The following is a 140,222-nucleotide window of genomic DNA, read 5'->3' on the forward strand; positions in this document are numbered from 1 at the left end:
TTAGAGCACAACACTGGAAACAAATGAGTACAGAACAGCAGCATCCTTGAACTAGGCAAGTTCCAAACTCCGCAGCCTTTCTCAGAGTCCAGGACCTCCAGAAACAGAGCGTTAGATGCCCTAGCCACGTTATTAGGAACGTGTTGTCCGACTTCGTCCCTAGGGCCGTGGCCAGCAACTATTGCTTGGCGTGCAATTAATAGCCATTATGATGATGATCGTGCAAACCTTAATTACATGCTCACTTTGCCAAGTCACATCAAATGATTTACCTGCCTCCTCTCACCTGACTTAAAGTTTCCAGGAGAGGGGCACACGGTGAGGGATTCTATCGCTTTTATATCTATTTCACAGTGGAAACGAGGCCCAACGAGGTTACTTCGCTGGGGGCCTACCACCGTGAGGCTTGTGCACCCAGCTGAGCTTTGAACTTAAGTCAGGAGGCACCAAATTTCTCGCCTCTCTTATGTTTTAGGGATCTCGCGGAAGGTCACCTAGCTTTATCTGAAAACCTTTGCAAAGTTTTGTGGATTGTGACAGAAATGAACTTGAATTTTTGGGTGGTGGGGGAGAAAGGAGAAATGGAGGCCGAGGCGCTTGCTGTTTGACTTTTACTTCTCCAGTTCTCAGTGCTCCTTCTTTGCGAAATGAGTTGCGTTGGAGTTATCTTCGCTACCTCCTGACTGTGCGAATTGGAAAACGCTGAGCCCAGTTTCCGGCTCTGGGTCTCGAACCCCCTCTCCGAAGCTCTCAGGCGCGGTGCTGATGCTGTGCTGAGTCTCACGTACTCAGCTGCAGCCTGATAACCGGGGCGGGATTCGGGCCGTGATTGGCACCCGCCCCTGCCAGTCCGCGCCTGGGGCTGATCCCGTAAGCCAATATTCTCTTACCCCCTTGCGGTCGTTGGGCGGTCCCCGAGGCGCCCTTGTCAATCCGAGGCCTACCGCCGTCGGGTTGGTCGCAGCCTCTTAGCTGGCGTGCGCAGCCTGCAATGAGAACCGAGCCGGTCACCGGGCACGTGGGTAGGCGCCGGCGTGTCCCTAGCGGCCGGCCAATGGCGAGGCGAGGCCGGTGGCTGCACCCGCCCAATCGAGGCGCGCGGGGGGCGGGCCGTGCAGTGTTGATGGGTCCGGTGGAGGGGAGGGGCGGAGCTGTCAGCGATAGCCAATAGGCGCGCGGGCGTGGGCTCGGGGGCCAATGGTAGCCGGGGCGGAGCTGGCGCGCGGCCTTATAAGCCCCGCCCGGGGCTCTCGCGGAGGGCTCGGCCGCCAGCGACCGAGCGGGGCCCGGCCCGAGTGGGGCCTGGGGTTGCGACGCCGAGGGCGGGGGAGCGCGAGCCGCTGCTCCGGACCGAGCCGCGCGCGCCGCCTCAGGTGAGCCCGCGGGGAGGCGGCCGCCGCGTCCGAGCGCGGGCCCCACCGCCGCCGCCGCCCCCGCGCCGCGCCCGGGGCTGCGGGCTGGCGCCCGGGACTCGAGGCCCAGGCCTCGGGCGCGGCCTGCTCGGGCCGCAGCCGCCGCGCTTTGTCCGGGCCCGCGAGGCGGTTGGGGGCGTTAACCGCCCGGCCCTGGGCGCCCGCCCGACCTCGGGCGGGGGCGGTGCGGCTGGACAATGGCGGGGCCAGGGGCGGGAGGCGGGGGCGCCCTCCCCGGGTCGGGGGCGTGCGGGGGCTGGGCCGGGGCGTCCCTGCCGGCCCCTCACAAAAGATGACAGCGTGGGTGGCCCGGCCCGACTGGCCCTGCTTGGCGGGGCCCTCCTCTTCCATTATTCACAAGAATCCTAATAATTAAAAAAATAATAATAGAGAGAGATCCCAGGCCCTGGGATCAACCCGCCTGCATTTCCGGCCCTTTGGGAACCGGTGGGGTAAACGGGGCGCTTCCTAGTGGTGTCCCCCGACGTGTCCATCATTGCATCTCACCATACTGCCCGAGTCAATCCGCAGAGCCATCGCGGCTTCCAAACTCGCACCCCGTTTCCCTGAGCCTCCCCTAAAATAAGCATGCAGTCTGGATTTCTCATTTAAGAAAATGTATCCACTTGCTATGCACAGAACAGTTTCCAGACGCGTTCCCCCAGGGCCTACCCATCTCTGCCCGATCGCCATCTCAAAGACCCCCTTCTCTGTAGAGGTAAATCCTGGAGTCGCTCCCACGGGGACCCCCTGGGCTGCCCTTTGCCGCCCCGTGGGAGCTGGGGGACGGATTCCTGCCCAAAGGGACCTGCCCCAGATCTTCCAGGGCCTGGGTCTCCACCCAGTGGGCGCGATGACACCAGACAGAATGGTGTGCAGGTCCACGGGGACCAAGGTGGAAGGTTCTACCAATGGTTTTTTTTTCCCCCGGGGGCGGGGGAGACGTGGACTGCGCCCTGGCGTTTCCCATCTGTTTGGTACGGGGAGGATCTCTTGTTTTAATAATTCAGGTGCACCTGGGAACTGTTTCCCCAGTTATGAAACTAGTGAGAAGGTTCTGTTAAGTGGAGCCGAACGATCCTGTAAATACGTAGTGTGTATCCTTTTCCATGTGTTTCTGTCCGCGACATCGATTCAGAAGCTCCTTCGGGTCCCACTGGGTGCCAGCACTGTCTTAGGGTCGGAGGTTACTCTCCCCAGCCCTTCGCAGCCATTTCTCCAAATGTCCCCAGGCTGGAGGAAAGCCCTAAGAGGGGCTCATTACATGAGTCCTCTGGGCTTTGCTCGCTGCCTTGCAAGAGCTGATGGCTCCCTAATTCTGAAATAATAGCTTCCTTGTGAGGCATCGGGAGGGTTTGTCAACTCCCGGGTCAGCCTTTCCTCGCCACCCTTGCAGAAGCAGCGGGCAGCCTCTTTTCGTCCCGCAGTTTGCTCTTTGGAACCCCGAAAGGATGGAGTGTGAGAGTGTGGAGTCAACTTGCTATGATCTGAGGGGAGGGGTTCTGAAACTCGCCGGCCCTCTTTCCGTGTTTCTGATTGGATGCTTGGCAAACGTTGGCGCTCCCCTCTGGTGCAGGGGGCACCTCCACGGTCAGACTGCCCCGCCTCGCGGGGAGGTCACTGAGGGGAGGTCACCCCGAGGGGAGTGGAGGTGCAGTTGGAGAAATGCTTCCAGGTTTTGCAGCGATTCGAGCAGATACTGTGTCACGCGCTGCGTGTGCGTGTGTGCATGTGTGTGCGAGCGAGTGTGCGTGTAGCTACTGAGATGATCGGTATACAGGTCTTACTAACAATTGGTTTTCTCGCCTTTTCTAATTCTTGCCTCTCTGAGGAGTGGGCTGCTAAGGAGGTGTTAAGAGCTTAAAGGTACAGGCTAATCGGTCATTCCGGACCCCGCCCTGCCTTTGTTGTACTTTCTGTCTCCTGGTGGAGACTAGTCCCCAGTCCCTCTGTGGTGATGTTGGGGGCCCTCCATGCCCCTCTCTCCCAGGTTGGCCTCTCTGCTGTACTTGACCTCGAATTTCCCCACCTCCTATGCATTTTTTTGCCCCTGCCCTCCTGTGACCCGCCTCTTCCTGGCCCATCAGAACCTTAGCTCCAGGGAACCCATCTGTTCTTTGGTTCCATCTGACACTCACCTGGCCTGGGCACGTTGTGTTTTGAGCTCTCGGGCAGGTTGCTTGGGTCCCTAACTTCAGGGGGTGCAGGGTCTGGGGGAGAATACACCGAGGTGTGGGCATGTTGCCCACCACCGCCCCCCACCCCCCGCCGCCCTGCCCCGCCCCTCCGGTGGCTCAGGGAGTGGGCAGGACAGGGTGAGAGGGATGAGGGCTGAGATATGGTCGAACGGCTATTTCTGGGTGACTCTCTTCTGGGGATCTGGAAGTGTGTGGGGGGTGGCAGGTTCAGAGTTGTGAGACCTTGCACAGGTCACTTGCTCAAGAACAAAGCTGAGGGGGTGGTCACCCAACCTTCCCAAACCTCCTGGTCAGGGATGGTGGGTGGGGTGGAAAACAACTGTGGGCAGACTGCAGGACTGTGAGGCCCCCCCACCCCTTGCATCTCCCCCCGGGTTCCTGGCTGTGTTCCAGAGACCTGCTCCCAGGCTCAGCGGAGGCCTTACCACCAGAGTTCTGACCCAGCAGAGGGCTTGACTCTGGACTCCCTCCTGACTTGTGTTCTCTTTGGTGTTCCTGGATTCCTGCCCTGATCTCCATTGCCCAGAGTCTAAAAGACCTGGGTTCAGCGCCCTCCTCTGGGGCAGGTCCCTTCATGACTCTGGGCCTGGCTTTCCTCATCTGTAAAATGGGTATAATAAGAGCCCATGCCAGGGATCAAAAGGGATGAGAGTCAGGGAAGGGCTTCACAGGGCACCAGGGTGCTCTGTGCTCTGAATCCAGCGCTGGTTTCTTACTGCCCTTAGGTCCCTCCCTGCCCTGCCCTGCCCACGTTCAGGGCTGGGATCTCTTGTGGGAGGGGTGCTGTCCTGGACATTGGTGTATTGAGCAACATCCCTGGCCCCCATCTCTCCTAGTTGTGACAACCACAGATGTCCCCAGACGTGGGCCAGTGCCCTCTAGGGGGCACATTTGCCCCCCAAGTGACCCCCCTCACGTAATCTTTAACCTCACAGCAGCTTGATATATATATATTTAACCGTGACCCTGATCAACCTCAAGTTCTGAGTCCCTTTGTCTGTTTCTTCCCTGCCCCCTTCTAAAAAGGAGGCGCTCCTATTTGCAAAGTGTGTCCCTCCCACACTCTGCCGACTCGCCCCCTGGAGGAGAGGAACTCACCTGCAGATGCACCCATCAGGGGGCAGACCAGGTGTGAAGTGGGGGTCTCCTGACCCCCACAGGGCCCCCACCCAGGCTTCCACCCACTCATGGGATCTGGAAGTGTGTGGGAGGGGGCAGCTTTCGAGCTGCATGACCCCTACCTGTCTGTTGGCTTTGACCGTTTTCTTCAGGTCGGCTCTGAGGTGAGTCACTCCTGTCATCTCTGTTCCTGAGGGTGGTGCCCGTGGTTTCGGGGCTGTTGCTGTGCCAGCTGCAGGTGCTTTCTGCACAACGCACTGAACTACCATACTCACTCACAGAGCTCTGTGCCGCCTCAAGGCCTGAGGGACCGTGAATCGACCGTGTGGTTGGAGGGATTGCTTTTGAGTTTATTCCTGGCTTTGATGTGTTTGGGGAGTGTCTCGTGGGCTGGACAAGGCGTCCCAACTAGTCTGTCAGTTCCGACTCCGGCTCCCTTGAAGGGCTGTTAGAAAATTGAAAAACCATCTTTCTTCGCTCAGGACCCCCCAAGGACTTCTTGTTGTCCTTGGAAAAAGTTGCAGACCCTCTGAGGGGCTCTTCACTTCCCACCCAGCCCCCATGCTTGCTCCATTCAGTTGAAACCACCTTAACTACCTTCTCTTCCTGCCTTCATGGCCTTTGTACTTGCTGTTCCCTCTGCCAGGATGCTGTTCCCTCAGGTCTCTACCCAGCTGGCTCCTGGTCATTCAGGACTCAGAGAGGCCATCCCTGACCCTGCTGCCCAAGTTCACCCTTTTGTCCACCTTTCTCTCTATCCTGCCTTTCCTTCTTTGTATTCAGCACTGCCAGAGATGCGTATCAGTCTGTTTACATATTTATTGTCTGTCTCATCCAGTAGGGCCTAAGCTTTTCCTGTAAAGGGTTAGAGAGTAATGATTTTCAGCCTTGCAGCCTGGACAGTCTCCGTTCTGACCGCTCTTGTCTGCCCTTGTAATACAAAGTACAGAAACCAGTGATTGCAGTTTTGTTCCAATAAAACTTTATTTGTGGTCACAGAAATATGAATTTCACATAGGATGAACTATCTTTCTTCTGTTGATCCTGCCACCCACCCACCCATTAAAAACCGTTAAAACCATTTGGGGCTTGTGGGCCATACAGAAACAGGAGGTGGCCTGGATTTGACCTGTGGGCCATAGGTTGGGCTCACCCACAGTAGGATGTGAGGTCCCCACTGTGGGGACGACATCTGTCTTGGTTGCTGTGTGTACCCCCAGCATCTTGGACAGTTCCTGCCCACAGTGGGTGTTCAGTAAGCATTCATTTGTTGGATGAATAAGTTTCCATCTTTCCTCCAACAAAGTATAGTTGTACTCTATATGTTAAAAATGGGTCTTGGGTTGTTTTGAGGAAATTTAAAGAGCAGGGAATATAAGAAAATGTTCTGGCCCCATCCACCAAAACAATCTCAAAATTGAGAAGAGTCGATGTAGGGACTTCCCTGTTGGTCCAGTGGTTAGGGCTCCGAGCTTCCACTGCAGGGGGTGTGGGTATGATCCCTGGTCAGGGAACTAAGATCCCACATGCTGCAAGGCACAACCAAAAAAAAAAAAGTGGATGTAAACAAAAGCAAAGATTAATATTTTATGGTTGGCCTTGCCGACCTCTCCAGAGTGTTCCCTTTCTTTTGTAGCCCCGCAGCAAAAGATTGGGAAGGAGTGTACTCGGCCTAAGCTGTCTGTTTTGATCTGGCAGAGGCTGAGGGTTTAAAAGAACGATGCTCTTTCCCAATCATTTTGTTTTGTAAGCATCCGACCCACCCTCCTTTGGCCTTCCTCGATGGCTCAGTGGTAAAGAATCTGACTGCAGTGCAGGAGATGCAGGAGATGTGGCTTTGATCCCTGGGTTGGGAAAATCCCCTGGAGGAGATCATGGCAACCCACTCCAGTATTTTTGCCCAGAGAATCCCAGGGACAGAGGAGCCTGCTGGGCTACAGTCCACAGGGTTGCAAAGAGTCAGACACAACTGAAGCGACTTAGCACACACACACGACCCACCCTCTTTACCAACATCATGCCCCTTCAGAAAGGACAGCGTGGTTCTAGGCTGCAGCCACCCGGCTGCCCGCCTGCCTGGGGACGCTTGTGGGTGTGAGAATTGAACTTTGTGGGGTGAGTAGACGAGGGATGGCTGTGGAGAAGAATTGAATCGGTTGAGTGCCCGTGGCCTTGCTCCCCCACCACGACTTTTGGGAGTGGAGACAGGCTGACAAGTGATTTCCAAGCTGGGCAGATCATTAGCGGCTTAGATCTGGGTCTGTCCCAGGAGTGTTCTGACTTGTCAAGGAAGCATACTGTTAATTTATGGTCATGCCTTCTCCAGCTGATTGAAATAAACAACCTTGAGAGTGTTGCTCAGAACTTCTTGGCTTCCCAAAGTTGCTGGGGTTTTTTTTGTGCTGGTCTCTGTCTTTCTCTGCCCCTCCGCCATCTCCCTCTTCCTTCTTCCTTCCCGCCTCTCTTTTCTTTTCCTGTGGCTCCCGTGGCCCTAAGGGCATTGATGAAAAGTTTGCCTTGCTGTCTTTGCCTCGAGGGCGGCCCGTGGTTCTCGCAGTGGTCAAGCAAGATCCCTCTGGGCCTTGTGTGTGTTTGTTTAGTGGACAAAGAGTAAGAATCAGAAAGCAAGGCTGAGGGTTGCTGCATCCCGAATGGGTCTCTGGTTGTAGCACGGAGCCAGAGGTAATGTGTTTGGTCCCAGCTGCCAGCACTGGTGATCAGGGCTCCAGGTCTCAGACGAGCCTGAAGGGCAGTCTGTGAAGAGGAGATCTGGGGGTAGGCAGGCAGGGTTTGTCCCCAGGCCCACTTCCTTTCTGTGTTTGCGAGGACCCAAGCGAGGGCTGCTTCTGGGCAGGTCGGGGTGCAGGTGGGCCCAAGCGAGGGCTGCTTCTGGGCAGGTTGGGGTGCAGGTGGGCCCACTTTCATGGTTTCGTGGCTGCTGGCCCTGATCTCAGGGGAGAGAACGTGGAGAGAAGTGATTTGCAGAGGATGAGCTGGGAGGGGACCTGGAATGGTGCTTTGTGCAGAAGAAGAGCAGGGATCCGGGGGGCCTCCTTTGAGCAGGAGCCAGCCCGAAGCAGCCAGTGGGCTCTTGAGTGGGCTGGAGAGGGGCTGAATACGCGGCCAGAGCTCAGGACCCTGGCCTGTCTGGGCAACCTGTCTGGCAAGGTGCCAGCCTGGAAGCTGCCCCCAGGGTGTCTGGAGGACCCTGGCTGGGCAGCTGGACCAGGACCTGCTCCTAGCATCTTCAGACCCCTGCTCTTCACCCATCTGTCCTTTTCAACCCCCTCCAGTAGAAAGATCGGCCTCCGCCAGCCGTCTCCCTACCCTGCATGGATCTGATTATCTCGGTCACGAGTCAGGAGAGAGCCTTGCTGGTCTCCAGCTTGCGTGTGAGCAAAGGCCCTGGAGCTGAAACTCCTGATTCACTGCTCTGCTCCAGCTCCTTTCCCCAAACAAAAGGAGGGAGCGGCGAGGAAAGAGAGCTCTGACACCCTCCTGGGAAGGAAGTCGTCTTGTCTCTTGGCTTCCTGTTTGCTCCACCGGTGGCCTGAGCCCAGGCTGAGCTGGAGACCAAGGGGCAGCGTCGTTCTGGAGAAACGGGCTCTTCTGGACGTCTAGATCCCCAGACCGGGCCCCATGGAAAGAAAGGTGGTCAGAATTCGCCGGTGGATGAGCTTTGGGAGGGCGGGTGCAGGCAGGTCTAGGCTGACCGGGGTGGGGAGCGGGGCCCTAGTGGCCTCTGCAAATATCCAGCCATGCTGTTCTTCAACCTTGAGGTGAAGATACGAAATCGGACCCCGCAGCAGCCCTTTCATGTGGTCTCAGCCTGGTGGTCAGCAGCTTGGTTTCTCGATCCAACAGACCTGACTTTACAGCAGACCTGCATGCTCGGGTGTGCGCTGAGCCTGGGTCCATCCACATATTTGCTGTCACCCAGCCGGTGGTCCAGCCCACGTGCCCATAGCCAGGTGAACTGCATCTTTCTCCTGCCCATGGTGGTCACGGCTCACAGTGGAAGCCTGGAGCTGGGCTCCCAGGAGCATTGGGGACAGTAGGGACCGGGGGTGCAGAGTGGCTGAGACAAATTCAAACTGAGCACAGGGCCGGGGCAGCATATGCTGCTAGGGTGGTGGCCAGTGGGCGGCAGAAGAGTTGCCACCTGGGCTGAGCCTTGTTGTTATGGGCGAAGTGGCACCAGGCAGAGGACTTGGAGCAGGCACTCCAGGCTCTGCCCAGGAGACCCGCTGGAGGAGGCCAGGGAAGTGGGGAGCCCTCCAGCCCCTTAGGCATCTTTGGGGACTCCCTGTGCTATGTTCCAAGGGTTAGGGGGAGGGGGCAGCAGCTCTGCCCTCAGGGAGCATAGAGTTGTTTGAGTCATGGGCCACAGAAGGAGCCATGGACGGCTTCCTGGTGACTGGCTCTGGTGTGCTGACCAGACCTTGAGTTTTCTAGGACAGCCACTCTGCAAATGCGCCTGCCCTGCCTTTTTAAAAATATGTTTTTAATTGTGATATTCATCCATGAAATTCATCCTTTTAAAGGGGACAATTCAGTGGTTTTTAGAACATTTACAGAGTTGTAAACCGTCACCTTTATCCAATTCCAGAACATTTTCCTCACCCGAAAGGAAAATCCCATACTTGTTAAACAGTCATTCCCCTTGTTCCTCTCCTCCTTGGCAGCCAGGAACCCACTCTCTGTGTCTGTGGACTGGCCTGTTCTGCACGTTTCCCATCAGTGGAATGACACCCTGTGTGTCCTTCTGTGTCTGCTTCTTTCATCATGTGCTCAGGGTCCATTAAGGTGGTAGCGAGTCTCAGGGCTTCTGTCCTCTCCGTGGCACGGTGATGCTCCCAGGTGTGGGTGGACATGTTGCGTGTTCACTACCTGCGTGTGGGGAGCTAGTAGTTTCTACTTTTTCCTGCCCCTTCTTGTCTGAACCATCTCAGAGTTCCAGAATTTCAGGGCTGGGCATTCAGAATGCTCACCCAGTGCTCTGCCCTCCCACCCCACCCCCACCTCCCACACGATCCTTTTCAGGATTCTGCGCCCCGCTCCCCCCATCTCGTGCCTGTATGGCCAGTGGGTTTGAACACAAGCTGCTTCCTGGGCCACTTCCCTTTCCTGGTCTGCTTGCCCCAGCCATGAAGGGGTTGTGGGTTGGGTTGTAGAAGGCAGTCCCCTGGGTTGTAAATATCCCCACCACCCCCACAGAGCCCCGTGAAGCCCACTAGCCTCTGAGCAGAGTCCTGCCCAGGCTCCCTTGCCTCCAGGGAAAGCGCCGTCACCATGCTGGGCGATTCAGAAATGCAGCTGGCTTCTCCAGGGACCTCAAGGGGCTGGACGGGATGTGGCTTCATAGCCGCACACAGCACAGCCAGCCAGCTAGCTTTGGTCCTTCCACCAGTCACAGGGACAGTGACATGTGTATGAGAGACTTGCTGTCCCCACCCCCCCAGCAGAGAATATAGGAGACCTGGGGGGTCTTGAGTGCCAGGGAACTAGTTGCTCGTGGCAGCAGAAGGACCCTGTGGGGGACGTGCGTGGACGCTGACGGAATGTCACTGGGTGGAACAGCAGACTGTACGGTGCCCCCGCCAGGCACCGAAACAGGCTTGAATGTGAGAACTGAAACGACAGAACCTTCAGAAGAGGAACAGGTGAAAGTGTCAACAGTGGTTTTTCTGAGGCATCGCTGCCCAGTAAAGATGTAGAGCGAGCCCCGTGTGTCCTTTAGAGTTTTCTTGAAGGTGAAAGGAAGCCGGAGAAATTAGTTTGAATAATTTTTATGGAACCCAGTATACCCCAGAATGTTACCATTCCAATGTGTGATCATTATAAAAATTGTTAATGAGCTGTTTTCCTCTCCTTTCCTTGTGGTGCTGTCTTCAACATCCTGTGTACATTTCACGTCTTGTGTTGGCCCTGGGCGAGCTGAGCGCTGGGATGGTGGGGATGCTATATATGGGGGTGCTCATCCTGCACCCCATTCCCACCTGCCTGCTCAGTCCATCAGAAGTTCTGGATCTGTTAGCTTCTAGCTGGGGAGACCAGAGAGACCCAGGAGAAAGCAGCTAGGGGTGAGTGCAGCAGCCTGGCCCATAGGATGTCGGCTGGAGGGCCAGTCCCCATGGGCGGAGTGACCTGGCCTGGGCCTTGATCCTTCCCATGGATGCTTGTATGCAGCCTCTCCTCTTTAACATTGTCCCGCCCAGGTCAGAGGTCAAGGCATTGTGTGTGTGGCATGGGTGCTGGCTGTCCTGGGGACTTTCAACTTGGGGCTCAGGGTAGTTCTGTGAAGAGAACTGTAGGGACTTGGGGTGCTGCTCTGGCTGTGGGAAAGCTGAGCCCCGTGTACAAGCAGAGTTCTGCAGTCATGTCCCAGAGCTCCAGACAGTCTTAAGTGGCCTGAGGTCTCAGGGTAGGATGGCCAGTGGGATCGGCCACTGGAGGCTGGTACCCACGTGCCTGGCTTGCCTGGGCTTGGATCCCGCCTCTGCTGGGTATGTGCCCTTATCACCAAAGTGGGGGTGACAGTGGAGAGCTCTGCTTTAAGGATGGATGAGATTTAACTGAGTTAATCTATGGAAATCCTTCAGTGAAGTAGTTCCCGCTCCCAGGGCAGTCCTGCCCCCAGAGGACACTGGGTGATGTCTGGGAACATCTGGGGTTGTCATGACTAGTAGGGGCTTCTGGCATCAAGTGGGTGAAGGCCAGGAAGACTGCTCAGCACCCCGTAGGGCCCAGGGCGACCCCTGCGGACAGTGTCCGGCTCTGAATCCACTATCTCTTCGGCCCAGGGAGAGCCTTCAGAGATGACAGCAGCGATTTTCCTCTGGGCCTCTGCCTTTCCCTGACTGTGACTCAAGGCGTTGCAAAAGGAGTTTCTAAAATCACTTTCCATCCCGGAATAGCCCATGTTTTCACACTGCTGTTCTGTATTCGTGCAGGGAAGAAAGTTCAGGAACAATGGAGATTACTCAAAGGCACCTTGAAAACAATCTGGTTTCTTCTCTTCCTGGAGCTTCTTTATGTTAAAGGGGTGGGTGAGAGGGTTTGGCTGGGGTGTTCTGGACCAGGAAGCTGGGGTTGTGGTCCTTGGGGCGGCTGGACTGGAGGCAGCCAGTCCAGAGCTCAGAGCCCCTTGGCCTGTCTCACACGCCTCATTCAGGGTCTTCATCCGGTGACTTGGGGTTTGCTGTGGGCCACCTGGCTGAGGATGGGGTTTCTGGGTGAGTGGTGTCCCCCTGGGCGGGACGGTGGAGTTTGCAGATGGGCTCCGGGTGAGGAGGAGGACTGGGTTAGGTGTCCTTGGTATGGCTGCCAAGATGGGGACTTGGAGCTGTTGCTTCGGGTTCCAGCACCTGTTCCTGAGGCCCCATGTCTCCCCATGTTGGTTAGTTTAGTCTTTAGCCAAGAGAAGCCTGAGAACTTCGGACTGACCAAGCCAGAGTGGCTCTTTTTCTAATAAGCCTACAAGAGAGATAGTCATTGTAAAAATAATTATCTTCCCCATGTAGGCATCAGCAGTTACAGTGAGGCAAAACCAAGTCAGTGAAGGCTGCCTTTGGTCCCTGCTGAGTCCCTGATATGCGTCCAGGGGGCGGTGTGGAATTGAGGGTGTCTGTGTGCTGCCGGGATCCAGTGGTTGTCTTGCGGGGGGGGCAACAGGACATTCTTGTGGCCCCGAGAGGCTGAGGCAGTGGTTGGGGAGGCAGGGACCTCCGGGTGGGACCTGTGATGTCGCCCTGGGGCCAACAGGCAGGGGTCTTGTCACACAGGCTGGGCTCCTGACCCCAGTGTGCTCCGGATCAGTCAAGGGGCAGGGAGTGGGCATTGCTAAGCGATGGACCTACCCCCCACTCACCACACAGGGGAGAGAACCTGAACCCATGCCCCCCTCCTGCCTGTAGTGTTGGCTGAGAATGTTTGTCCCCCAGACCTGTGGTTTTATTTGAACCTCACTGGGCTCCCGTGAACTTGGATTGGGGCCATGGAGATGGGCCTGAGTGGAGAGAGTGGCCCAAGAGTGACCCTCTCTGGAACCTACCAGAACCCTCGTCTGTCTGACCCCGTAGATCTGCATCCAGGGTTTTCTCCCTGGGTGCAGAGCAGCCCCAGAGCCTTCCCCTGGGGTAGAGAGCCCTTGCTAGCGTCCCCTAAATGCTGCTGTGGTGCCCTGGGGTGCTCACCCCTTTGTGGCTCTCAGATGAGCTTGGTGGTGGGTGGGAGCAGTGATGGTCCAAGTGATGGGACTCGGTAAATAGTCTTCCCTGGAAAGTGGGGCTGTGCTGGGGTCCCCTAGTTCCCCTGTGTACAGAGACCCCCTAGCTGTCCAGGCTCTTAGGAGGGCCAGGGGACTTTGCGGGGGGACCAGCTTCTCCAGGGGTCCCTTGGGCCTTAGCCCCAGGCAGTGCTTGGTTTGGCGTCTAGGGCCCTAGCTCAGAAAGTGACCTGAGCTCCTGAACCCTGTCACTGCCACCAACTTGGGGTCCCGGTGTCCTCGCATGCCCTCCTTGTTAGGTGATAGCAAGCTGTAAACAGGGTGTGTGCATTCATAAGTGCTGGTTTTTACCCCTGGTTGCGGCTTCACCTCATGGGGGCTGTGGTGGAGGAGACAGCAGGCAGCCACAGTCCCCATGGCCTGGGCTCTACTGTCAGCTGGCTGGCTCTGCATCAGTCCTGCAGGCCAGGAGCCTAGGAGCCGGCAGGGAGCAGTGACCCTGTGTGTGATGGGGATCAGACCAGAGAGAGGTCTGATCACTAAAGCTGTGGGTGGTGCTTCCTTCATGGTGCACAGGGAAGGCCCCTCCCAGGTGACATTTGGGCAGAGATTGAATGACTTGAAGGGACAGGAAGCTTCTCGTTGAAGCACAGAACATGTGCAGAGGTCCTGAGGTGGAAATGCCAGGGAGGCTGCTGTGAGTGGGAGTGAGTGAGTGCATGTGGAGTGTCAAGTCAGCTCCCCTGGGAGGTCGAGGTGTGGTCCGTGTGCCCGGCCCAGGGGCAGCACTGGCTCCTGGGCCACGTTAGCTCGTCCTGTTGGTTGAGTCAGCTGGCTGTCCCTTTGTTGTTCTCCCTTTTAAATCTTTTCATTTGGGGAGAATTGAGACCTTGCTATTGAGCAGATCATTTCCACCTGGAAGCAGGGATTTTGAAATGGAGAAACCTTTGCAGAACCCGGGGCGCTCCCTCCCACCATCTCAAATGCTGTTTTTAACATTGTCGTTCTTCCCAGTAGGGCTTCCTGGCGGTCCCGTGTCTCGTTATGATCTGTGTTGTGAAAATACTCTGGTAGGTGTTTCGGGGAAGGCATCAGATGAGATGGCAGCAGTCCTGATGGTAGGACATCTCTGAAGAAGTTTCCTGAATCTGCATGAGGAGGGGGTCAGCATTGTTATGGTTCCCTTTGTTTTATTTTTTAAGACTTTTTATTACTAGGAATTTGAACACACAGAAAGGTGCGTAGAATCAGATAACCCCGAGTACTCATCATCCAACCCCAGACCATCACCCTGAATGGCAGTCTGCCCTCCCATCCATGATGGATTATCCCCTGTATTTTTAAACATTTTTAAAAAATTTATTTAGACAGTGCCATGCAGGTTGTGGGATCTTAGTTCCCCGACCAGGGATGGAAACCATGCCCCCTGCAGTGGAAGCTCAGAGTCCTAACCACTGGACCACTAGGGGAGTCCCAAAACATTTTGTTTTTAAAGAATTATGGGGACTTCCCTGACAGTCCAGTGGTTAAAACTTTGCCTTCTAATGCAGGAGGTGTGGGTTCAATCCCCGGTTGGGGAGCTAAGATCCCACTAGTCTCCTGACCAAAAAACCAAACCATAAATAGAAGCAATATTATAACAAATTCAGTAAAGACTTTAAAAATGGTCTGCATCAAAAAAGAAAAAAAGAGTTGTAGACTCCCAAGAACTTGCAAAACATACAACAGGATGGGTCTCATGTGCTTTTCCCCTGGTGGTGACATTTTGCGCGACCAGAATCCACTGTCAAAACCCGGGAACTGGCATCGGTACAGAACACTACAGGCCTTACTCAGATTTCACTCATTTTAGCATGAACTTATTTTTGTGTGTTTCTGTGTGATACCATCACCCGAGCAGATTTGTGTAACCATCATCACAATCAAAATACAGAGCTGTCAAAAAAAAAAAAAAAGCTACGGAGCTGTCTTACCAACACAAACCAGCTCCCTCTTGCTCCTTCCTTAAAGCACCTCCCACCCCAGTTCCCACCCTCAGCTCTCAGCAACCACTGGTCTGTTCTCCAGGTCTGTAACCTCGTCATTTTGAGAGATTTAGGGAATTGTGTGTAACCTTTTGGGATTGGTTTTTTTCATATAAGATCCACCTGAGTTGTTGTGTGTATCCACATTCCATTCCTTTCTCATTGCTCGGTAGCACTCTAATTATCAAGTATTGTTATTTTAAAAATATTTATTATTTGTTTACTTGGCTGTGTTGGGTCTTAGCTGTGGGTTCTTTGTTGTGGGATGTAGGCTTCATTGCCCGACCAGGGATCAAACCCGCTTCCGCTGCATTGGAAGGGGGATCCTTAACCACTGGATTGCCTGGGAAGCCCCTCCAATATTATTTTATCATCTTTTTTATTTGTGTAAGGTAGGCAGTATTAGTGATGTCCCATCTGACATTCCTGATTTTAGCAATTTGAGTCTTCTCTCTTCTTTCTCTTGATCTTTCTACCTAAAGGTTTGTCAGTTTTGTTGATCTTTTCAAAGAACCAACTTTCGATTTAGTTCATTTTCTCAGTTTTCTATTTCTGTTTTGTTAATTTCTGCTCTGATCTTTGTTATTTCCTTCCTTCTGCTTGCTTTAGGTACAGTTTGCTCTTCTGTTTCCAATGCCTTAAGGCAGAAGTTTAGATTACTGATTTGAGAGCTTTCGTCTTGCCTTCAAATAGACAGCTATAAATTTCCCTCCCAGTTCTGCTTTTAGCTGCGCTGTAAAAGTTCTGGTTTGTTGTGTCCTTGTTTCCATTCACCTCAAAGTATTTTTTTAAAAATATTTATGTATTTGGGTGCTTCGGGTCTTAGTTGCAGCATGCAGGATCTACGTTGCGTCACGTGGGATTTCCCGTTGCAGCGCACGGACTCTGTAGTTGTAGCACGGGCTCCATCATAGTCCTGGAGCATCAGTCGTTGCTCCAGGGCAAGCTGCCCATAGAAACTGACTGGTCTGTGGCCCTGATTCTGCCTTGGGATCCCACATCTGGGTCAGTGTGTCACACCCACATGGAGGTGGGTCTTGGGGGTTAAGGAGTGCCCGGTGCAAGGGGTCCCAGGTCAGCCTCGAGATAAATTTGTGGCCGGCCAGCGAGCTGGTGGGGCTCTGACTTGGATGTTCACTGTGGCTCTTTCTGTGAGAGTCCAGGTGGGCAGCTTGGCGGGTGGTGGTCAGGGTGGCTCTGGGCAGAGAACCAGGGGCAGATAGAGTGGGTGCCTCTGGTCACTGACATCATGGGCGGCCACGAAGTTCTGGATGCATTCAGTTGAAGCTTCATAATAGTGTCAGAGTTTTGATCAGAATGTTGGGGAGCTCTCATGCTTCTTTTTTGTTTCTTCTGGCTTGGTGTTTTTAAAATTTAATTTTTATTTATTAAAAAAAATATTTAAGTGAGTCTTAGGTGCACCCTTGGGGTCTTTGTTGCGGTGTTCCGACTCTCTGGTTGTGTTGTGCAGGCTTGGTTGTTGCATCTCGTGGGCTTAGTTGCCCAGCTGCGTGTGGCATCTTAGTTCCGTGACCAGGGATCAAACCCATGTCCTCTGCACTGCAAAGTAGATTCTTAACCACTGGATCATCAGGGAAGTCCCTTGGTATTTTGCTTAATAGCAGGTTATTAAGTATTATTCATATCCACACAAGCCACCCTTTTAAAGTGTACAGTTTAGTGGTTATTAGTATATATAATGTGCTGTATTATATATACACATATATATATATATATATACGTATATGCAGGGATGTGCGACAGTCACCACCCTCGAATTCCAGAACATTTTCATCACTCCAGAAGGAAACTCCGTACCTGTTAAACAGTCCCTCTCCATTCCCCCCCTCTTCCTTGGCGAGCATGAACCCACTCTATTTCTCTGTGGATCGGCCTCTTCTGGACGTTTCCCATCCATAATCACAGAGTCCCCCAACAGACCTGTCTGTCTGTGGGCTTGCCTGTTATGGGTGCTCTGTGTAGAGAATCACACGCTGTGTGGCCTTGGTGTCTGGCTTCTCTCTCGAGCCTTGTGTTCTCAGAGAATCTGTGCTGTGGTGAGTGTCGGCGCTTCTCTGCTTTCCTGGCTACGGAACGTTCCACTGTACAAGTAGACCACATTTTGTTTACCGTTCACACATTGATGAACACCTGGGTTGTTTCCACTTTGTTTGGCTGTTGTGAATAATACCTGCGACGCATCATACATTCACGTGCAAGTTTTTGTGTAGACACAAGTTTGATTTCTCTTGGGTAGACACCTATGAGTGGAATTGCCAGGTCAGATGGAAACTGTGTTTGAGGCTTTAAGAAACTGCCAAATTGTCTTCCTAAGTGGCTGCACCCCAGTCCAGTCCTACCAGTCATAAACGAGGGTTCCAGTGTGGTTTGGTGTTTTAAATCTGAATTAGGTTGGGGACCATGATCATTTTGGTGATGGTTTATTCCAAGACATTCTGCCACTTTACCCTGAGGTCAACTCCTGTCCACCCAGATGGACCAGCCAGGGAGCTGCTGGAGGGACAGGACCCTGGGGCCTAGGCACAGCCCTCCAGGCGGCTCTGAGTTGTCTTTGTTTTTTTAGAAGTGACACATAAGTGTTGTCAGTAGAGACAGAAGCCTGTGTGAATTACATGTTTCCCCAAGGCCTGCCCCCCAGAGAGACCCGTTCTTGGTGTCGACTGTCTGGTCATCCCTCTGTGTCTGGTAGACGTTTTTCTAGTTCATCAACTCCACGTTCCTTCAATTTGTGTGAGTGGGTATGATTTTCTTACTGCTGCTTCTCTCTCTTTTTTTTTTTTTTAATAATTTTTTTTTGGTTGCATCTTGAGGTGTGTGTGATTTTAGTTCCCCGACCAGGGATCAAACCTGCACCGCCTGCGCTGGAAGCGTAGAGTCTTAACCACTGGGCAACCAGGGAAGTCCCACTGCTTCTCCTCTTAACTTGCACTTAAATTATTTTTGTTTTTTCTCTCTAACACTGCACTGAACACCTTGTTTGCTGTCTCCTCGAGGTAGACTTCCATGAGCATTGTTGCTCAGGTTCCTTTTCTATCTTGAACAGTGTTTCTCAGTTGTCCCCAGAAAGCTGGTCTGCATGGACACTCCTGCAACAGCTGGGGGTTCTCATCATCCTGGTGACAGCCCCAGTTTTTGTCCCTCCTAATCTGTCACTTCCTAGTCAAGCTGTTTTAGAGTTGCCAGTTCATAGCCATCACCCATGTATTAAATTGGGGTATTTGTTTTTTGACTTATAACAGGGATGTTCAGCCTCAGCACTGTCGATGTGTCTGAGCCAGATCCTTCGTGGGGGCTGCCCTGGGCACTGGGGGAGTGTTGAGTAGCGTCCCTGACTCCCACCTCCTCCATACCAGGAGCCTCTTCCTTCCCCCAGCTGTGACAACCACAGATGTCCCCGGATGTCACCAATGTCCCCTGGGGGATGGTTGCCTCTGCCTGAGAATCAGTGTTCTGTTATAACCCTTTCTATATTAGGGCCATTAGCGTCTTTTGTGTTATATACGTTTTGTCAGTTTCTCATTTCTCATCCAACTTTATTTTTGATGTGTTGTTACATAGAATATTGTAAAGTTTATTGCCAAATTTGTCCTTTCCTTTAAAGCACCTGGTCTTGTGGCCAGCCCAGAGAGGTCTTCCCTCCCTTAAGATTACCACAACATTGGTCCACTGTTTTTCTCCTCCATTTTTCCAGTTTCAGAAGGATCTGGTCTGGAGGCACCAGGTGGGGCCTGAGCTGCGTATTTTTCCGTATGGCTCCTGGCTGGTCTGGTCTGTGTGGGCTGGTGAGGCTCACTGTTAGGACTGGGATCTCGAGCTGGCTCCCCTGGTGCTGGCTGTGTGATGCCAGCTGCCCAGTGCCTTAGCTTGCTCGTCTGTGAAATGGGCAGTGACAGCAGTACCTGCTTCCGAGGATCTTGGGGGCTGCCTGGATGTGCCCGGTGCTTAGAGATGGCCTGCGCCTGGTGACCCGGGTCCCCATCTTTGGCCTTTACATCTGTCCTGGTCATCCCTGACCCTCACACCAGCTCCGAGGAAAGCCCCAGGCAAACTCTAGAAAGGACAGCGATGTTCAGGAGGTCAGGGAGCCCATCCGGGGTCCCTGCCTGGGGCTGTGGATGATGGGCAGGGGTCTATCTGGGCACAGAACGTGTGTACATGTTCATTCTCTGGCCTCACCCCGCACCTACACACATGCCCACAAGATTAGAGGCACATTTGCAGAGAAATAGGAAGATGATTCGTAACAATTAGTGTTTTAAGTGGTTAGTCATGGAGCATCTAAGACCTCCACACACGAATAGAGAATGGGCTGGTGTTTTGAGCGTCTGCCAGGTGTGGCCTTCTGGCCTGGCAGGCTTGCTGGGGTGCCCCCTCCTGGGGCTCTGGCGGCCAACCCTCTCTCTGTGTGGCACCTGACCCTTGCCCGGGCTCTGGGCCAGGGGGACAGGTGGCCTCCACCCAGGCTGCCTGCCTGACCCCCCGAGCCCAGTGAAGACATAGGTGGGCCGGTAGGCTGTGTTCTTGTCCATGGCGTTCCGAAAGCAGGTGCTGACAGCCTCCAGGGCTCGCTGGCCTCTTGCCCGTGTGCTTCCTTTCATTTTTATCTTTCCAAGCCAAGTGCTTGCTTTCTCTCTCTCTTTCTTTTTTTTGAACAAAATTATTTGGGGATGTGATTTCAGTTTTCCAGAAAAGTCACAAGAATGGCACAAAGAATTCCCAGATGCCTTTCACTCTGTTCTCTAGTTCTCTACGAGTTCGCCTTTCAATTTGTTGGCTATTATTCCTTTTTTTTTTTGGTCTCTCTCTGCACATTTTTTCCTGAACTGTTCCAGATACACGCCTCTTTACCTCCAGACAGTTCAGTGTTCATCTCTTCTGAACACGGGATGCTCTTAATCACATTGTCAAAATCAGAAAGTGAATTCTCAGAGGAGAGTCTAGGTTCATACACTGCATTTCATCCATCACGTTGCTTTCATTTCTGTTCATCTGGGTCAGTTTCCGAGTCTGCCCTTTAAGCTCATTGCTTGGGCGTCAGGAGAGTTCAGGCCTGTTGTCCTCTGGGGCGTTGCTCGGTGTGGGTGTGTCTGGTGGTTCCCATACGTCTGTCAGGAATGTCTTGGAAGTGGTATGGAGTCCTTGGTGTCTGGAACCAACTTGTGTTGACGTCAGCCTGGACCACTAGGGTAAGGGCGTGTCTGCCAGATTTCCCCACCCTGAAGTCACAGTTTTATCATTTATAATCGATAAGTTTCTTGCGGCAGGTCCTCGGGGACTGTGTAGACACGCTGTTGTTCCCTAAACAATCACTGTTTGTTTGGGTATCCATCATTGATTCTTTTTTTTTTTAAATTAATTAATTAGTTGGGCTGCGCTGGGTCTTAGTTGGTCTTAGCTGTGGTATGTGGGATCAGGTTCCCTGACGGGGGATCGAAACTGAGCCCCCTGCATTGGGAGTGCGGAGTCTTAGCCACTGGACCACCAGGGAAGTTGTAGTCATAGTTGATTCTTGCAAAGTAGGGGGTCGTCTCATTTCACCACTTTCTTCCGCACATGTTAGTCGGCTTTCTCCTGGGAAGAGCAGCTGTCTCTTCATCCCCACTTGTTCATTGGTGTCAGCGAGGCCGTGTGCATCCTCACCTGACTCTGGGTTGTAACCCGTGGCTGTGCTTGGTTTCGGTTACTCCAATGGTCCCAGATCCATCTGGGGGGGGGGCACGCCTCATCACCTTGTGGCTCCTTGTGTCCTTCTGGCAGGTGCCCAAAGCCTCTGGGCACTGACTTCCCTGCTTTGGGGCCTCAGCTCTGGGCTTGTCTTCTCCAAGGAGCCCTGGTTCTTCTTGTGGGTGGTGCATTTAGAAACCAAGACCTGGATGTTTAGAGTGCTCGCTGCCAAAGGGGTGTCTCTGCTTCTGGGCCCTCTCTCCTGGGAAATACGTGTGTAAATAAATACACACGTGCACAGTGTATCTGTGTATGTATACCGCACAGACACCACATCCATTTCTGCTTTGGCACACACACACTAGTGCCCCATGAATTCACGTCGACACCTGCACTTCCAGCCGTCTGTGTGGACTGCGTGCCAACCTCCCCTTTCCTGTTCTATAACCCCTGACTCTGTTGCTGAGAACCCTGCGTCACCCACAGTAAAAGAAGCCTCTAGAGTAAGTCAGTAATTGTTTTATCTTGATCTCAAAGGCATATAGCTCCAAGTTCAGTTCAGTTCAGTCGCTCCATTGTGTCCGACTCTTTGCGACCCCGTGAATCACAGCACGCCAGGCCTCCCTGTCCATCACCAAGTCCATGTTTAAAAGCCACATGGGCTGATTCTTCCTTTTCCTCATCCTTGTGGTTGTGTTATTTACTTGAGATTCGGTTTGGTTTGTTCTGTTTGTATTTCATTGCAGGATTCCTGTCCACCCGGTTCTTGTTGATTTCATTCATTCCCTCTTTCATTCAATATGTGGGACATAGCATGGTTCAAGGTCAGAACTGTGCAGAAAGGTGTCTGGAGAGATGTCAGTCCTCCCCTCCCTCCTCAGGAACCATCTCATTAGCTTATGTCTTAGACGAGCAGACCTTTTTTTTGGCTGTGCAGCATGGCTTGCAGGATCTTAGGTCTCTGACCAGGGATTGAACCCACTCCCTCAGCAGTGGAAGTGCAGAGTCCTAACCATTGGTTCTCCAGGGAAGTCCCATGTATATTTTCTCATTCATGAAAAGTGCCACAGTGGGTTCTCTGGGTCAGGAGATAAGCACAGGTCCCTCCCAGGAGGGCTGATGGGTATGTTCCTCCAGCAGCACTAAGAGGGTCTGGGCCCGCAGCCTCACCAGCAGGGGGCTCTGTTCTCTAGAGCCGTCGGTACCAGGGTCTCTGTGTAATTTCGATTGGCATTTCCAAAAATGGGGAGTGAGGTTGAGCATCACCTAATATGTGAAAGGCCAGTTTGATCTCTTTTCTGTGAAGAGTCCGTTGATGCTTTTCACCCACTTTTCAGTTGGATTTTTTCCCCTAATTTTGTAAATTTAGTAATAATATGTCTTAGGGAACCCTTTGTAGCACGTATTACAAACATGGAATCTCGGTTTCCTGGGTGCATTTTGACTTTTTAATGGTGGTTTCAATTTTTTTTGAGAGAGTCAAATTTACGAATCTTTTGTTTTTTATTTTGGCTGCACTGAGTGGCATGTGAGATCTTAGGTCCCCTGCCAGGGATCGAACTTGCACCCCCTGTGTTGGAACTGCAGTCTTAACCATTGAACTGCCAAGGAGGCACCTGAATCTTCTGTTGCGTCTGGATTTTGAGCTGTTGTTGGAAAGCCTTTTCCTCCGTGAGCTTTCCTCCGTGTTTGCTGTCAGTGCTTGTGTGGATCCTCATTCCTCGTGAGTTCCTTGTGGACCTGACGTGACCTTTCTCCCAGTGGTGGACCGCTGTCCCAGCCCCATTGTTTAAATTCCATCCTTCCCCATGCTTGGAGATGCCACCCTGCCTCCCCTGCCACCTGACCTGTGACCTCTACCCCCAGTCCCGGGGGAGGTCACCCTCTAGAAAGCTGTGTGCCCGCACCTCCCTTTGCGGCATGCGCACAAACACTGTGTGCCCCTCAGGACTTGGTGGGTCACTTCCCCGTGTTTCGGGCCCACGAAATCCAGGCCTAGTGCTTGCTCAGAAGTCTGTTTCTTAACACCCTTCCCACCGCCAGTCCCCAGGCCCTTGTGCTCCCAGCCCTGCAGGGGCCGGTCCTGCCGAGGAGCCAGGGTAGACAGGGAGGCCGTGTGTCCAGGTCATGCAGGCCTGAGGGCAGCCTGCTGGAAGGAGTTGGGGGTATTTTTTTCAAAAAACAGATGTTGCCAGACTGCCCTTGGGAGAGGTCCCGAGGGCCTGTCATTGGATCTTCCTTCCTGGTCCTGCTGAGGCTCCTGGGTGACATGGCCCAGGACAGCTGCCATTTACGAGGGTGTGCCTTGCGCCAGGGTTCCCGGGTGCCTCTGTCTGTGGTCAACACCACGAGCAGGCCGTGGTGCCCCACTTGAGAGATGAGGAATCTGAAGCACAGGGATTAGGAACTTGCTCCCGTCATGTGATGGGTTGGGACCAGGCCTCTGGGCATCTGTGCTGGTCCCCAGAGCCCCGCTGTGGTCTCTCGAGAGTAGAGAAGGGTGTACTGTGGGAAGTGCGATTGTGAAACTGTGTGTGAAGCTCTGCCACCCAGGAGTGGGCTCCAGAGGCCACCTCTGGGGTGTAGCTTCTTTTTGTCCTTGGTCCCGTTGCTGCAGCATCTAGCATCTTCTCAGGTCCTTAGCTGCTTGTAGATCTCCCTCACGAAGTGTCCATTTAAGTCCTTTACCCACTTGTGAATCAGATTTCGTCTTTGTTGTTGTTGAACTGTAAGAGCGCTTTATATGTTCTGGATGCAGGTTCCTTTTGAGATCTAAGGTTTGCAGATATCTTCACCTCTCCGGTGGGTTGTCTTCACCTTCTTGATTATGTCCTTTGAAGCACAAAGTCAGTTTGTTAATTTTTTTCTTTAGTCACTTGTGCTTTTAATGTTATATCTAGACACCATTGTCTAATCCCAGGTCACAAAGATTAATTCATGTGTTTTCTTTCTTCTCAGAGTTTTCGCACTGACATTTAAACCTGTGAGTTAATTTTGAGTTAGTTTCTGTCTGTGGTGTGAGGTAGGGGTCCAGCTTCATTCTTTGGCACGTGGACATCCAGTCGTCCCAGCACCGTCGTGGAAAAGACTGCTCTTCACCCCTTGGACAGTCTTAGCAACCTCATTGAAAACAGGCTAACTTTACATGTTTATTTTTGGACTGTTCACTCTCGTCCACTGAGTTCTCTATCCATCCTGAGGCCGGGACCACATTGTCTTAATCACTATGGTTTTGTCACCCCAAGTTATTTTATTTTATCATTAATTTATTTGTCTGCCCAGGGTCTTAGTTGCGGCAGGCGGGATCTTTGATCTGTGTTTTGGCATGCAGAATCTTTAGTTACAACATGTGGAATCCAGTTCCCTGACCAGGGATTGAACCCCAGCCCCCTGCTTTGGGAGCATGGCATCTTAGCCCACTGGACACCAAGGAAATCCCCCAAATCATTTTATATCTAGTCTCAGGGGTGGACGTTAAAGAGAAACAATACAGTTCTTATGCCTCCAGGTGATGAGATGAGAGCCTCCCTAGTGGGGATCCAGACAACCCAGGGGACCCACCTCCTCTCTGAACCATCACCACTTCCGCAGGGGCATTTTGTTGTCCATAAGGACACGGAGGATCTGGTGAGATATCTGTACACAAGAGGCTCTTTTCCCAGGACGTGAAGGCTGATGAAAATGCTAGCTTTTCAGGTCTGTCAAACAGGAAGCACCGGGAACTCATGTTCAGCAGGTTGGGTCTTTAATCGGCCCTGAACCCGGACTGCAGGCTGGTGTCAGCCCTGGCTTCTGCTTTTCTTAGAGGTTTGGATCTTTTGACATCCAGGCTCTCCTCTTCCAGCTAAGACCCGCTGTGCAGTGAGCTTCAGAGGAAGGAGATAGAGGTGGTTGTTTTTAAAGTTTTTTTATGGGTGTGCTTTTGATACTTTATTTTGAAATAATTTGAGAAGCATTGAAATGTTACAAAGACAGTACGGAGAGTTCCCTGTGTTCCTTTCAGCCACCCTCCCCGGATGTTAACACCTGACATAACTGCAGAAGGATGACCGGAAGAAGTGATAATAATAACTTCAGATTTGATTAGGATCCCAATGCTTGACCCTCTCAGCCCCATTTCTGCTCAGGACCCCAGCTGGGACTGCACAGTGAAGGTGTCAGCCTCCTTAGACTCCTCAGAGCCAAGGCTGTTTCTCAGTCTGCTTGTCTGTCATGACCTTGACACTTCTGGAGAGTGCTGCTTGGGGGTTTTGTAGCATCCCTCACCTTGGCTTGGTTTCTCACGGTTACATGAAAGTTGTGCATTTGCTGGAGGCTGCCCTGGGGTGATGTGCTGATGTGTCTCCTTGCTTGTGGGGTCAACCTTCACCCCTCGGATAAGGTGGCCCTGACCGGGATTCTCTGATGCAAAGTTTCAGGTTTTCCCACTGGGACCTCAAGACAGCGCACCTGTTTCTTATCAAATATTTGCATGTCAATTTCAGTGTCCACCGTGGATTTTCCTGGCAGCAGTGGTCACTGTGTGGATCTCATGGTGCATTGCATTTATGTTGTCTGCATTCCTTCTGCATTTATGAACTAGAACACTTTTTTTTTCCCCTTTGATATTTATTGACTTGGCTGTGCCAAATCTTAGTTGCAGCCCTTGAGATTTTTGATCGTCCTTGTGGCATGCAGGATCTTTAGTTGCGGTATGTGGGATCTAGTTCCCTGACCAGGGATCAAACCCAGCCCACCGGCATTGGGAGCCTGGAGTCTTAGCCACTGGAATACCAGCGAAGTTCCTATGAACTAGAATTCTTCTTTGGAAGACATCTGTCCCTTCTTCCCCTTTGCATTACGTTTTGAATTTCATACCTAAGGATGGGCATGTGTTACAGTATCTGTGGGTTACAGTCCAGGATGCTAGCTGTTCATCTTGTCCTCACTTTTCTCGTTGGGGGCCCCCATCTTTTAGGAGTGTTTGCACACTCCCTGCCCCCACAAGGGGCTCCAGCTCACCTTGTATTTTCCCTGCCCCCACCCTGCACTTGACTGTTTCTCTTGGGAGCCCTGGTTCCTGCTGTAGGGGAGGGTGTTTAAAAGCCGACATCTAGGTGCTGATATGTTCAGTACTGTGGGTGGCATGGCTTCCTGGGCCCTTGGGTCCACACAGCCTGGAACTGTGAATGTGAATCCCTGCATACGGGACATCTGTGCTTATTTCTGTATCTTTCTGTGTATATTTTTCAAAAGCCCTTGAGTTCATGGAAGCTCTGGGTGGCCTCCTTGCCCCGTGATGGGCACACCGAGTGCCTGCAGGCCAGGATGAGTGACAGGAAGCTCCAGACCCCTTTTGAGGGCTTCTCAGGGCTCATGGCCAAGGGCAGAGCAGGCCAAATAGGGCCCTGCGCCCTCCTGGGTCAGGTAACACACAGACGCATGCTTCCTGCCTTTCTGGGCAACAGACGCTGGTCACTTCGTCGTCTCTCAGACCCTGGGCCCAGCTCCAAGGTCACGTGGGTGGCGTGGGTGGCTCCACCTGAGGGCCAGCTCTGGGTGGCCCAGAGCTGGTATAGGACCAGGGGCCCAGGTACCCCTGTTGGGTCTCCAGAGATGCCAGCAGTCGGTGGCAGTTCTAGTGCCCCAGCATGTAGGGACAGATGGCTCATCCCTTGTTCTGCTGCCTCTTCCCCTCCCCACCTGCCTGCCCTTTGTGGAGGAGGAGGTGAAGGAGGAGCCATCAGCTTCTGGGGCTTTGGCGGGTGCCTCCAACAGGGACGTCATCTGATCCCCGCGCGACGCTCTTTAAAGGAGGAACGGCCATACCGCGCCTCTTGAGGGTGGTGATATCTGAGGCCTGGGGTCGCCACCGAGCCTGTCAGCTTGCTGCCTGCCCCCGCCTAGAGGACCCCCACCCCCCGCCCCCCGTCTCTGCGGAGTTCTGTCTTCAGCACAGGCTTTCCAACCCTGCCAGCTTGTACAGCGGGAGACACCAGGCCTTTCTGTTCTGTTTAGAGAGACTGAGGCTGGTAGGTCGAGTTCCCCATACCCCTGACCCCGACACCCAGTCTCCAGTTACTCTGTATTACATGAGATGAGTACGTTTGTTGCAATCCGTGAGCCTTGTGGAGACTTTCCTGTTGACTGGGGCCCCGCTTCATCCAGCTTGCCTCGCGTCTCCCTGGTGTCCTCTTCTGTTCCAGGACTCCGATCAGGGCCCCTGTGGTGCTGAGATGCCCCATCTGCTCAGGCGCCTCTGGGCTCCTCAGACTTTGCTTGTTGTTGATGCCCTTGACAGCTTTGAGGAGGACTGGGGTCTGAGATTTTGTTTAACTTCCCTCCATGGGAGTTTACTTGGTGTTTCTCTCACGGTGACACTGAGCGCTGGGGGTGGGAAGGAGGACACAGGTGAGGGGCCGCCTCATCCTTCATCATGGAGTGACTGCCATCAGCGTGACTCTTCCCTGCTGGTGTTGACCTGGGTCCCCGGGCTGAGGTCGTGCTGGCCAGGTGTCTCCACTTTAGAGTCATGCCACCCCCTTCCCATGCTGTCCCCTTTGGAAGGAAGTCACCATGCCCAGCCGACACTTAAGCCCCCTCTGATCCGTTAGCCCTGGCTCCCCTTTGCCAGGTTGGCTGTGGCCGGAAAGGAGGCCAAGCCCCTGGTGGTGACAGGCTGGCCACGGTGTCCTCAACCCTTATGGGAGCAAGAGAGCTGGGTGAGCCTTGCCCTGCATGGACAGAGGTCCGGGTGGACAGAGGCCTTGCCTTGCCTATGGCCTGAGAACTGAGCCTTGACCTCAGCCCCAGAGCTTCCAGCCTCCTCTCCTGGGGTCAATGCTGTCATCCCCCAGAGTATGAGGGCAGGAGGACCTTGCAGCCACGGGCAGCAATAGACTGGCGTCTGTCCAGCTGAAGACCACAAGCTCAGGCAGTCTCTGCCTAACCACCAACGTGCTGCTGGGTCGTCATCGTCCTCTGGGGAGAGAGTGTGCCAAGAGGCAGTGCAAATGACAGGGGAGACACATGGTCCATTAGACATGAGTGAACGGGGGTACCTGTGGGTACTGGGAGTGAAAGGGCCCCCTCCTCCATCATCAGGGGGATGCGTATAGAAGCCGCCGGGTCAGTTTCTCTTTGCTGCTTTAACAAGTGACCACACAGTGGCTTAACACAACATGAGTCTGTCATCTCACTTCCCTGGAGGCTGGAAGTCTGACCCGGGTCTCACTGGGTTGGGACCAAGGCCCAGGCAGGGCTGTGTTCCTCCTGGAGGCCCCAGGGGTGAATCTGTTCCTCTCCATTCCCAGCTTCTAGAGGCGCCACATCCTCGGCTGGTGGGCCTTTGCCTTCAGAGTGCATCGCTCTGACCTCTGCTGACTCTGACCCTCTCACCTCCCGCTCCGAAGGACCCTTGGGTGACACTGGGACCTCTGATAACCCAGGAACATCTGCCATGTCAAGATGCTTAATCCTGTCTGCGGTCTGTCCCCACCGAAGAAAGCATAGTCAAGCTCCCGGGGACCAGGGTGGGAATGTGCAGGGGGCCGTTGTTCCGCCAGGCACAGCCGCATGCGGGCGGGGAGGGGGAGGCCGGAGTAATCGAATCCCCAGACACCAGGTCTTGTTGCTGGCGGGGCAGGTGGCAGCCGGGCAAGTGGGAGAGGCCAGGGAGCCCTTGGGATCTCACGTTGCCATGGGCGGCTTAGCAGGTTCAGAGGAGGCGGCAAGCACCCGAGCTAGTAATTCCACAGCTTGTTGTGGCCTTTCAGCCCTGGAGGTGGGACCTGTTAGAAGGCAGTTAAGTCAGGACTTCCCTGGTAGGCCAGTGGTTAAGACTGCACACTTCCAGTGCAGGGGGCATGGGTTCAATCCCTGGTCAGGGAACTAAGATTCTGCATGCCATGTGGCTTAGCTGAAAAAAAAAAAATGTACAGAAGACCATGAAATCAATTTAGTGGGTTGTGCCCAATAATTTTAGTAACCCAATTAAAGTAAGAAAACGTCAACAGGCATTGTCTATTGAAATGGTGTTTGTGGGACTCAGGCTATTTAAAGCTATCGCTGAGTTGGGGAAAGTACAGGGGACCTAGTTCCATGCAGCCAGGACCCCACGGCCCTAGGACCTAGCTGCCCAGCCCAGAAGGTCAGTCCCCAGCGACCAGTCCAGCCTTGGGCAACATGTGCGACGGCACTGTGGCAGGGAGGACCCCAAGCCCAGGTGTCTGGAAAGTGGGGGTGGGGAGGCCAGACTGTTGGGGGCCCTGGGGCCACACCCCACGTTTGGAGTCTTGTCCTGAGTCCATTCAGCAAGTGTCCCTGAGCCCAGCTGTGAGTGCCATGGTTGGGACCCTGTGCTCCATGAGGGTCTCGGCTGCACAACAGCCGCCCCTGGGGGTGTAGATGGCAGTTACCACATGGCAGGTCACGTCTGACTGTCCTCCTTCAGGGGCACCTTCCCTGCCTGCGGGGTTCCTGAAGAGGCAGGACTTTGTGTACATCTCCCAGGAGTGCCTGTACCCGAAGGCTTCCAGAAGCTTCTTGGGTCTGATGCGATTGTTCATGGAGGCCCTCACTTCCTCAGCTGATGTTTAGGATCTGAGTGTAGACTGGGCCGTTTTCAGGAGGCTTTGGGGGAAAGGTGCTCATGGTTGTGGATTTTCATGTCCCTGGAAACATCTGAACAGAGGCAGACATGCCCAATCTACACGCAACTGCGAGGTGCATAATTTGGAGTTGAGATCCAGCAGCCATCAGTTTCGTTCACCGTGCTTTTATTCTGTGCATTTTAGAAACCATCGCCATTGCTGAAACTCAACAGAAACCCTAAGAGAAACCACTTACTGGACTGTTGGTCTCTGCGGCCTCGCTCCCCGCGACTGACCAGGAACTGTGAAGTAAGTGGTGTGTGGTTCCGTCCCCAGGGCTGCTGGTGGAGAAGGCGGCCCTGTTTGGTTCTGAGTTCCTGGGGTGTCCAGGAACCTGATGCCCCAAGAGAAGCCCAGACCCCTCAGGGTGGTTCTGCTGGGTGGGTCTGTTCTCCTATGGGCTCCATGTCTGCACGTTGGCCCCTCGCTTCTAGAAGCCCCGAGAAGCCTTGTGCATTTCAGGGGACACCACCAGGCTTGCTCAGGATGAGCAGCCCTGTCTGTGTTGTGTCCCTGGGTGGGATGCCATATCTGGCTTCACCAAGGGGCATATTCACCCCACCCCAGTCATGGCGAGGGGAGGGTCTCTAAAAATGAAGGATTATTTTTTGAATGTTTTGAAAAGAATCCTGTGGCTCAGCTGCTTCTGGGTTTCAGCTCCAGGGTTTCCACTTTCTCCTGGACTTTTCTAATTAACCAGGGACAGAGGGTGGCCTCTGAAGGTGGCCTGAGGGGATCACTGGTGACAGGAGAGGGTGCAGCCTGAGTGTCTCGTGGTCAGCGCCCATGGGTGGGGGAGGATTCAGGGTAGGACATGTGGCCCCATGCTCCAAGCCATGGTGAGGAAGGCTCATGTTCAGTGTTGACCTTATCCAGAGGCTCCTACCAAGGCCTAGTGGCTGAGGAGGGCCCAGCATGGACTAGAACGTGGTCTTGTGTGTTCTACCATGATTTAGGAACCCAGGAGTTGGACTGTGGAGCTCGGGTTCCAATCTCCCTGGGGTGGCGTGCAGGTTTTGCTCCTTAAAGGATAGCTGTCAGGCCTCTGAGTCCGGGGTGTGGCCTGAGGACCCCTTGGCCCACTGTCTGTCCTTGTAAATAAGGTTTTATTGGTGCATAGCTGCATCTGATCATTGATGTCTCCCTTCTCACAGTGGTGGGAATGAGTGGTGCCCAAGGGGCTCTGTGGGCAGCCTCATGATGGGCACATCTTCTTGAGAGGGTCGTGACAAGGAGAGCTTTTTTTTCAAAGTTCAAACAGATACTGAAGATCAGGAGCAGAAGGTGGTGTTAGCCCAAGTTTTTCAGTGGAGAAATGAGATAAATGTTTCTTGTTTGCTCCTCTCGTTTTGAGCAAAGGCCCCGACCCTAGGGTACACGTGACTGTTGATTCTCCTGCTGCCTACAGTTTGGGGGGGTACTTAAGTGGAAAGACTGGGTGTCGAACCAGGACACCCTTGTTGCCCAAGGTTGTGACCACGACCACGCCATTCATGGGGCTTTGCCCCACGTGGCTTATTGAGGTTTCTGTGGGCCAGTGCTGCTGGCCCTGAAGCATCTTCTGAGTGTGTGGGCCTGATCCTCGTTGTTCCCGGGTGGTACATGCTTGCTGTGGGATCAGCCAAGGGGCTCTGGGGACGTGGCGGAATGGCCGAGCCTGGGGACAGAGCTCCAGGGCAGGCTGTCTGCCTGCAGTGCCACACAGCCTGGGTGACACTTCACACCTCCTGACTCCTCCCCACGGCTCAGCCGAGCATCAGGGGGACTGCTGAGGCCACAACCGTGTGCCCTGTGAGTCAGCCTGAAGGAGCACTGGCTGAAGTGAAGATGCAGGCCAAGGTCACCTGGAGGAGGGGGTGGCGAATGGCTGGAAGCGGCTCCCAGGGCTTCCTGGGGCCTCAGGCTGTGCCCGTGTCAGGTCTGCGGCCAGAGAGAGACTCCAGGCTCTGTGCCTGGGGTTCTGTCCATGTTTGCGTGGTGGGAGGACAGCGGGGGTGGGGGGCGGCATTGCAGACCACTGGGTATTGCTTGGTCCTCTTTCTGGTTTTCTAGAAACTTCTGTCTGAGTGAGTGGGCAGAGGTGCTTGTCCTTCCAGGCCGCCCCTCACAGCTGCAGTCCCAGGTGGCAGGGGCATGGTGACTATTACTTATTTCTTTCTGTGATGGATTTTTTTTTTTAATACTCTTTTTAAAAAATTTATTTTTGGCCCTGCTGGGTCTTGGTTGCTGAGTGCATGGTTTTCTCCAGTTGCAGCAAGCAGGGGATATACTCTTTGATGCAGAGCGTGGGCTTCACATTGCGGAGCACAGAGTGTGGGCGCATGGACTTTACTAGTTGCATTTCGTGGGGCTTAGTTGTCCAGAAGCATGTGGAATCTTCCGGGACCAGGGATCTAACCCGTGTTGCCCGCATCACGAGGCAGATTCTTAACCACTGACCTACCAGGGAAGCCCTTTGTGATGAATTTTTCTCATGGTGTTTGAGGGAGATAGAATAGTCTCCCAAGATGCCCAGGCCCTAATCATGGGACCTGTGAAGCTGCTCCCTGACACAGCGAGAGGATCTCAGCGGCTGGGACAACGTTAAAGAGCAGGAGATGGGTGCTCAGCCCGGGTTATCTGAGCTGTCTGATGTCATCACAGGAGTCCTTGTAAGAGGGAGATGGGTTCAGAGAAGCAGACCTGGTGATGGAGGCAGAGGTCAGAGAAAAGAGTCAGAGACAGGAGATACTGCGCTGCTGGCTGTGAGGATGGAGGGAGGGGCCCGAGCCAGGGAGGTGGTGCCTCTAGCAGCTGGGAGAGTCAGGAGCCCCCCAGAAGGCACACAGCACATGAGAGATCCGCACAGGACTCTTGGCCTCACAGCTCGGAGGGAAATGTGCACTGTTGGAGCCCCTAGGTTTGTGGAGATTGTTTCGTAGCTGACAGGAATGCACACACAGAGCTGTGGGCCATTCTTCCTTTGTGCTTTTCAGTCTTGGCGTCGTTCAGATAAGTGTCAGGATGGAGCCAACCTGGTGCTTGGGGCCCCGCCCCCACCCTGTGCCCACACAAGCCCCGTCTGGCCTTGGCTTCCCACCTTCCTGCTTCTGGGCTCTGCTCACCTTGTCCATCTCACCCCTGTAGCAGGTTCAGTCCAGTTTTGTGGGGTGGACTCAGGTTGAGGCCGTGTCCTCACATCCTCTGAGGGGCCCCTGGCGCCTGTGCTCCCCCATCTTAGTGCTCCTGCTGCGTGGAGGTGGCACCCTGAGCCCCCGATCCAGCTGCACAGGCCAGGGAGCAGAAGGGGCAGAGGTTTCTCTGATGTGGGCTGGGGATGTGGAAGGGCAGCAGGTAGTGGCCCCGAATGCCCCCTGGACTTCAGGCTCTGTGTGATCAGGGAGCACGCCTGGTGTGCAGGGAACCCAGGTGGACTTCAGGCTCTGTGTGATCAGGGAGCACGCCTGGTGTGCAGGGAACCCAGGTGGACTTCAGGCTCTGTGTGATCAGGGAGCACGCCTGGTGTGCAGGGAACCCAGGTGGTAGACGGTGCTCCATGCAGAGAAGAATGAAGTGGGGAACTGTACACAGGTTCGAGGGACACGTGACAGAGCCAGGCCCATGCAGTAGGCTGGAGAGGGGTCCGGACAGGGTTGGGAGTATCACGCTCTGCCTCCGTGGCGGGTTCCGTCTTGACTCCTGTTGGAGGGGCAGCCGTTCCTCCTGGGCCCAAGCCTGCTCAGGGGCCCCCGGTTGTCGTCCCCTGTTGGAAACTGGGCTTTGGTGGCAGGAGCTGAGCCGAGGTGGGGGCAGGCCTGGGGCTGGCCAGGAGTCCCAGGGAGGTTGGGGCTTTACCTGGCAGCAGGTGGAACAGGTAGAAGGAGGGGCCGGGGGAGAGATCTGGGGGAGAGACACCTCTGGGGTGGGGGCATATTGTTCTCAGAGAGCCCCGGAATCCTTTTCAAAGATTTGAAAGGTTTAGCTGTGTTGTGAGGTTACGTTTTCTCCAGAGGACATACCTTCCCACACACTGAATATTATATTCTTGTCAATCCCCAGAGTTGCAGGTTCCCAATGTCCAGTTCCTGGACAACATCTGCCATCAGCCTCAGAAACCCTTAGTCCAGGGCCCACTGGGTCAGAAAGACGAGACTGTCTCCTGGGGAGGTGGCGTCCCTGCCAGTCATCTCTCGTCTGAATCCTGGGTCTCAGATGGACAGAGTGTGCCTGGCTGTAGGAGGCCCACCCCTTGGGGTGTTTCTCACCCACCCTCTCCTTCCCGAGGTGCTCAGACTCAGTGCATTCCAGTGTCCCGGGCTCCTGGGAGTGCGCACCCCAGGCCGGGGTCCACATCCAGAGAGTCTTCTGCTCCTGGGAGGGGCAGGAAAGAGCCCTACCCGGTCACCGCGGTGCAGCACAAGTGGGGTGGCAGCCTTCATGGGGGCAGCCAGAGCACCTCTGCAGCCCAGCCCATGAGTCCCCAAGTTTGAGGGCCCTGGGGGGAGGCACCAGCACAAGAGGGCCCCTCTGGGCTGGACTCACTGGGACCTAGAGAGCAGGGGATCCCTTGTCAGCCTGACTCAGTGCCCCCTCTTGTCAGCTGTGTCTTGGTGAGGAGGAGCCGCCCAGACCAGCTGGGAAATGCCCTTCCCATGTGGTCTGCTCTTCCGTCCCAGGCCTTGGGCTGCGGGGGCCTCAGGAAGGCTGGGTCACGCAGGGTCTCCTGAGCACGTGACTTTACAGAGAGACACTCACTTCATCGAGGTAATGCACAGAGCAGCTCATCCTTTGAGCTGTGGAAACTGCCTGGTTGTGGCCTGTGTGGGTGCTCTGCCCAGAGCCTCAGGATGGGGAGTGGGGAGGAGGCACAGTCTTTCCTGCTAGGGGCATTAGAGCTGGGGTAGGGGTGGTGGGGGACCCACCAGGCGTCTCTGGAGTTCACACCTCCTGTAGTCACCTCTCCACGGCCGACCCAGGGGATGTCCATCTTTCGTGGGGTGAGGGGCTCAGGTTTGGGGGAGCCCTCCTGTGGGCTGAAGAGATGAGGGCTCCAGTCGCCCATCCTGCCCGGCTCCAGAGGTTTTATTTACTTTTACAAGTTCAGAACTTTCTTTTCTTCTCCCCCACCCCAACCTGTTTCTTTTTTGGTGGGAGTAGAAGCTTTAGTCCATGGGGTCGTGAAGAGTTGGACGCGACTGAGCGACTTCACTTTCACTTTTCACTTTCATGCATTGAAGAAGGAAATGGCAAACCACTCCAGTGTTCTTGCCTGGAGAGTCCCACGGACGGCGGAGCCTGGTGGGCTGCCGTCTATGGGGTCGCACAGAGTCAGACATGACTGAAGTGACTTAGCAGCAGCAGCTTTACTGAGATTGACTCCACCCACAGGCCAGTTCCTCCATTTAAAACACATAATTTTGATGTGTGAGTTCAGAGTCCTGCAGCCATTGCCACAGATGACTGGGGAACATTTCCATCACTCCCTAAAGAAACCCGACCTTAGCCTCAGGGGTCCTTCTGGGTCTGCTTCTCTCACCAAGCATCACATTTTCGAGGTCTGTCACGCTGTGGCAAGTGTCAAGGCTTCCTTTCATTCCGTGGCTGAGCGACACTCCCTATGTGCCGCTGAGTGGAGGGGCTTGGTTTGTGTACCTTCGTTTGCTGATGGATCCTCGAGGTGATTCTGCCTTTTGGCTGCTGTAAATCGTGCTGCTGTGGACATCTGTGTATAAGTTTCTGTGTGGACATGTGTTTCTCTTGGGTGTATGCTTAGTAGTAGGATTGCTGACTTGTGTGGTCAATGCCACATTTAACTTTTGGGGGAACTGCTGGGCTGTTTTCCACAGTGGTGGCGCCAGCTGGGAGTCAGGGTTCCTGTTTCTCTACCTCCTCGTCTGCACTTGTCATTATCTGCTTTTTCGCTGTGGCCGTTGTGGGCAAGGTGTGTCTCACTGTGGTTTCCATTTTCTTTTCCCTGTTGGCTGACCGCCTTGAACATCTTTTCATGGCTTATTGGCCATTTGTGTCTCTTTGGAAACATGTCTGTTCGAGTCCTTTGCCCACTGTTTCATTGTGCTGTTTGTCTGTTCACGACTGAGTCGTTAGAACCCCGCTTGTCTTGGCACGGCATGGTCTGGTCAAGAGTGTGTCCGTCTTTCTGGACTGTTCTGTGAGTTCTCTCATGGGGGATCCTCGGTCCCCCTGTGTTCCCAGAAGGTTGGTCCAGGGCTGGGTTTCAGTCAGATTCCTTTTGTTATCTTTTTAAGTATGCACGTGTTTGATTTTCATTTGCCCTCCTTCAAAGAAACGTGCCAGGGGTTATGGAGTATTGGGATTATAAACCGTTTTAATTTTCTTTTTCGTATTTACTTACTGAAAGCCTCATTGCAAAGGGCACAAATAAGAGGAAAAACCTCACACCCGCTTCCCTGCTGAGCTGAACCTGCATGGCGGTGGTGGGTGGAGAAGCCGGGTCCCTTGCCAGGTTCAGCTGTAGGAAGCTCCAGCTGCTTGCATCCCCACCCCTCGATGGGAGAGTGGAGGGCGCTCTGGTGGGCAGGACCCTGGGGCCACCCTACCCTGTGCAGGACAGGCTGGTCTTGGGGGGAGACAGGTGTCCTGCTTGGGCTCATCTCCCACCAACAATGGGGTGCAGGGATGGGGGCAGTCCCTGAGCAAGAGTGGGCTCCCCGCTTGGTGATGCAGTGGTGACCCTGTGTGTGCCAGGATCCCCAGTCTGTACCAGTCCTGCCAGCCCTGAGTGTGACCCTCACAGCGGGGCCTTGCCTGCCACCCCCGCCCCTGCCCTGTGTGCCCAGGTGTGGCATGGGGTGGCCCAGGGCAGGGCCTGGTTCCAGTGCCTGGGCTTCCAGGTCTGTCCCAGGGAGCTGCCTGGCTCGGTGGCTGTTCCTGGGCTTGTGCTGCCCTCTAGTGCCCACTGTGGGGAGTGTGTTTGGAGAGCTGGTGGCTGTGACTTGGTGAATGGACCCCGCCCCCCACTTCCCAGACAGGCAGGAGTCCTGCCCTTCTCACCCCCACCCCCGCTCACTTTGTGGGGGTTGTGGACTTGGTGAGTTTGCCTCCGAGTTCTGAGTGTGCGTGCATTGGGGTTCCGTCCACATCCTGGAGCATGTCTGGTTTTCTCTTGTTTGGAGAATTTAATCTGCCAACAGGGACCCTTCCCCAGTGTGTGTCACTCAAGTGTCTCCCTGACTAGGATGGGCCACAGCCTCCCTGCTGGTCCCTGTGACTCTCAAAACAGGAGAGGCCTCTTTGCCTTCAGCCTTGTGGTTCCCACCCCCCGCCCCAACCGACTCTCCCGCTCTGTGTCACGTGGTCCAGGCTTGGCTGCAGCCCAGGGTGATGGGGCTCTGCTCTCCTAGTTTCAGGTCACTCCTGTGGGTCGCTGGGGCCTGGGTTCACTGACAGCAGCCGGCCCAGTGCTGGAGGGGCCCAGGCGCTGCTCGCCTGCCTACCTGCCTGCCTGCCCATGGTGACCCTGCCTGAGGAGGGCTTCCCTGTTCAGGAAACACACACACACACATGACCTTACTGCCTTTTCCAGCCTGCCCCGTGCTGCTGTCCTTGGATTCCAGCTCCGCGATCAATGTCAGTGAATCTGAACATGACCCTGATATGAAAAGATTTTTATTTCCAAGGCCCCTTGTTTGAAATGGGGGCTCAGGCTTCCAGCATCGCAGGGGCTCTTAGGATGAGACCAGCTCTCTTTGTAATTAATTGAAGTCATTTGGTCTTTTGTGCAGGAGATGAAGCAGCCCTGGCTCCCCTGGGCCCCATTCAGCTGCACAGGCTCTGTCCTTGGGTGGGGTGCTTTGGGCCCTCGTGGGGGGCAGGGGACCAGCTGGCGGTGGTGGTGCTGACGTTCTCTGTCTCCTCACAGGTGTGGCCATCTCTCCGCCGCAGCCATGGGGTCTGAGGATCATGGGGCCCAGAACCCAAGCTGTAAGATCATGACGTTCCGCCCAACCATGGAGGAGTTCAAGGACTTCAACAAATATGTGGCCTACATCGAGTCCCAGGGGGCCCACCGGGCGGGCCTGGCCAAGGTGAGTGACCCCTGGCCCTGTAGCCACTTTCCATGACTGCTGCCCTGTACTCACTGCCTCCCCACCGGGACTTGGGGCCCATGAGGCACCCATTACTCCGCTGCTTGAGCCCCTTATTTATTAAGGACACCTGTACATTCTTTCCCCAAGCCCAGCACTGTTTTGGGCACCAGGATCCCCGAGGGCATGGATACAGAGTGGGACTCAGTGCATAGTGATGGGACGCTCAGCCACCACACCTCCCTGGGGCTTCGCGGAGTTGATGCTGAAGAGGGCTGACTTTCTGCCTTCATATTCCTCCTTAAACACGGTTTTTGGGAGACTGTCATGTACGTGGGCAAGTTCAAACATTGTGATGGGGTCCAGAGGGAGAACAAGTGTCCCCTCTGACCCCAGCCACTCTGCCTGGAGCAGTGGGGCACCGATTCCTGCGTCTCTTCCCATGCCTTTCCCACATGGATGTGGGCATGCACATGTGCTGTAGATGGCTGCCCACACCCTTCCGTGCAGGGGACAGGTCTCAGAGAGCTCCTTCGTGTGCGCGTGATCCTGTGTATGCATGGTTCTGCCCAGCACGTAATCTGGGAGATTCATCTGGGAGCCTGTTCGGGGTTCTTCGAGTTGCTTCCCATATGCCTGTCATTATGTATCACACCCAGTCCTCTGTTAGTGATGCTGGGGGTCGCCCAGCCTTTTCTGCAAAGGCCAGATAGGAAATATTTTCAGATTCTTGGGCCGGACTGTCTGTCACCACCTCTCAGCTCTGCAGCTGAGGTTGATTCGCATCCCCACAGGCCTGGCTGTGTGCTCATAAAACCTGATGTTTAGACATCAAAGTAAAGGTTTCATGGAATTTTCACCCATTCTGAAATAAGTCTTCTTTGTCATTTTCACCTAACCATTTAAAAATGAAAAAAAAGAACATGGTGTCAGCTTGTTCTTGTCCAGCTTGTTCTTCTTGGCTGGACAGAAGCAGGTGGTGGGTGGTCCTGGGCCCCGGGCCCTGGGGGTCTGTCCCCCAGGCAGTGTCTGCAGTGAGGGGGCAGGTGTGCTGGCCTGTGTCACACCCATACTTTTCGTCTCAGCTGCGTGGAGAGTGAGAGGAGAGCTGTGGGCCTGTGGGACCGCCTCCCTGCCCCCCACCGATCTCTGTTCCTTGCACCCCGCCCCCCCATCGCACAGACTCAGCAGAACGTTCTCTTCAAGGTCCCTGGCTCTGGAAGGCCCCTGCTTGGTTTTTGTAGGTTCAGAACCTCTGTTTGGGGCTGAGAGATTGGCTGGTGGCAATTGTCGGGCCCCTTTCCCCCAGGTGCCCCGTCTGGGGTGGAGGGGGACTCCTGAGGCCTGGGGCCTCCCTTTATCTGGCATGTCTTCTGTCCCTGACCTCATTCCGCGTCTGCTGGGATGCGGCGCCAGTTCTGGTTTTGGATCCCAGTCGTCCTTTCTGCCAGGAATCTTGTTAACATCATGGAATGTTCTGCCGGCAGCATCTGGCGCTCCCCCCAGCCTCACCTCTCTGTCCTCTGCTGTCACCTCCGGCTCCCACTTCTGGGTGTCTCCAGTATTTTCTGTTGCGGGGCCACTCGGGGTGCAGCCTTGTGTGCTGTGACCGAGTCTCTGCACAGACCTCACCAGCCTATATTCTCTGGGCTGTGCATCTCTGCTCTAAGCTCTTCAAGCCACTGGATCCACTTTTTGCCAGCTTACTTGAATCGATGGGAAGCCACTCAGCCTGGATATTTTTGTGTGTCAGATGTTTTCAGGCACGTTTTCTCTCTGTCCTTTGTTTGAAGGTTCCTTCCCACTCCTCTGAAGCAGTGTTCTCTGTGCTGTGCTTGCTGTGGTGCGGGCAGGTCTCTCTGGAAGGGCAGGGTGGGGGCAGGCATGGCCGCTGTCACCAAGAGATGCTGTGGGAACAGTCACGCCGACACACACGCTTGCACGTGCATCCTCCCTGCCCCCATCTTCAGGGACGGCATGCTGGTGCCTCTGGCCCTCAGTGGTCTCCCTGCCTCTGCAGGGACAGGCAGGTCCGGGGGGTGCCACGCCACATCCCTCTCCTCACGCCCCTCCCCCCGCACGCCGCGCATCACTTCTTCCCCAGGCAGCCCTCAGCCCTGCCAGCCTCCTTGGAGAAGGGACTGGCTGTCTTGCTGGCCTAAACGAGCTCTGCAGATGCCAGGTCCCCTTCACTCTAGTCTCACTGGCCTTGACTGCCCTTCTGGGGTGGGGGTGTGTGTGTGGTATTGGGGTTTCCTTTACCATCAAAGCTATGTTTGATGACCCCCTCCCAACAAAAACTCTGTCAGGCTCAGGGCAGCTGGGGGTGGTGGGGTGAGCACTCAGTGTGAGTGGGGAGCTGGAGCTCTGGGGGTGGGGGACTCTGGGTATGTGTGGCACTTTTGGGGGTCACCCACCACATTCCTCAGGTGCTCTTGTGCTCTGGGCCACTGCCCAGCTGGGGTCCTTTCCTCAGGCTCCTGGGGAAGGGCCGAGGGGAAGGAGTCAGGAAGGGGGCATGGCCTGGGGTCCTAGGGCCAGGGTTAAGGGTGGTCAGGGCCCTCAGTGCATCCCTGAGCCAGGCGGGGCCTGGCTCCGCTGAGCACCAGGGATGCCACCTTCAGGATGGCTTGGGGTTCTGCTGGTTCCCAGGAGCAGAGGCTGGCCCCTCCCTTGCGTCTCACAGGGTCCCCTCCATGTGCACCCCAGCTGCCCACTGCTCCCGGCTTGGCCATTCATCCCGTGTCCCTGTTCCTTGGGCTGTGTGGTCTCTTCCCAGGAGGTGTCCCTGAAGTGGGGCTCCTGCAATGGGTGTGCACTGCAGCATCTGCATCTCTGCTCTGGGGCCTCATCCATGTGGAGTCCTGAGCTGGGCATGCGGTGGCCAGAGGGTATGATAGTGGAGCCCCCAGGACGCAGTGAGTACCTACTGTGCCAGGCAGCACCCACAGCCCACCCTGCCCACGGCTGCTCACTATGTGATCACACAGATCCTGGGCAGCTGCGCACAGCTCCCCCACTGCCCAAGCTGGTGATAACCAGGTTGGCCTGGCCCTGGCGCTCCAGGGAGCTCAGTTATGTGGATGGGGGTTGCCTAGTGCCCTGGTCTCTCTCCATCTGGCGCCTGGGCCTGAGTGGCTGAGCCCAGGGAGGGGCCGCTGACCACTTTCCTGGTCTTGCAGATCATCCCCCCAAAGGAGTGGAAGCCGCGGCAGACGTACGACGACATCGATGATGTGGTCATCCCAGCGCCCATCCAGCAGGTGGTGACGGGCCAGTCGGGCCTCTTCACACAGTACAACATCCAGAAGAAGGCCATGACGGTCGGCGAGTACCGGCGCCTGGCCAACAGCGAGAAGTACGCAGGCGGGGGCGACGTTGGGTGGGGCAGACACAGTGTCCACAGAGCCTGCCCGTGTGCCCCGGGTGGGCCTCAGCACCCCAGGCTCACAGCCCCTGGGTTCTTGGGGGGCAAAATCCAGACCCTCGCCTGACCCAGGGCCACGCTATGCACATGTGTTGCCCTCAACACTGACTGCTGAAAGCCCGCCTTTCAGGGCCCGCCCATGCCCCCTGGCCCTGGAGCGCCTCTCTGCCCGTCCTGGGATGTCTCAGCTCTGCGGCACTTCCTCAGAGGGAGGCTCCCTGGCAGGGTCTCTCTGAGCTCCTGGTTCAGCAGGGCCCACATGGGCATACACTGTGGGCGCATCCATGGGCATTCACGGCACGTGGGCACTTTCCCTTTCTGTGGAGCTCCCAGCCTCCCTGGCTTGCTGAAACCATTGGTGCATTGCTGGCAGTGTGTTTGCTTGTTGCTTTCAAACAAGCGTCCTGTGAGGCAGGCATTGTCTGCCCCCACCCCATGGTGCCCAGCCCGTCATTGGTGTCATCTGTATCTTCAAGGGGTAGGCAGACAAGAACTGTCAGAAACCAGTCCCTCCTCCAGCTCCCATGCCCCTAGCCTGTGGTCTGATTTGGGGGTCCTGGGCCCTGAGAGCTGGTGAGACGGGACCACTGGGCACTGTTCCAGGCTGGACTGCCCGCCTGTCCATGCATCTCCCCTGACGGTCATCACACCTCATCCTTGTGCTCCGGGGCTGTGCCTGCACCAGAGTGGCCTGTGCTTGAGCAGAGCTCCTCCCTGGTTCATCCAGCAGGTGCCCTGAGCCCCTCACATCTGGTCTGTCCCCAGGTACTGCACCCCCCGGCACCAGGACTTCGACGACCTGGAGCGCAAGTACTGGAAGAACCTGACTTTCGTGTCACCCATCTACGGGGCTGACATCAGTGGCTCCTTGTACGATGACGTAAGTACCGAGGCCACCCGGCGTCTGCGTGGACAGTGAGGGTGAAGGGGCGAGTGGGCTCCCTCTTGGATGGTCAGGGCAGAGATGATGCAGGATGCTCCGCTGGGCTTCTGTTGGGGCTCTACTTATAGGTGGGTGCCGAGCTCAGGATGAGAGAGGGAGGCTGGAGGTCTGTGGAATCTTTCCTGTCAGGTCAGAGTGCAGCCCTGCCCAGCTGCCATGCTTGGCCGCTGACCTGCAGCCTGACCACAGGGCAGTTTTAAAAAGACGACAGCCAGCATTCCGTCCCTTGTCCCGCTTGTCATTTAGTCTCTCAGTCACGTCTAGCTCTGGCAACCCCGCAGACTGCAGCCTGCCAGGGTTCTCAGTCTTGACCTTCTCCCAGGGCCTCTGTTCTCATCTGAGTGCTTTTCTGCTCGAGTTTCTATCACTCCATCTTCCTGGAGACCTGGGCGCTGAGTTCCCAGCCAGCCGGGCTGCCCCAGGCTGCATCACGTCCAGCCCCTGTGCTGCCTTCGGGCCTGTGCTGCCCGAGGCCTGTCCAGGGGGTGAGACCAGACCGCTCCCCTGGCTGAGGCTTGATGCCAAGGCCTCGGGCAGGGCTGGTGTCGAGCAGAGTGGGACCATGTTTTGGGGGGATGGTTTGAAAATATTTATGGGACCTCGAATATTTGGGTGGATGGTTTATAAATATTTATGGGACCTCGGGTAACCCTGGGATGGATCTAACGGGGCTCATTTCAGGGCTCTGAAGCCTGTCTCCTGGGTGTTCTGCGCTGGTAGGATCCAGGTCTCTCCACTCCCTCTCTGCCCCCTGCCTAGCCCCCTACTCTGGCCCTCTGAAGGCTGTCTGCTGAGAACACTCTGTACACTCAGCCGTGCTCCCCTGAGGGTGGCTGTGGGCGCCGCCTGGGCTCAGGCTAGGAGGTAAGGGTGGGAGTACAGTCCCTCCTGAGAGAAAGGTCAGGCCCCTCCCGGGCGCCCGGCGGGGAGCCTGTTAGAACCAGCGGCTTGTGCTTCCCAGGAAGCAGGGGAAGCGTGTGGCCTTGCCTGGGCCCTGAGCTGAGTCGCTGCTGGTGTCTCAGCTTCACAGAGCCCATCTGACCTGCGGCGGCTTCTCCCTCTTCTGCTAGCGGGTTTGCCTCGTGGTGCGAAGCGCCAGGGGCGTTAGTTTGTTACCTGGGAGGTGCGGGTCAGGCTTCAAGTGAGCTCACCCACATCCCCTAGAACCCAGGGAGACACCCTCATCCTGGGTCCAGCACCGAGTTTGCCCCCCACCCCTACTTCCTCTTTCCTGGGCCTTGGTTTCCCCATCAATAAAGTGGGGCACAGCAAGTGCAAGAAGCCCTTCACTGGGGGTATCCCAGACCCTGAGCTCGTCCTCTTGGCCTTGACCCCAGAGTCAGGTGACCCCACGTCCAGCCCTCCTCCAGACGAGCACACAGCCCCTGGGAGCAGGGCAGTACCCACTTGGAGGACACGGTCACAGATGCCCGATCGCGTGCACTGCTGCCCAGGCCCGTGGCTGCCCCGCGCCGCATCCCGGGCCCCCAGCATATCCCTGCCCTGTGCACCCCCCGTGCACCTGCCCCATCTCCTGGCCGTGCACCTCTGAGCACTGGGATTGGTCACCATGTCGATACCGAGTTTTGCGGTTCTACCAATATGTTTTTGTACCACCAGCCAGCTCGCCCTTGGGCCAGTGCAGAGGTTCCAGTGTCAGATTGATGGGGGGCTAGTGGGGCCGTGTGCCTTGCACTTCCTGGGGCTCCTTGGGGTCCATTTACTGCTCTCCCTGCTTCTCTGCTTACCTCAAGTGCCTCTGGACCCAGGGAGAGGGGCTTCACCTCCAGGCCCCCATTTCCCACATCAGGCTGCTGAGTCCCTGAGCTGCCCTTCCTAGAGGCCAGAATCAGGGCTGGGCTCCCCCAACTCACTCTGGTTTCATTGTATTCACGACTCCTCCTGGGAGCAGCTCTGACAGAGCACCATGGTGGGCATCCCCGGGGCCATGTCTGGTCTCTAAACACAAAGAGGGCGATTTCCCCGGGCAGGACGGAGCCTCTGTTCTGTAACTAGCACCCTTTCCCTTAGGATGCTTAGTCCTCACAGGAGATTGCCCAGCTCTGAGTGGGGACGTCGTGGCTCCATGGCTGGGAACCTTGCTGCATCCCACTCTGTGTCCAGTCCCAAGCTAGTGTTAGAATCCAGGCCGGCTGGCTGGCGGCCCCAGCTGCCTGCGCCCTGCACCTCCAGCTGGCTGCCATCCTGACTTGGCCATTGTGCGGACCTCATGTAGGGGTGGGGGTGGTCAGTGTTAGCCTCCTACCCCGCCCCAACAGCCTGGCCCCAGCTTGCCACTCTGCTGCTCAGTTTATGGATCGTGACTTCTTGGAGGGGAATTTGACCCCAGCAGCCTGGTGGGACAGAAGAACGGAAGTTCATGTGCTTGAGTACAGGGTGAGTGTGGAGTTGTACACCTGTTGGTCAAATGACCTGTCATTTCCACATAGAGTTTTGGACAGTTAGTGCCAGTTGGATTACTTTGTTTATTTGTTGAGTATTTGAGTCATTGCTTTTTTAAACATTCAGTTCAGTTCAGTCGCTCAGTCGTGTCCGACTCTGCGACCCCATGAATTAAGATATAATTCACATACATACAAACCACCCGTTTCAAACATGTTTGTTACTGTTTAGTTGCTCAGTTGTGTCCGACTCTTGGCAACCCCATGGACTGTATAGGCCACCAGGCTCCTCTGTCCATGGGATTCTCCAGGCAAGAATACTGGAGTGGGCTGCTCTTGCCTTCTCCAGGGGATCTTCCTGACCCAGGGATCAAACCTGCATCTCATACATTGCCTGGCAGATTCTTTACCGCTGAGCCCCCTGGGAAGCCCTATTTAAAATGTATAATTCAGTGTTTTTTGGAGTCACATTGTGGATGTGTAGGCCTGACAGCAGGGTGAATGCATAGGGCTTTGGGGAGGTGCCCGTTGACCTCAGGCAGCTTCTACTGGAAGTGACCCCAGGCTTCTCATACTTATGGTGAGGGTCTGATCCTGGCCTTCTCCTGCATCCTGGGCTCCAGCCACAGATCACCTTGTAGAGACCTACCACCGGCCCTGTGAAGTCAGGGCCTGGAACGTGGATGCGGCAGGTGGCAGGGTCGGATCTGGGGCGTGAAGGAACACTGCCGTGTGCTCAGCATCTCAGCGTCTCCCTGAGGCTTCCCCAGGGACTGGAAGCGTGTTTTACAAGCACTCATGACAAGACAGGGCTTGTTTGCTTGTGGCATTAGGAATAGATGAACCTGGTTGGCGGGGATCCTCCCGCGTTAGCCTGTCTCTGAGCACCGTCCCCGCCTCTGCGGTGCGAAGGTGCAGGAAGGCCTGTCTGGCGCACGACTGTGAGGTCCCGTTTGCTGTGTCCTTCCTCCCTCTGTGTCAGTGAGCTCAAGGCACGTGAATTATTCCTCACTGGCCATGGCTTCTGCAGCGTGGCCTTCACCGCCTGCAATTCCCGCACAACCACGCACAACTGTGTTGGATCGGGGGAAGCTGTGCTGACCATCTGGCCCAGGGTGGGGGCTGCGCGTGGCCCAGGGTGGGTTATGGACACCAGCGTGGGCGAGGCTGTGAAGTGGGCGGGTGTGGGGCCAGTTGCTGCCTCTCAGTCCCTTTGCGGGGGTCACACTGCGGCGGGGGGCTCAGGGGGAATGATGTAGGTGTCTCACTGCCAGCGTCTGGGGGCGGGGATCAGGCGAGCTGGGTGCCCAGGGCGGCCGGCAGGCTGACCGTGTGCTCGCCCTGCAGGACGTGGCCCAGTGGAACATCGGGAACCTGCGGACCATCCTGGACATGGTGGAGCGCGAGTGCGGCACCATCATCGAGGGCGTCAACACCCCCTACCTGTACTTCGGCATGTGGAAGACCACCTTCGCCTGGCACACGGAGGACATGGACCTGTACAGCATCAACTACCTGCACTTCGGGGAGCCCAAGTCCTGGTGAGGCGGGCAGGGAGGCGCGAGGGCTCCCAGGGAGGGGGGTATGGCTGCGGTGCTGGGTGGGGCTCTGCCAGCCCAGCCCCCACTAGACAAGGGCATGCAAGCCCCCCAGAAACAAGCTTCAGATCCCCAGAGCTTGTGGTTTCACCTGGAGAACCTCACACTGAATGTACCTGCGGCCAGGCTTCCAATAGTGCCTCGTGGGGTTGTGTGAGGCTGTTGTCTTGGGGCTCGTGGGACCGCGGTTTCAGCCTCCCTGTATCTCCTTCTTGGCCTCCAGGTTGGAGCGGGGTTAGTGTTGCCCCTCCTGATTTCTGAGGGATGGGATCCACCTGCTGTTTGCAGTGTGGAGGCAGGTGTGCAGGCCCCTGAAAGGCATTCTGTGAGTGCTGGGCCCCACAGGCTGGGCCGGATGTCCAGCGCAGTGATCTGGTAGCTCTGAGCTGAGCTCTCCCCTGACGCATGGCTTCTGCTGGTAGAATGGCGAGTGGCTGTCAATACTCCCTGCATCTCCAGCAGAGACTCCTGAGCTGGGGCCGCTGTGTCCCCCTGCCTCTCCCCAGCTGTTAGGAGGCTGGTTCTCTTGTCAAAGTAGTTGTTGCAGCTCAGAAGGGGACGGGAGCTGGGGAGCAGAGGGAGACACTCAGGAGCTCAGCTGGAGAGCTGTGCTCGCCTTTGTTAGGGGGCAGCAGGGACCCAGGCGGGACCTGGCCCATGTGCCCTGCCTTATCCCAGCAGAGAGCTGAGCCCTGAGAGGAAGGTTACCCTCCGCCCCTAAGTCATGGGGACATCCTGGGCCATTTGCTGAGGGGCAGGGAACAGGCCCTCTGGGCAGAGGGCCCAGAAGCCAGGCCCCCATGTTGGCCGCTGGCTTGTGACCACCTCTCCTCGCCTCTGCCATGGACAGGGCGAAGCCCCCGCCCCCACTAGTCTGGCCATGGTTTCTGGTTAGTCAGGCGGGGGAAGCTGGGGATGTGTGAGTTTCCCAGGGCTGCTGTGACAAAGGATTACAGGTCTGGTGGCTTTACCTCCCTGCACATTCGTTCTCTGATAGTCCTGGAGCCAGGAGGCTGACCTGGACCTCATGGGGCTAAATCCAGGCATGGGCAGGGCTGGTCCCTCCAGAGGTTCCAGGAACCACCGGCTCCTGCCTTTTCCAGCTTCTAGAGGCACCACATCCCTGGCTTGTGGCCCCTCCCTCGATCCTCACAGCCATAAGCTCAGCATCTCCTGTCTCTCTCTGCCTCTGACCCTCCCCCTCCCTCTTACAAGGACCCTGTGATGACACTGGGGCCCTAGGAATGCAGAGTTGTCCCCATCTGAGGGGCCTCTACTTAACACCTGCAGAATCCCCTCTGTTGGGAGAGGTGACACATTGTCGGATCTCAGGACTAGGCCATGGCCATCCTTGGGGCCATGTTTCTGTTGGCCACGGGCTCGCTGGTCTCGCAGTTGATCAGCACTGTGGGTTGCTGGGCTCTGGTTACAGTTCCACCGCTCCCTGTCGGCAGTCTGTGTCTCTTCTTGTGTGCCTTTCTGTGGCTCTCCATGAGCCCAGATCATCGAAACCTCCAGGCACTGGGGGTGTTTGGGAGAGATTTGGAGAGAAGTTGGTGGGGTTGGTGATGGTGGCCTGAGTCTCATGCCCGTGGTGTGGTCCTCTGCACAGAGCAGAGGGGCTCCCTGGCCTGGGTGCTGCCCAGAGCTGCCCCCAAGGCCCCCGGACAGCACAGCCCCCTGAACAGCAACACTGGGCTGGGACTGCCTGGTGGGAGGGGCCCTTGTTCTGGGCGGGTAAGGGGGGTTCTGTCGCCATTTCCCACAGGCAGCATGCTCCCCATGGGCCTGGCCGGCAGAGTGCGGACAGATACCCAGGCTGGGGCTGCATGTGTGCGTGTGAGTGTGTGTCTGTGTATGTGTGAGTACACATGCATGTGAGTGTTTGTGTGCATGTTTGTGTGTATACAAATGAGTGTATTAGCGTATATGAGTGTATGTGAGTGTGAACGTATACACATGGATGTGTGTATGAGTGTAAGTGTGGATATGTTTGTCAGGTATCTATATATGTAATGTAAGCGTGTGTGAGTATGTGTGTGTATTGTGTGTGTGCTGCTGGGCCCAGCTCCCTGGCCTGGTCGGTGGAGGGAGGAACAGCCACCAGAGTCTCTTGAATGACTGCCCAGTCCTTTTAATTAAATGAAATTAAAAGACGCTTGCTCCTTGGAAGAAAAGTTATGACCAACCTAGACAGCTTATTAAAAAGCAGACATTACTTTGCCAACAAAGGTCCGTCTGGTCAAGGCTATGGTTTTTCCAGTGGTCATGTATGGATGTCAGAGTTGAACTGTAAAGAAAGCTGAGTGCCAAAGAATTAATGCTTTTGAACTGTGTGTTGGAGAAGACTCTTGAGGGTCCCTTGGACAGCAAGGAAGTCCAACCCGTCCATCCTAAAGGAAATCAGTCCTGAATAGTCATTGGAAGGACTGATGCTGAAGCTGAAGTTCCAATACTTTGGCCACCTGATGCAAAGAACTGACTCATTTGATAATACCCTGATGCTGGGAAAGATTGAAAGCGGGAGAAGGGGATGACAGAGGATGAGATGGTTGGATGGCATCACCGACTCAATGGACATGAGTTTGAGTGAACTCTGGGAGTCGTCAAATGACAGGGAGGCCTGCAGTCCATGGGGTTGCAAAGAGTCTGACATGACTGAGCGACTGAACTGAACTGTCTGTCCAGTCCTGCCCCGACGCTGCTCCCCAAGGACCACTAGATGGCGCTCTCACCCTTCCCTCCTGGCCATGGCTCCGGGCGCAGTGGTGGAAATCTCCCACGTTCTTTCATCTTTTTCTAGACTCTTTTCCTGGTAGGGGCAGCGATCTGTTGCCCCCACGGCCCCCTGGGAACAATGGCAGGAAGAGAGTCTCTGCCTCCTCGCAGTGGGACTGCTCAGCTCTGCTGAGCCCTGGGTTTGGTTGGGATCTCTCACCAGAGGGGTCCTAAGGGGAGAAAACTCATCTCTTCCTTGTAAAGAAGAAAAGAAAGAAGAAAAAACAAGCCTCAGCTGCTAGGTCCTGGCGTGTGCTCAGAATGGGAGGTGGAGCTTTCAGATGCAGGCCTGCCTGGGGATGGGGGTGACCCCTGGAGACTGGGGCCCTGGTGTGTTCTCTGGAGACATGCAGCTGGGGGAAGCAGGGAGGGCACCCCACAAGAGGAGTAAGCAGGTACCCTGGGGAGGGCGGTTGGAAAGCAGGGGGACTGGATTTGAGGGAGGCCCCTGAGAGAGGGGACGCTGGGGACATAAGGGCCAGCAGCCCTGGGTGATGGCGCAGGGTGGTGTCTGGCTCTGCACACTCCCTGTCCCCCAGGATGGCCCCCAGCACCTTGCCCCTGTGCTATACCCCTGGTTTGCTCGGGGTGGCCCCTGCTGTCCCCCCTGCACCTCTACCTGCCCCCACCAGCCCGATTCCTGAGTTCTAAGAAGCAGCCAGAGGGGTGTGCTGACCACAGCACTGGTTCCCTGAAGGAAGAACATTCTGGAAGGCTCTGGGCCTGAATCTTGGCTTCTGGTTCAGAGGGGTGGGAGTGCATGTGGGGTCCTTCGCGCTGCCAGTGTAGCCAGTTCAGCTGGGCAGGGCGAGGGCCCCAAGTTCTGGCTGGAACCCCAGCGATCCTCCAGCGACCAACATGCTGGCCATGTGCGATGCAGGTGTCAGTCTTTCCCTGCCAGACATGGACCCCATGGAGTCAGGGCCTTTGGTCCCCCCTGCGTCCCCATCCCCAGCAGCCTTGCATGGGAGGGGGAGGGCTCTGATTGCCAGGAGAGCTGGGAGCACCACGGGCATGAAGGTTCATGGCATGTGGAGGTCACATACCCTCCTGGGCCGACACGGACATCACCCTGGGGGCAGGGTTGAATGGGCTGCTGAGGTATCTTCTTGTCCCTGGGCTGGGGATTCAGGAGCCACCCAGGATCCTGGGAGGGCGATGCCCTGCTTCCTGCCCTTCCCTGCGCCCTGAGGAGTGTTCCCCAGTAGATTGTGCGCCCACATCTGTCTCCCTGATCACACCACGCTCTTGTGTCTGCAGGAGCTTAATTGCAACTATTTCAGTGTTACAGTGGCAGTCTTTTTTAAAAGTGTCGACTTACTCAGGTTGCATGTCTTCCCTAGCCTTTCTGAGCCTGTTGTTACTTTGGCAGTGTGATTTGAGTGTCAGCATGATGCGAACAGCCTGGTGTCGATAAAGTCGTGGAATTTACTCTGCGAGGCCAGCACTGTGCCGCACTCAGGCAGCGAGGCTAAGAATACCTGCAGATCTGAGGCTTCAGATCCCTTTAGAGAGAGGATTTAAAATAGACCTGGCCTTCCTGCAGCCTGGATGTCGGGCAGTGAGGCCAGGAGGTCGTGGGTGGAGGGAGGTGGGCGTTGCAGTTCTGTGTGATTTGGGGACCCCTCCTGTTGGGCTGGGCCTGGGTGCAGGTGATGCTGGGTCACCGTCCCAGGGTCCATCTGTCTGCCTGGCCTCCCTGGGCAGCACGCCACCAGAAACCATAGATGAGTATGTGACACACCTGCCTGTGTTTGCTGCCTGGACGCAGGGCTATGTATCCACACGCAGGGGTGGGGGACTGGGCGGGACCGGCTTTGTTCCCTGTGGGGATTGTCCGGGCCATGACTTTGGACTCTGCGGGTGGTTTTCCTTGACTTCCCCAGCTGCTTGTGTTTGCTGGGGCCTCAGGCTCGCCCGAATCAGGGCACAGAGGAGAGGGTCTCATGTTGCGCTTAGTCCTGGGGTGTGACGGGCCGATTGCCGCAGGCAGTCGGTGGAAGGGGGGTGCAGTTGGGAGAGCCTGGGAGTGAAGAGCCTGGCCCTCTCCCTGACCTTTAAGGAGCCTGAGTGCTGCTCTAGGTGCGGTGAGAGTTTCTCCTTTGGACTCCTTGTCACCTGCAATTTTTCTTTGGCATCTTTTCTCAGGGGAGTTCTGCAGGAGAGGAATCAGGCAGGCTTTCTTTTGCTGCTGGGAAATGTAACGCCAAGCAGGCAATCGGCTGAGCCTGCACTTGGTACTCTGGAGGTGTGCGTGTGTGTGTGTGTGCGTGTGTGCACAGGCACATTTGAAGGTGTGTGCTCCCTGCCTTGGGGCCCAGGGAGGAGGCCAACTGGTGTTCCTTGCCCTCTGGCTGCAGCTTGGGGAAAAGGCTGTGAGTTTGGCTCAAGTCTGTTGCTATTTGGGGGTGGGGACTGCTGGGCTGCTCCCCTCCCCCTTGATGGGTGCCCTGCTGGCCCCTGGGGAACCCCCTGCAGGCCCAGCCCAAGCAGCAGCCCAGTTCCCAGCTGCGCCTCCTGTCCCAGGGGACCAGCTCCTCCCCCAGCCTGCCTCCCTCCCTTGCCACAGGTGCAGGATCCCACTTCTCCTGCAGGTGGCGCTGCTGGACCACAATGCCGAGCCTGCTGTGAGGGCCTTGGCTTTGTTGTCCCAGGTGGCAGAACTGGGAATTCTGATGCTGGATGGAGCCAAGCAAAGAGACCCTAAGCAGCACCCTGAAGGCACAGGATGCTGGCACAGGGCTGGGAGAAGTGGTTTAACAGGAGCCCAGAAGGGCTGAGCCCCTGGGGCTTATGGGAAGCACAGCTGTGTTACCCCCCTTCACTCCGGGACCTCTCCTCCTCCCCGCATTAAGCCCTAGGCCCCTTCTTGTCCGGACCACACTGTCTTCCCTGATGCCACCAGCTCCGCCTTTCTGCTTGTCAGGATTGTGTCAGAACTCAAACCAAAAGCTGGCCTTGGCATTCGAAAATTAGCTCCTGAAGTTGGAGAAACCTTCCAGTCTCAAGCCAGGGCATCGAGTGTCATCAGGCTTCAAGGGTAGGATGGCATCACTACTTATGCTGGCGCATGAGACAGCAGGCAACTCCAGAGGGTTTTGTGTGGCGTGGCTCAGCACGGTTTGAATCACAGATCTGCCCGGTTATCGGACTGCTTCTTGCCAGCCTCGCTTGCATTGATCCTGTGGAAGCCTGGTGCTGCCCCTGCAGAGCTGGACAGTTGTGTCAGTTGACAACCCATGCTGTGGGTGCCTCGGGGTGGATTGGGCACCCGGGGGATCCCAGGGCACCCCCAGGGTCCTGCGCCCACCTACTGCCCGCTTGGCAGTGGTATCCAGTCCAGAGGCTGCTTCCTGGAATCTCAGAGTGCTGGGGGGACAGGCACAGTTGGTGTTTGTTCAGGGGATGCAAAGTGGTTTTCACATTGCGCTAGGCAGAGTTAGGTCAGCCTTCTGCGGAGGAAAATCTCACCATATGCTCTCCTCCGGAGCCAGTGAGGCTGAAGGGGGCGATCCGCTGAGGTTCCCGATGATCTGATGCCTCGTGGTGAGCCTGGGAAGCCAGTTGGCACTCCAGCCCATGGGTCTGGGGAATTGGCTTCTTGGTGAGCAGGGGTGGGAGGGCTCGTGATGCAGGGTGCCCTGTACAGGTGGTTCGCCATCCACTGAGAGGCTTTTTCCCTTGTTCCTTCCATGTTTGCCACAAGCTTGTCTGTTTACCCCCTGTCTTGGTGGCGTACTCCCTCCCTCTCTCTTTTTAAAAGAATTTGTTTTTTAGAACTGTTTTAGATTTGCAGAAAAACTGAGAAACTAGCGCAAAGTCCTGTGCACCCACCACCCAGCTCCTTCTTAGTTTACACGAGGCTGGAACATTTGTTGCAGTTAATGAGTCTTATGGAAATATTCCTACTGACTGGGGTCCTGCTTCATCCAGCTTGCCTCGTGTCCTCTTCTGTCCCAGGACCCCCGTGACGTTCCAACGTCCTGTCTCCTCGGGACCCTCTGGTCTGTGATAGTCCTCAGACTTTCCTTGCTCTTTTTTATTGTTTAGAAATTTATTGTATTGAAGTTTGTGCAGAAAGGGATTTAGTTTTATATATATATATATATATGTCCACGCACACACACTTTTCATATTCTTTTCCATCGTTTTTACCATAAGGTATTGAATAAGGCTCCCTGTGCTCCACGGTGAGACCTTGTTGTTTATCCATCCTATACATAATAGTTTGCGTCTGCTCATCCCAAGCTTCCACCCTAGCCTTCTCCCCTTGGCAACCATAAGTCTGTTCTCTGTCTGTGAGTCTGTTTATTTTTCATAGGTAATTTCATCTGTGTCATATTTCAGATTCTATTTAAGTGTTATCATATGGTATTTGTCCTTCCGTTGTGATTTACCTCATGCAGTACGGTCCTCTGTAGGTCCATCCATGTTGCCGCAAATGGCATTGTTTCATTCTTTTTACTGACTGGGTGGTATCCCACTGTATATATACACTGCATCTTCTTTATCCACGCCTCTGTGGATGGATAGTTAGGTTGTTTCCGTGTCCTGGCTATTGTAAATAGTGCTGCAATGAACACTGGGGTGCATGTATCATTTCGAATTATAGTTTTCTTTGGATATATGCCCAGGAGTGGGGTTGCTGGGTCATGTGGTAACTCACTTGTAGTTTTTTGGGGGGAACCATTATGCTGTTCTTCACAGTAGCTACACCAGCTTACATTCCCACCAACGGTGGGGAAGGATTCCCAGACCTTCCTTGTTGTTGATGCCCTTATGATTTTGAGGAGGACTGGTGTCAGAGATTTTGTAGAACTTCCCTCCGTGGGAGTTTGTCTGGTGTTTCTCTCACGGTGACACTGGGGCGTTGGGTGTGGGGAGGAAGACACAGGTGAGGGGCCGCCTCATCCATCATCTTGGGGTGCCTGTTGTCAGCATGACTCTTCCCTGCTGGTGTTGACCTGGGTCCCCAGGCTGAGGTCATGCTGGTCAGGTGTCTCCATTGTAGAGTCATGCCTCCCCCTTCCCATACTGTCTCCCTTTGGAATATACTTTTTTTTTTCTTCAATACCTCAAATTTCAGAAAAGAAAAGAGAATAATGAACAAAACAGCCTAGTGTCCGATATACCCAGATCGGACAGATGTGGCTGATCGGGCGTCCCTCTGTTGGACGTCTTTCATCTCTGTCTTCCTCCTCCCTCCCTCCCACTGGGTGGTCTCCGTTCCCCACTGCTCCATAGCTGATCCCGCAGATGGACATCTCACGGCACCCAGGAGCGGGCCTGCTGGGTCCTCAGTTCAGGGCCTGAGGCAGAGTCAAGTGGTGGCGGGCCAGGCCCCTACCTGGGGCTCTGAAGAAGGTCCACTTGGCAATGGGGGTTCTCTCACACTTGGACCCTCTGATTAGGGTGGGCCCAGCGCCATTCCAGGGCTCACCTGATTAGGTCAGACACACCCAGGGTCACCTCCCTATTTTAGGATCTGCTGATTTGGGGCCTGAATTGTAACAGCCACGTCCCCTCCCAGCAGCACTGAGAAGGATGTTGGAATGACCGAGCGCAGGGGCATCCGAGAACAGAGCCTGTCATGGTGTGTTCCTTCTCAATGGATGTTTTTATCATGAGACATAACACAGAACAGAAAATCACACGGAATACATACTTGTCCAAGGAAAGATAATTACATGCAGTTTATCAGATGGCTCCCCCATCCACCTCTGTGTAAGCCCCCAGGAAGGACGATGTTGGAAAATGAACTCCCTCATTCCCTGTCCCAGGCCCCCTTCCTTTGCGGCCCCACCCCCACCCCCCAGAGCTGAGATCATCCTCCCGATTCTGGTAGTCTTCTTGTTACTGCTTCTCTGGGCTGTTTTCCACATGTGTCTGAGTCCCTGGGGGACACAGCTGCATGCTGGCCGGATTTGAAACCCCAAATCATGGAGTGATTGGTCTCTTGCATCTCTGCTCTGAGTCTGTGAGGATGTGTCCTGCCACGTGTGGTGACACTATCCATTTTCATGGCTGCAGCGTTTTCTGTCATGTGACTGCGCCTCCATCTGTGTGTCTGTTCCCTTGTGGGTGGACATTCGGGTTGTTGTTTCTAGTTTGGGGCCTGGCCAGACTTCGTGTTACCTTTTACCCGCTGCTCGTGAAGAAGTCAGTCACTATACGTGACGATGTGACATGACAAGAAATAGCGACAGCAGTAGCCACGTTGTCTTGCCCACAGCTCCTTCACAGACAGGACCGGATTGGCGAGACCATGGCTGGGGAGTGGTGGGGCTGGGGCCGGGCCCAGGCTATGGGGTAAGCCCACATTCCTAACCGCTGCTCTACCTTGCCCCTTGAAGCATCATCCTGCAAACCAGGCAGGTACTTCCATGGGGACAGGGCATGTCCCAGTTAGTAGAGGTGGCTCCAACTCCAAGGTGTGGGAGAGAGTGGATCCTTTTCTTACAGAGTCCCCCAGACATCACTGAATCAGGCCTGCTGAGCTGAAATCAAAGCCTGTGGATCCTTGTGAGAGATGAAGAGGCTACATGGGCTCTGGAACCCAGGCCAGCAGAGGCTCTGCCACCTTAAACACATGGCTTCTGAGGTCACCCTGGGCAGAGACATCCCTGTGGGGCAGAGGGAGGCATGTTCCTGAAACTGTGATGGGCGGGACAGGGAGTCAGGACCTGGCTTCTGCCCACTTCTCATTGGCCAGTGCTGGGTCATGGGCCCACACCTTCCAGCACTGGAGCCCGGGAGCCATGGTCTGACCGTGTGTTGGGAATGCAGGGAGGGAAAAGGGCAGCTGAGCCATAGCTTTGTCTCCTGTGGGTGCTGGACAAAGGTGGTTTTGAGGTTATAGAGGAGATGGGTCAGCTCAGGCCCTGACGAGGTGCTCACTGTGGGCCGAGCGTGAACCACACCAGAGCAGATGCCATCTGTCAGGGCAGGAGCTTGTGTATGTAGCCCCGCTGTCCCCCACGCCCACTCCCAATGGGGCATAGGGAGCCAGGCAGGAGGCAGGCAGCATCTGGGACCACTGAAATGGAGGCAGGAAGGCTGCTGGGCTGAGGCTTGTGGGAGGAGAGGCCACTGGGAAGCCCATGGAAGGGCCCTGATGGAGGGCGGGCAGCCAGACCAGGAGCAGGAAGATGGGAGGGCCCTGAGTAGGGAGTTACCCCACAGTTCCAGAAAGAGCCCTCTGGCCAGGGGGACACAAACTGTGGAAGGGAGGGCTGGGAGCCTGGGCATGGGGGTTGGTCTGGCAGGTCAGGGTAGCCCTTGCTGCCTGGGCAGGCCGGCCTGCCTCTGTGGGCACAGCCATCTCCTGTCTGTCAACTCATGGCTGCAGGCATGTCTGGCCTGTTGCACAGCCCTCTGGCTTGGTCTGGCAGGAGCAGATGGCCCTTCATTTTGGAGTCTTTTGTTCAGAGTGGGCGCTTTGGGGTTGGAACAGCCAAAGCTGCGCTGGCTCAGGCTGCTCGAGTGATCGCTGTGCTTTTGCTTTAGGGTAGCAGGGACCAACCCCGCCCGCCCAGAACTCCAGGCTGGGGCACCCGGCTAGTCACCCTAAGGAACCGTTGGTTCTGAAGAAGTGTCGTCGCTGGGCATCTGTCCATCCTGAGATGCCCCCACCAGCAGTGTTTGAATTAGGAGTTGATTCAAGCCTCGGGGGTCTTGGCCCCGGGAGTGGCTCACCCTCCCACCCATCCTGTAGATCCGGCTCTGTGTGCTGGGTCTCGTTTCCATGGCAAACTTCTCTGCTTTTGGCTGCTTTCAGCTCCCCGGAAGGGCGATTCCTGCGAATCTGAGCTGAGGGCGTCTTCGTTAGCTTTGCTTCAGAACCTGGCTGAGGACGAGTTTCCCCTCACGTGGGCACAGCAGCAGGAGACGGGAGCAGGGCTGTGCGACCGGCAGGCTCACGTGGCTGGCATGAGACGAGCTGAGGGTGCTCTCTCTGCGCTCCTCTCGGTCTGTGTGCTCTCCCCACCTTAACTCTCCCGAAGCACCAGGGTCCCCGCACGTGAACAGGCCAGGAGCCGCTCTGCGTTGAGGCCGCCCTGCTCTTGCAGCCTGAGGACAGACCTGGACCCTTGGGCACCCTCTCCAATTCCCCCAGCTCCCCCACACCCTGGCCTGGCCTGTGATGTCCAGTCTGCCCTGCGGATGCTCATGTGCTCTGTGGACCTCCCTCTGTTCTTTCCAATTCACACCTTCCTGTGTGTTTCTGCAGAAATCAATCGAGGGGGGAGCGGTGTCCCCCACTGGAGCGGAGGCCATGGGCCCCGGCACACTGGCAGGCTGGTTTTATGATCAGAAGTTGAGGCCAGTTCGAGGGGGAGATGGCGGTGGCTTTTCCGGTGGCATCGGGTGCTCACTGGCACTGCGTCCCTACACACTGACCCCGCATCACTGGCAGCACGAGGCCCTCTCCCCACTGTGACCTGAGGCTTTACTGATCGGCTCACCTTTAAAACCTCACCTGAGAAGGGCCCCCACAGCTTCAAAAGCAATGTCGAAACCCAGATCATATGCAACTCAGCATTTTGTTGTATAACAAAAATAATTCAAGGACCCGAAATATATTGGGGCTGGAGATCAGATGCCTCCAATTCAGCGTTTAGTTGCCTTTAACACTTGCCTTGTAAAGCCTGCTCCTTAATAAAAGTGGATGACCGGCTCTTGTGAACCGGGCCCTGGAGCTGGGGGTCATTCAGGTGCTGACCCACCCCCAGGTGGAGGCAGCTCACAGGGTGAGTGTGGAGGCCAGGGCGCCGTCCGCCTGCACCCTGAGAGGCCTAGGCGGCCCCTCTGCCTGCAGAGCGTCCCCCCTGGCTGGCATCCCCACCTGAGACTCCCCATTTTCTCTGAGCATATGCTCCCAGGACTCTGTTTATCTTGTGCCCGTCTCAATAAAAATGTCATTATTTGAAATCACTGACACTGCTGGTGTGAGATACCAAATTCCATCGTCTATTGTCCCGTAAAACGATCCATTAAAGATAAAACTGCCCGCCGCTCAATAAGGTTCTATCCTGGGGACAATCCTCCTAGGTCCTTGGCTGATCCTATCTCCCCAGCAAGTGTCTGTATCTGTGACATCAAGTGCCCCAGTTCCGGGACAAATGAGGAGGGTGGCCTCCTCGTGCAGGCTGCACCTCGGAGCCTGAGATGGGCACTTCTGATGGAAGCAGGGCTGCCATGCTTTCCTTTTGCTGCCAGGCAGTTTCAGTCCCTCAGGGAGCCCTGCCGCCCAGCCCAGCGGCTCTGCACAGTGGTGCTCCAGTAGGGGAGGAGGGCGTCCCTTGGAGGGGACCCCCACCCCACCTCCCCAACCTGGGCTGGAGCCTGACCTGGAGGCGCACTTCCCTTGCTCTCCTGACTGTTTAGAAAGGGGCTCAGTCCCCTGCTCCCCATGCCAGCAGGAGCTCTCCCCGCCCACTCGGACAGATGGGGTTGGTGACAACTCTTCTGCCCTTCCCTCCCAGGAAGGCAGGGGACCCCGGGAATCTCGGTAGTCCCAGGGCTATCTGTCTGCCCAGCCTTCGGATCCACTCCGTCATGTTTCAAGGGCGAGCAAGCCTGTCGGCTTTTTCTAACATCTTTTATTTCTCCTGCCTGGTGCTGGGTGATCGTTTGCCCCCCTTTAACCCTGCTGTCAGTGTGACTGCTAGTAACGCGTCTTTCACGTTTGAACCATCATAATGAGGCTGCCCCACTCGTACCTGACAAACTAGCCTGCCTTGTGTGCATTCTGGAGTCACTGTTGTTATGATCACACCCGTTATTACCTCCTTTACTGAAGGACAAGGTTTGGGGGCATGGGGACGTTTTGTGGTACAGGCTCGCCTTGTTTTATTGTGCTTCGTAGATGCTTCGATTTTTTTTTTTTTTTACAGATTGAAGGTTTGTGGCAACCGTGTGTTGTCCAGTGATGGTTAGCACTTTAGAGTAAGAGAACATTTTAAAATTACGGTATGTGCAATATTTTTTTTTAGATGAAATGCTCTTATTGCACACTTAATAGACTATGGTAAGGGTACAGTTTAAATGTACCTTTTCTTACGCACTGGGAAACCAAAGTCTCATGTGGTTCACTTTATCGCAGTAGCCTGGAACTAAGCCCACCAGATCTCTGAGCTCTGCCTGTGTGTGTGTTGCCCTGTCCTGCTCCGGGCAGGGACACCCTGTGGCTCATTGCCGGCCTCGCTGAGAGCTTGTCAGTCTCCTGCACCAGACTGCTGATTCTGTGAGTGGCTGGGACCTGCCCAGGTTTCTGTTTACCCTCGTTTGCGGTCAAGAATTCCTGCTTCTGGACCCAGGACAAGGGAGAGGGTTTACCTTAGTGGTATTTTTAGTCTTCTGGGAAAGTGCAGATGAAGCCTGGCTATCTATGTACTGATTTTTTTAAAAAAATTCTGCACCCTCACTTAACTGTTCTTTTTTTTAAATGTTTTAATTAAAAAATTTTTTTTTCTGTGCTTTTTGGCTGTGCTGGGTCTTCTTACTGCAAGGAGGCTTTCTCCAGTTGCGGTGGGTGGGGGCTGCTTGCTCTTCATTGTGGCGCACAGGCCTCTTGTTGCAGTGGCTTCTGGTGTGGAGCACAGACTCTCGGGCGCTCGGGCTTCAGCAGCTGTGGCTTCAGGGCCTAGCTGCTCCACGCCATGTGGGGTCTTCCTGGAGCAGGGATTGAACCTGTGTCCCCTGCATTAACGGGCGGATTCTTCACCGCTGACCCACCAGGGAAGCCCCCGTGTCCCGTTCTGAATCTCCCCGCTCGTCCTCTTGGCTCCACAGGTGGGTTGTGTCGCTTTCTGTGAGGGCTCGGTCTCCTCTCTGTTGGTCATTCCCCGTGTGTCTTCTCGTTGGCGTCTCGCCTGGCCCGCGCCCTCAGTGCAGCACTGTGGGCCGCTTTGCCTCTTCTTTCTGGGCTGCCTCTCCTGCCTCAGCCCAGTGAAGTGTGGCCGTGGGAAGGTTTAGCTAAGAATTTTCTGTACTGGATGGTTTGGAATTTTATATAAATGAAAGTCATCTGAAGTGCAGGGATGGGTTGGTAGAGCAAGTCTCTGTGGCTCATCTCCCTGTGGCTCGTCTCTGCGGTAATCACATTTGGGGTAACTGTGTTTCTCTGGCCCTTTGGCTCTGCACTGCAGAAGAGTGGAGCGTGGCTGCTCTGGCCGGCCTCATCTCTAACCAGCATGGGGATGGGGTCTGGGTAGCTGGGAATGCGAGGGGGAAGCCTGCTCTGTGACCAGGTTCTTCTGCTTGGCCCACCCAGACCAAGGGGCAGTGAGCTGAAACTGTCCAGCTGGCGTGTGGCTGGAGAGGGCAGGGGCCATGATGGGCTTTGTGCTTGAGGATCACAGTAAACATAGCTGTTCTGTCTGGCCAGTACATGGGGCTCTGGGGCTGCTGGCTTTGGGAACTGCCGGGGTCTCCCAGGGCCCGTGCGGGTGGCTTGCTCATGCCAGGTGGCCTCCAGTTTGACACGTGGTCTCGGCACTTCCCTGGACTCTGCCTTCTTGTTTCTGTTCCCGTAATTACAGCCTGTTAAACGGCAAGGGGCCTGTCTGCCCCGGTCTTGTGCAGACACTGTGAAATTAACTTCCTCGCCCTCCAACTCGCGTCGGGCTGAACTGACATTTCCAAAGGGCTCCTGGCTGGACCCCTGCTCTTGGCTCACGTTCCTCGGCAGAGAGGAAGGGGGAAGCTGAACCTCATGCTGGGGGGAGCTGTCAGGCCAGTGATGGAAGAAATCCCAAGTGCTGTTGTCACCAGCGAAGTCACACGCATCTCCGGGAACAGATACCGTCCATGTCATGGTGCTTCCACCCTGGCTCCAAGCAGGACGGTCCTGCAGGCCCGGGCAGAGGCCGGGGGCCTTGGGAATGGGCAACAGGGTGTGAGGGGCAGGCCCCCTCAAGTCTTGTTACCCTGGCAGCTGGCAGGAGCATGTGGAAATTACCTCGTTACTATGGCAACATGCTCTGCTCACCCGGAACTCCATCCTCTCTGCCAGGCCCTGCAGTCCAGCATGGGCGGCCAGCTGAGCCAGTGGGCCCTGTGGGGGTACACTGTCTCCCACTGGAGTGGGCATTCCTTGTCCTGAGAATTTGTCCCAGGACCTCAGGTTTTCCTGCTGCTCTGAGAGGCAGTACTCACCTGGCATTGTCTGTCCATGGCCCGGAAGAGGAGGGGCAGAGGCCAGCCCCTACTTGCCTCGTCCTCTGAGGTCTCATGTGGCCGTCCCAGGGCAGTGGCACATGACTGCCTGGACCTTCCGGGGGTCAGCTGCACACAGATACTGAGGTGCAAGCCTGCCAGTGTAGCCCTCCCTCCGGGGAGGTGGTCCCAGGCACCCCCTCCCAGGCCAGAGGGCACCAGGTGGTGGGAGTCCACACACAGAGTGGCCCGGGTGCCCTTGCAGCCCGAAGCCACTCGACCCGTTGGCAGAACTGATGGCCCCGAGCAGGTCCCTACTCTCCACGACGGCCCGTGTTCCTCTTCCTGACACACTCATTTAATTTTTAACTCACAAGGCATTTGCTTATTTATTTTCATTGTTCTTGATAATAATTCTAAGCCATTAGAGGAGAAAATTATATTCAAAAATGCTGTTTCACACTTTATTTGTTTGATGATTTAGAGCGATAGAAAATAGCACATTTGCTGGCTTTTATAGTCTGATAATTATTCACATCCATCAAGCCATTCCAGGGGAATAAACAAAACACCAAGAAAATGACACTATTAATAGCATCCTCTGCTGTGGACGGGAAGACTCTCCAGCCCACTGTCTCGGCAGGAATGCAGGCGGCCCATCCCTGGCCCAAAGCGAGGGCTGCCCACAGAGGGCATTTCCTTTCGACTGCCCTGTGCTCCTGGGCTCAAGAGCCGCCCTCCTCCTGGACTGAGGCCCCTGCCCACCAGCACCCAGGGGCCCCAGCTTCCTTCCTGGACTCCGGCTTGGTTTCAGCAGCACCCGTGGGATGCCCATCTCTGCGTCCAGTCTCAGCATTTGTCCCTGGCCACCCGTAAGCACGTCCAGCCCCCACACCGTGTCAGGATGTGGGTCTCAGACGTGACTGCTGGCAGCCATGGCCCCAGGCCTCCCTTTCACTCTATGCCAGGTGTGCGTTTTCTGCATTGCTTTTCTGGGAGTGGCTGTGACTGGGGGCGAGGGGTGTGCATCCACTCTTCCAGGCCTCCACTGTGAAAGAGGAACCTGGAGGAGAGGCTGGCAGATGCCCGGCTTGTGGTGCAGCCCGCCTATCTCTCCCCAGACCAGGGACCCGCTTCCTTCTAGATTATGACATCCGGGCCATGATCACCATTGTTCCCAGAAACATCTGTCTTCATCAGCCGGTCACTTGAACAGTGAAACTGCTGGATTGGGCTTGTCTCTTACTGTCATGTGGCTTTGCACACATCTTGTGTCCCCGCCTGGGAGCCAGCTCCAGAGAGACCTGGCTTGGTCTTTCCCATCACCTCCATGGCTGTATAGCAGATCGAAAAACATTTTATTGTCTTACTGAAGCCCTTGACACTTACAGACGACTGCCTTTTTGAAAAAGGCATCTGGCAGACAGTGCCCGAATTCGTCTCTCTCGGCCTTCTCAGCGATTCCACAACATTAAACCCGGAGTTATGGAGCCTGTCCGGCCCTGCTGCAGCCTCGCGGGGTCCTGTGCCCGTGGTTGCCAGGGCCACCAAGCCAAGAGCGCCGAGTTTCCCACTGCTCTCTGGTTGAGTGTTGGCCAGAGTACCTTGTGCAAGGACTGTCACCACCCGAGAGAGAGGGCGGAGGAAGAGGGTGCGCGGGAAGGGCTGTGGAGACACGTGGAGGCGGCCCAGAGCGGCCCAGCCGGCCGGCCTCAGCACGGGGGCGCCCTCCGCAGTGGCCTGTCCCTCTATGGCCTCCCCCAGGGAGCTCCCCTGTTTCTGCCTCTGTCCCCCAAACCCCCAGTCTGTTTTCCCTCCCAGTGGTCCCCAGGTTCTGGGAGTGGCGCTGTCTGGGACTGGACCCTACCGCCGGGAGGAGTGAGGGGCTGTTGGACCAGGGAGATGGCTGTAGTGCAGCAAGACATGCAGAAAACTAGCCTTGCTGGAGAGGGCCGCCCATGCTGGCAGAGAGCAGGATAGGGGAACGAGGCGGACTATGTGTGGGCTGGGGCAGGGCCGCCTGCCGGCCGGAAGACCTCAAACCAGCCCAATCGTGAGATGGATGTGGTCCCAGGCAGTCTGTCTATCGAAATAGGCAAGCATCCTTTGCCACCCAGGTGACCAGGGCTGCCACGTCCAGAGAGCAGCTGCCTGGGATCACAGGCGGGCAGAGCAGATTGATTTTGGCCGTGAGGTTTGACCTTGTGTTGGGGACAGAGTTCCCAGGGAGCAGGACAGGCTGCCCCCATATTGGTGACCAATAAAGCTGACTCTGTTTTATGGCCCCAGAACCTGCTCTCTAATAGCCAGACAGATGCTTGCCACCTCGAGGGTGAGTAAGCAGCCTGGCTCAACCCACGGAGCCCCTCTGCCTTCTTCCTTCCTTTTTTCTCCTCCCAGACTTGAGCCCGACCCGGTGGTGTGACGCTGGGTGGGGCTGTGATGATGTAACATGACCCAGGCTCTGGCTGCAGACCCCATGAGGTTCTGCCATGAAAGCCCCTCGGTTTGGGGGGCTTTCCTCCAGTGGTGAATGTCTGCTCTGCAAGGGAGGCCAGTCCTGTGGCCCACTCACCTGGGCCTCCATTGCACTGGCCTTGCTCGGGGGCCCCAGAAGGGAGGGCTGTGGCTGGGTGGGGGCTCGGTGGGTGCCTGCATTGCCACAGCCAGTAGAGTTCGGGGAGCCTTAACAGCTGCACCGATGAAGCCTCAAACACCCTCCTTCCCTCCCCTGTGTGGATGGTCTGCGCTCAGCGCTTATGTGGTCAGGACTAGCGCCCTGCCCTTCCCTGAAGATGGAGCTTTTCATCCTGCAGGGTCCCTGGAGGCGGGAGGGGGTAGCTCTGGGGCCTCTCAGCACCCCGAGGGAGTCGCCCTGTGGTTGCCGGCTGTGGCAGGCGCCATGGCTGTTAGAGCCCAGACGTCCCCATGGCCGCTGGCTTCCGTCCGCGAGTCCTTTCTCCTCTCTCCAGGGGCTGCCCTTCTGAATGCTCGGCCCGCGTCCTGCAGTCTGTACTTTCTGATAACAGAGGAGCCACGTGCCAATGTATTCAACTTTTAACATCACCGGATTCAATTAATCTTATCTTTACAACTCCCAATTACAGGCGGTAATTAAGTGAAAGCAGCATTGTAGACCCGCGATATTGCATTAATCATCACAGCCTTGGAGCCGTAAATTAGTTCCTTCCCGGCCCTGGGCATCTTCCCAGAAGGGACGGAATGTTTCATTCTGCTGTTTGTGGGGGGTGACATTAATCCCACCAAGGTGCCTTGGATTGGGATTAACTTTGATCATCTTTATGTAAGCGATAAAAGGCCATTTAAAAAGAGTCACCTCCTCTTTGTCCAGATAATGGGAAATTCTCTGACGACAGCAGAATTAAAGGTGCCACAGCTGCCGCCTCCAGGACCCTGAGCGTGCTAGGAAATTAATTGTTTTTATCCTGTTGGATAAACCGAGGCGGCACAGCATTCACCTATCTCCTCCCCTCGCACCCTTTTATTTTATTAAAAGCAGTGATAAACCTCTCCATTGGGGTGGGTTCAGCTGGCTACCACGTCTGGGCGATCTGCAGTGTTCCCTGTGGTCCCCCATTTGGCTTCCTGCCCCAGGGGTGGGGGTGGGGGTGGGGCAGGGGAATACACCCTCATAGGGTCTTGTTCTAGTTCCAGGTGTTGCCGGGCTTATTCAGGAGCACAGTCGCCCTCCCCCTCCGCACTGTGGCCCCGGGCAGGTCACTGCGGGGGTGGGGCATGGAGCAGTATCCCTGCCCCCACCCCCTCCCTGCCAGGACCCTCCCCCCAGTGGTGACCACTGGAAATGTCTCAGACGTGGCCTGGTGTCCCCTGCGGGGAGGATCACTGGCTTGAGAGCCACTGTCTGGAGTTTCTCCCAACAGGTCTGGAGGCAGATGGTCTGATGACTGTAGTCGGACCCTTTACCATCCTCCCTCCTCCTTTGGACGAAGGACACACCCCACATTTGTTTGAAAATGGAGGTATCCAGCTGGCCACATACTCTCAACTCTGATGTGCCTGCCTTCTCTCGTAGGTATGCCATCCCCCCGGAGCACGGCAAGCGCCTGGAGCGGCTGGCCATCGGTAGGTGCCCGGAGCCCCCTGGGGCTGGGTGGCGGCGGGCTGGCAGCCCCACCCTGCCCGGCTTCCCGCTGTCGTCTGGGTGTCGGTGTCGCACGCTGTGTCCACTTCCTTTCCTCTGGGTCAGGCTGTGCTCCCCCCACTGTAGGTCTGTCGCTTGATGCAAGCTGCACGAATGTTGGCGCTTCAACGCTCTCGTTTTCCAGACTCGGCACGGAGTTTGGGATGTGACCCCAGGCTTTGCAGGCTGGAGGCAGCCAGTGTTGTCGCTCCCCAACCCCCGCTCCTGGGGCTCCATCCCGCACTCCTCTGTCTTTGTGGAGCCTGTGCTCAGTCTTGAACATGAGCGGTTCAGTTCAGAGGTCCTCCGTGCTGCACAGCCGAGTGGGGGCCGTGGGGCCATCTGCTGTCCGTGCAGGATTGGATCACCTGGGCCTCCTCAGCAATGTCCTGATACCTGGATTGAGGCCCTCGCTGGGGCTTCTTGGGCTGACGGGATTTATCAGAGAGGGTCCTTGGCTTTGTCCGGAGAGGGAGTCACTAACCACTCCGGTATAGGAAGGCCCTCGGGGCATGCAACCCTTTGAGACAAGCAGACATCCCGGCTGGGAGGCCCTGTGGCCTCTGTGTGCCCCAGCAGAGGGCCAGGCCATTTTCCTGAGTCACTCTCATCATGTCCCTGCCCTGTCCCCACGGAGGCTCTTGTGTCATGAGGGAGGATGGCTGTCAGTGCTGGACAGACAGTAACAGATGACTGGCCCAGCCATCAGCCAAGAGCGGCCCCTCCTTCACAGGCTGCATCCAGGTGGGGGTGAGGGTCTGCCTCTCAGACAGCACCAAGCCTCTGGCCACCCTGAGCTCTGTGGCAGCAGCAGGCAGCCGGTACCCTCAGGCCATGGAACCTTCCAAAGTTATGGCTTGGTGTTGGCAAGGCTCCCTGATGGCCCGCCACCGGCCTCAGTGCCACTCCTACTCTGGGGAGCATGTTTCTCCTGGTGGAAACTCCAGGACAGGCAGTCCTGGCAAAGGCCAATTGCACTTACTTCCTAAGATCTAAAGGGAAAGCCAAATTCGATTTTTCCCTATTATCTGACTTTTTAAAATGCCAATTAAAATGGTCTTTTCATGTTGTATTAGCTTCCCGTTGATGTAACAAATTACTCCCAGGGGGCGCTAGTGGTAAAGAACCCACCTGCCAATGCAGGATGCATAAGGGACCTGGGTTCCATCTGGGTGGGGAAGGGGAAGATCCCCTGGAGAAGAAATGGCAACCCACTCCAGTATTCTTGCCTGGAGAATCCCATGGTCAGAGGAGCCTGGCGGACTGCAGTCCTTGGTGTCACAAAGAGTTGGACACAACTTATCACGCACGCATCACAAACTCAGTGACTTAAAACAACACAGATCCCCTCAATTTTGCTGTGAACCTTAAACTACACTTTAAAAAGAAGTCCTAATTAAACCTCCACAGATTTTTATTCTCACGCTTATGGAGGTCAGAAGTCTACACCGGGCCTCTTGGGGCCGAGGTCCAGGCATCAACAGGCTGGCTCCTTCCTGAGACCCCCTTGGTGGGGTGAGGTGGGGCAGAACCTGATTTCTGCCCTCTGACTTCTGGAGGTGCCCCGTCCTGGACTCGGGGCCACGTCGCTCTCATTCTGTCTCCCTGGCCCATGGCTTCCGCTGCTATGGTTGGGTCTCCCCTGCCCCCATCTTAGAAGGATCTTCAGGATGTTACAGGCCCCCCCAGGGGTCCAGGCCCATCTTAGGGGCCTGCACTTGATCCCATCTTCAGAGCCGCTTTCTCCAAGGAGGGGACCTTACATGGGCTGCGGGGATCAGGGTGTGGATATCTTGCGGGAGCCACAGTTCAGCCCCCCACCTGCAGAGCCAGGAACATCAGCGCAGGTGCTCTCTCTCTGGGGACCCTGGACCTTGTCTGCAGCATCTTTGCTCTTGCTGTTTGGTGGGGGGCCAAGGGTGTTTGCAGCTAGCCACGCCCAGCTGTTCTTCCTGAGTGTGCCTTCTCTACTAGAAGAGTGTGGGGTGATCTGAGTGCCAACTAGAGAAGCTGGAGGCAGCTGGCACTGCTGCCGGTGCCTTTCTGACGCCTGGACCTGGATGCTGGCTCGCTGCCTGGGCATCTGTGGAGGCCTTGGTTCGGTGGCCGGGGCTGGGAGAGGATGGGTGGGTGGGCAAGCAGGAAGGCGGCCCTTGTGAAGTCAGGCCGCACCTGGAATTCAGGGAAGGGGCCGACAGCTCTGGAGGAGGGGTGGGGGACCTCATGGTTCCTCTACAGCCCCTCGCTTGGGCTGCTTCCGCCTCCTCAGAGGAAGGATGGAGGAGGCTCCAGGGCTGGTGACTCACTGCCCTCCTGGGCGTCCCTTCCAAACTTTTTGGGGGCGTGCCTCCTGGGCGGCTTTGTTGAGATGGGTGGAAGGGGGTTGCAATTAATATGGAAAATGAATAGCTGTGCTCTGAATGGGCTCGCTGGGAGGGTTGTGCAGCCCACGGGGAGAGCGTTAATGTGTTGGCGCATTATTGGTGCTAATCACTTAAAATGTGCGCCTTTATTAGAGCTTTAATGAGAGCCACTTAAACTGTGCATTAAAAAGAGGAACTGCAGAGAGGCCGGCGGGCCAGGCGGCAGGCAGCCGTAACTCTAATGGAAATGCTTTTAGTGCAGAGCAGAGTGTGGGATTTGGTTGTCCTGGCTCTTTCCACAACCTCCACACTGGGTCCTTGCTGTCAGGAGCCTCCTCCAGCCTCGGCGTGTGGGTGGGGCCATGTGTGCACACAGACACACGCACATATGCAAACACATGCACACACGCTCATGCTCACGTGCCCATCGAGGGTGTGCGCTGGCTGGTCTCACTGGAAGGGCCCCGGGGCCACCCGGGCATGGGGGGCAGCCCTGGAGGGAGGTGGACACTTGGGGGTGCATGCTGCTGCCTTGGGGACATGTCCCACACCTCGAGGAGCCGTGTGGCCCTCCTGTGCCCACTCTGTGCAGTTTACGGTGAGAAGCTCAGCCACCGTGGGCAGAACCTGAGGTTGGCTTTTCCTTAATCACGAGACTGGCCTATTAGTGACTTGAGTTTCAGCCTACATGTGATGTGGGAACAGGGCTGAGCTGTGCTGGTGAAGTCTGGTGTCTAGGTCTAGGTGTCTGGGCCTCCCATGGACTCATGGGTCATCTTTTCAGTTAGCTACATGGCGCGCTCTGGGGAGAAAGCAGAGGGGCTGTGAGCACAGATAGAGGCGCAGGCCTGGGTTGCCCCCTCGGCCCCCACGTCCTGTGGGTCATGGGACCACGTGGGTGGAGAGCCCTCGCCCACTTGGCAGCCCCCCTCTTTGTTGGGGACTTGGTCAGTGTGTTGGGGGGGCCCACACTCACTCCACTCACTCCTTACCCCCACAACCCGTCAGACCCTAGAGAGCAGCTCATCTGTCCTGTCTCCCGGCTGCTCTCTCACATGGCCAAGTGACCGTGTGGAGGCCCCAGTGGGTTTTGTCTGAGGGGAGCTCGGAGTGGGGGACAGTCTGTGGGCAGCCGGGCCCCAACCACACACCTTGTCTGTAGTCACGAATGTGGTGCTGTGCCTGGATACACTCCGCCTGGCGGGCCCCTGTGTGTTTCGTTCCTGCGGGGCCACAGGAGGACGGGGCCGCCTGGCCACTCTGCCCCGCCCAGCTGACACTGTCTCGTCTGTTCCAGGCTTCTTCCCCGGAAGCTCCCAGGGCTGCGATGCCTTCCTTCGGCACAAGATGACCCTCATCTCACCCATTATCCTCAAGAAGTACGGGATCCCATTCAGCCGGGTATGTAGGGGTGGGTATGTAGCCTGCCGGTGGACGGCCTTCTGGGCCCGGGCCCTGCTGGCCATGAGCACCCCAGGAAACTGGCATCTTCATGCTAGAGAAGGTTCTAGAAGGACCACAGGCTGGGGTTGGGCCGCACTGCTGGGCTGTCAGCTTCTCCACAGTGGCGGTGAGGTTGGAGGTGGGTATCAGGAGGGACTTTCCTCCTGGTCCCTCCCAACCCAGACTCGAATATCTGTTGGTCCCGGGGTCAGACTGGGGAGTGAATGGCGGGGGCAGCTCCTGATGACCCTGCAATGAGTGCTGAGGAGCTGGGCCCCCCTTTGTGGGAGCCCCCTGCCCACCCCACCCATGCCCAGGGCAGACAGCCTCACTCCAGAGGGAGTAAATGCCTGTTTAGAAATGAAGCGTCTGACTCGCCCATAGCATGAAAGCTGTGATCTCATGCAGTTTCCTGTAAGGTGTCCACATGGGGCTGTGAGGGGTGAGGGCGCACTGGTGGCTAAGGTGGCAGGGACCCCACCACTTGGGAGAGTGGGGTGGGGTGGGCAACAGGGACTGAGCTCTGGGGCTGGGTGCCTCTGTCCCGGGAGTGGGCCCAGCCGTCCTCACTCCAGGCCAGTCCCTCCCCACAGACAGGCCTCCTGGACACAAGGGTCCAGGCAAGTGGCCCATGCCTGGAACTTTTTAAGAAGTCATGTGGGCCATGGCCCCAAGGGCAGAGACAGCCCAGCTCCTGCAGGTTTCCCCAGAGAGTGATCTGTCAGGCACAGAGCAAGCTCTGTGAGCAGACTTCCATGCCTGCCTCTGGCCCCGGGTGTCAGCAAGTCGAAAACTTGTTCTGATGTTTCAGGCACGCAGCCGCAGCATCACCACGGAGATGGGGGTGTGGTCTTCCTGCCAGGGCCACCCCCACCACTCATGTTCTTCAGGTAGCGGCTGTCCCTGTTCTCTCTGCCCGCTCTGTCTTCTGGTTGGAACGTTGTTTGTTACCAGGAACCTTGCAGACAGATCACAGCATTGTTTATGGGACTGAGAGGTCCTTGTTTCCCATCGCTTTGTCAAGAACATTCTCCACAACCCTGTGTCCTGGAGAGGGATGCTGGTCGTGGGAGTCAGCTGGTGGGTGCTGTCCATCCTCCCAGGTCAGTGCCAGTGTGGTCCTGCAGCTCATATGGGGAATATCTGAGCATGACCCACAGGCAGTGACCTCCCACTGGTGACCCTGCTGGTGACCCAGGAGAGGCAGGGCTCAGCGGCCATACCAGCTCCCACAGGGGCCAGGACGGAGCTTCACCCTGAGGCTGTGGGACCCAGGCCCTTGTCCGGTAGTAGAGAGCCCTCCATGGGCTGCAGGCCTGGGGACCAGGCTCCAGGCCCCGCAGAGTCAGGGATGGATGGACGCCTCTCTCAGGGCTCCACATGTAGCCCCTCATCTGAATTCCTGGTAAAAGAGTCACTCCACACTCCACTTATAAATCTTCGTAATGGTATTTACTTCTGGAAGAAAAAGCAGATCAATAGTGGAGCTTTTTAATAATTAAAAGTGTGTGTTTCTATGATCTGCCACAGACTTCCTCATTCATTCTTCTAGAGCTCCTGGGGCAGCTGAGCTCCGGGCTTCCTTTGTGACTGGCATGTGGGGCCCGAGCTCCCTCCTCTCCCGACTGCTCTGCCTCAAGGCTGATCCATCATCCTCGACGCCTTCTGATTTATTGTCGGGCTAACGTTGATGGCGGCGACATGGAGGACAGCCTCCGTGGGCCCGAGCTGGAGCCACCAAGATGTAGATTTTCTGATGGGAACATAATCTTCTTGTCATTCCACATGAGCACACCTTCCCTTCTGGGCCTTGATTTATGGGAGGGGTCGGGCAGGGGGCTCTGGCTCGGTGACAGGGACCCCGCTGCCTCCCCGAGGCTTGAGCAAACCAGCCGTGCTCAGAGGCATCGGAGGAAGAGTGAGACTGCACTGTCTAGGATCAGCTCAAGTAGGATGAGAAAATCAGTAACTGGGTTTAATGGGCCATCCCCAAACCCGAGTTTATTTACCGTTTCATGAGTTCCTGAGTCCTGCAACAGAAGCCAACCCAGGGGACCCTGCCTGAGGACCGAGGATGTGGCTACTGGTCCTGGGGACGCTGCCCATCCCCACCTCCCCAGTCTCCTACCGTCGCTTCATGCCTGCACACAGCTGTCACTTGGACTGGAATTTAAAAATATAACTTAATGCACAGTGACTTCCCTTGATTGGTGCAATTCATTATTTGAAAAGAAAAATATCAGCGTGTTCTTAAGGACTGGCTTTCCTCCAGGCTACATCAGTTCTGATTGATTTTTGACTCTGTGGTTGGTTTCTGGACGTCTCACCCCCCATCACCTCCCACCGCTCCCCTTCCCCTGCCGAGGTTTGACTCCTTGTCAGTTCCTTAGATAAATCCAGCGATTTCTACTCACCTCTCTGGGGTTATTAGCAGGGCGCTGAACCACAGTCAGTGACAAAGCAGTGAACAGCCTCCAAATGGGGCAGGAGAATTGAACAGACACACTTGGCCAAAGGAGGCACGTACCTGCAACGGCAGGTCCAGACATACCAGGACCAGATGTGGTGGGTGGCACCTGCCAGCCTGGGGGCAGGGCTGGAGCCTTGTACCCCCTACCTGGGATGGGAAGACCCCTGACACTGCCAAGGGGGCAGGGGGATCTCGCCGTCACCACCACGTTGGTGCAAAACGGGCAGCTGCCATGGAAAGCCGCCGGGCAGTTTCCTGGGCCCCTGGCTCCCCCTCCGCGTCTGCTTACTCTGGAGAAACACCAGCACCATCTGGAGACGTGGCTCCACTGGCCCCACCGCTCTGCTCGCTGCATCCCGACCAGGGAACAGCCACAGGCCCTGCCAGCAGGAGGCCAGAGGAGCAAGCCGGACGCGTCCTCGTGACTGGAGGCCTGTAGGAACAAAAGGGAGACAGCAGAGTGCCCACTGGGACAGATAAACCCCGAGGATGTGCCAAGCGGAAGAGGCCAGACCAGAGCAGACGGTGCGGTCAGTGTGTGTGAAGCCCTAGAGAGACATGGAGGATGGGATGGGGCGGCGTTTGGGGCCACAGTCCCTGGAACTCCAGACAAGCTGATCTATGCTCCCAGCTCAATCCAGGAAATGATGGCCGTCCTGACCCCAGAGGTCACTCCTGCACACGGCCTTCATTCCAACAGTCCCACCTTGCGTCGCAGGACACCATGAGCGGGCATGCTGGCTGCTGTTACTTCTCATCTCTTTCAGAACAGTCTGCTGTTGGAACGACTGCTGATGGCTGTGGGTGGTCAGTGGGGAGGGCCCTGGGGAGGAGGCTGCAGCCCCCACCTTCTCCTCCAAGTCTCAGGGCGGCAGTACTGGATGCCTTTGTGTGGTGTCGTCATCCCCCATCCCCATGCCCAGCTCCTGGGTTTGGCATCTTTGATGCAGAGGCCAGACCGGAGTCTGGCTGTCCAGACCATTTTTAATATGCCTGGAATCATCAGCTCCTTCTGTGGGGTTCTGACCTTGACACGTGTCCTCCCTGCTCACCGATACGTCGCTTCAGTCACTCTACCCTCACTTGGAAGGACCCACGTCTTGGGATCTAGTGGATAGGCTCCCTGCTCACAGTGGTGGGGTGACTCAGGCCAGCATCTGGGGCCGTTTCATGGGTGGGCCTACTCCTTCCTCTAACGAGGACTGGATGCCGTGTTGCAGGCTCACACGTGTCCTGAACTCCCAGGCCTCCGATCTTCCCCAGAGCTGACCAGCCCACCTTGCCAGCCCTGGTGCCGTGTGGGACATCTCACAGTGGATGGGAGGTGTGATAGCCACCTGCCTCCGAAGTAGAAGCCGCCCCCCTCCCCAAACAGAAAGCACCTAGAATCCTAGTGCTGTAACTCACCTGTCTGAGAGTCCAGACTGTCCCCTTGGGCCTGGTGGGGCCTCTGTGAGCGGTGGGGCTGATAGCAGCCACTCCAGCTGCTTGCCTCACCTGCTCTACCAGCCCCATGAGAACCAGGCTGCAGCCTGTAGAACCTTGGCCTTTCACCTGGCCGACTCCGTTGGCTCCTGAAGTCAGGTCGCTGCACTTGGTGGGATGTCCTGGAGCCCACATCCCCCTGCTGGGTCCCTCGGTGGCTCCTGGTGGCTTTGCTGCCAGCCTGTGATGCCCTGTGTCAGGCGTTTCTTCCGGTCGGGCCTCATCCCTCACCTGTCACCCCTTCCTCCTCAGATCACACAGGAGGCGGGGGAGTTCATGATCACATTCCCCTACGGCTACCATGCTGGCTTCAACCACGGATTCAACTGCGCCGAGTCCACCAACTTTGCCACACTGCGGTGGATCGATTACGGCAAGGTGGCCACCCAGGTAAGTGCACGCTCTTCCCCCGCCTGCTCCCCCAGCCCAGGCCTGGGTGACAGCCACTTATATTCAACCTGGGGCTCAGACTCTCCATCAGGGTCTGTTCCTGGATCCTCAGCAAATGTGTCCTCAGCTCATTTCTCACTTGGAGGGAAGAGGGCACGGGCAGGTCAGGTGGTGTGCAGCAGCTGGGGCCTGGCCAGGCCTGGCTCGGGGCTCCCTCTGTCCTGGCAGGCCCAGGTACGCTCCCACCATCTGGGGGCCAGGGAAGATTTGTTCCTTGTTGGCTCTTGAGGGGCCTCTTGGTCAGGTGCGGGGTTTGCTCCGGGCCCAGAGCCTGTCTTTACCAGTTTGCAGTGTGTGTGAGTGCACGTGCAAGAGAGAGCAGAGCCCTGGCAGGGTAGGCCCTGTGCTTGAGCCCAGGGGCTTCCTGCTGCCTCATAGTCCACAGTGGTCACTCAGAGCCCAAAAGACTCATTTGTTTTCCATAGTAATTAGCCGACCTGCTCCCAGAGGGACAGTAATCAGCCTGCAGACCTGACACTTGAACCGAGTGTTTGTTTGCAACTTCTTTTTCCCCTGCATGCACCCATTAGTGGTTCTGATGGGCAGCTCAGTGGGGCTCGAGGCCTCACAATGGCGCGTCCATGGAGCAGCTGGATAGTGGGCAGGTCCCTGGGAATGGGAGGCCGCTAGGAGGGCTGTTTTGCATGCAGCAGGCCAGCCCTTCCTTGGCAGCTGGGACCAGTGATCTTCCTCCCAGGACTGGCACCATGACCACCCTGAGGAAGCCAGTGAGCTCTACCCATCTGGCTGGGCTCTGGCCGAGCGGCCCCGGCTCTCAGGCTTCAGCTGCTTTAACCTTTTCTCTCCAGCACAGAAAGGGGCCCAGCCATGCACATAGCTCACTCTGGCACTGAGCACAAGGAACAGAGAGGCCTCTCCTGCATGGGCCTGTTCAGTGAAATCGGGGTGCCTCCTACCAGCCGCCTCAGCAGAGCACTGGGGGTTTTCCATGGAATCACTCAGCTGTTCAGAGTCAGGGCCTAGGGTTAGGGAGCATGGTGGGTTTCTCCCAGACACAGAAGTGGGGGCAGTGTGGACCAGGAGAACCCCGAGCCCAGATCCTGGTTTGGCCAGCCCACCCCTGACCCCTGATCTTTGCAGAAGAGGGTCTAGGCTGTGACGATCAGGCATCATGGCCTGGAGATATGGCCCTGTGAGGAGGGAAGTTGGCATCCAGGTGCAGCATGTGGCAAAGAGCAGGAAGGCCCAGACTGAGGGTTCCCAGGGTGCTCACAGACTGGTGCGTGGGAGCAAACAGGGTTAAATAAGATCCATTCTGACAGGGAGCACCTCCTGTTTCTTTTCATGTTTGAGTGGGTGAAAGATCGTATGTGCTAGTTGCTCAGTAGTGCCTAACTCTGCAACCCCGTGGACTATAGCCTTCCAGGCTTCTCTGTCCATGGGATTCTCCAGGCAAGAAACCTGGAGTGGGTTGCCATTTTCTCCTCCAGGGGATCTTCCCAACCCAGGGATCAAACCTGCGTCTCCTGTGTCTCCTGCATTGCAGGTGGATTCTTTACCTGCTGAGCTATTGGGGAAGAGGGTGAAACACTAAGAAAATTAAGCTGTGGGGGTGGCCTTGTGGCACATCTCTGCTACACGGCGCGGTCTAGACGGGTTGGCTCATTTCTGTTTTTCTAATGATCTCTCTCTCTCTAACTTTGCTGTGTCAGTGCAGTTGAGAAAAGGAAACAGGCTTTGCAGCCAGGAAGACTGGAGAGGCGCCCCAGGACGTGAAGCGTTGGGCTTTTAGACTTAATTCAGAAAATCGTGGCGAGAGTGTCTTTGGCAGAGAGTCCGACTTGGCTAAAAGAGGGGAAATGGGGGCGTCAGGATTGTCCGCTTGGATCCAGAGGAATAATTACACCTCCTGGGGCCGGGGCATGTTTGCGTTGTCGCCGAGAGTTTCACGTGTGCAGGGCCGCCTGGCCACAGCGGGCGCTGGATTGAGTTGTCAGCCTGGCGGGGGCTTGTCCTGGAGGCACTGTCGGCCGGAGCCAACCCTGCTGCAGAGCCAGTGGGGACCGCCCGGATATTAAAAGCAATTTTGGGTTCAGCCATGTGTTCACAAACAAGGGACATCTGGGAGGTGCAGCCTGAGATGGGGCTCTGCGCTTACATTGCTGGGCGGCATAGCGTGAAATTACTGAACCAGTCAGTGTGGCGCTCTGAGCCGGCTCAGGGTTCCAGGGGCCTGGCAGCTGCGGAGGGCCCCCGCAGGAGTGGCACTGGCCCTGGGGTGCCCATCCATGGCCATCTGATGTCAGCTCCTGGGCTGTTTGGTGGTGACCCTCTGAGCTCCGCTGCCCTGTAACTAGTCCAGGCTGGAGAGGCTGCCTGGGTGCTTGGCCTCGCAGATGACAAGCTGAGGTATCAGGGGCAGGGGACTGTTCAGGTTCCGTAGTGCTAGGGCCATGGATTTAAGGGATGGGGTGGGTGGGGTCAAGGGGCAGCCAGAGCCCCCTTCCCACTGAGCTGGGGCCTCTCCCTACAGCCTGAGTGCCTGCCCTTCCAATCTGTGTCCCCTTCTAGCACATTCCTCCGACACAACCCAGGGGGAGAATGTCCACTTCTCAGATTCTAGAGACCCTTTTAGTTGCTGGTTCGTTAGCTTCTCAGGCGCCCACTTCCCCCATTGACCCATTTCTGTCATTCTCTCTGTTGACACATGAAATGCTAAATGCCCAGGCTCGCCAGCCTGTGTGAACTTCAGGTGTGCCTGTTTTTTCTTCCAGATCAGGGTCAGCAAACGGGGCCCACAGACGAAACCTGGCTGGTTGACTGTTTTTGGTACTGTCTGCAAACAGAGCTATGCTTAGATGTCTTTGTTCTTCTGGTCACGTCACGTGGCATGCGGGATCTTAGTTTCCCAAACCAGGGATTGAACCTGTGTCCCCTGCAGTGGAAGCTCAGAGTCTCAACCACTGAACCGCCAGGGGAGTGCCGAGTGTTAGGTTTTTAAAGATCTGGGGGGAAAAAAATCGAAAGAAGTTATATGTGACACGTGGCAACTAGATGAAACTCACATTTCACATTGATAAAGTTTTTTAAATTAATTTATGTATTTGGCTGTGCTAGGTCTTAGTTGCAGGATGTTCCCTGACTGGGGATCGAACCCCGGCCCCCAGCCTTGGGAGCTCAGAGTCTCAACCACTGGACTACGAAGGAAGTCCCAATAAATAGAGTTTTATTGGCACAGGCAAACCCATTCATTGACATGCTGTGCAGGGGCTGCTTGCATTCGGGTGTGGAGCTGAGTAGTCGTAACAGGACCATCTCACCTGCAAAGTGGAAAATATTTGCTGTTTGCTCTTGTCAGGAGTTTGTAGTTCCTGGTCTAAAGAATCGATTTTGTGGACACCCTGGCTCCAGGCAGTCAGGGCTAAAGGGTCCCCCTCACTTCACAGCCCCCAGGGTCTGTGGCATCAGAGGGGCTGTTCCCTCCAGCTCGTTGGCCCCCCGCTGCTGCCTCACTGATTTTAACCAAAGAAAATTTATACCCATGACTGGGGGATTGGGTGGACTATGGAATATTATGCAGCCACAAAAATAGGTTCACTGTTTACTGACGTGGAAAAATGGGCATGGCATTTTGGGTGGAAAAACTGTTTTGGATCATGAATATGTAATCCCATCATGTGTGTGTGTTGTGGGGTGGGGGAGACTTACCAAATGTTGATCGATTTTAGCTCCATGGGATAGAATTTGAGGACTCAGCAGGGCCTGAGATCAGAGCCAGCAGTAGCCAGTCCTGCCTCTGTCATGTGCTGCAGCTTTGGTTTTGAGCTATCCCTTTTCCTTGACTTCCTCCACAGCCCCCCTCCTGCAGCCCCGTCTCTCTCTCTCCAGCTTTCCTAATGGATCTTGCCTGCATCATGGTGTCATTTTGGGCCTCATGACTGTGCCTGCCGGCATTCCAGGAGACACCTTTCCCGCCTCTGTGTCTCCCAGGCTGGCTGCCTCCTTCAGGCAGGTGTCCAGGGCTTGCCTGGGGCTGCAGGGGCCACCTCCACAGACCTGTGCTCCATTTCCAAGAACAGAATTCCCCAGGCAGGTGTTGTAGTGGGATTACCAACTGGGAAGATGAGAGGGCTGCTCTGTCTTCACTGTAGAAAATGAAGTGTGCACACATCAGCCTTTTAGGTCTGAGCTCGAATTAGTCCTACAAGGCTACACGCCACATTGGATTAGCTGCGCAGCCTCGTTGCTCCCGCGGTGGGTGGCAATGGGTGAAGCCTGACAAGGGCCTCCTGCCTCCACCGAGGGTGCCCCACAAGGCGCAGGAGTTGACTTCAGATTAAACAGAGCAAGAGAAATTTAGAACCCAGCTTGAAGGCTGGGAGCCCCGCACACTTAGCTGGTTTTCCGCCGGTTGTCTGGGCTGCCGCCTGGCAGTGCTCAGCCTCCAGGCAAGTCTGCTCCCTGGCAAGGTGTCTGCTGAGTGTGGAGGGCGGGAAGACACCCCACTTCTGGATCTGGGTTGGGGGGCCTCCCCTGAAGTCCCCCACCTGGGCTCCCTCGAGCTTCACTGCTGTGAAACATGAACCAAATTGTCCCCGCTGCTCTGAGGATGCCTGCCTTCTGTTTGGTGACACTGCGCCTGCTCCGGGTGATTAACCCAGAGCCCCTCCCCACGAGGGGAGGTGACAGAATAGGGGGAGGTGGGCCTAGGACAGAGCCACGTCTGTCCCACCCAGATGGACAGATGCTTCTCTGGCCCACCCACATCTGATGTGCTGGCCTGGGCACTGCTGTGCCTCCCTGGCTCCCTGATTTATGGAGCTGTGATGGCCAGTGCTCAGGGTTTGCGGTCAATTGCCGTATAAAATATGCTTCCCTCCCCCTGAGCCTCCCCCAGGCTTCCTGTCACTCTGTCCCTGCAGCAGCTTGAAGCCCGTCCCCCGCCATATCCCGCCCTGGGAACTCATGATGCATACAGCAGTGTGGGGAGGAATGGAGTGGAGAGCATGGCCCCCGCTCTGCTTCCCTGCTCGCCTTGACTTTGGCTTTAACTCTGACCATCTAGAACAGGTGTGACCTGATTTGGAAGGAGGGGTCTCAGGCAGAGTCTCCCTGCGTCACTGTGACCTTGGGTGGGTGGTGGGGGGAGATCCCTTCTCCCCTCGGTCATGACCTGATGTCCCCTGGGCAGGGGTGAGAGCCTGGGCTGGAGGGAGGGTCAGGGGCAGTTGTTCCACCATCTTTTCCATTGTCACCACCCCCCCACCCCCCGCCCACAGACCACTTGGATACTTTTTGTCCTCTGCCCACTGAGAGGTTCTCACTCCATGGTTACACCCCACGTCTTTTCAGAGAGGGAAGCCTTTCTGCCCCTGAGAAGGAGTCTTCTCCCCTGGGGACTGTGTGCCCCCCTGAGGACACTCCCAAGGTCGGGTCTGGGGAGCAGCCTTGGAGGCAGAGAGAGACACCCCCACCAGCTCATATGCAGGTAGGACTTCCACCAGCCCAGGGTTCATAGCCCACCTGTCCCCCCTGCCCCACTCCCTGCTACTGTGTCTGGGGGGCTGGTGAGGGACATACATGCCCCAAGGCCCTCCGAGACAGCTTTGCAGCTGAGAAGCCTTCTGTTTGTCTTCTCGGGAAGTCACTGCAAAGAATCCCAAATGCATTGTAGCTGCAGCCCCTCCCCTAGGGAGCATACCAGTCTGTTGCATCCGCTCTGCTCCCCAGGCTTGTGTTCATTCTGGCGCTGTCAGCCCAGAGCCCCCCTCCCCCACTTCTGTCTGCTGCCCCCCACTCCCGCCCAGCCGCCTGGGGTTGTCACCTGGGTTACAGGCAGCTGTGTCCACTCAGAAGGTGGCCCTAGAGACACACACACTGAGTGCTCTTGCACTGGTCTCTCTGGGGGCTGCCCGCTCCTCACGGTGCCACTTCAGCCGGCTCTTCCCCTGGTGGGCTGCCAGTGCGGGGTGGTCCCCACCAGCAAGCACACGACCGCACAGCTCTGGCCTGGGTGCTGGCCGCTGCAGGCTTGCTCACCCCACCGGTCCTGCCTCCCCTCGTCCTCATGGCTTTGCTGCGTTTTCCCATGAGGACTGGGAGCTTGTGATTCAGATCCACAGACCAGAGTTTCTGCCCCTCAGCACTGTGAATCGCAGGACTGCACCATCTGGGCCGTCCCTCCCGTGTCCCCACCCACTCAGCACCAGGAGCCCCCCAGTGTGACTACCACAGGCATCCCAGATATCCCCCAGTGTCCCCTAGGGTGATTGGATCCCTCGTGTGTGAGCCATGGGCCAGCAGGGCTCCTCAGGGGGGCATCTTTGCCCTGCCGAGGTATTCAGCCCGTGATGCCCAGAGATGCTGCCGGAGGGGCTGCTCCAGGGGAAGTGGCTGCGTCTGGCCCAGGGAAAGCGTGGAGGCCTTTCTTAGGTCAGGCTGTGGTCTGGGTCAGGGGACTTCATGGGCACACCAGCACCTGGGCCTTTCTACTGTTCTGCTGTGGACAGAATTTGGTTCTTGGCCATGGTCAACACTGCAACTTGGGATGGTGAGGTTTCTACAGAGGGCAGATGGGCTGGCTCCCCTTGGAGCCTGGAAAACAGAGGGAGAGAAGTCCACTGGGTGTCCTGGTCACCAGAGGGGCTGTGGTGATGGAAGAGCTGAGGGGCTAGTGGGGTCCTCAGGCAGAACACCATTGGGAAGCACGGTCCAGAGCACCTGGTTTATTAGCATCTGGGTAGAGAGGGAGGAAGGAAAGCTATGACCAACCTAGACAGCATATTAAAAAACAGACATTCTTTTGCCAACAAAGGTCCATCCAGTCAAAGCTATGGTTTTTCCAGTAGTCGTGTGTAGATGTGAGCTGGACCATAGAAAAAAATGAGCACCAAATAATTGATGCTTTTGAACTGAGTTGCTGGAGAAGGCGCGAGTGTCCCTTGGACTGCAAGGAGATCAAACCAGTCAATCCTAAAGGAAACCAGTCCTGAATATTCATTGGAAGGACTGATGTTGAAGCTGAAAGTCCAATACTTTGGTCACCTGATGTGAAGAGCTGACTCACTAGGAAAGATCCTGATGCTGGGAAAGACTGAAGGCAGGAGAAGGGAACGACAGAGGATGAGAGGATGGCATCACTGACTGCACGGACATGAGTTTGGGCAACCTCTGGGAGCTGGTGATGGACGGGAAGCCTGGCGCGTTGCAGTCCATGGGGTTGCAAAGAGTCGGACACAACTGAGTGACTGAACTGAACTGAGAAGGGGAGAGGGGTGGGGACCCTCACAGGCAGACCAGCTCGGCTGCCCGGCTGCAGCCACAGTGCTCCGCGGATGAGGCTTTTCTGTGTGGAGGAGGAAAGAGAGTGACCTTGTGGTGGGGGTAGCATCCTGGGGGTCAAAGGTTCGACTTGTGACCTTGCCCAGCCCCCAGGAAGCAGCCTCCCCAGCGAAGGACGGACGTGGGAGCCCTGGGAGCCCTGCACCTAATGGTTTTGTTTATGAAGTGCTTCTGAGGGCTTCCAGTGGATTTCCTAATGAACTGGTTTGTTATCCCGTCTCCTGCTGCAGCATGCGGGTGATTACATCAGAAACAGGGGGCCAGGCTTCGAGCTGGCCTGGCAGCTGCCAGCTCCTCAGTGGGGGATCTTCCCCGTCCCTGGGTGGGCTGATGTGCCCCCGGCCCCCACCCCGGGATTGTTCCCTCGGAAGCGTGTGTGTTGCTCCCCTGTCTGCATCTGCTCAGCAGCAGTCACCCTCCAAATGCCAGGAGACAGGAAGAAGCTGCGCAGAGGGGGCACGGACGGGGGACAGTACGCCTGGGACACTCAGACTCCGGGAGGCCACAGAAGGCACGATGTAGGGGGCAGGCGGCATCGGCCAGCGGGGGCTTCTGAAGGAGGGGAGGTTCAAGACCCTGGCCCATCTCAGGCTTCTGGCCTCCAGGGCTGGGTGGGCATAACATCCTGTGGCTTTCAGGCCCTCTTCCCTGTTGATGGCACTCCATGACATGAATACGCCAGAGTCTTGAACGCTTCCATCCACTGGAGGAGCAGGGGTGTGACCCGAGTCCTCTGAGGATGCTGCCAGCCCTGCTCACACTGGAGCAGAGCTTCTCCGACAAGGGGTGGAGGGCCGGTCACCCCCAGCAGAGTTGCCACAGGGTGTGTGCATTCCTAGGGATCAGGTTCCATGGGCCCCCAGTTCCCTAGTTCCTGGCCACTGGTGGAGGGCGCGGGGCAGGTGCCCCACATGAGCTTTTAGTAGGGGGTACAGTGACTCTTCAGAGTGCCGCTGGGGTCCCCGCCCACTTCCTACAGCACAGAGGGGTCTTACCCTCAGTGGGGGAGCTCTGGCTTCCTGCCCTGCTACAGCCCCAGATCCTGTCCTCTGCCTTCACGAGTTGGGGCATTTGTGTACCTGGAGTTGGGGGTGACTGTGATTATTAGTGACTGCCCAGGTTCCTCTCCCTTTGCGATGTCTTCTGCAGCTGAGAGGCTGAGGGAACCCTGAACTGAGGGCAGACACCCCGAGATGGGGAGGGCTGTAAGGATGTGAGGGGGGTTTCTATCAGAATCAGAGCTTTGAATCCTGTGGACTTAACACGTGGAGTAAAGAAAGTAGAACGGAAAGGAAAAAGCAGGTCACATCCGTCAGGAGACAAGTAGATGGTTGCTGTTAGCAAAGAGTCCGCCAAGTGAGGGAAGTTAATAGTCACCATGGCCAGGGCTGTGTTCACTCTGTGCCTGTGGGTTCTGAACCACGTGGCAGGAGACTGGAGACGGCCTGATGCCCACGTGTGGGTGGGCCGTCCATCCAGGCACCGAAACACTGTGCACCCCGAGAGGAATGAGGGGCTGGTTGCGTGCTCCATTCCAGGGGGAGGCACATGGGAACGGTGATAGGCGGGTCTTTTCTGGAAGGACAGGATACCTCTGTCTTGTGTGGGGATGCAGGGGATACGCCTGAAAGGAGAAAGTGGAAACTGCGGAGTTGGGGATGGAGTCGGGTGGGGGAGCGGAGCAGGGCTGAATCTGCTCCCCTCTGTTCCTCAGACTCTGCACCCTGTGAGGGGCTGGCTGTTCCGCCAGTCCGTGCAGCTCGCTTAGCTCTCCATGTGGGGGCAGGGCCGGGGAGGGGCGCATTGGTGAACACCTGCCAGGAGACGGGAGCCTCACTCTCCTCGGTGAGGATCCCCCCGAATCCTGGGCCCCTTCATTCTTTAGGTCTCAGGCCTCAGGGCCCAAATGGTTTGGTCCAACCCGTGGTTTCACGATGGTTTTTGTGTGTTTGTTCTCAAAGAAGCCCCCAGCTTGAGATGAATACAGAGTCCCTGGCAGTGCCTTCTGGGGGTCTTGTCTGAAGTCCTGACCAGGGAGACCCACAGACAGGGGGCCTCAGGGTCACTGGGAACAGGCTGGGGTCAGGGGGTGTCTCACGTGAGGGCGGGGTCAGCGGAAATCCCTCCCCTGGCCGTGGGGCTTGACATGAGGGAGAGTTTCCCTTTGTGCTGAGGTGTTAAAGGAAGGTCTGGCTTTCAGTAGGTTTTTCATTTGATCTTTCATTACACTTTCCCAAAGCACGTCGTTTTATAAGATTTCAGGTTTGCTGGGGATTATTACAGTTTGTAAAGCGTAATTCCTTAGGCGTTGAGAATGCAGTAGCAGGCTGGGGAACCAGATAGAGAGCAGCCCAGATGCCTTTCACAGTACCAATGAATGTGAAGAAGGGGGCCTGGAGGGGAGAGGTCCAGAGGAAGAGGAGGGAGGGTTGGAGGGGTCTTGTTTTAGGATCAGGATGCCCCAGTACTGGGAACATTGCTTAGGTGATCCCATTTCCAACCCTGACGGCATGAGGCCAAGGAGAGGATGTGCAGCCTTGTGCCGTCACGGTTGGAAATGAGATCATGTAAGCAAAGCTCCCAGTACCGGGGCATCCTGGTCCTAAAACAAGATCCTTGTCCCCAAGGCAAGCCAGCGCCACCCTCCCAAGGAAGGTGCAAGGCGCATATCTGAGCTTGTGGGATGTTGCTTTCTGATGCCTTCTTTACATTTAGCTAAATGCTTACTGAGGGGACCCCGGATTCAGTGGGACCCACTCCAGCACTGTCAGTGGCTGGCCATGTCCTGGGAAGCCCTGGGGAAGGGTAGGATGCTGGGGTGCTGGACGGAACCCTCACTCCCTTTCTCTGTAGACACCCTGCTCTAACCTTACACTGGAAGTGGGCATCCTCCAGGGAAGGAGCAGAGCAATAACTTTTTCTGAGACTTTCTGCCTCTGGAAGAAATAGGGAGCAAAAAGGGCAGAAAAGCAGTGCAGTGGAAAGGCTGACCCTGGGGTCTGAGGCGCTCTTCCAGGAGTTGCTGCTGAGGACGGGGCTGACGGTTTGGCTGGGTGTGGAGTCTCTGTGGGCGATGGTTTCCTCCAGAACTTGGAGGTCTGACTCACGCGTCGTTTTTGTTCTTTACCGTGGCAGAAAGCCAGCTGCTCTGCCAGTCCACCATCCTGGGTGGGTGGCAGGTGTTTCTCCCTTCCAGAAACTTCTTGAATCCTCTTTGTGCTCTGAAGTTTCTCTATTGCGTCCTTGGTGTGAGTCTGACTTTAGCCGCCTGACACTCCTTCAGCCCTTTTGGTACACCATGCAGCCCCGGGGCACCTGTCTTACGAGTCCCTTAGCTGTGGTTTCAGGAGAGCAGGGAATGGCTCATTTAGACCCCAGCCATCTGGCCATGGTACTGGCCTGTCCTCCCAGCATCCTCCTCCCGCCTGGCAGCCATGGGTGTGGGATCACTCAAAGGAGAGCTTCATGGGCCTGGAAGGGTCAGCAGGTGGAGTTGGACCTTATCAAGGATCAAGGCCAGAGATGAGTGAGGGTGGACAGAGGAATGGAACTGGGGGCCCCTGCTCCCCTCTCCCCACTGAGGCCTGGCTTTACTCGGGCCCTGCAGCTCAGAGACTAAGAGCTTCCTTCCCCAGAGGAACCTGGAGTCCCCAGGAGGCACCACTGCTCCCCTCCATGTGGGGCACCCCTCCTTCTCTGCCTGGACAGCTCATGCCGAGCGCTGCTGGACCCCAGGGGCCATCCTCTCTGATCCACACAACAATTCTCATTTCTGTTTTTTCAAGCTATGGAGAGAAAAAAAATGTCTATTTGTCCTGCATGGCTCCCCTGCTCTGATAACCGGAGGCAAACCTCTGCTCTTCCCCGTTTTCTCATTTTCCTCAAACTCAGCTGTAGGTCCTGTGAGACCCAGGCGTGTGTCAGTCTTCCGACGCGGGTGACAGCCCCCCTGCCCCCAGCTGGGCACTTGGATCAGGCCCAGGGCCCCTGAGCTCCACGGTCATAACTCTCACCATTTGTCATTTGGAAGTGACAGGTGTGCGTCTTGTTGAGCCTCTGGCGGGTGCTGTCAGGACTCGGCCTTTTGTACAAGTCTGTGATGGGATCAAGCTGTGGGGTAGGGGGTTCACGCAGGTGGGTGCTTACATGGCAGGAGGTGCCCTGTTGGGGGCACCTTGTGTGGAGAACAGCCCAGGCCCCAGCAGCCAGGGTGCTGCCCTGTGTAGAAACCCTGGTGCCCCTGAATCCTCCCTGCCCTCTTCCTTCCCAGCCCCCCTGTTCTCTCCCCTCCCCCATTCACCCTTTCTCTCTCTGAACCCCTTCCTTCTGCAGAACTGAAGCTGGCCAGCCACATATACACTGGGGTCCTTGGGGACCCTGGCGAGTCCCTGGGGCTCAGTAACTTGGGGGAGGGTGAGGAGGCAGGAGGAGCCCCCCAACCCCCACCAGGGCCTTGAAAAGACAGAGAGTGCCCAGAGCTGGAGGGGCCAGGAGCACACAGTGGGCTTTTGATCCTGGCAGCCAAGGGGCAGCTCAGATGGACCTCGGCGCATGTGGCCCTTCTTGGCCCTGAGTTCCTACCCCACTCCGCAGGTATTTAAGGAAGTTTCTCCCCATCTCCCTGGAAGCTGCTGCAGGGCCAGGCCCATCACTGGGCTGAGGGGCCACAGCCATTTAGCCTGAGCAGTAAGGAGGGCATGACGGTTCCAATGTGGGAGCTGAAAGTGGGAAACCATTTTGCTCTGGGACTTTACGCCTTCAACTGCCAAATCTAATTTAGATCAGAGCCTGTCTTTTTAAACATCCAAACCTCAGGAAACTGAAGCCTTGGAATGTGCTTGTCAGACTGTTCTGAAGCTCCAGGAAGGTTCGTATCCATCCTGCTCTGAGGTGAGAGGGAGCCAAGCCTGGACCTTGGGCCTTGTCTTAGATGCGTCTCTGAGGCGTGAATAGAACGTGACTGCTGGTGGGTGCAACGTATTAGGGTGGATTCAGTAAGAAAAGGGGCCCCACCTGCACACCCAGCAGCATGAGAAATAGAATAAAGCTCACCTCCAGGCTGGCCCTTTTGTGTCTTCTGCCAGAGGCCCTGGCGAGGCGACTGAGGGACCGACCCCTTCATTCTTCAGGTGTCATTCAGGGCCCTTGATTCCTGTGTTCCTCTACTTGTGAGCATTGGTGTCGTTAAGTCAGAAAACCTCGGGCTGGCCTGGCAGAATGTGTGAGATCTGTGGCTTCAGGTTAGGAGCTAGCACCTCTGTAAGAAGGAGACTTGGTGACCCCAGACTCTGTAGGGCTGGTCCCTTTGTCCAGCCTCCCGGTCCCCTTTGAGGTGGGGTCCAGGCCCAGCTAGGGGGTGTGCGCCACTGGCCCAGGCCCACCAAGGTCCCACTGAGCTCCGGGGGTGGGGGCTTGTTCTCCCAAGAGCAGCTGGCTCGGGTTGCTGGTATGAAGGCAGGTGCAGCCTGGAGGAGGTGATTCCAGGGCTGGGCCTCCACGTGCCATGTTCTAGGTGCTTCCTGGCTCCTGTGAGTGCCGGATCCTGGCAGCAGGTGGTGGGGAGTGTGCAGCTCACTCTCCTCGGTGAAGCCCAGGCCCATAGTAGATTTCCACATAGACACTTGTCTTCCATCAACTCGGGCTGCAGGATCGCGGTACTGAAAACTGGGTGGCTGAACTGCAGGTATTTATCCCTCACACTTCCTGAGGCTGGGCGCCTGAGACCAGGGTGCCACTGGGGTTGTCCTCCTGGTGGGGACTCCAGTCCTGGTATGTGGACTGCCAGCTTCCTGCTGTGTCCTCACCTGAGGGTGGCAGGGGCTGGAGTCCTGTTTGTCTAGCCTATTCTTCTTATAAGGACACTGGTTCTATAGAGTTAGGGCCCCAGGCTCTTGACCTCATTTAACCTTCTTCACCTCGTAATTCCTTCTCTGTATGTACAGACACATTGAGGGGGTCAGGGCTTGGGATTCTGTGACTTAAATCAAGGTTTTTCAAACTTTCTGTAAGGGACAAGATAGTGAATATTTGTGGATTTGGGAGCCTTCCAGTCTCTGTGCGACTGCTTGGCTCTGTGGTATCAGCATTAATGTGACTGTAGCCAGAGCCACGTGCCAATAAAACTTTATTTACAGAAACATGTGGCAGGCCAGATTCCATAATCTGCCTGGCTCTCAACCAACTTAAATGATGTACTTGCTCAATAAAGAGATTTGGAAAGAAAAAAAGCCACAAAATCGTTTAATCCCCATTCTCCCATCAAAAGAACTGTGGTTGGGGTTTGACAAATGCCCTTGCTTTCTCTGAAGATTTTTGGTTGTAACTGGGACTGTACTGTAATTGTGATTGTGCATGTTGTATTTCTTATGACAGCAGAGCTCTCCTGAGACGGTGTTCAGGACTTGTCACCAGCCCCCTCAGGGCTGTCTGCCGGCTCTGCACCTGTCTAGTCGGTCCACAGGTGTAGAGTGGTGTGGTGAGAGTTGTGAGGTGTGTACCCGTGGTGTGTGCACACACAGTGTGTTCATGTGCACCTGGCATGTGCATTTTTCTCTTTTTGGATTGCGCGTCCTTGGGTGTGATCCTTGGGAGGGGGACGGCCTCATCTCCAGCTGGTAGAGCTGCACCCTTGCCCTCACTGTTGCCAGCCTTCCGCTCTGCAGGTAGCCGGTGTCTGCTGCCAGGGCAGGTGGGGGGTCATCCTGTCCTTCCTCCTCTAGTGAGGGGTTGTGGGGGCGGAGGCCTTGTGTCTCCTCTCTGCTGTCACTTTAAACAGCTCTATTCCTTCTGCGTCCTGCTGCTTAATTAACTTGGTCGGTCAAGGGCTCTCTGAGCTGCACTTTTGTGGGGTTGTCGGACCCCCTTGATGAGAGGCTGCATCTGAGCCTGTTTTGTTCTGAGTGTTGGGGCACTACCTCCCTCTCCTTGCAACATGGGGGGAGGTCACAGTTCCAGGCCTAGAATTTGGGGGTGGGACCCAGTCAGTGGGGGCCCAGAGCCCCCTATGGACAGGCCCGCCCTGGAGGCGGGCAGGGACCCGCAGCCAATGCAACCTGTCTCATATCCTGGCCAGGGGACCCAGGCCCAGTACAGCGTGTGTCCACTCCAGTCCCTGCATCTTCCTTTGCTCCTGCTGTCTGCGGATGGCCCCTTGCCCCAAGTGCTGCCTGGTGCAGGATGCTCCAAAACAGGAGCCCCGCCCTGCAGCTCTGGTGGCCAAGTCTTTAAGGGAAGAGGCCCCTGGGGCATGCCCAGGCTACAGGGGCCAGTGGTCCTCCCCTTCCAGCCCATCTCTCCATCAGAACTAGTGGCTGGCAGGCCCCGGGGAGGATGCCCTCCGCCCGGTCCCAGCTTACAGGGCTGCGAGCACAGGCGCTGGCGGACAGCAGGAGGCGCAGTCAGTCCCAGTGGCCCTGCTGGGGCCTCAGCATTGGCTGCGGGCCAGGTGGGCTGCCCTGAGGGTCGTGGCCCCAGTCCCTTTTCCAGGCCAGCCCTGCAGCTCGCGGCCCCATCCTTAATCACAGGCCCAGAAGAAAGAGCGCTGCGGGCGGTTCCACTCTGCGGGAGTCATAAATCAGGAGACAGCAAGAGTAGGGGCTGTGGGGGCGAGGGGGTGCTCTGGTGTGCTCAGCCCTGCAAGTTCTTTTCGCTGGTCTTAGCAGATTCCTCTGCCAAACTGTGAGCTGAAACAAGGTGATGGGTCTATGGTGTCTGCAACCCTGGGCTCAGCTGCTCTGCCCACGGAGGTGACTGTTGCCCTGTCCTAAACTGGAGGTGTCCCTCCTGTCCCCCAGGACCTGTGGGGCCTTGCCTCCATCCCTCCCACTGCTTCCTCCCCAGAGCCCATGCTCCCCGCACCTCCATGCCCACCAGCGACCAGCCCCGCCCTGCCCTACCAAGGACCACAGGGAGATGTGAGCGCTGCTGCTCCCAGTGCTGACCCCGGCTGGGCTATAGGCCATGGTGACACGCCCCAGGTCCTCTCCGTCCCCTCCAGGGCACACACAGCTGCTTTATTAATTACTTAAGGAAAAGCAATTGCATGGCCACTCGATACAAATCCCTCAAGCTGCTGTTGGTGGCCGTGCCAGCCAGGCCGCAGCCGGCCAGGATCCCGGAACCTGGGCGCCATCTGGACCCCTGCCACTCCGCAGCCAGATTGTACTGCCAGCCTCTCTCTCTTGTGCAATTTTTCATTAAATGAATTGAGTTTGCTGGAAATTGCTGGGTCGTAAGTATTCCCTCCCACTTGGTGTGGTTTGCTTATTGCTGTCCCCATGCTGAGATCTGGCCTGGGAGCGGGCAGGGTGGGGGAGTAGGGGCTGCAAAAAATGCTGTGTTTGCCCCCCACCTCCCTGCCCAGCATCCTCAGATTTCCAGGTTGTAAATATCTCACTGTTTCTGAGCCAGCTGAGGGAGGTTGGGAAGGACATGTCAGGGTAGGTACATAATCGCTGCATTCAATTAAGTCTTTTCCTTCTGCTCCGTTCATTTCCATTGAGAAAGTGGCAGTGAGGAGGTGGTTGTACACGAAGGTGGTTGTACACGAAGATGGTTGTACACGAAGATGGTTGTACACGGAGGCAAGATGCGCATTTAACATGGAAACGCATTCATAACGTTCTTTGAAATTGTATGGGATGAAAAAATAAGTGCATATTCAATTCTAAATGCATTCATACATACACACATCCACACACACACTTGCATTTACCTGCAGGGGCGTGTGCACACACACTCAACCTAGGAAATAAAAATCCTGAGACATTTTTAAACTGTGGTGTTGGGAATAAGCATCTCCTGTGCCTGGTTATCTGACGGGTGGGCATTGGAGCAGAGCTGCAGAGGCTGTAGTGCAGGTGTCCCCCGGGGCAGCCACCCCGCGGCCTCCTGTTGCAATTCTCGGGACAGGTGTGGCGCCCTAAGGAGGCGAGGACCATGCCCCTTCAGAGGAAGGCGAGCACAGCCCCCCAGGTCAAGCCCACCCCGAGGAAGCGCCTCTCCCTGAAGCTGGCCTTTCCTCTCCAGCAGTGGTCCCCAACCTTTTTGGCACCAGGGACCAGTTTTGTGGAAGATGAAATTTTTCCACGGACCTGGGAAGGGGGAGTGGTTTCCATTTTGCCTCCTGGTCACCTCCTGCTGGGCAGCCCGGTTCATAACAAGCTGTGGACCAGTGTTGGGTTGGGGATCCCTGCCCTGGAGTCTACACCTAGAGCCGTCAAACCATGGCCTGTGCCACATCCGGCCCTCTGCCTTTTTTTGGCAATAGTTTTAATGGCACTTGCCTACCCCCATGTGTTTATAACTTGGTCTTGCTGCTTCCCAAGTGATGACAGAGCTGAGAGGTTTTCACAGAGCTCAGTAACCCACAGAGCTGGAAGCTTCCACTCTGGTCCTTTCCGCTCTGTGGGCAGGTCACCAGCCCTGCCCTAAACCAGTGGTCCCCTCTGTCCCTCCTACCATCTCGCCCATGGCCTTGGCCCACAGGTGAGCGGTAGGACAGGGCTGCCTGGCTTCCTTCCCTTGACTGAAGGCTCGCTGTCCTGAGCCCAGCTTCTGCAGTCCTTGCCGGGCTTCTCCAGCCCCCAGCTCCCTGGGACGTCCACAGTGCCTCCTGCTTGGGGCCTAGTTCCGGGGCGCTTCTGACAGTGCTATACAGGGGAGAGGCTCCCAGAACACATGGTGTGTGTGTTTTGGGGTGTTGAGAGTCTACACACCAGAGGAGGGGGCAGAGGGACCCCATCTCAGCCCATCGTCCTCAGGCTTGTTTGCTCCTCGCTTACCGTGCCCGGGCACAAGGGGCTCCCCTGGCCAGGGTGGCATTGCGGCAGGCTCTGCCTGCCTGGAGTCCACTGCCAAGCCTCCCAGACTCTCAGCCTCCTCCCCTGAAGCTGGTGGCAGGGACTCTGGGCCGTGTGAGCACCTTCTCCACATCACCTTCACTTCTTTGTTTGCCCCATGGAGATGGACAGCTTTCGCCTCTTCCTAATCTTTGTAATCACCACTGTTATAAAACATTGCATGGGTGTTTTACCTGGTCCGGGGCACGTGCGTCTGACTGGGGAGGTTTTGGTTTGAAGTGACTTCAGGCGGCTGAAGCTCAAACCATGGCCCTCTGGGCTGCTGAGTGGGTCTGGGCACCACACTGGACCATGTGCAGATGGGGTGCTACTCCAGGGGGTGGGCCAGAGGCACCCACTGGGGGATGCAGCAGCCTCCCCGCCCCTTCCCTATCGGGATGAGAAGATGACCTTTCCTGTCTTGTGAGAGGACTTCTTGGGAGGACAGGGTGGGCTCGGCGCGCCCTGGGTGGTGTGGGGTGCAGGCTCGCAGGCTCAGCTGTCCCTCTCCTGCCCCCCACGCAGTGCACGTGCCGGAAGGACATGGTCAAGATCTCCATGGACGTCTTCGTGCGCATTCTGCAGCCGGAGCGCTACGAGCTGTGGAAGCAGGGCAAAGACCTGACGGTGCTGGACCATACGCGGCCCACGGCCCTGAGCAGCCCAGAACTGAGCACCTGGAGCGCCTCCCGGGCCTCCCTCAAGGCCAAGCTCCTGCGCAGGTGAGCTGCCTGGCCGCCCCAGCCGCTGCTCCTCCAGTCAGGCGGTCCCGCATTCTCCCTCTTCTCATCACTCCTCCTCCTATTCCCTCCCCCCTACCCCCCACTGCTTCCCTCCTCCACCATTTCTCCTGTTTTGGAAGCAAAGTGTACTCTCAGGCTGACTTCTTCCTCCAACTCTTTGGGCGTCACCGCCAGCACTCTCTATGTTGTTGGGGTCTCAGATTCCCTCTCACTCCTTGTCTGCCCTCTCAGGGCCCCACACTCTGTCTCAGGATTTTGGTTCACTGTCCTGGTACAAGAGCCCCATTTCTGGCCCATTTCTTCTTGACTCTTGAGCGAGGACAGGAGCTGTGGGGCCTAAGGCCTCTCCCCGCCCGGATGGGAGCCTCACTCCTGCCCAGCGTGTCTGTGGCTGCTTGTTCTGGTGCCTCGGGTAATGTGTGCCTTGCATCCTGGTTGTGGATGGTGGTTGCGGAGGTTTCGGGGGTGGTCACACAGACCTGTCCCCTGGATGCTCTCCGCCCCCATTCTACCTCCTTCCATCCAGTATGCGTGTCTCTGCCCAGCTTCTGCCTGGTGTCAGGTGGGGAAGGAGAGGGCACAGTGGCCACCCCTGCTTGGCATCTGGCCAGGGGGGTGTGGGTGGCAGGGAAAGACAGCATCGTGCAGCCTCGGAAGTGTCCATCTTCATCGTGCTCTTTCCCTGGGGGAATATCCCGGCTCTCGGGGCCTGAGCTGCCCATGGACAGAGTTGAAACAGATTCCTTTTTGGTGCCCAAGGAACGGTCAGCGGGTCCTCACTGGGCTTGGGGCATGGCTAGAGCAGGTGGGGCAGCCCAGACCATCCCAAGTGTCTGTGTTTGGGCTTTGAGGCCCAACGGGCTCTCCTGTGACCTCTCAGCTTCATGGAGGTCACCCTGGATTGTAGATGGTCTGTTAACAGTTGAGCGTGGTGTGTCTCAATAGAACTTTATTTATGGATACTGGAGTGGGAATTTCATACCATTTCCACATGCCACAGAATGTTATTATTCTTTGACTTTTGAACCACTGAAAAGCACGAACACCATTCCCAGTTTACGGGTGACACCAAAACAGACAGTGAGCAGATCCGGGCCTCCGCGAGGCTTCCATCTGTGGCCCTCGGTCACTGCTGGCAGATCTTGTCCCCACTGGCCATGGATGGTGCATCCCCAGAGCCTGGTCCCTGAGGGGTGGGGGGCTCGGCCACTTCATTCCTTGGGCAGTGCCTCCTTGGTGGCGCCCCCACACTCTGCCAACACTGGGAGAAATCGCCCTGGCTGAGTGATCACACCACCCAGCACCTTCTCTCCCAGGGGGCTGGCCTCCTTGCTCTGTGCTCTCGTCCGTGTGTTTCCACCGTCACCCCTCTCTGAGAATGCTGTCTCAGCGCTCCCTGCTACTCCTGACAGCCTGGGTGGAGGGGAGGCTCTGTTCTGATCTCTTCTGCTGGCTCTCTCTCTGATTTCCTGCTCTCCTGTGTGCTTCTCCCCGAGAGCACTGCCTAGGGTGGCTCCTCATCTCTCCCAAGAGCGGGAAGTGAGCCTGCTGACTGTCCAGCTGCCGGCTCTAACCCGATCCAGCGTTGCAGGGTGGTTGGCTGGTGGTGGCTCAGGCTAACTGGTCAGTGGAGCGACTCAGGGCTCACTCCAGGGAGGAAAGGGATGAGGGGCTAAGAGAGGAGTCTGCCCAGAGGACAAGGACAAGGCCTCAGGCCAGGCCGCGCTGGAACCTTCTGTGTATAGAGGAGGAACCCCGTGGCCCCCTCGCCCCGCCCCTGCCAGTGTGTGCCACAGGCCAGGGCTCCTTCCCACCTTCTCTCTCGGTGTGCCAGCCTGGGGCTGAATGACCAATTAGGTTGTGTTCCAAAGGATACATTTAGTATGTAAGATAAGGCCGAGTCCCCCACTTGGGGGGTGACATTCTGTGAAGAGGCTGACAGATAAGGGCTCAGGTGTGGAGCCACAAGCCCCAGCTGGGTGCCGAGGCCCCCACTAGCAGCAGAGGCCCTTGTGAGCGTCCCTGCGGGCTGCGTGGCTGCCCTGCCCTCGCCCAGCTGTGCCTGGCCTTCAGGACCACCAGCTCCCCAAGCCTCCGTTGTTGGAGAGTTGGTTGCGGGGGCAGGGGCACCACCCAAATATTCTTGCCTCGGGCCAGGTTGGGGTGGAGAACAGAACAGATCCGGGGAGAGAGACAACAGAAGAGCGCCCCCCTCCACTCGGGCTGTCAGGAGTAATGGGGAGCACTGAGGCAGTGTTCTCAGATTGGGCTAGGTGGGGTAAACCTGGGTCTGTCCCTAGACCAGGGTCTCTCTCCAGGCCTGCTGACATCCTCTGAGGGGAGGCTCTGGGGTGGGTGGAGCAGCATCCTTGGCTCCACCCCTCGATGCCAGGAGCACCCCCCAAGTGTGACAACCACGCATATCCCCGGGGTGGGCTCCTCACCTGCCGTCTGTGGCCCCCTGCCCCCCACGTCCCTGTGTTCCCTCGCCACCTCCTCTGGGTCACTGCAGTGGCTCCTCGGTCCTTGCTCAGGTGGCTCATCCAGCCGCCCCCACCCCGCCGAGAGCCCAGCCTTCCTGCTCCCTCTCCCAGTACCACACCCCAGATGTCACTGCAGAGCAGAGTCTGGTGTTGGCCCCTTTGGGAGAAAAAGCCGCTCTCCGTGGATTTACTCCTAATCCCTAACTCTTGTCTGGTGACCACCCCAGCCTGTGACAAACAGGACCCGTGACCTGTAGCCCTGTCCTTGCTGGTGCCCTGCCCAGCTGGTGTCCTGGCCGCCCTCCCCGCCCCCTCCCACCCGAGCAGCCCTTCTCCACGTGCAGACAGTCCTTTCCTCTCGGCTCCTGATTATTTCCAACGAGCGCTGCGTCGGCCACATATTGCCGCAGGTGTGTGTTCCACCCACCCCTCATGTGCCCGGCACAGAGCGTCTGAGCAGCCAGGCTCAGCTGGGGGCGGTCGTGCTCATCTCTGACTCCATGGTCCTTGCGCCTCCCCAGCCTCTGCTGCTGCCTCTGGTGGGACCTCCAGCTGCCCCCATAGGAGGCAAGAGCCCGCCAGCCTCACTTACCCAGCCCTGCAGCTCCCACCCGCCTCCTCTCTACCTACCATCCTCATTGACCATGGAAATGAGGAGTCAGAGACATCCCTGTCCCCTCTGCTGCCCCCAGACCATGAGGGGCTGGCCTGGTCTCCCCTCCTCCCTGCACCTGATGCCCTGGCCAGACTGGACACCACTGCGCCTCCAGCTCGCTCCCACCGGCCACCCTGACCCTGCCGTGCTCCTGAGCCCTCCCCCCACCATCGCCTCCTGGCCTCTCAGAAGGGGCCGTGACCACGGGCTGCCCCTAAACCTCTGAGGAAACTCAGCGCAAAAGGGTCTCAAACAAAAAGCAGGACCTCACAGAAGAGGCCGACAGTGAGCAGAAGAAAACGTACTTCTTCTCCGAGAGAGTGGGTGGCTTGACGTTTATGGAAGAACCTGCTGTGTGAAAAAAAGACTTTCAGAAGAGGTGTCACTTGGGCATTTAAGAGAGAAAAGAGATATAAGGGGTGGGTTGGGAGACACTGCACAACGCGGGTGAAACAGAAGGCACCCAAGCCTCTGGAGCAAATACACAGGCCAACAGAGAACACGGGGCCCAGGCGGCAGCAAGCTGGCAACTGTGATGCCGCAAGCCACAGACAGAGGACAAGGGCCCCAAGGTCAGGAGAGCCACCATTGCAGCCCAGAAGCATGGACCCAGCCAAATTACCAACCGCATGTGGGAAGGGAGCAAGTTCCAGGTTTCCCCCTCTACCTGAAAAAGCTGCTGGAGGATGTGCTGCAGCTAAACAAGGGCATCAACTACAAGAGACTTGTGATAGAGGAAACTGGATCCAATCCAAGAGAGTCCAAGGCAGCCTCAGATAAGGGGATGGTCCCGGATTGTCACTTAGAAGCAAATGACGCCAGCCCAGGAGGCCACACCAAGAACTTGGAGATCACTAAGAACACTAAACCTCAGGGATAGGAGGCCAGTTACTGACTCCAGGATGAGAAGGCAAAGAATGCAGTGCAAGCAGGTCAGCTGTTCACGGACGAACTATGTTTATGGCCTCAAAGAGATTTAATATGGAGCTGGCCCCAGGGATCCTGTTGCAGCCAGACAGTGATTAGGGTGTGTGAGGTGACGCACCTCCTCCAGCTGTCAGAAAGTGAGCCCCAGATCCTCCCAGTGTTGTTCCCAGCTTATGTTCTCATGAAACAGATTCTTCTTTGCATGCGATGTTCACTTTGCTGTCCCCTTTGCAGGAGGGCACAGCCCTTTGCCTCCACCTTTGTGCCTGGTTTCACTTACCATGGGAAGTCCTCAAACTAGTGAGGCCCTGTAGCCACTGGGGGTGTTGATGCTGGGGACAGAGCTCTGAGACCAGTGGTGTGTTTTCTGATGTTATATATTTATATATTTGTGGCTGTGCTGGGTCTTCATCGCTACTCAGGCTTTCTCTCGTTACGACAATCACGGGCTACTCTCCAGTTGCGATACGTGGGCTTCTCATTGTGGTTGCTTCTCTCGTGGAGCACGGGCTTTAGGGCGCATGGGCTTTAGTGGTTGGGGCACACAGGCTTAGTTGCCCCGAGGCATGTGAGATCTTCCCGGATCAGGGATTGAACCTGTGTGTCTCACATTGGCAGGCGAATTCTTTACTGCTGAGCCACTGGGGAAGCCCCCTCAGTAATGGGTTGGGGGCTCAGGAGAGTCTGGACTCTGTAGGGGCCCTGAAAGTGGGCAGGGCAGGGTCAGACGTGGCCTCTGGGGTGGTTTGGGTGGGGGGAGGGGGAGGTGCCGCAGGACACAGAGGCCGGGTGGGTTGGCAGGAGGAGGACACACTTCTGGGTGTGGCGGCCACGGTAGGGGTTCGCTTGGGCACCCGGCCCTGCAGCGTCCCCACACCCCAAGAGAAGCCTCCAGGTGACCGCGGGTGAAAAGCCTGCAGCCTCCTGCCTGTCTCTGAGTCAGGGCTCCATCCAGTGTGGAGAGTGTCCCCCAGTGGGCCTGGGTCTCTTGTGCTCCCTCCCACCCTGCCCTGCCTGCCTGTCCTCCCGCACCCCTGCACGCCATGCTGTGTGTGATGCCATGCTCTGCCATGACGCGCCCTCCCTGGAATGCTCCCCACTCCTGCCTGTGGTCATCGGGGTGGTCCATGCTGCCAACATCAAGTAGGGCTTGTCGCACGCTGGGCCATGCCTGGGCTCAGGGCACAGAGTAGCTGCCAGCCAGGGGTAGGGGCCTGCGGGTCAGGCAGCCAGCAGCAAAGGACCAGCAGTGGTCAATGGTTAGCATCAGGGGACAGTTAGAAGTAGGCATTCCGGGAGCCAGTGTCAAGGGCTAGGGCCACCACAGACGCCCCAGAAGGAGGTGGGGTTCTGGCATCTGGAGCCCCTGGGGCCCCACCCGCCCAGCCCCAGTCAGATGGCTCCTCAGTGAGTGCTTGGTCCTTGTTAATGCGTAGACTCTCCTGGAAGGTCGTGGTGTCTGAGCCCGCCAGGGCACCTGGACCGCTCCCCCGGGTGGGAAGCCCTAGCCTGCAGCCTGGGCTAGTCTATTGTCCCTGCGTCAGGCAGGGCCTCTCCCCGCCCCACCTCTGCCCCAACTCCTGGGCCCGTCTCTAAACTGCTCTGTCCCCTCCCTGGAAGGTTCTGGGAACTGGCAGGGGCATCCCCGCAGCCCCGAGCCTGGCAGAGGTGCCCTGGCCTCTAACCTGCAGCCTGCCCCCTTATCGCTTCCTTTTCTCTTTCTAACCCTGATTCCCCCTGGTTTCACTAAGAAGCTGCAGCTCAGCCTTATCTGGGATGCTCACTTGGGGCCCGAGGACCTCCCTCAGTCCCTGAAGGCAGGGGCAGGGGTTGGGGGCTGGGTGCAGCTTAGACGAAGGGTCACGGGATCACTGCAGGCTCTGGGTGCAGAGCTCCTGCGTGTGGAGAAGAGCAGGGAAAGCCTGGGCAGGGCCAGGCCCTGCAGTGAGCCATCTGGGGTTAACACGAGCCCTAGAGAAAAACCCCCTGACGTTTACATTCTAGACAAATTAGTCTGAAGGAAAACAGACACTGGAAAAAGCCTGAGGAGGAGAGGAAACCCAGTCTAGAGAGGAAGAGAGAGCAGACCAGGAGGCCGGGGCTCTCGTAAGTGCACTGTTTGTCCGTCACGCAGGTGTTCTCTACCCGGGCTCACACTCCTGTCTCCCCCGCACCCTCCACACACAGGCTGTGAGCCGTCCAGCCCTGCATCCCATCGCCAGCTGCCATCGCACCCGCTTGATACCGCCCACCCTCGCCATCCTCCTCCCCTCCCCCAGGCCTCTCCCTCCACCGCCCCTGCCCCCAGGAGCCAACCCCACCCAGGGGCCTGCCTCCCCTGCCCTCCTCAGGGGCACTCGTCTGGGGTCTCTCTCTGGGCAGAGCGCACAGCCCAGGGCTTCTCCCTTTCATCGTTTCACCTCCCCTCTGATGCGTCTCCCTCTCCAGGTCTCACCGGAAACGGAGCCAGCCCAAGAAGCCCAAGCCCGATGACCCTAGGTCTCCTGGAGAGGGGGCAGCGGGGGCAGCCCTCCTGGAGGAGGCAGGAGGCAGCGTAAAAGAGGAGGTGGCGCCGGAGGCTGACCCAGAGGAGGAGGAGGAGGAAGCCCAGCTGCTGCCACAGGGCCGGGAGGCCGAGGGCTCAGAAGGTCAGTCCCGCTTGGCTGCCTGCTCTGGCCGGGCCAGAGGCCCCGCGCTTTCACACTCCAATTTGTGTCCCTCATGGGGCAGGAACGGTGCTTTCTAAAAATGCACATTCTGGGGCGGAGGGGGTCGGGGGGGTGGGGAGGCTGCTCCAGAAAGTCCCTCCACTCCCAGAAACCGAAGAGAGGCTGTCCTCGTCCGTCTGGCGGCTGGGACGGAATCCACAGGTCAGCAGCTCAAATTCATAAGCTTTACTCGCTGGTGCTGGAGGCTGGAGCGCAGGGTGCTGGCGTGGCCCAGTTCTGGTGAGGGCCTGCCTCCTGGTCTCTAAGGTCACTGATGCTTCACCAGGGTCCCACCCTCATGACTCAGTCACCTCCCAGCCCCGTGACGCTGAGGCATAGAGTTCAACATGAACTTGGGGAGACAGACATTGAGTCCATAACAGGTGCCATCTGGTCAGTCAGGAAAGAGGACGGCCTGCTGCTAGCTGGACATGCCTGTGGTGGGGCTGCCCCGCCTCCCTGCTGGTATTGAACAGAAAAGTATCTGGGCGCCGTGGTGGGATGTCTCAGAGTGTGCCCTTTACACGCCCGGGGGCTGTTGGCCATGGAGTGTTACTCCTTGAGTATATGAATGTCCACCACACCCGCATTTTATGTGCTGCTTTTCTTTTCCACAGCTGGTTTCGTTCTGCTCATTTTCAGATTTAGCTGCCCATGTTTGCACATAGCACTGCCCCCCAGCCCCAGGTGTGAAGGAGCGGCCGGGTGAGGCTGGGGGCTGGTGGCAGATCTCCAGGCAGCCCTGTCTCAGGCCCCCATCACAGGCTGTAGGTTGCTGGAGGGTTCCACTTAGGCCCTCCGGCAGGACTGTGTCTTACTGCTTATGAGCCCAGCATGGTCTCTGCCCAGCTTGGGGTCAGGCTCTCCTCAGGGTCCTGTGGCTGGTGTCACAGATCATATGGTGTTCGAGGTGACTGTCCACAAGGCTCTGTGTGTGGCCAGCATGAACCCCGGATGTTCCCACCGGCTGGAAGGGGGTGTGTCCCTGCGAGGGGCCTCCTGAGTTGGAGACGGGAGATTGGAAAGTTTCCTGGGAAATCACACACTGGTGCGTGTCCCCAGATAGCCTGGCATGCTGCTCACCCGGTGGGCATCATGAAACAGTCCAGCTCCACCCAGGAGAGTCTGGACAGCCTGGGGAGGCAGGCAGCCCGGGGCAGGAAAGTGCATCTTGGCACCATCTGGGCGCAGGCAAGATCTCCCCATAGAAATAGACCCAGAACCGCATCATACTTGTTTACAGAACACGTGGTTTTCACAAGATCTCACTTGTGATAAAAGCAACCAGAGAGTGATGCAGCCTGGAGCAAATATCCCCAGAAATAAGACGTTTATGGGGAAAACCAGAGATGTTTTTGAAAGACAAGGAGGAACCAAACACAAATGGGGCTGCGCGTGTTAGGAGGATGCTTGGTGGTAAAGGTGGATCCCTGGCTCAAGGATTGAGGATGTTGATTTCACTGCAGCCAGAGGGATGGAGGCTTGAGGAAGAGAGGTCAGGAGAGATCAGGGCTGCAAGACCGGAGGCAGGAGCTGTCCCAGGCTGCAGTGAAGACCACCACTCCTCCCTTGGGCCACTGATCTTCACACGCAGCCTCGTATATAACACTTGCACCCGTATCCCAGTTACTTAAAGTTCTGAAAACAGGCCGGCAGACACTGGATGTTTAAGCAGCAGCCGAGTCTGCTCTGCTGCCCTGACCCAGGCCCCGAGTCGGGGCTTCAGAAACCACACCTTAGTGTCTCCAGTCTGGAGGCAGGAAGTCCAAGGTCAGGGTGGCTGCGGGGCTGCTCCTGCTGAGGACATGGGGGCGGGTCTGTTCTGGCCTCACTCCTCGGCTGGTAGACAGCCAGCTTCACACTCACACAGTGAGCCCGTCTCCGTCTTACCCGTTCACAAGGACACTGGTCACGCTGGCAGAGGGCCCATCCCGACGATGACCTCATCTTAGTAACTTATCACATCGACTGTTAAGGGAAACCCCCCTCCCCATCACCACCTGCTGGACGCAGCCCTTTACAGCAACACTGCCCCAGCCTCAGTGTCTCGGGATCCCGAGAGCTGGCCTCATGCCCATGCTCAGCAAGGCCTCTTCCACAGTGAGACTCCGGTCCCTCTCTGGGTCTCCCTGTTCTAAGCAGATTGCCACCTAAACAGTGGGGGATGTGGTGGGTGGGCTCTGTGTCCTTTGAGAGTAAAACGTGCTGCAGACAGGACCGTGCAGGATGCGTGCCCGCCTCCATGGCTTCTGTGCTCCCTCTGTTCTACTTCCAGGGCCCCAGCCCAGGGCCCCAGGGCTTCTCCAAAGGGCTGCAGGGTCCACGTTCTTTGGTGAGCTCTGTGTTGTGTGGCCGTGGATCCAAGAAGGGTGGGGATGTTCCCAGGGAGGCAGCCCTGCTCCCCGACTCGTCACTCTGCCCTGTTCCAACCCAGAGCCTGGTCCCCAAACAGAAGGAACTGGACTTCTGGGGCATCTTCTGCAATATGGGCCCCTTGAGAGAGGAAGGGGTCCCTTCAGGGTGTGGCAGGAGGCTCCTACAGCCAGGAACTGCACTTTGGTCAGTGGCTGTCGCTTGAGCCCTTGGTGGAAGATCGCTCTGAAAGCATCAGATAAATAAGTGTTCACAGCTGGAGGTCAGCAAACGTGTCCAGGAATGAGTGGAAGACTTTAAAGTGGTTTCTAGACTTCCTTTCATGCCAGCTTAATGTCTTTCAAAGCTGTGAGTGTTAATGACCACCTTAGGCATGAAGATAGAGTCTTTGTTCTATGTTTGCATCGGGACAGCATGTGCCACTCACACCCAGGAGACTGCCTGACAGAGGAGGCAGGGGGTGGGCAGGATGGAGGAGCCTGGACACCACGGGACAAGAGGAGCCAGGCTGGCTGATGTGTCACTGGGCCTGGGGACGGGGGTTGCTTCCCCTCCCGGCTGCTGCGGGTCCCCACCCTGCTCCATCAGCCTCCCCTGACCCCAGCCTGGACCCTGGGCCAAGCCCCGAGCAGAAGGCAGAAAGGCCGCCCTTGTCCACCTGGCCTTCTGGGACCTCAGGGGCTCCCTCCTCTTGCCTGGAGATCTGGCCAGCTGTGGCCAGGCATGGCCGCTGTCCCTTCTCGCAGCTCTGGAGCTGGGGGTGTCAGGAGCAGCACCAGGGCTCCAGGAGGGCTGGTACCAGAGCTGTAGCCCTGCCCCTCCCCTACAGTGCTGTCCTGTCTCCCAGGGGGAGGGGCCACGCAGCCGTCCTGGGCCACTTCTCTTCCCGCGGGCCCGATAGCCTGCTGTGGCTTTAGGAAGCCCACAGGCGGCTGTGCCCTGTGGTGAGCGGCGGGCAGGGCGAGTGCTCACACGCAGAGCGCGTGCTGCCCAGTGCCCCACCCGTGCAGCCATTCTGGCCTGGGCTCCGCTCAGGAGGGACATGGTGCTGGCCAGGTGAGGCAGTGTCCCTAGGCCAGGTAGCAGCCCCATGCCCCTGCTCTCCCCCAGGAGCCCTGGACACTTGCAGGATCCATCAGCAGGGGGATCCTGCCCATGCTTCCCTGCAAGAAAAAGAAGTGCCAGAAGGGGCTCCGTGCCTCTGCTGGCAGAGGGGTCCCTGCTGTTCTGCTCCCACAACACCTGGGGATGCGAGAGGGACTGTGTGCTGAAGCCACCATCCCAGCTCTGTCAGGCAGGCCAGCTGAGGGGCTTTCCACATGCGGCTCCCCTTGGCCTGCGGTGGTCCCCTCACAGAGTCCTCTGGGGGTGCCCCCTCCTCTGCTGCCCTGAGGCCGGGGGAGCCATCATCAGATGAACATCCGTGTACCTGCGCTGTCTGAGAGATGGAGGGGACAGTGGTTTCCTCAGAAAACAAAGCCATTCACCCGACAGCCCCTGCTGCGTGTCTGGGCAGCCCCAGTGCCGTTTCTGTGAGTCAGTAGATCTCCTCAGCCTTGGCCGCCTCCTGGGGCCAGCCGCTGTCACCGAGCTCTGTAAGCAGTGCTCCCTCAGTCTCACCCTCCCCCGTCTCTGGGGACAGGGGGCTGACCTTCTGTTGCCAGGACCTTCCAAGTCCAGCATCTGTCGGGGAGAAGCAGGTTGTCTGCCCGTTCCTCGGTCAGAACACTGTTCCTGGGATGCTGGTGGTCGGGGTCCCTCTGGGTTGGCAAAGGCGTGAGGGATCCTGCTGGTGTCCTTGCCCTTGCAAGGTTCAGGGCCAGAGGGCGTGAGGACTGGTAAGCACTCCTTCCTCTGAGCATCTCTTGAAAAGTGTGGCTGCCTGCCCAGGACCCGTGGGCTGGCCCGCCATCACTGCGGGGCCGTGGTGAGCAGTGGCCAGAGGGGCCGCCATCACTGCGGGCCAGGCTGGCTCTGAGCTTACCCAGTGAGGGCCGCTGGCATGGAGGAAGGGAGAGAGGATTCTTGTTTGGCCTCTTCCTGGGTTGGGATGGTCAAGGACTAAATGATGGCCTTGCCCTTGGGAACATCGCCCAACTCGTGCCATCGTGTTTGGCTGGGGGACGGGGGCAACATTTGGACAGGTTTTTATAGCACAAGGTCAACGTGGATGCCGGGTGGCTGACCAGACCCTGTCACACAGCCCATTGTCACGGGTTTAGCAGGAGGAAGGACCAGTGCTTCCCCTTGAGCAGTCCTTACTTTCCCAGCCTGGCTTGCGGGGGCCCAGATGGTGACACGTCGGCACTGACAGCTCACGGGTACCAGCAGCAGGACGACCAACTTGTCCTCTGGGCATCAACCATGGTCACACCTCATGTGATGTCATGAGACCATGGGGACACAGGCCAGGCAGGGAGGGCCTGAACTCGGTGCCCATTCTCCAGGTGGGCAGGCAGGACCCAGGGGCTGTGCTGGGGCTGCTGGTCCTTGTGGGCAGGGGTCCCTGAGGCTGTGCAGGCCTTGTGGAGACCCTCACCTGCACATGTCCCCAGTGACTGTGTGGTGATATGACCACAGACTTGGTGCCCGGAAGCAACTCTCTTTTTGTCTGACGTTTCAAAGGGTCAGGAGTCCCACACGGATCCCACTGGGCTGAGATCCGGGCGTGGGCAGGGCTAGTCCCTCCAGAGGCTCCGGGGAGCACCGGCTCCTGCCTTTTCCAGCTTCTGGAGGCGCCGCCTCCCCGGCTCACAGCCTCTCCCCATCCTCACAGCCAGCAGCCCAGTATCTCCTTGAGCCCAGCAGGACCCTCTGCTTTTGAGGATCCCTGTTAGCAGGTGGGATCCACCACAGGATCCTCGGCTCACCCTGTCTGTAGAGTCCCCACTGCCAGTGTCTGGTTCCATGCCCTCAGGTCCTGGGGCTACGGCATGGGCGTCCTTGGGGGCCATGATTGCTCCAGCCACACCACTCAGCTCCATTTATTTGAGGAGCTGCATACCCGTTGTATTAGAGTTAAAATGCTCTGAAGTTAAAATGTTCCTGAAGACACTGCCTGCCCACCTCCCTCCCCACCCCATCACCTGTCAGGAAGCCCTCCCAGTGCTGGCTGTCAGGGGCCAAAGGGTGTTCCAGGCCCTGAGGACACTTCTGTCCCCTACACGTGGAACCACTTGTTTAAGGTTTTGCTTTTAAAAAATTCTACAAGCTGTGTGTGGTAGCCATAGAAATAGGGAAAACCCAGATATAGGAAAAGAAAATGTATCCTGCTTCCGCCCCCTCCCCTTTGGAAGGACCTTTAGAGTGGGTCTCTCCCCAACTACTTGCCGACAGCTTGACTCGGTGCCCCATGCGAGGACACTGCACGGTGCTCTTCCAGAAGGTTCCCTGGGCCCAGGGCAGAACTCCATGGCCAGGGTGCCGCTGCTTCTGGCTAGGCTGCCTGGCAGGGGACCTGGTTGCAGGTGGGACTGCCCAAAGCCCAGGTTCCTTGGGCAGGGTTGGTGAGGGTGGCCTGTCTTGGGCAGGGGGGCTCCTGGCCACTGACCCCTGGGGTGCCCGGGTCCCTGTCTCTGACTCGTCTCTCTCCTGTCCCCACAGAGGACGGGAGGGGCAAGCTGCGGTTGGCCAAGGCCAAGAGTGAGCGGAAGAAGAAAAGCTACGGCTCCCTGCACCCCCACCACTCGCTGCTGCCACCGCCCCCGTCCACCCAGTTTACCGAGGAGGCGCCCTTGCTGGAGATCCCGGGACCGGCCCCTGGCCTTGAGGCCGTCGAAGGGAGCCCCCCACCACCGCCCCTCAACGTGGTGCCCCCCAAGGCCCCCGGCGAGGAGCCAGAGGCAAAGCTGCGCCCTGTCATCCCCATGCTGTACGTGGTACCTCGGCCTGGCCTTACCGGCAACAAGGGCCGCGTGTCCTGCCAGCAGGCCTCAGAGCACTTTGCCCAGAAAGGCCCCACCTGGAAGGAGCAGGCCACCCCCATGGAGCTGACGGGGCCCGAGGAGGAGAGCGGAGCCAGTGAGGGGCAGGTAAACGGGCAGTGGGTACTGGCTTGGGGGGGGGGTCCCCTACACCTGTGTGCCGACCATGGCCTCACTTGTCCCATATGGGCCCTGTGACTCCCATCCCGGAGGCCAGTGACACAGATGTGGTTTAGCAACCACCACGGATCTGGGCTGCACTTTCCTGGGGTCTCCTGCCCCCGACTGGGGACTCGGGGGTCCTTTGGAACCGGGCTCTGGCCCCAGTGAGCAGTCCCTGATTCTGGCCCCAGAGCTGCCCCCTCAGAGGCCTCCTGTGCTGTTTTAGAATCCGTCCACCTTTTCCAAGTTGAAAATGGAGATCAAGAAGAGCCGGCGCCACCCCCTCGGCAGGCCGCCTACCCGGTCCCCGCTGTCCGTGGTCAAGCAGGAGGCCTCGAGTGATGAGGGTGAGTGAGGGTGTCCCTGGCTCTGCTGGGTCCTTGCCCCACCTTCCTCTGCGCCTGCCCATCCAGCCTGCTCACTCCAGCCCCAGTGCCCCCGCGCAGCGTCAGACCCTCTCCCCAAATGCCTCAGGGCTAAAGTGTCCTCTGCCTATTCTACGGCTGCCAGGCCCCATAATGAGCACCTTGCTTCTTGGGCGGGTCCCCGGGGACACCACCAATACAGACCAGGGTGGACGGCACCCTGGTGTCCTCAGGGAATGCAGGAATGGGCCGTGGGGGCTCAGGGACAGCCGCCCGGGAACCACAGCCAGCAGTGGCCCACCCGGTAACAGACAGCAGGTTGGGCAGGATGGATGTCTGTTGGTGGCCTTCATCTTACCGGATGTGGGGGCGACGGTGTCCCACCCGACTTCCAGGGGTCTGTGCCCCCATGCCATGGCCCGACCACCCTGTGACCTGTCCCCAGACAGGACCGGCCCTGAGCTGGGGACCCACCCCGAGCACATGGGGCAGGGTGGGGTCCTCAGTGCTGACACCCCTCCCCGCTCCCCTTTACCCCAGAAGCCTTCCCTTTCTCCGGGGATGAGGACGTGGGTGACCCCGAGGCCTTGAGGTCGTTGCTGTCCCTGCAGTGGAAGAACAAGGCGTCCAACTTCCAGGCCGAGAGGAAGTTCAATGCGGCAGCTGCCCTGACAGAGCCCTACTGCGCTGTCTGCACTCTCTTCTACCCGTACAGCCAGGTGAGCCGGCGCCATGGTAGCCCAGATCCACACCAAGCCGGGCGTGTCCACCTGCTCCTGTGGGCGCTCTGTCAGAAGCCAGCCCTGCCCCCTGAAGAGAGGGTGTTGGGGACCAAGAACCCATTGCTTTGGGGGCCACAGTGGGCTCAGGGGAGAGCCTGGCTGGCGGGGCATGAAGCTAAGGCCCCAGTGAGGGCTACAGGGAGAGAGCCTGGGGTCTGAGTTTCACTGGAAGGTAACTTACTCACAGGTATCAAAGAGGATACGAGTGCAGGGAGTGCTGCTCTCTGAGAGACCCTCAGCCTGACCCCGGGGCCCAGGAGTGGGACCAGGGAAGGGCCCACGTGGTGAGCAGGGGTCTGGAAGCCCAACCAGCATGGGACTGGTGACGGTGGGCTGGGGCCAGGCAAAGACTCCCTGTGTGGCCTGGCCCGGACACAGCCCCCATTCTGTCCTGAGTTCCCAAGTCATGAAACTGGCCTCTCCCCGTATTCTGCCCTGAACTGTCTGCTGCCAGGTTTCCTTCTTTACCTGTTTCCTGCCCTGACTCCCTCCCTGGCCCTGATCACTGCCTGCCTCCTGCCCTTCCTGTTAGCATCTCACCATAGCCACGCACGGCCCAGATGGGAATGCCCGGTCCTTGGCCTCTCCACATGCCCCACAGCCATCCTCTCCTGTGACATCTGCCCCCACCCCCACATAGCATGCCCTGTGCTGTCCCCCAGCATCTCCCATGTACCCACCCAGCCCCCTGCCTGGCCAGATGGATTTCTGTACATTCTTTGGTTCCATCCCACTTGCCACCTCTTTCAGGAAGCCTTCCTGGATCTCCTGTCCCTGACTGACTCGGGCCCACCTCTGCTTTTGCTCCTGCCTCTGTTTATCAGCCCTGGAGGACAGAATCAGATCTCACTTGCTTTGTGATCCCCAGCTCCTAGCCTAGTGCCAGATGTTTTCCATGCATTAGCTGAGCTGACTGAAGTCTGTGCACCATGCTGGGGTGGCATGCCTGTCCCAGGGCCCTGCTGCTCTGAGTGGCCGGGACCTGGCATCCCTAAGTGATTGAACACCTGGTGGTGGAAACAAGTAAGATGTACCATCCAGACATCTCCTCCAGGCGCGACCTCCTCGGTGCTGCTGGCATCAGCGCTGGGAACGTCCACTTAAGAGGAGCATCTCCTTAATTCCAGTGGCTAAGTGAAGCATCATGACTGAACTTAATCATGCCCATGGTGTTGGCGGACCTCCACGGCCACAGCCCTCAGTATCAGGAACAGGCTCTGCTCGTCCCGCTTCATGGGAAGAGCTATGGCTGGACATTGTGCCTGTTTGGAAACTAGCCAGTCTCCTCATCCAAGGTGGACCACCCCCCCCAAACACGCACATACAGTGCGTCAGACCAGTGGTCCTGGTGACCGCTTTCCTTCTGCTCGAGCTGGGCAGAGTCCTCCCCTCATTCTGGGGGTGCCGGGGAGGCTCATCTGGGAGCCCCGCCATCCTGTGACAGGCCCAGTGTTGCTGGATTTTTCATCACAGACTCTTCATCTGATTGGATCTGGGGGGCTTGGGGGACTGGGGTATAGCTGTCATGGCATGCAAGTCATCGGTATAGATACACAGTTAACATGGCATCAGGTGATGGTCAGGACCACAAGGCCGATAGTGGGCAAAGGCTTGGGGGCTGCTGGTCACATGAGCAAGAGATGAGCACCCCAGGCAGTGAAAATTTCACATGCAAAGGCCCTGGGGCAGGACTCAGCCTGGCATTTGGGGTGTTGGGGAGGGACAGTGAGGAGGCCCCTGTGGCTGGAGCATAGCAAGCCCAGGGCAGTGGGGGCAAGCCGGTCAGGGACTGTGGTGTGGCGTCTGTGCTGGGTCTGGGTGTAACTCTTAAGTGGGAGAGCTTGTGGGTGGGTGGGACAGGATCTGACTGTCTAGAGGAGGATCTCTCAGGGGGCTTCCGAAGCGGAGCTAGGGGCTGGGAGGGTGTCAGGGAGAACTTCTGGTGGGGCAGCCACAGGTGTCCCAGTAGGGGTAAGCTGGGGTTGGAGGTCCCGCCTGCCCCAGGCTGGACTCTCTGCTGAAGGTATCCCTTCCTGCAGTCCCTGCAGACTGAGAAGGAGGCTCCCCAGGCCGCCCTTGGGGAGGGCCCCTCGGCCATCCCACCTTCCAGAAGTGGCCAGAAGACGCGGCCGCTAATCCCCGAGATGTGTTTCACGGCCAGCGGGGAGAACACGGAGCCGCTCCCCGCCAACTCCTACATCGGCGACGACGGGACCAGCCCGCTGATCGCCTGCGCCAAGTGTTGCCTGCAGGTCCATGCCAGTGAGTGCTGGGCCAACACCTGGGGGGCTTCAGGTGGGCAGAGTGTCTGCGGGGCAGGGCCGCCCCTCCCTCTGGCTGCTGCTTCTGGCATATAGCAGGACCTGGTGTCATGGGATCGGGGTCTCCATCCTTGGGGGGCAGAAGTCCTGCTGCCCCCCAGTCAAGGTAGGCCTGTCTGACACTTCCTTCTGGAAGGTTCTACTGTGGCCTGCCCTCCCCTCCCAGGGCCTGAGGGGGCAGCAGATCGGGTCCCCATCAGGGGCTGTGATGCTTTTAAATGCTGTGCCTTGGGGCTGAGGCTGGAATTGATGGTAAAGCTGAGATTCTGCAGAGGTCCAGGGGTCTGATTTATCTCTGCCATTGGTGATCCCCCCACTACCACCTCCCCCCCAAATCCTGAAAGCCCAACCTACCCGAGACAGGAAGATGGATGTCTGTTCCCTTCTTGGGTGGAAGGGGGTAGCAAACATCAGATTGTGGTCCAGGATGGGGAGAAAACTTCCTGGGATGCTTAATTTCGGTATGGCCTATGGAGGAAGCTGGCCATACATCTCTGTCTGGCGCAGAGCCCACCACCCTGCTTCCCTCGAGGGGCCTTGCCCAGCTGTGTCAGTGGAGCAAAGGCTTCGGAGGCAGAAGGCTCAGCACAGGTGCTCCTTTGGGGCCTCGCACTGGACAGAGGGGGAGCCCGCCCTTCCTCCAGGAGCTAGGACCACACCCACGGGTCCGACCTTGGCTGAGGGCCCAGGGGACAGAGCAGGGGCCTCTCGGGTACCTTGCTGGCCCTCAGGGCCTCGGTGAGGACACAAAGCCCTCTTCCTGCTGCCCTGCTCTCTCCTGGAGTTTCCCTGGGGACCCCTTGGTACTGCTTGATGGCACCTTCAGACTTCAGAGCCCCTGTTTGGTAGGCAACAAGCCCCAGCTGCTTGAGGGTCCCTGCAGTATTGCTGGGTGGCAGCACCGATGAGGCAGGGCCCTGGGGCATGGCCCTCCACCCCTCCTCCATTCCCCCTCCCCATCTGTGAACTCAGCCACGTCCCACAGCCAACTCCCTGGGTAATTCCAGAGCCTCTCACTGTGATTTCAGAAGCAATGGTTCTGAACTGCGGACTCCCAAGGCCCACTTTTCATCTTATGCAAGATCTGGGTCCCCTTGCTGCGCTCTCAGCTCCTCCCAGAAGTGGGGTAGGGGGCTAGCGCCAGGCTAAGCCTCCAGACCTGGAGGAGCTCTGGCGGCAGGGGGTGGGGAGGAGCCTGCTGTCCTTCCCCATCCCTTTCCAGACTTTCTCGGGCTCTGTGTGCAGTGGTCCGGATTGAGGCCGAGCAGGTGGTGAGCGCAGTTACTGCATCCGGAATCCCCGCCCTCCCCCCACCGGCCTTTGACAGCCTGCCCGCAGCCATGGTGACAGATGGGCTTGCCCTGTCTTCTAGGTTGCTACGGCATCCGCCCGGAGCTGGTCAACGAGGGCTGGACGTGTTCCCGGTGCACGGCCCACGCCTGGACTGCGGTAACTCGCCCCTGCAGCTGGGGTGGTGCTCTGAATGCCGGCGCGGCCCGTGGGGGAGCCGGGCCTGGGCCCCGGGCTCGCCCGATCCCACGGGGAGACCTTGGGCTGGCTGCCTCACCTCCTTGGGTCTCGGGTGGAGCCCATCGCTTCGGTGGCCGCTAGTGTGAAATGTAAGGACCGCTGGCGGGGGCCGGAGCAGATTCCGGAGCAGCAGGTGGGCGGTCCCGCCCTGCACACCCCTCAACAAGTTGTCTGGTCCCCGCAGGAGTGCTGCCTGTGCAACCTCCGGGGAGGCGCCCTGCAGATGACGACCGACCGGAGGTGGGTGGAAGGGCCCCTTCTAGGGGACGGGGATACCTGAGGGGCGACTCGGGGCAGGGGCAGGACCGGCAGGAGCAGGTGAGGTCCTATTGACTGGGCAGGCCCATGCCCACAGCTTTGAGATGACCCTAGAGGGGACAGGGCACACCTGTGACCCCTGACCCCTTCCACTCCTCCCCCAGGTGGGTCCATGTGATCTGCGCCATCGCCGTCCCGGAAGTGCGGTTCCTGAACGTGATGGAGCGCCACCCTGTGGACATCAGCGGCATTCCCGAGCAGCGGTGGAAGCTGGTAGGGGCCCTTGAGTGCTGCCCCGGGGCTGTAGGGTAGCTGCCACGGAGCCAGGAGATGGTTTCAGTGTGGCCAGGAAGTTACTCTTTGAGTCGGCAGAGGGTCCCTCTCTGTGGCTCCATTTCCTGCTTTTTACACAGAAAAGCCACCAGCGCTCTGCCCAGTTCTTTCTTGTTTAACTTGCAATCGCTGGCCAGATAGAATTTTAAGAACGTAATAGCCAAGAAGGTCTTCATCAGGGGTAACTGAAAATTCACACACGTTAAATAGCAGCTGCCAGTTTCCCCTCCCCTCAGCCCCAGAAACCACATATCTCTGCTTCTGTAAGTTTGTTTTTGTTTCCTCTTGGACGTGGAGATTTATAGCAGGTGACTCGCATATTTCACTGAGCATAATGTCCTCAGTGTCCATCTGTGTTGCTGCAGATGGCAGGATTTCCTTCTTTTTCATGGCCGAGTAACAGTCCATTGTGTTTCTATGCTACGTCGTCTTCATCGTTTTCTCTCCACGGATGCTTAGGTTGTTTCCAGGTTGTGTCTGTTGTAACCGGTGCTGCCGTGAACATGGGGGTGCAGATATCTTTTCAAGATAGTGATTGTTTCCTTCAGCAAAAGACCCATGAGTGGAATTGCCAGATGATATGGTAGTTCTGTTTTTAACTCTTTGAGGAACCACCATACTGTGTTCCATAGCAGCTACACCAGTGTGGGTTCTGACCAGCAGTGCGCGAGGGTTCCCTTTGCTCTGTCCTTGCCAATACTTGTTATCTTGTGTCTTCTTGATGGTGGCCTTTCTAAAGGTGGTTTTGATTTGCACTTCCCAGATAATTACTGATGTTGACATATGCTTACATACCTGTTGGCCATCTGTATGTTTTCTTAGAGAAATGTCTAGGCAAGTCCTTTGCCCATTTTTAAACTGGGCTTTTTTGCTCCTCAGCTGTGGGAGCACTGTCTCTGGCTCCTCTAAGGAGCACAGCCATCCTTGGGCAGGAGTGGTCTTGCAAAGTTCACTCTCTGGCTCTTGCTGATAATGTCTCCCCATCCTCCCCCGATCTGGGGGAGCCTTCGGGGCACTGGGCCGTGGTCAGTAAGCAAACACTGGCTTTCATTCTCAGCTCTGCTACCAGTCAGCTGTGACTCCAGACAGATTCCTTGACCTCTCTGTGCTCAGTCTTCTTCTCCATAAAATGGGGCTGCTAACAATCCCCTGCATGGGGAGCATGAACTGGGCCACAGTGGGAAGTGCTGATCATGCCATCTGAGCACCAGCGCCTGCTCCCAGGTCATCACCACCTATGAGTCTGCAGGGTGGCCTTGTGGGGGATATGTGGGGAGTGGGATGTGTCTTACGGTCCCCAGGAGATGGGTCATTGGCCAGGGGTACGGACAGCATCCTGGCTGTTCTTGCCTGGTTTATTTCCCAGCTGCCCGGGACAGGGCCTGGGTACAGAGGCTCCTCCAGGCCTCCAGCAGGCAGGAGGCAGAGAAACAGGGCTGCAATTGGTGAGCCTGGTGAGGAAGTCCAAGTGAAGGCTCAGAGGCACCACCCTGGAGCCCCTAGGTGTGGGGCCTTCAGGCAGGGCAGAGTGGGTGGCTGGTGGGAGCCATGTGGGAGGGGAAGGGGCATGGTCAGGAAACGTGGGGCTCAGGCCAGTGCCAGCCCCTCCCGGTCAGGATGGGTGTTAGGAAGAGGCCGTAGCGGCAGTGATTCCTCCAGGAATGCGGGTGGCAAAGGCCTCATTATTCAGGTGGAGTGATGGCGAGGTGCACAGTGCTGGATAGATCCTCCCTCCCAGACGCTTTATGGATCATCTGACATTTCCAACTTGGAGCCTCTTCATTACCGGCACTTGTAACGATGAATTAAAAATCCTTTTACATGAGGCTCGCTTGTACTGCCTAATGGAGCCTCACAAGGAAGCTGGCAGTTAACTCCCGCTTGCCCGGCTGCCCGCCTGCCTTCCTGGGGCCACATGCCAGCCACAGGCTTGGCGACAGTCATGCCTGGTCATCCGTCCATCCTTCTGTCCTCAGGCTTCTCTGGTCACTGGTCCTGGTGAGTGGCAGCTACCCCAGCCGGCTGGTAGCCTGAGCCTGGTGCTCACCCCCTCATCAGCCCAGATCAGCTTGGGGGGCAGTAGAAGTGAGGCTGTCAGGGCCGGTGCTCAAACCAGCTCTGCCCTTCTCCTCAGCTCTGCCTTGAGGCATCGCATCTTGATGGGAGGGAAGGTGGATGTGTTTGCCAAAATTGGCAGGAAGGCAAGGGGTGGCGAGGAATGGCTTGAGGGGGGAAAGGCCTGAGACATAAGACTGTGCCTTACGGCTCTCCATGGCTGATGGCATAGTAGCTGTGGCCCTCAGCCTTCTCCCACGGTCCATCCTGTACCATCCCCCCAACCCCCATCTCCTGTCCCCACCTCACAGCCTCCAATGAGGGAGATCCAGACACAGGACTCATCCTTAAGACAGCCCTGAGTTCATCGCCTGGTAGACGGCCCCATGGGGGCCTAGCCCGCTTTCCTCATGACTTGGAAACTCAGAGTAACAAGCTGCCACCACTGGCCCCGCTGTCAGGTTTCTCCTGGGCCTTGGCTCTGGGGTTTCTGCCTTCTGGTGCGGAGCCCAGTTCTCAAGGGCCATGTCGTGTGTCTCCCTCTCCCCCAACAGGCCAGCTGGAGAATCAGGGATCGACAGTTTAATAATGAGATCTCATTGCCATTGATTGGCACAGGGCTGCATTCCTGCAGCGCCCTTTCTGTGCTTCTCTGGCTTTTGAATGTGGTTTACAGAGCGATAAAGGCCGGCTTATTAAATGCTCAGAGTCATCAGCAGGTGGCTGCTGAGTGGAGGCAGGGTGTGGGCATGGGCACAGTGTCGATGGCTTGGGAACTGACGCCCAGCAGAGCAGGTCGCCCAGGCGGGTGGTCCCACAGTGTGGGCCCCCTGCCACTCCTTATGAAGGGCTACACTGCAGCATCTTTCATTCAAAATTAAGATAAAAATCTCCCATTATGTTTTTTTTTTTTAATCCCCATTTCAGTGGCTTTAACTACATTCACAGATTTAGGTAACCATCATCTCTAGCTAGTTCCAGAACATTCCATCACTGCAGAAAGAACCCCCTCCCTGCATTGGGTGACTGCCAACCCCCCACCCAGCCCCTGAAAACCCCTAACCCCACTGCCTATCTCTGTGGATTGGCCTATTCTGGGTGTTTCCATCAGTGGAATCACACCCTGTCTTTCTGTGTCTGCTTCTCTCACTGAGCGTGCTGTTTTCAGGGTCCCTCTACATGGTAGCAAGGTGCCTGTTCAGGCAGCTATGTGGAGGGGCTGGTGGAAAAGAGGTCTAGAGGTGCTTCTTGGGGCCAGCTGCAGGCTGGGTTGGTGGGCCTGGAGTGGTTAAGACTCCCAGGATGACCCCTTCAAGGGGCCAGGCCACTGCATTCCAGTTTCGGGTTTCAGAGGCACTCCCAGGAGACAGACCTAGGGACCAAGTAGGGCAGGGGCTCCCAGCCCCAGGGGGCAGAGGTACTAGCCAGAGCCCCATTTCTACTGCCATGTCCCCACAGAAATGTGTGTACTGCCGGAAACGGATGAAGAAAGTGTCGGGTGCCTGCATCCAGTGCTCCTGTGAGCACTGCTCCACCTCCTTCCATGTGACCTGCGCCCACGCCGCCGGCGTCCTCATGGAGCCAGATGACTGGCCCTACGTCGTCTCCATCACCTGCTTCAAACACAAGTCGGGGGGCCACAACGTGAGTGCCCGCCTGCCCCCCAATCTGTTCCCCTGCCCCTCTGTCCCACTGTTTTCTGACATCCCCTCCACCCTCAGGTCCAGGTTATGAGGGCTGTGTCCTTAGGCCAGGTGGTCATCACCAAGAACCGCAATGGGCTTTACTACCGGTGCCGCGTCATCGGCACCACAACGCAGACCTTCTACGAAGTGAACTTTGACGACGGGTCCTACAGCGACAACCTGTATCCAGAGAGCATCATTGTGAGCAGCGAGGGGCAGGGCAGGGGCGGGGCCGGCATTGCCCCTAGGATGCCGGGAGGTGGCCCGATTCCTCACGGGAGTCTCCTGCTGGGAAGCTCTGCCTGCAGGAGGGTGGGCCCCAGGACAGGGGTGGCAGACCCCTGGGCACCCGCCCATAACTTTGCCCTGATAGTTTAAGCTGAGAGCACCACCTTCTTCTGGCTGGGACCTTTCTACTGAATGGGACCTTTCTTAGCCCAGGCCAGCATGGTGACCAAGGCCAAGGGCGCCCCTCACCCCGTCCCCTCCTTCCCTCCACAGAGTAGAGACTGTGCCCGGTTGGGCCCGCCACCTGAGGGTGAGTTCGTGGAGCTCCGGTGGACTGACGGCAACCTCTACAGGGCCAAATTCATTTCCTCTGTGACCAGTCACATCTACCAGGTGAGGGGGTCCTGTTTGCCGGGTATGGACTGGGGTGGGGCCCTCAGCAGGGTCCTCTGGGGACTGTGGAGCTAGCCTCTGAGGTCAGTACAGGTGGGAAGGCCTTCTAACTGTCCCACATTTTCCCCTTTGGAGATGTGTGTGTGTGTGGTAGAACATACTTAACGAAATTTACTGCTTTCACCATTTTTTAAATGTACAATTTGGTGCCCCTGATTTTTAAATAAAATCAAGTTGGTTGTGAGTTTTTCCTCATGATCATGGAAGAAGTTATTGATGTGTGAAATCTTAGAAGAAAAATCACCCCCATCCCAGCGACAAAGACAATAGCGGTGGCCCTGCACTGTTTTCCCGGTGGTCACCCTGCAAGCCGACTGTGAGTGGGTGGGCGCGGGGCTGGGCCGGGTGGGCCACGAGCTGAACCGCATCCCCTTGGCAGGTGGAGTTCGAGGATGGGTCCCAGCTGACGGTGAAGCGTGGTGACGTCTTCACCCTGGACGAGGAGCTCCCCAAGAGGGTCCGGTCCCGGCTGGTAAGTGGCCAGGAGTTGGGGCGGGGGTGGGGGCCCAGCTGCCTTGGGGAGCAACCCGTCCAGACGTCCTTGACATCCCGCCTTGGCCTTTGCTGGTTTTGAGGCAGGAGGGGCAGTGGAGAGTGGGCCCGGCCAGTGAGGAGGAGACAGCAGCACCTGAGCATGGATTGCAGCTGCATGTTGGCGATGCGAAAGGGAACAAGAGAAGCTGGCCTTTTCTCACAGCTTTTTGCCATCTTCTTTCTTTCGGGTTTGACCCAGAGGCAAACTCTTGAGGATCAGGGACTGCGGCTGTGGGTGGAAGAGCTGAGTCAGAGCTGGAAGGGGTCCCAGATGCGAGGTTCCCTGGGGGACGGACAGGAGCTGCCAGACAGACCAATGGCCTGTGTGCAACCCGGCCTTGCCTCCCACGTTCTGTGGACGGCAGGGCTCCCACCCTGCTAGGGGGCCAGTGGCTGGGAAGCTAGGCCCCTCCTCTGCCTTCATGGGGGGTCACTCGCAGGACAGAATGGGGTTTCAGGCAGAGGCAGGAGGGGCCGTCCCCAGCAGCCAAGGACCATTGGCCTCTAGCAGGGCAGGCATTTGTTCCAGCCAGGCCCCCAAGCACAGCCTGTATTTCAGTCCATTCTGGCTCCTATACCACACTGGACAACTTAAACAATCTCGCAGGATTCTGGAAGCTGGAAGTCCAAGATCAAGACACCGGCAGGTTCAGGGTCTGGTGAGGGCAGACCCTGGTTTACACATAGCTGCCTTCTGTGTCCTCACGTGGTGGAGAGAGAGGACGCTCTCAGGGGCCCCTTTATAAGGGCACTGATCCTGTTCTTGAGGGCCACTCTCTCATGACCTCTTCACCCCTGACCCCATTGTGCTGTGGTGGGGCGGGGCTTCAGCGTAGGACTGGACCTTGGGGGACACAGATCTCCACCCTCAGTACCCTTTCTGGGCTAACCCCCATGCTGTCTGCTCCCCTGTAGTCGGTCAGCACAGGGGCCCCGCAGGAGAGCGTCTTCTCTGGAGAGGAGGTGAAGGCCGCCAAGCGCCCTCGGGTGGGCACCCCTCGCGCCGCAGAGGACTCAGGGCGGAACCCGGACTACCCAGCCTTCATGGAGAGCCTGCTGCAGGCGCAGTGCTGGCCTGGAGCCCCCTACTAGGACCGCCGGCTGCCCGTGAGCCCTCGGCCCAGCAAGGCAGGCGCGGCGGGCCCTGGCGTTTGCTTGCTGTGAATCCCTGTCCTCACCTCCCAGCCCGAGAGGCTACCTCGGTGATAGGAGCGAGCAGGACGCCGCACGCGCCCCCGGACTCAGGGAGCAGGGCCACGCGGGCTCTGGGGGGCCGGCAGGGGTGCGCACGCCACCCCCTTGACCCAGATTCGTAAACCACGTAAGCTCTTCTTCTCGTAAAAGGTGCTACTGCATTGCCTGCCTCCTGAGCAGCCGTGGAGATTGTGACTTCTGTATATACATCACCTTTGTGAGGTTCTTTCTATAAATACCTATTGTTTAAAAAAAAAAATGCAAGAAAAAAAAAAACGAAAGAAAAGGAAAAATCACACCCCAAAGTTGTTTTCTAGATTTGTGGCTTTAAAAACAAAACGAAATGAAACAAAATGTCCTTTTTTCTCAGAACCCGGTGAGCTGCCCAAGATAAAAGCAGCTCAGCTTTTTGTCGCGTTTTCTGGTCTCGCTTGCTGTGAGCGTTGGGGATGCGCTGTAGCAGCGGTGAGGCCTGGGGGCACTGGGAGGCGAGGGCAGGATGCTTGGGCACCCCTGACGGCGTTGCCAGGTCACTCTCTCTCTCCCAGTCATGAGCTCGAGAAGGTCTGGGCAGCTGGTATCGCAGCCAGCACCCAGCGGGGGAGGCTGGCCGCTCCTCTGGCCCCCCCACCCTCTGCGTGGCCTTTTGCAAAATAAACGCGCTCTCTTCTGGTGGCTCCATCTTTGCTTCTTCCCCTGGGAAGAGCCGTCTCCCAGCTGAGGCCGCGGGTGGGGGGCCCTCGGGTCTGGCTGCGGCTCACACATGTGCAGGGGGTCTTCCCCAACCCCGAGGGGCTGGTATGTCCTGTATGATCTCTGTGACGCGTGGATTTGTGTGTCTGGGAGAGAGAGCTCTCGAGAGGGAATCACGGCTTTCAGCTCGGAGGAAGTCTGCCCCTGAAGGCTTGTGGGCTGAATTTCCAGGCAGAAAAACATGTTCCTCATTCCGGGCTAGGGGAGGAACGGTGCCCCCAACCACATCTCGCCACCCCATGGTCCCCTGCAGAGGGGTTGAAAGCGTCATTTGCTTGTATAAAGGTTTTTTAAGTTTAAAAAAGAGGCTCTAACAGTTGCCAGGCCAGAGAGAACCAAGTAAGGAAAGTGGAGAGAAACTTCCTTGGTGGGGGGAAGGGCAGGTGCCCTGGAGGGGCGGGCGGGGCGGCGGGAGGTGCCAGGGGAGTCAGCGGAATGTGGGGGTTCCCTCTGCATGCAGCAGGCCCCTGCCCCGGGGCGCTGTCCCTGTGTTCATATGTAGTTTGAAAATGCTATTTATATTGTAAAGAGAATAAAAAGAAGCAGGCAGACGCCCCTGTGGCTCCGGGTCGGGCAGGTGGGCCACCCGTGTGGCCTGTCCCTCTGAGTTCCACCCCTTTCATGGTGGGTTCCTGGACCACTTGTGCAGACAGGCAGTGGTGCAGCAAAGGGGGAGCGCGCTTTCCCCATGAAGGTATATCTGTGTCTATGTGTGAAAGCAAGAAACAAAAACCCCCACCCACCCTGATTTTTTTTCCACCTAAGATTAAGGATGCGCTGTATTTTTGCCTAATTTCCCTGCCTCTAGGTTCATAATGAATTAAAGGCTCGTGAGCACTGCGAACTACAGCTCCAGGTGGTTGCAGCGTCTTCTTTTGTCTTCTTTTCTGAGTGGGTGCCAGGGAGGCGGGCAGCGGTCTCCAGGCTGGGGTGGGCTCTGGGGCCCCCTCCAGGAGGGAACAGGCGTGGTTCCTCCCCGAAGGGTGGCACATGGCCTGGCTCCACGGCCCCTGCTGTCTGCCTCCAGGATGGAGGAAGTTTCCTTACAGAGCTGGACATCTGAAGCTTGTGTCCACACAGACGTCTGGCCCCCGAAGCTTTCAGGTCTCCCTGGGGCGAGGCCCTCTCCCCACCGCCCTCCCAGCCTCTGCCCCGTTCTTGTGACACCTGAGCCAGGGATCGTATTTTGTGGTGGGCAGCCATTGGGCATATGTGGGACAGCAGGGTCCACGTGGGGTGAGCCTGTCCCCCCCATGAGTGTGTCACTCATTCAGCCAGTAGCCAGGGTACAGCAGCAGGTGTAAAAGCAGTGGGAGAGGTAGACGGGATATAAAATTGGATGTCAGCTGGGATGTAAATAATAGGAGGTCCTGCGGAAGGTGAGAGGATGAGGCATGGGGACATCTTGGGGCACAGTCAGCGTAAAGGCCCTGGGGCAGCACCATGCCTGGCTTTCGTCCCCTGCACAGCTTGTGGGATCTTAGTTCCCCAACCAGGTGTCAAACCCGTGACCCCTGGCAATGAAAGCACCAAGTCTTAACCACTGGACCACCAGGGAAGTACCCATGCCTGGTATTTTGGAGGAACAGTTGAGTGGGCCCATGTGACTACAGCAGAGCAAGGGGGAGGGAGGTAGTGGGGGAGAGGGAGGAGACAGGGCAGGGAGGGGAGGAGACAGGTCATACAGGGCCTTGTGGGCTGCAGGCAGACTTGGGCCTTTACCCCAGGAAAGTGGGAGCCTGGGAGAGTTGCTGGCAGAGCAGAGGCGGGGCCTGCCTCCTCCTCTGCTCACTGCTGCCCTCTGACCCCTGAGAGGAAGACAGACCATGCGGTGATGTGGGAGCCTGGGGACCAGGGCAGAATGGAAACACTGAGCATCTCGAAAGCTGGCTTTTGAGGTGAGCTGGGCTATCACGGCTGGACATGGGGTAGAGGGCTGAGAGAAGGCATTTAGGAGACATCCACAGATGGGCCTGGGGGCCGTGGACAGGGTGCCCCTCGGCCTCAGTTTTTCTTCTGCAGAACGGGCATCCTTAAGGGTGCTGTGTCCTGAGCAAATTGCCTCCAGTGAAGTATCCACCCAGCCACTGCCACCCTCAGCCTGCTTCTCAGACCCCTTTGCAGAGATGCTGCCTCCGGCACCCTCAACAAAGCCCCCAGGACTCAGTTTCTCCATCTGCTACAGGGGACTCTCTGCAACACTGACCAGGTGAGTCAGCATCCTCTGACCCTGCCCGGGGCCTGGCGGATGCGGGCGGTCCTCAGTGGTGAGAAGGGGGCCACAGGCAGCAGCAGCGTGAATGGCTGACCCAGGTGGCCTCAGCACGGTTGCAGACAGCTCTCTGTTGGCTCTCTGAAACATCGTAAAATGGGGAGGTAATTTGGGACAGGCCATTGTGGACTGAGGCCAGGGCCAAGATACCAGGCTGACTCCATGACCGCAGCTGCATAGAGCCTACGGCATCTGTGGCACCCAGCAGTGGAGTCTGATAAGTTTATCAGGTGGCCAACATCAATTGCCCTGTGCCAGGACCTGGGAGGTGGCTGAGGAAGAGTGGGGCAAGGGCACTGCCTCTCTGGAGTTTATAGAGTTCAGGAAAGCAGGCAAGTGATGAAAACATAAGGCACCAAAAATACAGCTTTGATGTGTGCCCTGGAGGACAGGAAAGGGAGCAGAGATGGAAGGCAGGCCATGGTCACAGAGACCCCTCAGGACCCTAAAGAGGCAATAGTTAGATCTGACCCCTCAAGGGAGGCCAGTCAGATTCAGGCGGGGGATGGTACGTGGTATTGAAAACCCCAGCCTCTTCTGTCAAGGTCCCTGCAACCTACAGCCCTCAAGTCAAATCCGGCTCTCCTATAAATAAAGTTTTGTTGGCACATAGGCACACCCATTCACTGAGTACCATCTGTGGCAGTCTTTGCTCTACAAGGGAGGGCTGAGCGGTGCAGCAGAGACCGCCTGCTGCCCCAAGAGCTAGACGTACACTATTTGGCCCTTTACTGAAAAAGTTGTGCTCATTTTAGACTTAGAGCAAGTGAGAAATGGCAGCCTGTATACACTTGATCTCTGCCTGTGACAGAATCATTTTCCCGTGGGGCATCCCTCAATGCCACGGCCCGCCTTGCCTCCCAGAGGCCCCTGATTAGGCTCACTGTCCGTAGCATCCACCCCAGACCACCCCTACAAAGAGCTTGGTGGAAAGAGGACTTTGGCTGGGGCCCCTCCATCCATTTGTCATTCATCCACTGAGGGCTCTGCCCTCCACATCCTGGAGCATCCCTGTTCATCCTGCTGATTGCTGAAGGGAAGCCCAAACATACCCCATGTACAACCCATTGGGCTGCCCCCACCTCCCCAAGTTGCCCCCTTTGGCCAGTGCAGAGAGGGACAGTGGGTCTGGGCCTCTGTTGGCCTCTGTGGTCCACAAGTCCTGGCTCTAAGCCCCACTGTCATGATTCGCAGCTTTTATGAAAGTGAAAGTCGTGTCTGACTCTGCAACCCCATGGACTATACAGTCCATGGAATTCTCCAGACTGGAATACTGGAGTGGGTAGCCATTCCCTTCTCCAGGGGATCTTCCTGATCCAGGAATCAAACCAGAGTCTACTGCGTTACAGGCAGATTCTTTACCAGCTGAACTACCAGGGAAGCCACAGCTTTTATGCTGGTGCTGAAGTCTTTGTGTGCCTGCTCCCCACCACCAGCTGTCCCGCCTCCTCGACTGGCCACCCATCGAGGCTGCCACACCCCACACCCAGAGAGGCTGCTCGGGGACATAGAACCACAGTCCCAAGATCACCACAGGGAGAAATATTCCCTAAGACAGACCCTAAAAGGCCCAGAGGCCAGGCTCAGAGAGCCCTGCGGCTCTCAGTCAGGCTGGGGGACCATTGCTAGGGAGTGTTATTTATGGATTAGATTTCCAGAGCACTTTTGCTCCCTTAATGGAGAAAATAAGAATTACTTGCTACCACAGGCAGCACAAGGGGTGACATATGGCGGTCGGCGGAGCCGAGGCCTGGACGGATGAGTGTCTGGGTGCCTGGCGTCTCCCCGGTACAGCATCCATCCTGCTGGGCAACAGGGACAAATGGCTGTTTTCCCAGCAGCTTCCTGGGGGAGGGGGCAGGGGGGCTTTCCAGGCCAAGACAGCCTCCCTCCCGCCTCTCCCAGGTGGCCCCACTGGCCCCAGAACACTTAACTGCTCTGTTGCCCCCATATTCGTTTCAAATCACCATTAACCGGTGGCTTAGAACAGCAGACATGGATTCCTCGCCTATCCTGGAGGCTAGAAGCTTGAGACCAAGGAGTCACAAGGCTGTGCTCGCTCCAGGGGAGAGCGCCTCCTGTGTCTCCAGCTGCGGGGGCCCGGGCGTCCCTCCACCTCTGTCTGTCTGCACACACCGCCTTCCTGTCTGCATCTTCCCTCTGTCTCCAGTGTCCCTCAACCTCTCTCTGGTACAGGGGCGCCAGTGATTGGATTTAGGGCCACCTGGATCATCTAGGACCTGCTCGTCGTCTCCAAACCCTTGACTTAGCCACAGCTGCAGAGACACTTTTTCCAAATAGGGTCACAGTCACAAGTTAGGGGAAGTAGGGCATGATCGTGTTTTGGGGGAGCCCCCAGGCAAGCCACTCCAGGTTCCTCCCCTCACCGCAGCCCCAGTGACCCGCTACCCAACTGTGAACCCCATGAGCATAAAGACACAGTCTTTGCCCCATCGGCAACCCCCACGCTCAGCCTAGAGCCTGACAGGCAGATGGGTCCTGAAGAGCTTAAGGAGGTTGGTGACCTACAAGGGCTGGTGGGATGGGGTATAAAATCATTAGGGGAGAGGGGAACATAGTAGCTGGAGTGAAGAGGGGATGACCCACTCTGAGTATGCCTTCTGAAACAGCTCTGACTCTTACAGTCTTTATTTCACATGCGCCAAACAATAACTAATTAAAACCATCCAGAATGTGGTAGGAACCCCAAAATGGAAAACAGTAACACATGGACCCAACTGTGCTGTAAATGAAAAGGAGGGAGAGAGAAAGGAGCTGATTGAGTAACTTTCGAAATGGTATCTTGAGTGGCTACTGTTAGGCTAGAAACAAAAATACCTATCCACCAATTCTGTTCTCCAGTAGATACCCTGGTTCTCCCAAGTAAGCCAAGCTGTAGCTCCCTAATAGTGAAAGTCGCTCAGTTGTGTCTGACTCTGCAGTCCCATGGACTATACAGTCCATGGGATTCTCCAGGCCAGAATAATGGAGTGGATAGCTGTTCCCTCCTCCAGGGGATCCTCCCAACCCAAGGATCAAACCCAGGTCTCCCACATTGCAGGTAGGCTCTTGACCAGCTGAACCACCAGGGAAGCCCAAGAATACTGGAGTGGGTAGCCTATCCCTTCTTAGCATATCTTTCCAACCCAGGAATTGAATCAGGGTCTCCTGCATTGCAGGCAATTCTTTACCAGCTGAGCTACCAGGGAAGACCTATGTGAATCCTGGGGCTGAATAAGTCAATAAATTGTAGATGATGAGAGCCGGGTTCCTCTCAGTCAGAGAAAGAAATTACAAGTAAGTCAGGAAGGCAGGAAGCTAGAACAAACCATATGCTGGGCTGGAGCCAGAAATCCCAGTATTAATTCATGGTCCTTGATATATAGAGGAAGATTAGATAGATCGATATAGTAAGTTAGATACAGTAAGATATCTTATATAGTAAAATAAAGATGAGACAGATAGATATAGTAAGATATAGTAACAGGCAGACATGGAAGTAAATATAGATGTCTGTATGTATGGATAGTCTGATTCTCTTCCAGCAATGAGCACACCTGGCACCTGCAATTTGGTTTCTAAGTACCATTCTCCAATAAAAGGAGCAAAAGCTTCTTGGAAAAATAATTAACTTTATGCTGCATGGAGCACAGGAAACACAAGATAAATCTGGAGCATCTTCTGTTGCCAGAAAATAAGGAGATATATGTGTGTGTGTATGTATATTTGTATACACAAACAGAGCCCAAACCAAAGCCACTCCCAATAACCAACACTAGAAGAATTTGAATAATAAAATAATAGTATTAGGTTATAATGTAATAGAGTAAAATATCCAAATTGCTATAAATAATTGAATTAATACATAAATGGACTGAGGGAGAAGGGACAGCTCTTCCTTGCAGATGAATCCTGATTCATTACTGTAGGGGTGAAAGTTTACATCCAAACTGGCTACAGTCAATCACTCAGAACATGAACTCTGACAGAGGGCCACTGCTGTCCGGTTCCATTTCAGGAGCTTAGGGTACACAGGGCAAGAAAACAGGCCAACAAAACAAAACAGAACATTTCCGTCCATGGTAGCTCACAGCCTCTCAGGGGAGGCAGACAGGATGGATAACCAAACTACGGAACAGATTAAAGACTGTAGATACTAGATGGAAAAAAGGGGAGGAGAGGTGAGGGCAGCGAGTTGATACTGTTCTATTACATAGAATGCTCGGAGTCTCATTGAGAAGGTGACATTTGAGCAAAGACCTGAAGGAAGTCAGGGAACAAATTAAAAAAGAGCTCCTGGTGGCTCCTCGTGTCTGAAGCAGAGTGACCCAGGAGGAGAGAGGGTGGAAGGGAGGGCAGGCAGGGGGTGGGGCAGATGCTGTAGGACCTTGTGGGCCAGGGGGAGGACTCAGGCTTTTGCCCCGAGGAGGTGGGAGCCTGGAGGGCTGTGGGCAGAGGAGGACCGGGGCCTGACTCAGGTGTTCATGGGCACACCCCGATGGCTGTGGTGGGGAGGACAGACAGTATGTGACCTGGACAGGAGCCTGGAACCCCAGTGGAGGCAATCGAGCTTTTCCAGATGGGTGATGCCGGGGGCTGGACCAGGTGGAATCAGAGTGACCATTGTCTGGGTTGAGCAGTGTAGAGGCCCCTGCAGACCCTGAAAGGGGACAGTTAGGGTAGAGCAGGGCCATGAATGTCGGGTTGGAGAAGGGTCCACATTTTCACACAGAGTTGCCCTGTTCTCTGATAAAAAGTAATATTCCTTAGTACAGATAGACTGTAATTTGTTTAATCAATTTATGGACCTCGAGGTTACCTCCAGTTTTTCCAGCTATGAACCACACTACAGCAGGGCAGTTTTCCCGGTACTCAATGTGTGCATGTTCCTCTGGAATAAATTCCTAAGAATAGGGGTGGGGTGGGAAGGTTTGCTAGGTGGAAGCTTCTGTCATTTTACTTGTAATTCCTGCAGCCAGGTGACCCCCAAATTCCTTGTGCGCTCTGAGGTGTGATGGAAGAGGGTGCCTCTTCCCCAGAACTTCTAGGGTAAATGCTCCCACCTAACCTGTGATCCCTACCTACTGGATTGGTGAAAAGCTGCATCTGATCATGACCTTAACATTTATTTCTCTTATAGTCAGGTTGAGCATTCTTTCCGATGATTAAAAGCCTTTTGTCAGGACAGTCTTGAAACAAAGTATTTAAAATTCCCCTATGACCATTTCCTGCCAGCAGTAGGGCTGATTTGATGTTTGATGTTATGCCATGCTGTATCCATCCAGTTCCAGGTCACTGGCAGAGCTGTGGATCGGTGCACACCTAGGCTTATGTGTGTGCATACTAAGTCACTTCAGTCGTGTCTGACTCTTTGCAACCTATGGACTGTAACCCTCTGTCCGTGGGGTTCTCCAGGCAAGAATACTGGAGCGGGTTGCCATTTCCTCCTCCAGGGCATCTTTCAGACCCAGGGATCTAACCTAGTGGTGGCCGGGTTCTTCTGGGAAGCCCTGCACCTAGGCTTACCCTTCTCTTATTTGATTCTGTGAAATTAGAAACAGCAAGTTCATAAATAGTTGTAGAGCAAGTTGCTGGTGGTGGGACATCAGCTCAAACTAGGACTGGGAAAAGGCAGGCATCTCTCACCAAAGACCCCTGACCGTCACTGCAGGCTGGAAAACTGGTCCTTGCCACTTGGGAAAGGACCACACATTCCACACCCCAACTCTGATTGTGTTAATGCTGCAAAGAAACACACATTTGTGTCTGCTGAAGCATTTGGATATAGTTTTAAAATATACCCCCATGATGAATCATCCATCTTATACTCCAGCAGGAAAAGAATCATCACTGAAGGCTCAGACCTCTGGTAATGGAGCCATATGTGCAAAAGCTCCATGTTCTTAAGAGACCCCAATTTGTCCTCAGAGTTAGGAATTCTGGAGAAGTTTTTTATTTCCTCATGAAAGGGACAGTCAAGGCTGATGCTGCTCTTTTCCCCATTGCTCTTACCTCTTCCTGCCATATAGGATGTGGACATGATGGCCGGAGCCATGGCAGCCATTTTACTATCACAGGAGAGAAGCTGAGATATCTATTACATCATTCATTCATTCATTCATTGGGTTGGTAGTTTTTGCTTAGTTCCAGGATGTAAATACTCTTACCATGGCTGATTTCAAACCATCAGCATGATGTCACTAAATGCAGAATTGGAAAAAGAAGCACAGTAGCCCACCATTATGTTTCCATCAAACAGATATTAATACAATAAATATTTTAAAATACCTCAAGAGTATAGATGATAGAAAAATTTTAGTAAACATAGATAAGTTTTAAATATTTATTGCTTTGGTTTTAATATAATTTCATTGGAAGTTTATATAATTTTATTTTTCATAATGGCTGTGTTTAACAACCAGTTCACAACAATAATTGCATTATTTTGCTCAGGTTTGGGAGTGGGATAAAAACATTTGGTAGAAGCCAGTGTATTTTGTTTGAAAAGTTTATCATCATGTTCTGTGATATTTTTTTACAGCTCAGAATGCTAGGGGCCCCACATCATCTTTCAAAAGTATTTCCTAATCATTAGCTCACCAGAAACAGGGCTCAAGTGAACACAGAGCTGATAAATACCAATCCATCGCTGTATTTTTCATTCACACTCCTTCCAGTGGTCATGAGAATTCCTCAGGCTCACAACTTGACTAGTCCTGGAACATATAGATATTCTGTTTCCTCTTTGGGCTGATCTGTAGCTCCCACTCATGCTTACAGCATATTTCTAGGTATTTACCTTATATTAGCATGGCTTTACACTTTAATGAGTCACTTCCAAGCCACTGATCCAATTTTTATAAAACTTTTTGTGGAAGTATGGCACACAAACAGAAAAGTATATTTCCCCCATAAAATGAGGATAGTATGGTTGTGCCTGTTTGAACTGCGTTTCTCAATTAGCCTTACACTGTGGACATTTTTTCATATCATTAAATATACGTGGTCTACATTTTAACACCCATCTAATATTTTTTTCTGAATTGTAACTTACAGTTCATAAATATGTCTTGAGTCACGTGGTTATGTAAGTTTGGCAAACACGTCCTCGTGAAAAACCACCAAGCAAACATGATATGGAGCATCTCCTCCTTCCCTCCACAATATTTCTTCATCTCTCTCCAAACTCCAAGGCAACCGTTATTCTGTTTTCTATTCCTCTAGATTAGCATAAACTCTTCTATAACTTTCTGCAGATGAATCCTGAGGAATGTACCATCTGTATTTGGCTTCCTTCCCTCAGCACAATGCACTTGGGACTCACCCTTGTTGGGTGTTTCAGCACGGAGTTCCCTTTTCACAGCTGTATAGTATTCCATGGCATGGCTGGACCACAGTTTGTTTTGTGTGCTCACTAGTCAATGGACATTTGTGATTGCAGGTGAAACCAGGTGAATTCATTCATGCTCATGAGCCTTTTAATCTCAGCTTTTCACTGCTGCTTCCTGAATCTTCTCCAGCTGGGGTTTCCATCATGGGGCTCTTCCAAAGAAGGTTGCAATGATTCACTTGCATCTAACTGTAGAGCAAATGAGGGACAATGCATGGGTGGGTCAGGGCGGTTCATGGCCACCAGGTTGAGTGTTGGGCGAGTGGAAGGTGGCCTCAGGGAGGAACTGGGACTTTGTTCACTTTGCTCGGAGAGAACTGGGGTCTCTGGGAGGATTCTGCGTGGGGAATCGACCCAGAGCAGGAGTCAGGAGACCCTGTGAACCCCCTAAAAGGGGCACAAGTATAGAACTAGGTGGAGCCAATGGACCAGCCCTGCATCCCCTGGAGAAGGGCTGAGCGCAGCCCTCGAACCCCTGCCTCTGCTGGATTCAACGCATTGACACCAGGGCCATGGCCATCTGATCATAGAATCTGTTCAGAACAGCTGCCTGGTGACAAGTATAATAAAGCGTATTAATGAGGCCATTATTACTCCCTAATTAAAAGCTAATAAGGAAGAGTTAATTGCCTTTAAAAGATGAAGCAAGACCGGGCTGGGATTTATCTCTGTTTGCTTTTGCTTGCCTGGATAGGCTGATATCTGGGAACTAATTAATTGAATCAAATCTTACAGAAAACTAATAATCTCCTCGTGCCACTTGGGCTGTTGAATTTAAAGGTGTTTGCTGCATGCCTGGGTTATTTCCACTGTAAGGTCCTGGGTCCTCTGTTCCTTGCAAAGGGCTTGGTTGGCGAGGTGACAGGGGGCGGGTGGTGGTTGGGGGCCATTTGCCCTCTTAATTCTGGTTGCCACTTTGCCGCCCAGGGCCAAACTGGTCCACAGTCAAATCTCAGATCTGTTTCCATAAGGTGCATGTTCAGTTGCTTCAGTTGTGTCTGACTCTGCGATCCTTTGGACTGTAGCGCACCAGGCTCCTCAGTCCATGGAATTCTCCAGGCAAGAGTTCTGGAGTGGGTTGCCATTTTCTTCCTGTCCCAGGGATTGAACCCAAGTTCAACCCTGCATTGCAGGCGGATTCTTTACTCACTGAGCCACCAGGGAAGCCCATTTCCTTAATAATAATTGTTATTGTTACCTTTTTATTTTGAAATAGCTGGAGACACAAGAAGTTTTACCAAAAAATAGCACAAAGAAGTCCCCCATCCCCTTCACCCAAGCTCCCTTATAACCCTATTTTACACAGTCATTCTACCTTATCCAATCCAAATTGACATCATACAGTTAACTCAGGCACAAGCCTTATTCTGATTTCACTGTCTTCCTTTTAGAGTTTATGTGGGGATGTGTCACATATCAGCAAGTTCAGCCATTTAAATTGTACAGTTCAGTGGCTTTTACTGTATTTACAAGGTTGTGCAACTGTTGCCTCTAATTCCAGAACATTCTCATCACCCCAGAAAGAAACACCATCCCCCCTAAAAAAAGAGACCCATCCCCGTGAGCAGTCACTCCCACCCCCTCCCCAACCCCTGACAACCAGGAATCTATGTCTGCGGACCTGCCTGCTCTGCATGTTTCCCATGGGTGGAATCACACCCTGTGTGTCCTTCTCTGTCTGCTTCTCTCACTGAGCATCGTGTCCTCAGGGTCCGTCCGTGTAAACGAGTGTCAGGACTTCTCTGCTTTTTCTGGACAAGTTTGTGAATGGATGTCTGTTTTCAGTTCTCTTGGTCTGTATTCATTTTTTAAACATTTTTGCTTATTGTTTATTTTTGGTTGTGCTGGGTCTTTGTTGCTGTGCAGGCTTTTCTCTAGCTGCAGTGAGCAGGGGCTACTGTCTAGTTGAGGTGTGCAGGCTTCTCACTGCGGTGGCTTCTCCTGTTGATGAACAGGGGCTCTACGGTGCTCTGGCTTCAGGAATTGTGGCTCCTGGGCTCTAGCGTACGGGCTCAGTAGCTGTGGTGCCCGGGCTTAGTTGCCCTGCAACATGTGGAATATTCCCGGATCAGGGATCGAACCTGTGTCTCCTGCACTGGCAGGCGGATTCTTTACCACTGGACCACCAGGGAAGCCCTGTATTCACTAAATGTAGGGGTTTTTTTTTTTAATATTGACTGATTGATTAGGCTGTGTTGGGTCGGGTCTTGTGACACTTGGCTCTCTAGTTGGGCGTGTGGGCTTAGTTGCTCCACAGCATGTGGGATCTTCCCAGACAAGGGATTGAACCGGTGTCTCCTGCATTCCAAGGCCAGTTCTTAACCACTGGTCCACCAGGGAAGTCCTGTGGGTTTGTTTGTGTTTTTTAATTGCACACATTAAATGCAAATCTGCCACTGAAAACTAGAAATAAAGCTTAATCTTTCTCCGCCTCCTTCCTCTTTGCTCAGCTCCGACCCGACCCTCTGGGGTGAGACCCCACTGCATTTGGGGACGCCTCCAGCATGCCGTTCTCTGCGTGCTGACACATGTCCACACGTCTCCAGGGAGACACAGTCACTATCTAGCGACTGTTTTCACAAAGATGAAATCTCACCTCTAATGAAGTTTGGCTGTGTTCCTTGTTTGTTTTTCTAGAAAATCCGCATGGAATTACCTGCATTTATGTTTCCCTTTTGCTCTTACAAATCAAGTTAGAATTTAACTACAAAATGATGCTCCAACCAAAAGAGTACTGCTTGACAGTTTTGCATAGAGAGAGACATGCTACCCAAAAAACTAGAATACATGCATAGGAGCTCAGTCGTGTCCAACTCTTTGTGACCCCATGGACTGTAGCCCTCCAGGCTCCTCTGTCCATGGGATTCTCCAGGCAAGAGTACTGGAGTGGGTTGCCATTTCCTTCTCCAGGGACCTTCCCAACCCAGGGATCAAACCCACATCTCCTGCATCTCCTGCATTGGCAGGCAGGTTCTTTACCAGCTGAGCCACTGGGGAAGCCCAGAAAATAGAATGGGCGTTAGTAAACCCTGACCCACAGGCCAGGTCCAGCCCCCTGCCTGTTTTTGTATGGCTTATGGGCTAAGAATGTTTTTATATTTTTAAGTGAATTTTTAAAAGCCAAGACTACTAACTTCCCTGGTGGTCCAGTGGTTAAGGCTTCAGCTTCCAATGCATGGGGTGTGAGTTCAATCTCTGGTCAGGGAGTTAAGATCTCACATGCTTTGCGACCAAAGCATAAAAAACATAAGTGATATTGTAACAAATTCAATAAAAACTTGAGAACTGGTCCACATCAAAAAAAATCTTTAAAAACCAAAAGAACACTAATATCTCACCACACATAACAATTGTATAAAATTCCCATTTCTGTACCATGAATAAAGTTTTATTGGAACACAGCCACACCCATTCATTTGCATATTGCCTGTGGCTACCTTAGACATTTCTGAGAAATTGTCCCTCTGGCACATCAAGCCTCAAGTATTTATTTTCTGGCTCTTTACAAAAAAAAAAAAAAAGTTTGCCGACCCCTGCCCTATAAAGGCCTGATGGGCAGACCTTCTTCGTGCTCTGAGCTCAGAGAGTTCAAGAGCTGAGCCCAGGATCACACAGCTAATGTTCTCTTCATTGGCTCACATTTGATAACAGGCAACAGATATGCAACCATGTCCCTCTGTGTCCTTCCTGTGCTGGTTGGAACTGGAGCCCCAGATGGGGGCAGACTGAGCTAGAACCAGACTTCTGTAGTCCTTTGGGGTCAGAACTTGGGGAGGTCAGAGCAGGCTGGAGTGGGGACCCAGAAGGCTGCTTGGGGAGTCGCTGATGGAGCCAGGCTTTGGAGGACAGGAGTTCTTTGGGGAGAGGGGAGGAAAGATAGAGACCCCACCATGTCAGGTGGGGTGAGGCAATCAGAGCTTGAAGCAACCAGAGATGCAGGTGTATCTCAAACCCCTTGTCGAGAGGATTCACCACAACCAAAAGCGACAGAGATCCATCTAAATCACAAAGCTGGCAGTGCCCCTCCATCACTCCATAATCTTCCATGGCTCCACATTGCTCCCAGGATAAAGTCCAAGCTATCATGAATGTGGCTTACAAGGGCCTTCGGCATCTGGTCCCTACTGACCTTCCCACTACCCCTGCCCCGACTCTGTTTTCAATGTTTCCATTTAAAATCATTATTGACAGATAAGGACTTACTGTTGACATTCTGTTCTTTGTTTTCTAGTTCTTAAAAAAAAAATTTTTTTTTAATCTTTTGGCCATCATGCATGGTATGTGGGATCTTAGTTCCCTAAGATATGATCGAACCTATGCTCCCTGCCTTGACTTGTGGATGCTCATCCCCTGGATCCCCAGGGAAGTCCTCTAACTCTTTTTTTAGGTCTTACTTTGATCCCTGCTGCCTTTTTGTGTGTTTTGATGCCTTGGTATGAATGTGCTTTGATTTCTGTATCCGGGTCTTTTGCATTATTACTACAGGTTTTTTCCCTTTTCATTACCACAAGTCTTACATAAAACATCTTCAAATTGTAACACCTGTTTTTAAACTGCCAATAACTGCAACTGGACAGCATTCCTAAGTTTACACTTTCACTTCTCTCCTTCTTCAAGTTACAGTTTAAATATTTTCATACTGTGTATCCAATAACAGGTTATTGTAGTTGTGAGTTTTTCACTACCTTTGCTTTTTAACTTTTAAATTCGAGTTGTATGTGAATTATACACAGCCTCACTGTATCACAGACTCTCTGACCATATATTAACCATTCCCAGTGAGTCTCATGCTACCTTCTTATGTTTTAATAATGTTAACTAGAGTCCTTTTGCTGCCAGTTAAAGAACTCCTTATAACATTACTTGTAAGGCAGGTGGCCTGGTGATAACTCCCTCAGCTGTTGTGCATTTGGGGCCGTCTACCTCTCCATTTCTGAAAGACAGCTTTGCCAGATACAGAATTCTTGGTTGACAGTTTCTTTTTCTTCCAATATTTTGAATCTATCATTCTATTCTCTCCTGTCGTGAAAAGGTTTTGTTGAAATATCCACTTACAGTGTTATAGGGGTTCCTTTTTAAGTATGTGGGGGGACTACTGGCTTTGTTCTACTGACCATCAACTCTTCCTGCCAGACCCTAACCTCCAGCCTTGCTGAACTCACAGTCCCACAGCTGTTACCACTCAGGCTTCTGGTCCACTGGGCCCCACAGTGCCTCTCGAAAGTGGGCGGGACTGTGAATTAGCATCCCAGCTTGAGCAGGAGGGGGCCAGACTCGGTTCCAGGGCCTCAGCAGGGCTCCTCATTATGAGGGCCTCTGTCAGGCAGATCTGCACCTCTCGGAGTTCCCTGGTCAGACTGTCAGTATCCTGGCTCTGCAAATAAGCAAAGCTGCTGACTGAGATGACAATTACTAGGACGCTGAAGATAGGAACTCAGTCTGCTGGGATCCCAGGGCTGGTTATTGCAAGGTCCTCTCCACTCCTCCATCTTCGTCCTATTCCTAGTGGTCAAGCTCCCGAGATCTTCCTGCACTCTCCATAGGGTGAGACAAAAGTAGGGGTGCCCAGGAATGGACCCACAACCCCGGGGGATCTAAATGTCCGCCCTGGGCTCTCTGTCCCCGCTGGGGGAACCAGAGGTTCGGAGGGAGCCACATCGGTGAGTGCTGCTCCAGCCGGGGGAGGGGCCATGTGGTCAGTACGCCAGCCCTCCATGCAGTCTGTCTTGGTCTTTGTGGCACAAGGGAGGCTTGGCCTGAAGCGCACATTCTAGGATGTTCTCTGCGGTGCCTTGTTGTTGATCCTGTGGCGGTGGAGTGAAGTGGGGAGTGAGATGCGATCACCCGTCTGGTTGGCAACACCTCCCTGTGCCTCTGCTTTTATACTCCAGGCAAGACTCGCAGCCCCCAGACTCACCTCCTCTGGACCTTTGAACTTGCTGTTCCCTCTGCCTGGGATGCCGGGCCTCTCTCTTTGTCATGGCAGTCCAAGCGTGGGTTGGAAAAGAAATTTCCAGATACAGAGCATTTCAGAAGGGAGAGAGAGAGCTTATTAACAGCAAGGAGCAGAGATGATGAAGGCACTGCCAGCGTGGTGGGTCCGGGAGAGCTGACGCTTTCTTTGGGTTAATAGCCAATTTTTATAGCCTCAAGACAGAAGCTTCCTGCTGGAAGGGTGGCATTAGGTAATGGGTTAGGACACTAGAGGGTGAGTAGCCAGGTGGGCGTTTTTGCCTAATTTGCGGTCAGGAAGCCTGCTGGTGATGATCAGGGGCTTTGGGCAACGGTCACAGAGGGGCTCAATTCTAGAGATGACCTTGTCTCTGACTTCTGTGGCTCCAAGGGCTTCACTTCTGTGGCTTTGGGGCAGGACTCCGCAGTCTTTACCTGTCTCCTCTCTCCTCTTTATCCTTTGACTCTCAATTGGAGGTCACCTCCTACAGGAAGCCCTCCCTGCCCCCATGATTTTGCTGGATTGTGTATGCCTTTCTCTCTGTGAACACCGGTTGCCAAGGACAGATGTGTTCACTGCTTAAATCTCAATCTGTGGGTATGTTGACGGGCTATGTGGGGGTAGACTGAAATCCTTAGAGGGAGACAAAACTGCAGCCCAGGATGGAAGCCAGAAAAGGTTTGGCAGGACAGGAGAACGGCTATCAGGTGGAAGGACCAGCCTGAGCAAAGTCCTGGAGGTAGGACTTGCCAGAATGGACTTTGCAGGGAGTTGTCCCCGCCCGCCCCCTTGCATCTGGGCCCAGGACGGCACTGCCATCACACTACGCACACATGCCTCATGGTCACTTGCTGTTGCCCGGAGTGCGGTAAAAAAACAATCAGCAGGTGATATAGATTGTGTTTCTTTCTGCTCACCCTGTGGTTGGTAATGCTGATTTTTCCCATACAGCTTCTGCCAGGGTCATGGGTAATGCAGGCAGGTGTGCTGTCCTTGGTCACTCAGTCATGTCTGACTCTTTGCGACCCCGTGGACTGTAGCCTGTCAGTTTCCTCTGTCCCTGGGGATTCTCCAGGCTGGAATACGGGAACGGGTTGCCATGTCCTCTTCCAGGGATCTTCCCAACCCAGGGATCAAACCCAGGTCTCCGGTAGATTCTTTACTGTCTGAGCCACCAGGGAAGCCCAAGAATACTGGAGTGGGTAGCCTCTCCCTTCTTCAGGGGATCTTCCCAACCCAGGAATTGAACTGGGGTCTCCTGCATTGCAGGTGGATTCTTTACCAGCAGAACCACAAGGGAAGCTTAAAACATATCTAGAAATGCTCATTTGGAGAAAGATGTTTTCATACAGTTTGGGGGCAAATGAAGCCATCCAACAGAACTGTGCCATAAACACCACCGACAGGTGCAGACTTCCAGGCTAGAATCCTTCCCGAGTCCACAGTTTCCACTCAACTCTGTCTGGTCCAGGCCCCCAGCCACAGTCTGTGCTACACAGTCGCTGCTGGGTGCGTCTTCTGTCCACTGTTAGTATGAGGGAAGGAGGCCTGGATTTATCTGCAGCCCATCCCAGAATGGGGGCACTGGGGTCATGGTGTGCCGCACAAAGTGGGGATGCAGGCACTACCCCGATGGAGCGCAGTGTGGATGGCCTGCTGGCAGTTAAGCATGGAGAAGTTCGTGGGCATGTTCACGAACGCGTTGTTCATGGTGCCCTTGGTCAAGCAACAACTGATCTGCGACCTGGTTGGGGGCGCCCCGGCCTCCAAGTTGGTGCTAGAGCTTGGGTGCAAAATATCTCAGACTCCCATGCACCCCCATTTTGGGCAGGTGGTATAGTACCTTCTATAGAAGTCCCGGAGCTGGCTCACTCTTTGTGCTGGGGGCTCCCAGGGAGTCATGTGATTTCAGCTTGCATCTTTGCTGCTGGGAAGACTGGTCATTTATAAGACCACAGACCTCAGTCCATTCTTTTTTAAAAAAAAAAAACAACTTTATTCTGTGGGCTTTCTCTAGTGGTCCAGTGGTTGAGAATCTGTGCTTTCCTTGCAAGGGGCACAGGTTCCAACTCTGATTGGGGAAGTAAGATTACATATGCTTCACAATAAGTTCAGCCAAAACAAACAAAAAACTGTAAAGAAAAAAAAGAAAAAAACCAACTTTTTATTTTGGAATGATTTCTAGATCTATAGAAAGTTGCCAAGATAGCACAGGGAGAATATATGTATATGAGTATGTGTATCTTACATGTGAAAGTGAAGTGTTAGTCATTCAGCCGTGTCCAACTCTATGTGACCCCATGGACGGTAGTCCATCAGGCTCCTCTGTCCGTGGAATTCTCCAGGCAAGAATACTGGAATGGGTTGCCATTTCCTTCTCCAGGGGGTCTTCCCAACCCAGGAATTGAACCCAAGTCTCCCACATTGCAGTCAGACTTTTTACCTACTAAGCCACCAGGGAAGCCTGTATCTTACATAACCCACCTCAATAACCCATGTTAGTATAATATCCAAAGCAGGAAACTGACATGGATACACTGTATCTCATTCTATGCAGTTGTATCACACAGGTGTGTTGACTCTTGTAACCACCATCTTGATGCATATCTGTTCCGTCACCCCCACAAAGATCTCTCCTGCATCTCTGTACATTGTAGAAAGGAAATGGTACAGTACAGTTGTGCTTTGAGATGGCTTTTTTCTTTTGAAGGAATGCCCTTGAGATTCACCTAATGGTTGAGCGAAGGGTGGTCTGTTCCTTTTCGTGACTGAGTGGTATTCCCTGGTGTGGATGGACCTTGGTGTACTTAACAGGTGAATCCTCATCACAGGACAGGTTGTTTCCAGGTTTTTGTCTATTTTGAATAAAGCAGCGACAAACACTCATGTCCAGGTTTTTGCAACGACATAAGTTTTCATTTCTCTGGGATACATGCCCAGGAGTACAATTGCTGGATCTTAATGTTAAGTGTTTAGTGTTTTAAGAAACTGCCAAGCTGTGTCCCAGGGGGACTGTACCATTTTACATTCTCACCAGCAGAGCGTGTGATCCAGTTTCTCTGTACTCAGAGCAGCTCTGATCTCCATTCAGGCTTGTCCTGAAAACCCCACACTCCAGGTTTTATTTTTAGGGGAGGAGAGTTTCCTGGGCCCTGGGGACAGCCCTTGGAAGTGGGGGGTGTGGGTTGTAAGCTTGTGATTCTATTTCAGGGAGAATTCTGCCATAGACTGAACGTTTGTGTGTCTCCCAGAATCCCAGTTTTGAAGCTCTAATACTCAGAGTGATGGTGTTTGGAGATGGAGCCTTTTGGAAGTAATTGGGTTTGGTTTAGGTCATGAGGGTGGCACCTTGTGATGGGATTAGTGCCTTTATAAGGGGTTCCCAAGTGGTGCTAGTGGTAAAGAAGCCACCTTGCGGGAGGTGTAAGAGACGAGGGTTCAGTCCCTGGGTTGGGAAGAAGGAAATGGCAACCCACTCCAGTATTCTTGCCCGAAGAATCCCATGGACAGCTGGCAGGCTACAGTCCATAGGGTCGCACAGCTGCTGCTGCTGCTAAGTCACGTCAGTCGTGTCCGACTCTGCGACCTCATAGACGGCAGCCCACCAGGCTCCCCTGTCCCTGGGATTCTCCAGGCAAGAACACTGGAGTGGGTTCCCATTTCCTTCTCCAGTGCATGAAAGTGAGAGTGAAGTCTCTCAGTCGTGTCCGACTCTTCGCAACCCCATGGACTTCAGTCCTCCAGGCTCCTCCGTCCATGGAATTTTCCAGGCAAGAGTACTGGAGTGGGTTGCCAGTGCCTTCTCTGAGGGTCGCACAGTGTCAGGCACAATTGAAGCGACCTAGCATGCGTGCGTGCAAAGAGCTGAAGGGACCAGAACACAATGTCTCTCTCTCTCCGGGCCATACGAGGACACAGCAAGAAAGGACCGTCTACAAGCCAGGGAGAGGGCTCTTGTTAGAACCCGTCCATACTGGCACTCTCATCTCGGACTCCCAGCCTCCCAAGGTGTAAGGAATGCATTCTTGTTGTTTAAGCCACCCAGTCAATGGTATTTTGTTATGGCAGCTCAAGCCGACTCGAACAAGTTGGAAAGCTCCCAGCCCCTGGAGCTCTGAGGCTTCCTAAGCTTATAGGATCCAAGATGCTACCAACCGTCAGACAGAACATCCACACAAGGCAGATGCCCCAATCTGAAGCATAGAGTCAGAGGCATTCACTGAGGACTTTATCTTTAAAAGCAAAATATGGCATTGGTTTTATCCTGTGGTTCGTAGAGTTTAGTCTTGCCACTATATGCAGATCCTCAAATTAAAAAAAAAGAAACCATCAGGTGTTGGGGACAATTTGGGCATATTTTTTCTTCCAACAAATTGCACCCTGGAATGACACACACCTCTCTCTGACTCTTAGATTTTATCATGCTAATAATCATGGGGGCTTTATACACAGGCACCCCTCCCCGCTGAGGTTCCTTGAGTTTTGTCAAGTGCCTTAACCCATTGGCTCTTAACCCATTGCTAATCAGCTCTGTCTCTTTTGCTTTTTAACATTTTTTTTAAAATAATTATAGATGAACAGGAAGTTACAAAAATAGTACATGGAGTCCTAAGTACGCTTCCCCCAATGCTGACATTTTTGGCTGCTTGGTATGCGGGATCTTTGTTCCCCAACCAGGGATGGATCCCATGTCCCCACCGCACTGGAAGTGTGGACTCTTAACCACTGGACCTCCAGGGAGGTCCCCAGTGCTGACATTTTCTTTGTGACTATAGGGCAGTATCAGAGCCAGGAAATTGACATTGGGCTAGTACTGTTGATTAGAGGACAGTATTCAGATGTCCTTATTCTTTAACCTGCATGTGTGTGTATTTGTTTCTATGTAGTTTCATTCCTTGGATAGATGTGTGTGCCCAGCACTCTCAGGATCCAGGACTTCACTCCTCCACCTTCACAAAGAAATTCTCTCATGCTATTTGTCTTTCCTTTTGTTTAATTTTATTGAAGTATAGTTGATTTACAGTGTTGTGTTAATTTCTGCTGTACAACAAAATGAGTCAGTTATACATATATAAACATTCTTTTTCACATTTTTTCCATTATGGTTTATCCCAGGATATTGAACATAGTTCTCTGTGCTACACGGGAGAACCTTGTTGTTCATCCGTTCTGTGCACAGCTGTTTGCATCTGCTAACTCTAGCCTCCCACTCCTTCCCTCCCCCTCCCTCTTGGCAACCTCATGTCTATTCTCTATGTCTGAGTTAGTTTCTGTTTCATAGATGAGTTTGTTTGTGTCATATTTTAGATTCCATATCTAAGTGATATCATATCGTATTTGTCTTTCTCTTTCTGACTGACTCATTGTGACAATCTCTGGGTTCATCCATGTTGCTGCAAAAGGTGGAATTCCACTCTTTTTATGGCTGAGTGTATTCCATGATATATTTGTGCCACATCTTCTATATCCATCCATCAGCAATGGACACAGGTTGTTTCCATGTCTTGGCCACGGTGAATAGCGTTGCTATGAACTTAGGGGTGCATGTGTCTTTTCAAATTATAGTTTTGTTTGGGTATATGTCCAAGAGTGGGGTTACTGGATCATATTCTCATGCCATTTCTTAATATTAACCCCTGCCCCAGGAAACCAGTAATCCATTCTCTATCTCCTTAGATTTGTCATTTTGAGAATGTTGTACAAATGAAATCAGATAGCACATAGCCTTCTGAAATCTCCTGTCTTAATTCTGCGTGGCTGCCCCTGAGGTCTGTGCAGGTTGCTATGTGTATCAGTTTTTCCTTTTTGTGACTGAGTAACATTCCAGGTACTGGTCGGCCAACGTTTGTTCATCCCACTCTTTCACCGAAGGACATTTGGTCTCCAGTATTTTGCTGTTATGAATGGAGCTGTTATGAATATTTGTGTACACTTTTTTGCACGAACATATGTTTTCATTTCTCTGGGATAAACGCCCAGGAATGCCTTCAGTGAGTTCTATGGCAGTTACATGTTTGGTTTTTAAAGAAACTGCCAATCTGTGATCCACAGTGACTCTACCATTTTTTTTCCCCACTGGCAACATGCGAGAGATCCAGTTTTTTTTTGCGCAGCCTCTCCAACATCTGGTATCTTCACCATTTTTTGTTTTTAGCTCTTCTTATAGGTATGATAGTATCTCACTGTGGTTTTAGTTTGCCTTTCCCTAATGACTAATGATGCCAAACATCTTTTCATGTGCTTTTTTTTTTGGCATCAGATTATTCTCTCTTTTTTTTTTTAAAAAATGAGGCTTTCCACATAGCAAAGAGTACATATCTTAAGGGTATATCTTGATGAATTTTTACAATGATGTATAGTATTGTAACCGCCGCCCAGATCAAGATAAAAATCATGGCCAGAACAGATCACAGAAGGTTCCCCCACATTCCCTCTCTCAGCTATTTCTCCCTCCTGGCAGCATCCAGTGATCTGATCTGGGTGACAGTGGTATGCAAAATAAAGCCCCCAAAAGATACATACATCCTAGTCCCCAAATCTGTAAAAATGTTAGGTTACATGGCAAAGGGTTACATGAAGTTTGCAGGTGAAATGAAGTTGGCTAGTCAGCCAACCTTAAAATAGAGATGCTCATGGATTTACAGGTCAGCTCAAGGTAATCAAGGTTCTGAAGAGTGGAAAAAGAAGGGGAGAGAGAAGATTTTTTAAAGGTTAGTTTTTATAAAGATTTATTTATTTTTATTTTCTGGCTGTGGTGGATCTTCGTTGCTGTGAGTGGGCTTTCTCTAGTTGCAGTATGCAGGTTTCTCTTTGAAGTGTCTTGTCTTGCTGCAGAACACAAGCTCTAGGGTGTGGGCTCAGTAGTTGCGGCACATGGGCTTTGTTGCTTCAAAACATGTGGGATCTTCCCAGACCAGGGATCAAACCCATATCCCCTGCATTGGCAGGCAGATTCTTAACCATTGAACCACCAAGGAAGTCTTATATATTGGTTCCTGTGTGAACATATGTTTTCATTTCTCTTGGGTGAGTACATAGGATTAGGATGTATGTGTCCCACTAAGCAAATCAACTTTGTAAATATCCACCAAGCCATTTTCCAAAGTGGTTTTACCATATCTTGCATCCCCACCAGTGATGTCTGAGTATTTCAACTGCCCCATTAGCCTCACCAGTGCTTGACATTGTCAGGCTTTTAAAATTTTAGGCACTCCAGAGCCACAGTGTCCAACGTAGTAGCCGTTACCCACATGTGATTTTTTATTTGATTACTTTTTTTTGTTTTTGTTTTTTTGGCCATGCCACATGGCATGTGGGATCTCAGTTCTCTGACCAGGGATTGAACCTGTACCCCTTGCAACAGAAGTGCAGTGTTAATAATCACTGACCTGCCAGGGAAGTCCCTGTTTATTTACTTTTAATTGAAATATGGTTGAGTTACAAGATTATATTGGTTTCAGGTGTCCAACATAGTAATTTTATATCTTCATAGAGTATATTCCGTTGTTGTTCAGTCTCTAAGTCATGTCTACATTCTCTGTGACCCTCACAGATGGCAGCACGCCAGGCTCCTCTGTCCTCCACTGTCTCCCAGAGTTTGCTCAGATTCATGTCCACTGAGTCAGTGATGCTATGTAACCATCTCATCCTCTGCCACCCCTTTTTCCTTTTGCCTTCAGTCTTTCCCAGCATCAGGGTCTTTTCCAGTGAGTTGTCTCTTTGCATCAGGTGGCCAAAGTATTGGAGCTTCAACATCAGTCCTTCCAATAAATATTCAGGGTTCATTTCCTTTAGGATTGACTGGTTTGATCTCTTTGCAGTACAAAGGACTCTTAAGAGTCTTCTCCAGCACCACAGTTCGAAAGCATCAATTTTCCGGTGCTCAGCCTTCTTTATTGTCCAACTCTCGCATCTGAACATGACTACTGGAAAAACCATAGCTTTGAGTATGTGGACCTTTGTCAGCCAAGTGATTCCATGA

The 140,222-nt window shown here is 55.4% G+C and overlaps 1 protein-coding gene across 2 annotated transcripts; it reads left to right on the plus strand.

Moving 5' to 3' along the window:
* The first annotated feature begins 1,240 nt into the window (after nucleotides 1-1,240).
* On the plus strand, nucleotides 1,241-117,475 carry KDM4B (lysine demethylase 4B). 2 transcript variants are annotated; one of them, XM_055431378.2, is made up of 24 exons: nucleotides 1,241-1,373; nucleotides 29,440-29,544; nucleotides 37,175-37,340; nucleotides 40,523-40,698; nucleotides 41,533-41,647; nucleotides 45,460-45,653; nucleotides 64,702-64,751; nucleotides 68,470-68,573; nucleotides 72,823-72,960; nucleotides 90,687-90,883; nucleotides 96,974-97,075; nucleotides 97,418-97,617; nucleotides 103,654-104,081; nucleotides 104,362-104,482; nucleotides 105,041-105,219; nucleotides 107,322-107,544; nucleotides 108,976-109,052; nucleotides 109,318-109,373; nucleotides 109,556-109,664; nucleotides 113,238-113,423; nucleotides 113,501-113,665; nucleotides 113,966-114,085; nucleotides 114,525-114,617; nucleotides 115,595-117,475. In XM_055431378.2, exons 3-24 carry the CDS (start codon nucleotides 37,200-37,202, stop codon nucleotides 115,769-115,771), a joined length of 3,351 nt encoding a protein of 1,116 aa, XP_055287353.1. In that variant the 5' UTR covers nucleotides 1,241-1,373; nucleotides 29,440-29,544; nucleotides 37,175-37,199; the 3' UTR covers nucleotides 115,772-117,475. The 2 variants fall into 2 exon arrangements, with proteins under 2 accessions (XP_055287353.1, XP_055287354.1); XM_055431379.2 differs by lacking the exon at nucleotides 96,974-97,075.
* The last annotated feature ends 22,747 nt before the right edge of the window (nucleotides 117,476-140,222 follow it).

Source organism: Moschus berezovskii, chromosome 8 (assembly GCF_049115385.1).
Source record: "Moschus berezovskii isolate FMDL1 chromosome 8, NW_MosBer_1.0, whole genome shotgun sequence".
NCBI classification, from domain to species: Eukaryota; Metazoa; Chordata; class Mammalia; order Artiodactyla; family Moschidae; genus Moschus; species Moschus berezovskii.

What these genes read in the sequence shown, in the direction of transcription:
- KDM4B (XM_055431378.2), top strand. Translation starts at nt 37,200, where the DNA reads ATGGGGTCTGAGGATCATGGGGCCCAGAACCCAAGCTGTAAGATCATG. An exon ending in TTCGGGGAGCCCAAGTCCTG is followed by an intron (nt 45,654 to 64,701) that starts GTGAGGCGGGCA and finishes CTTCTCTCGTAG; the next exon opens with GTATGCCATCCCCCCGGAGC. An exon ending in ACGGGATCCCATTCAGCCGG is followed by an intron (nt 68,574 to 72,822) that starts GTATGTAGGGGT and finishes CTTCCTCCTCAG; the next exon opens with ATCACACAGGAGGCGGGGGA.